Source organism: Equus przewalskii, chromosome X, assembly GCF_037783145.1.
Source record: "Equus przewalskii isolate Varuska chromosome X, EquPr2, whole genome shotgun sequence".
Lineage (NCBI taxonomy): Eukaryota > Metazoa > Chordata > Mammalia > Perissodactyla > Equidae > Equus > Equus przewalskii.
The window spans coordinates 122,514,135-122,641,938 of NC_091863.1; the positions used below are offsets into that span (position 1 = coordinate 122,514,135).

Here is a 127,804-nt window from a genome sequence, read left to right on the forward strand (position 1 = left end):
TGGCAAGCTCTTCCGGAGGAGCTCGGAGCTGACCAAGCATCGGCGCATCCACACAGGCGAGAAGCCCTATGAGTGCGGCCAGTGCGGGAAGGCCTTCCGGCAGAGCTCCAGCCTCCTGGAGCACCAGCGCATCCACACCGGGGAGCGGCCCTACGCCTGTGGCGACTGCGGCAAGGCCTTCCGGGGGCCCTCCGACCTGATTAAACACCGGCGCATCCACAGCGGACTGAAACCCTATGAGTGTGACAAATGCGGGAAGGCCTTCCGGAGGAGCTCCGGCCTGAGTCGCCATCGGAGGACCCACAGTGGAGCAAGACGCTGCGAGTGCAGTGAGTGTGGCCGTGTGTTCAAGAGGCGGTCGGCGCTGCAGAAGCACCAGCCCACCCACCAGGAGTAGATGGGGCCTGCAGGCCCTCAGCTGTCAGCGGGTTCCCGCGGGGGACCCGCGTCCCTAGAGGGGGATGGCAGAGCCCAAGGAGGTGAACAGTTTTGTAGCACTTACATATTTTATTGTCAGAAAGATTGAAACCAATTTATACTGCCACCAGCAATTTATAAGTGTACGTGTTTCCCATTTTGCCTATCAAGAGTAGCTTTTGCCATTTTAATTTATTTTGGCCAGTTTAACTAGCATAAAGTACCTTCAAGGTATTTAAATCCACAGGCCTTGAATCTGAGAATTAGAGAAGAGAAACCAGATGTGAGGGTGGCGAGGGGGCTCATTGGTCCCCTCCTCCAAGCTCCCCCCTCAGGGAAACTAAGACACAGAGCTATTCAATGATGGCGTCAATAGAAAGTGATCGCCACTCTCCCGAAGAGAAGCTCACCCCAGAGTTTGTAGGCCTACTTGAATTTATGAATTTTTAGGCATGTAAATAGAATACTCAAATGTCTTATAATATTTAATTTATTAATTTAGTTATACATACATATTGTAAATCACATATTATATAGAATAATATATTAATTTAGAAAATACTCCTTTTTTCCTTTGCTCTGTGCCATGAGATCATTTTATTCTAACTCCTCACGTTCATTTCTGGCCTCACCACCTTCACCAACCCCGGAGCCCCTTTTGAGTCATCAGACCGTTTCAGAGCACATCCACTGGATTCCATCCATCTGAGCTGTGTGCCATGTAGCACTGTGACAGTCCCTGCACAAAACTCTCGCTAGAAGTTTCCTCCCAAGCTGTAAGTACATGTTCATGTAACGTTAGGCCAATTGTGGTTGTTTTTAATTTGTCCCGTAGCTCTACAACATAACCCCTTAACGTGTTGCTTTTTTAAATCACCTTTAAAAGACTTTTGTTAAACATCTAAAATTTGTCATTGTGAGGTCATATTCCTAGGAATAAGCACCGAATCTGGGTTAAATTACTTTTGCGCCTTTTTTTCTTAAACCAATTCAATCTGGTGACTCCCATGTGTATCCAAAACTAGCTTCGATTGGGGTTTGTTTCAGGCCAATGGGTCTTGTCCTCAAGTGGCACTATGTTGTTCAAAATACCGTAGTGGCGAGAGCATCCCCATAATAACAGGCATTTCAAGGACTCAAGTGTAAGGTGGCGCCTCCTTTTCCAGAACCATAGCCTTTCCTCATATGGGGCCTAGATGGTACTTCTCCAACCCTCCGTTCTCGGCTCTGTGTGATGGGGTGATCACAGGACTACCTCCTACGGTTACTGTGAGCACTGGACCGTGGCGCCTGGCGTGGAGGTACACACTCACTGAAGGTCATCTGCTGTCATCGTCTTAGTTATTGCTGTCATTCCATGGCTCGTTAGTACCAGAAGTGGGGATGGACCCAGACCTGCGGACTCCTAGTCTCATCTTTTGTTCTCTCATGCGATGACTGAAGTACTGTTTCCGTTTCCTTGCATGCAAATCGTACGTTCATCTCCTTTGACCAGTTGTCAAGTTGCCTTTGGATATATTGACTTTACACAGCGGTTCTTTCCGTATCGATTGTGATGGTCTCTTTTCCAATTTTATTGCTTTACTCTTTGTAGCAGTTTTATTACATTTTTGTTGCACAAGTGTTTAATTTTTACGTATCCAAGCCCTCATTGTTGTCCGTTGAGTCGTAAGTGTCGTTGCTGCAGTAGTTAGATATGATGACATTTTCTTCTGGAATTTTAATTACAAATGAAAAGTTGAAAGCCCTGCCCCACCAGAAGGTGGACGCACCAGGTGGGCAGGCTGGATGGGGATGGGCCGGAGAAGCAGGCTCGCTCCTCATCCAAGATGCAGACTCCGTGCATGTCTGTGGGCAGTCCTTGACTATCCAGCCTGGCCTCTCACGCACACGAGAGAAATGTCCATCGCAGATTGGCCAGAACACTCTGACTGTTCCTCAGTATAGCCCTAGCCATCAGCAGCGGGGCTGGGCCTCACCTAGATCAATGGGGTGGTCCAAACTCTGTCTTGGAAGGCCAGCCATGCTTTGAACTCGTGGGAGCCTTGGCCATGCCCGGCGTGGATTCAGTGCCTGAGCAGCAGATCCACCCAGGAGCCGTCCCCTCAAGCACAGGAAGACTCACCTGGCTGGCGCTGTCGCGTGGATCACATCCTCCTCCTAGCAAGTGAATCTGGGACTGGAAGGAGGTCAGTTTGGTGGCTTCTGCTTTTGGCAACTAGGGGGAAATCCACCCACGTGTTCTAATATCACTTCCTGCATCCATACCTAAGAGGGGCGGCAGAGCGAAGGCTTAGAGAAGACCCATGCCCCTCTGATGGCCTGTGTGTCATGGTGATAGAAGCTGGCCACACCAGGCCTTGCAGCAGCCGTGCCCAAGAGAGGCAATAAAACAAGGGTTTGGAGGGCCACGATGCCCTTCTGTGGCCCAAGTGGCATAGAAATAGAAGCTGGTCCTCCTGGGGCTGGGCTATCACTTCTGGCAGCCTCCCCCAGGAGGACCAGCAGCAAAGGCTGGCCAGGAACCTGGCCCATCCAGTGGCCTGCAGAGTCTGAAGGTAGAAGCCGGCCACGCTGGGGCTGTGGTGTGACATCCCGGCAGCTGTGCCTGGGGGGACACTAGAGAACCTGGAGAGGATGTGTGCCCTTCTGATGGGCCCACTGAGGCTGAGGTGGAACTCGTCAGTGGGCACATCTGGAAGAGCTTCTTAGGCCCCCATCCTGGGGAGCAGGGTCCCACAGTGACCCCTGTGGCCTTAGCCAGAAGGTACTCTGGAATGGCCCCCAGGCCACGCCAGTGGCTCTCTGTGACGTCTCCATCCTGACGCCCAGGCTGGAGAGAAGCCAACAGCGCTCGTTACATAGCAGTTCCTTTTGCTCTGTGGGCTTCAGCTCTCTCGGTAGCTGTGAATCTGTGGTCTGAAATCACTACTTCCTCCTCGGACCAGTTTTCTCTTTTCAAGCTGTTGTGACGTGTTTGATGCAACTGTCATTTGGTAAGGAATGTTGACATCCACGGAGGGCAAGTCTGGCACCTTTACCTGGAAGTACTCTGCCATTTCTTGCCCGTTCACTAGTCGTTTGTCAGGTTGTATGAAGGATCCAGATACAGTGTTGACTCGGAACTTTGTGTCGCCGTCGTCACTGCTCCATTTCTCCCCACCAGGACCCAGTGTCTCGGCATCCTGTCACACCCTCCTTTCCTTTTTTCCATTCTCGACTCTATAATTTCCTCTCAAACAAACCCTCTCCTAGAGTTAACACTACAGACCGTGTCCTTTCCGGCACTGTGTTTGCAGGTGAAGTCCGTGCTCTCTCAACGCAAGCAGTCTGTGGCTTTCGCTTGTGTCCTGTAGTTGCGCCAAGTTCAGTTTTTGCCTCTGGTCACTTGGGGGTGGGTTTCCTCGCACTCTCTGAGTGTGCTGCTGTGTCAGATGCAACATGTGGCTCAAGCTTCCCGCTGTGCGGCTGTCTGTGCGTTCGCGGAGCTACCTCACTTTGTTTTCTTTCTAATCACACATAGTCCTTTTGCAAGGGAAATGAGCAGTTGGGTTACACAGAATGCCAGCTCTCATTAGAAATGTATCTTTTTCTTATATTCTGAAAGAAACCCTCCATTGCTTTTATTAAAGTTTTGAACTTGCTGGAATTTTCAAAGGAAAGTAATTGTTTACCATTTTTGCTGCTTATGAAGATGAACTGTGTTGGTTAGTTGTGTCCTGCCCACTCTTGCAATTCCACAATGAGCCCCACCTGATCACAGGGGAAAACTTTGTCACATGGTGTTACATTGCACTTGCCCTGGGCTTTAGCCCTGTTGCATGCCATGTGACCCCCACCCCCTTCTAGGCCACATGAATTAAAGCAAAACTGAACACCTGACTCAAGGACAGCACCCGGTCATCAAAACTGGCTGGAGATGACGGGCCAGGCCTTTCAGTTTCTCCATCTGTGAAGTGCGAACAAGGAAACTGAGACAGACGATTCTAGTTGGTGGTGGAAGAATGAGGGAGCCACACAGTATTTAGAGGAGGTGCCCCTGTGGGCAGCACTGGCTCGAAGATCTGTGGGCTCCTGCTGGGTGCCCCAGAGCTGTCTCAATCCCAGCGCCCCAAGGGAGGCCTGACTCCATTGTGCTCTTGGATTTCTGGTGACTGCCCTCGTGGGTCCATTTGTGTCCCCGCCATAGACTCCCTTGACTTGAGCCAGCTTGAGTGGGTCTCTGCTTTTTGCAATCTGTCAAGAGCCAATTGCGTTTTACCCTGTGGCTGCTTCCTGAGAAGAACCACGTGGCTGGTTTTCCTCAGGTTCTACCCGGCCCGTGCTCCCTGCGCGAGCCCTGCCTGACTCGGAAACACCCGTTTAAATGTGGTACTGCGTTCTGTTCACCAAGATGGGTAAAAATCTCTGCCTTCTAGTCTCTGTGAGTTTGACCAATGCTTTTCTGTCTGGGTATTGTTCCTGTTCTGACCTTGTGTTTGCCCCATGAAATGAGTTAAGTCACCCCCCACCCCGTTCTTTATTTTGGGTGTCAGGCAGACTGGGGAGTGATAAGCTCCCTCTTACCAGGGTACTCAGCTTCTGTGGTTCTTATTGCATCGGTTTGGGTGTTACTTTCAAAAGTAGAAATGATCGCTTTAAACTTGGCCCTCGACATTATTTGCACATCTGAGAGCAGTAGCTGTGTCCCGCCCCAGTGCGCATTTCGGTTGTTGGCGCTCTTTTCTAGTCCCTCCCTGTCTCCTTAACTTGTCTGTTATATGGCGCTTACTGTAATCAGCCTCGCACCCGCACCCACCCGCTAGATTGTGAGCTCTGAGAAGACAGGGTGGCCCTTCGTGTCTGATTCCCCTGCCAGACCCAGCACAGTGCCTTGCATCAAGTAGATTTCAATAAATATACGTTAAATGGCGTTGATCTTCCTCGACTGACTTTGTCAAAGCTTGATTTATCCGCTCTTCCCTTGCTTCTTGCTCCACACTCTGGAGTTCTGCCTCCTCCTGGGCTCCAGATGCTGTCTCGGCCCCCACCTGCTGGACACTTGGAAGGGAGAAGAGGCGCCCTGGTGAGGAAGGGCTGGTTTTCCTGGAAGTTTGAGCTGTCCCTTGGCAGAAGGGGCCTGTCATTCAGCCAAGTGCCTTCCCCAACCCCGGCTAGGGCTCTCCCCAGAGTCTGAGTTCCAAGTGGGAGCAGAAGACCAGGCTGGTGCCTGAGCTCTTCCCCTGGGGACCAGGAATGGTGTGACAGAGGTGGCTTCTAGGACTGGAGAATCAGCCAGCACCTCTCTGGGCTGGGTGGGGATGGGAGCGGGGAGGTCACTCCTCTTGATAGCAAGTGGCTGGCCTCTCTCTAGTGACCATTGCCTCGGGAAAGGCTGGTAGTGAAGACAGGCCCCTGGCATCCTGACCCTCCCAAATGCAAACAGGACTCCGCCATGAAGGCAGCTGCCCAGTCCTGGAAGGACTAGCACAGAGTGGGCTCCAGGAGTGCTTGGGTTGGGCCCTGGTGGGCCATGATGTGTCCCAACAGGAGGGAGCAACATTTTGGAAAGGAGCGTGACTCCTCCCACCAACCCAGTGTCCCTAGAGGTACCTAGGCAAGGCCTGTGTCATCTTTTCTCCAGGGCCCATCCTCATCACGCTATCAATTTTCCTACCCCAAATGCAACATCTAGGCAGGTGGTGTGATACCATCCCACCCCACCCCCAGCCCAGCCGCCTCTGCTTGCAAGCCCCTTGTTTGGAAAGAAGCACTCGTTTGCTTTGCTGATTTTGTGATGTGCTTGCTACTGAGAATTCCAACTGTTTTTCCTTAAAATATGTGCAAGCTGTGTTCTGGCAAGCTTCAGTTATGCAAAAGTCAAGGCCACAGGTCCATTGGGACAGCTAATACTGGGCCCGGGGGACAGGGGAAAGCCTGGGGCTTTTCTCTTGGGGCCCTGTGGGCCTCTAGTAAGGGGTTGAGAATGTTCCTTCTGCCCCTCTCCTAGTGCGCCTGCCTTCCGGAGCCCTGCAGCTCTTCTGAGGCCCACCACAAGGCTTTGATTGCCTGGGAGTTCGCAGTCCCCCACCTTCACCTCATGGGCCAGCCTAGGTTCCACCCACAGCCGTCTGCCCCAGCCCACCTCTGTCTAGGTTGTGGCCCACCTAGGAGGGGCCACTGACATTGTTGAAGTCCATTCGGGCTGCTATAACACAAATGCCATGAACTTGGTGGCTTATAAACAACAGAAATGTATTGCTCACAGTTCTGGAGCTAGGAAGTCCAAGGTCAAGGTACCAGCAGAGCCAGGGCCTAGTAAGGACCGGCTTCCTGATTCATCGATGGCTGTCATTTTGCTGTGTTCTCCCATGATGGAAGGGGCGAGGGAGTGGCTCTCTGGGGTCTCTTTTTAAGGGCACTAATTCCATTCATGGGGGCTCCACCCTCATGAGCGCATCACCTCCCAAAGGCCCCCCCTCCCAATACCGTCACATTTGGGATTAGGATTTCAACATATGAATTGCGGGGAGACAGACATTCAGCCCATAGCAGGCACGCAGGTGGAAAGGGGAGCTTCTGCTTTGATGCTCACTGCATTTTAGCTTCCCCTTCCCCACAGTCCCCCAACCCATTAGCCTGAAGCTTTCAGAGCTGTACCGAGCTCCACCCTCACTAGCTCCTCCAAGAGACACTGAGCGCCTGCAGTGTGCCAGGCTTACTGGCCCAGATCATCACCGGAATACTGGGCTAAAATGCATTTCATTCAAAAGGCTGACTGCTGGGGCTGCCACTAGCCTCACATTGAAGCGCACCGTTGATGTGAATCCGAGGTGGCCCACCGCAGCTGGCCTGAGGCCATCACGCTGGTGATGAGTGGAAGAAAGAAGAGAGAAGGAAAGAGAAACCCCTGGCGGGAGTGCCCTTCCCGCTGTGAGCGGAGGTGAGGCCACTTGGGCTTCTCTTGGATTCATGTGTGTATGAGCTTGGTTTCAGCAATGGTGGGCTGGTTGAATTTTTTTCTCACTGAGCGCATATTATTGCTTTAATTAAAAGATGTTTAGGGGCTGGCCGCGTGGCCAAGTGGTTGAGTTCGCGTACCCTGCTTCAGCGGCCCAGGGTTTCGCGGGTTCAGATCCTGGGCGCGGACACGGCACTGCTCATCAGGCCATGCTGAGGCGACGTCCCACATGCCGCAACTAGAAGGACCCACAACTAAATATACACAACTATGTACTGGGGGGATTTGGGGAGAAAAAGGAAAAATAAAATCTTTTTAAAAAATGATTTTTAAAATATATGATAAAAAACACGGCCCCCAATTTTTTCAGACAAGTCAGAAGAATCCTGTGCTCCCTCCTCCCTCACCCCTTTTCTGACCTTCATTCAACAAGCATTTATTGAGCACCTGCTGTGTGCCAAGCTCCAGAAGTGAATGACATAATGCCTGCCCTCGGGACAGAGCACCAGAGCAAGACAGCCATGTAGCCAAAAATCACCACAAGTGGGGCCTATGTGCACCAAGCTGGGCTCCTAGGATTTGTGCCTTAGTGGATGCTGGCTCTACCTCAATTAATAAACTACAGAGCAAATGAATCCCCCTCTCTCCGTCCTCAGGTCCTGCTGGGTTTACATCCCAAAGACCTCCACACCCTGCCCAGGCTGGGGGTGGGCCTCTCTCTCCTCCCTGGGCCCCCTGTGCTTTCAGACCCGACCCCACTACCTGGGAGCGGCCCGCACCCCCAGACTGGGAGCCCGCAAGGCAGGTGGGCCAGATCCACCCCAGCCCCGAGCACGCACCCTGGGGTGAGGCCCAGAGTGGGCCCAGGGGAAGGTGTCCTACGAGTGGGTGGGAGGACACAGTTCTCTCACCCCGGCGCCGAGTCCTGGGGACCCTGCAGGTCAGCACGTGAGGGACCAGACTGCATGGGAGGCAGCATCAGCCTGGGCCTTCCCTCACCTCCTGTCCCAGAGCGAAGCGGTGGAGATGATGGACCAGATCGTGCACTGGGTGCGAGAGGACCCGTCGGGGCTGGGCCTCTGTGTGTTCCAGGATGGCCGCTTCAGTGGCATGGCAGGATCTCCTGACTGGAGATGGCAGGTGGGTGTCAGGTGCCTGGAGGATGAGGACGGGTACAGCCTCAGCCTTGACTCAGAAGGCCCCCTGGGCCAGAATCTGCAAGCACACTGGGTGGCTGAATGGGAGGGGCCAAGGGGTGGAGGATGGGAACTGGCTACAGAAGGCCTGGGAGGACGCATTTGGCCGACGCTACATGGCGAAGCCCGAGTCCCAGATCTCACTGGCGGGAGTGAGCTTCCGAGATTCGATTAGAATTCAGAGATTTATCTCCAAACTGTTATTGTAATTTTGTTATCCACTTCACCCGCTGCCTTTCGGGCTTGGCCTTCTGGTGCAGGACCCGAACCCTCCGTCGCCTGCAGCTGGCTCCTGGAGGCCCGCGCTGTGCACTTGCCTGCTTTGCAATGGCCCCTACGTGATGCCTGGCTCTTTTCGAGCAGCCCGCTGGGTTTCAGAAGAAAGGTTTTAGTAGCGTGTTTCCCGCAAGGAACTTTGTACCTAAGATTAAGAGATGGGGCAAATCTCAAAAGCCCTTTGTCTTTAGTTACTGAAGACGGTTGGCATCGATAGCAGTCCTTGTGACAAGAGTTCCTTTAAATTGTTCAGCAATTGTTTTCCTAAAGCATTTTGTAAAGTCTGGTTTGAAGTTTGTCTAGTTGAGATCAAAATGTGTTTTGAGAACCTCATTTTTCTCTAAAACTTGATTCTTTTCTTCATATGTTCTCCTGTGTTATTTTAAGATTGGAGACACTTTATCAAAGGCACAGTTGTATACAACTTTAGAGATTTTCCTCCTGGAGGGTCTGCTTCATTTCATTCTTGCAAAATAGAAATTCCCCACAGGACTTTTTCTGGAAACACTCACGACCTGAATGGAATCAAACAACTGAATACTATCTCCCATTCTGACAGTGAACGCCGTGCCAGTGTACCACGGTGCTGCGCGACGGCAGTATTCTGTGTTGTATTCTCATATGATCAGGATGAGTCCTTTAGAGAAGAGTGGCAGGGATGGTGTGAATAGGTGTTGAACTTTATCAAATGCTTTTGCTACATCAATTGAGATATTATGTTTGTTTTCCCTGTAAGCAATAATGAAGTGAATTATGTTGATAACTGTCAATATTAACTTATCATTACACCTTGGGGAAAAACCTCCTTGGGCATGATAAAGAATGTGATTTAGTACCTTTGTGTTTGTGTTCATAAGAAAGATTGGGCTACACAGAGCTTTTACTCTGCTATCTTTGTCCAATTTTGGTATCAGGGTTTTAATAGCCTCATGAATGGGTTTGGCTGCTTTCCATCTTTTCCCGTGCAGGGAGGGGTTTGGACGATGTGAGAATTACCTATTTCTTTTTGGGTTTAGTAGAGTTTAACCATGAAACCATCAGGGCTGGCCCCACAGCCGAGTGGTTAAGTTCACGTGCTCCACTTTGATGGCCCAGGGTTTCACCAGTTCGAATCCCAGGCACGGACATGGCACCGCTCATCAGGTCATGCTGAGGCGGCGTCCCACGTGCCACAACCAGAAGGACCTAAACTAGAATATACAGCTATGTACTGGGGGCTTTGGGGAGAAGAAGAAGAAGAAAATGATTGGCAACAGATGTTAGCTCAGGGCAAATCTACAAAAAAAAGAAAAAAACCATCCAGGCCTGGTGCAGTTTCGAAGGCTAGATCTTTGACTATCGTTACATCTCTTCCGTGGATGTTGGTTTCTTCTGATTTTCTACTTCTCAACCAATTATTATAATTCATATTTTCCTAGAAAATTATCTCTTTTATCTAGATTTTCCAATTTATTCATATAAAGCTGTATGTGGTATCCTTTTACAACGTTTAGAAAAGTTGTCTCTGCATCTGAAGTTACGACCCACCCCATTTCTTATGGTAATTTATTCATTTCTGCACATTCTTTTCTTCTGACGAAAACTGCCATGAGTTTGTACATTTTTTCTTTTGGTCTTTCAACTATTCTGGGCTTTTTGCTGTTCATGTATTTCATCATTTCAGTAGCAAGGGCTTTCCTTTGGTTTTAGTAATTTCTAATTTGAGTCCTTTGGAGTCAGTGAATATGATTTTGGCTTTTGGACTTGGGTTTCCCTTGTGACCAAACACATAGACAGTTTTGGATAATGTTCCGTACGCATCTGAGAAGAATCTATATTACCTGATTGTCGGGTACAGTTCAAGATACACTGTATATCTGTTAGGTCAAGCTCACGACTTGCATTGTTCAAATCCTCTGTATTCTTACTTATTTTTTGTCCCCTCAGTCTGCCAATTCCTGGCCGAAGTCCAGTAAGTCTCTTCCACTCTGATTATGTCCATTTCTTTTTGAACTTCCGTCAACTTTTTGCTTACATATTATGAAGCTATGTTGGGCACAAAGATTTGTGCCTGTCATAACTCCTTTGGGCTTGTGTCTTATGTACGGGAGTATTCGTATTCATCCCTTTGGCAGCTTTTCGCTTTGGCCTCTCTTTTACGTGATAGTAGTGTTGCTCTACCTGCTTTTTTGCTTTTAGTATTTTCCTGGCATGTTTTTTTACCCATTTATTTTGACCCTTCTCATGATTTGTTTTTTGGTTTTTTTTTTTTTAAAGATTTTTTTTATTTTTCCTTTTTCTCCCCAAAGCCCCCCGGTACATAGTTGTATATTCTTCGCTGTGGGTCCTTCTAGTTGTGGCATGTGGGACGCTGCCTCAGTGTGGTTTGATGAGCAGTGCCATGTCCGCGCCCAGGATTCGAACCAACGAAACACTGGGCCGCCTGCAGCGGAGCGCGCGAACTTAACCACTCAGCCACGGGGCCAGCCCCTCTCATGATTTGTTTTTTAACAAGACTCTGAGTTTGTTGGGGGTAGCAACGTGCCAAGTTTCAAAACTACATTTCCCAGCCTCGCTTGAAGATAGGGGTGACCAATGAAATGAGAATGGAAGTCATTGGGTGGGGCTTCTGAAAAGTTCTTTACAGTGGGCTGAATCAGTGGGAGCTGCCCCCTTTTGGTCCTTTTCTGCCCCTTTCTCTTTCTCCCAACCTGGAACACATATTTGATGGCTGGAGCTTCAGCAGCTATCTTGGTACAGTAAAGAAAATGCCAAGAGAATCATAAAGACTTTTCTTTTGACATTCTTGAGCAACTAACCAAAGCCAGCAACTGCCTGCTTTCAAACATCTCAAGACATGAGAAAAATAAACTCTGTGTTTAAACACTCATTATTTCATGTCTGTTACTCCGTCAAACACAGTTTCTATGTTCCAGTGCCTGTGTATTCAACCAGTGTTGTTAGTTTCCTATGCATCCTTCTAGAGATATTCTTTTTATTGTCATTATTCTAAGTATAATTTTGACTTTTATTATGGGAATTTTCAGGCATACACAGAAACAAAAAATAGTATAACTAACCTCCATGTACCCATCACCCAGCTTCATCAACTATCCATCAATATTCTATGCACGTACACATACACACACACCTTCTTGTTTCACACAAATGCCAGCATACTATTCATACTCTCCTTTGCCTTCCTTTTTAAAATTAGCAATATATGCTGGAGATGGTTCCATATCAGTACATAATTTCTTCATTCTCTTTAATGTCTATCTAGTGTCCTTTTATCATTTCACACATGTGCAAATATATCTGTAGAATCAATTCCTAGATGTGGAGTTGCTGGAGCAAAAGTTATATGCATTTGTCCTGTTGACAGATGTCGCCAAAGTACCTGCATAGAAATTGTGCCGGCCACAGCTCCCGCCAGCAGTGCCAGAGTGATTGCCCACACCTTTGCCAATGTTGTGTGCTAGCAAACTTTCCTACCTTTGCCAGTTTGATAAATGAAAAAGGTCTCTCACTGTACTTTTAATTCTGATTTCTCTTATTTAGAAGTCATTTGTATTTCTTTCCTGTGAGCTGTATTCATAGCTTTTGCCCATTTTTCTATTGAGTTGTTAGCATTTTTCTTACTATTTTGTAGGAGCTACTTACCTAATAGGAAAATTAACCCCCTTTTCTCTGATGTGAGTTGCAAATAATTTTCCCAATTTATCATTTTCCTTGGACTTCCCTCATGGTAATTTTTGTATTAAAGAAATTTTGAAGGCATAGTGTTGAGTGAAAGAAGCAAGACACAGAAGAAGACATAAACCATGACTTTAAATATCTAACTTTAACACGCGACTGAAATAAATTCTCTGGCTACGATTTTGAAAAGGAAACTTTTGGAGCAACTAAATGACTTATTAACAGCAAGTAAGTGGTTCTAGCTATCCAATTTGTTGCCCTACTCAAAAACCATTCATGGGATCATGGAGCTCTTTTTTTAGATACTTATTGGTCTGCAGCAAATCCCCATTACACAGTGAGCGTGGGCAGTGCCATGCAGATCAGATCTCCGCCAGTGTAGACTGAACAGGGAGTAAGTTTCCTGTCTGAGAACGCGGTAGACCTTTGCATTCCTTCAGGCCTTTTTTATGTCCCTGAAGAATATTTTAAAGTTTCTTTACATAGAGCTTGCATAATTCTTGTTAAGGTCATTTCTAGATATTTTATCCTTTTTGTTAAATGGAGTCTTTTCTTTCATTACGTCTTCTAACTTGTCGTTTGTCTAAATGATTTTGTACCTCACCAACTTCCTGTACTCTCCTTACTCTTGGTAACATTTTTTAAAGTAGATTCTCTTGGACTTTTCAGACATAAAAGCACATCACCTGCAAATGGCCATCATTTTAACTCTGCTTCCTAAAGTTTTAACCTTTCAAACTGTGGAGTACAGCACAGACGCAGAGAAGGGTGTAAATCGTGTATGTTTTACATGCATTCCCTACACTTTATATAAAGAACATACTCTGTAACCAGCCCCAGATCAAGAACTAGAGCGCCATCTCCAGCCCCGGTATGTCTCCCCACAATCCCCTCCCTCTGCCTCCCTAACTTCTATGGTAACCATTTCCTTGCTTTGCATCAGAATTTTGCCGCCTAAGCATACATCCATCCATACACAATATGGTTGAATTTTGCCCTTTTTTGACTTTATAGAAATCCCTCCTCTCCTCCAAATCTCCCATCAGAATTTCTCGTGTGGCCCATCCTAACTGAAACCTACAGGAAAGGGAGTTCTGGGAAATGTAGTTCAGGCTAGCGAAGTGGACACGTTACAAAGCCACCCCAATCCTTTGATTTAACTCTCCTCAAATTACTTAGTTTTCATGTACCATCTGTTTTCCGTCAGGCCACTGACTGATTCAGTTATGTAGTATTTTTTTAATCATCCAATAAAATGTTTCCTAATTTCCATCGTGTTATTGTCTTTGAACCGTGGGTTATTTAAATATACTTCTTCATTTCTAAACATGTGGGCATTTTTCTAGTTATCTTTTTGTTATGAGTATCAATACCCTCCTGCCAAAGATCCCCAGGAACACACGTGTAGGTGAACAAGTTGGGCCTATTACTCTTTGCAGTGAGGGAGACGTACACCGTGGGGAGCAAGGGGGCATCTCAGAAAGAGTGTGTTAGAAAGAAGCTATTGCAACATTTAACTTTGGTTGGGTGATCTTGGGAGGGTCTAAGGAAGCGAGGGCTTGCTCTACATACTGCCAGGAAGCAAGGGCAATTCTGTGATTGGGGATCTCAATAAATTGTCTCTATAGGGAGGGCAGACCACAGTGAGGGTAAAGGGGTGGTCGGGAAAGCAGCAGCAGGCATGCATACTAGCTGAGCAAGAGTGGGTGTTCGGCATTCGTGGTTCTACAGCAACGTTGATTTTATCTGTACTTAGAGAAAAATCGTGAAATGGCCTTGCTTCATTTCATCTTCTCATGGTCTTGAGTAGCCTTGTCTGAAGTTGGTGTTCTGTGAGATTGTTTATGTCCGGTAAGAGAACAACACGGCCTAGCTGTGAGTGCCAGGCCAGCCTGCAAATGTCAGGGGCTGCTATTTTGTTTTGTTTTGTTTTCCTTTCTCATGGGTTTCTAGCTTAATAACACTGTGGTCAGAGCTCATGCTCTGAGTAATTTTGATCCTTTGAAACATGTTAAGACTTGTTTTAGGTTCCGGGATGTGGTCAGTTTCTGTAAAGGCTCAATGTGTGCCCAAAACAATGTGCCGTCTTCAGTTGGGTGCAGCGTTCTATACATGTTCCTTAGATCAAGCTGCCAATGGTTCAAATCCATTTCCTTACTGATATTTTGTCTGCTTGATCCGCCAATTACTGAGAGAGGTGTATTAAAGTCTCCCAACTCCACGTATGAATTCGTCTTGCTAAAAAAAAATTTGAACCCAAATCTGATCAGCCCTCTGGATCCAACTACCAATTTACAGGAAGTATGAACTTCAGAGGAACTTGTTAAACTAGCCCCATAGGGATGCGATCATCAACATCCAGACTGTGGGAACTCTACAGTACAAACGGCACAGTTTTTTCAACAACTAAATCGCAAGGGAGAAAAAAGAGATAGCAGCACAGCCTGCAGATTAAGAGACACTCAACTGGGGGACGGGGATAAGAGGTACAAACTTCCAGTGATAAAATAAGTAAGCCACGGGGATGTAATGTACAGCATAAGGAAGATAGGCAACGATATTGTAATACCTTCGTGTGGTGACAGATGGTAAGTAGTCTGATCAAGGTGATCATTTTGTAACGTAGATAAATGTCAAATCACTATGTTGTACACCTGAAACTAATACAGTCTTGTAGAGCAACTATAGTTCAATACCGAAAATAAGTAAATAAATAACCGCCCCTTAGAAACATAGCATTGCATGCACAGACCTCAATTCAGTCCTGATTCAAACAAACAAGCTATGAAGAAAACAATGTGACATTGGAGAATCTGAACACTGACTGGATATTTGATGATAGTAAGGAATTCAAGTTATTTCTTAGTGCGATAATGGTATTGTAGCTACATTAATAAAGAGTCTGTCTTTTAGAGTACATACTTAAACTTTGTGGGAGTGACAATCTGTACCTTTGCCGTGTTAAAATATTTTATAATCTTTGATGCTGTTATAAATTAAATGTTTTATTTTTTTATTTGGAAATAATTTCAAACCTACAGAAAAGTCCAAAATAGTACAAAAACCACCCATATACACTTCAACTAGATTCACCTATTACTAACATTTTGCCCCATTTACTTTATCACTCCAAAAACAAACCTACTAAGAGCTTGGAATCTCTTGGCAGTCCCCCTGGCTCCTACAACCTTGCCCTGACTGAGGGCCGATGGTCAAATAAGCTGAAAAATAATTTTAAAAAACAATGTTTATTAGTTCCTTGGTGCTTTTATTTCCCCTTCTGTGTGATTATGGTATTCACTTGACAATTGGGTTCGTTTGCCTTCAGTTTTAGGCTGTTTTCCCCTTCCCATTCTTATTGATTTTATTTTCTGAATATAAAGAACATTAACATGATCACAAAAGTCAAAACTAACCCAAAGGGCATCCTCAGAGAAATCCAGCTCCCTCCTGTGCCCCTGCAGCTCCGTTCCCAGCCCCCCACCGCACCCCTCACCCCCCACGCCCCCCCGCCCCCAGAGGTAACCAACTTCCTGGTTTCCTGGGTTAGCCTTCCTGGATTTCTTTTGTAATGATTAGCAGATGTGTGCACATTTCCTTATTTTCCTTCTTTATTACACAAAAGTACCGCACTATATATTCTCTTTTGCACTTCGATTTTCCCCTTAACATTAATGCCTGTAAATCACTCTACGTCAGTTCACAGAGAGCTTCCTCGCTCTTTTTTACAGCTGCAAAATACTCTCTTGTGTGTATATACCATAGTCTGTTCAATCACTCTCCTATGTGTAGACATTTAGGTAGTTTCCAATACTTTTCAATTACAAATAAAGCTACAATAAATAACATTGTGCATATGTATTTTCATATTGCCCTATTATTTTAAAAAAATGCCTTGATGAAAATCCATGTATATGTCTCCATGGACAAGAGTTTCTCAAGGGTATATGACCAGGAGTAACTTGCTGAGTCGTACCGCGTTGCCTCTTCTTTCACTCAAATTGTTCTCCAGAATGGCTCCATCATTTTACAGCTCCATCAGAAATGTAGGAAGATATCTGTTCCCTATGCCTTTGCCAGCATTTAAAATTTCTTTGGTGAACTTGATGTATAAAAATGGTACCCTGTTGATATTTCAACTTATATCCCCTGATAGCTACTATCTTTTCATAGATGTATTGGCCATTTTTAATTCTTCTTCAGTGAATCTTCTGCTTATGTCTTTGCCCATTTTTCTGTTGAATGATTTGTCCTTTTCTTCCCAGTCTGTAGGAGTTCTTTATGAAGTCTTGAAATGAATTTTTTGCCTGTTTTATACATTGGAAATATCTTCTTCTAGTCTGTCATTTGGTTATAAACCATGTTAATGGTGACTTTCGTTAATACAGTTTTTAATTTTGAGATAGTGAAACATATCCTTGCTTCGTGCTTTTTGTGTCTTATTTAAGAAAATTTCCTATGACCGGGTCATTTATCTTGTATTTTATTTTAATGGTATTTGAATTTTGTTTTTCACATTTATATCTTTAACTCCTCTGGAAATGACGTTTGAGAATAGGGTAAGGTAGGGGCCTCTTTTCTTTTTGTAACCATAGAGCACTGAATTGTTCCATCCCCACTTATTGATGACTCTCTCCTTTCCCACCAGCTCCTCTGTCATGTACTAGACGTGTAAAGATCTCTTCCCTTCTCTGTTCCATTCATCTGTCTATTCCTGAGCCAAGATCAGGCTGCTTTCAATACTAGAGCTAAAAACTGTCTTGTTATCTGATAAAGCAAGTACCCTTCTTTGTTCTTTTTAAAAATATTCCGTACAATCTTTACCCCTTTACTCATCCATGTAAACTTCAGGATCTATTTGTCAGATTTCCACAAATCTATTGGATTTTTATTTAATTCAGAGATTAATTCGGGGAAGAATTGTCGTATTTGCAATGCCAAGCTTTCTCTTCCACGAGCATAGTATATCTCTTCATTTACTTAAGTAGTCTTTTATATCCTTTACTTAAGTTTGACAATTATCTCCATAAGGAGATGTTTTTTCTTAGGTTTACTCCCAGATACCTTTTCATTGTTATTACTCTTGTGAATTGTGTCTCTTTTGTCTCCAACTCGTCTTCTATTTGGTGAATGCTAGTATATAGGAATACTAATGATTTATATAGGCTGATCTTCTGTCTGGCTATCTCATTGCACTTTTTATTAATTTTAATAAGTTGTTCATTGATTCTCTTTTCTGTAATATAGATTCCATAATCCAATAGTCCTCAAATACTGATAATTTAGTCTCCTTTTTTCTAATCCGCATCTGGTTAATCTCTGTTTCTTATTGTGTTGGCTAGCACTGCTGATGCAAAGGCAGACAGTGGCGGTGGCAGCAGGCAGAGTGCAATGAGTGCTGTAAGTTGCTTGGTAGGAAGCTGTCTTCCGTTCTTAGCTTGGTAAGAATCTTCATCAGGTACAGGTATTGATTTATATCTAATCCCTTTTATGAATCTATTGAGATGATAATATGACTTTCCTCCTTTAATCTGCTATGCAGTGAATGGCAATGATAGATTTTTTTCTGATGCCGAACCGTCCTTGTGTTCGTGGGATGTATGTTACTTAGCTATGACGTGTGTATGCGTGTTTAGTATGCTGCTGGATTCAGTGTTTTCATAAGAGCTTTACTGAGACATAATTATCATACCACCAAACTCACCCTCTTAAGGTGTCCAAACCAGTGGTTTTAACTGCTGAATTCAATTTGCTAACATTTTCTTTAGGATTCTTTAGCTATAACTTTCTTTTCTTTTGCTATGTTTGTCCAGTTTTTATGTTATACTAGATTCAGAAAAATAAACTTGGTAGATTTTTCTCATTTTCTAGTGGCTTGAACAGTTTATGTAAGTTAGGAATTATCTGATCCTTGAAATCTTGGTAAAATTTTTTAAACGCCTAGAGCCTACTTGGGGGTGAGAGGGTCGAATGCTGCTTCAAGTTCTTTAATGGGGATTTTTTTTATTTAGACTTCCTATTTCTTCTTGGGTCAATTTTGGAAACTTATTTATAGTTTTCTATATTTTTTCTGTGTCATCTAGATTTTAAAATATATTGTCATTGTTTGTTCACAGTGTTCTCTTATGATTTGAAGAGATCTCTACTATATCTGTAACCATGGACCCTTTTGCATTCCTGCTATTGTTTGCCCTTTGTTTTTGCTTGATCACTCTTGTCCAAAGTTTGCATATTTCATTAGCCTTTCTAAATAATCATCTTCTGGTGGTAGTGATCATTTTTGCTTTCTGTTTGTTATCTCATTATTTCTGTTTGCTATTTCATTCATTTCTGCATTTATCTTTATTATTCATTTCATCCCTCTTTCTTTGGCTTTATTCTGCTGCTTTTTCTCTAGCTTCTTAAGCTGAACAGTTGTTAATTCAGTTTCATGATCTCTTCTTTTTTAGTAAATGCCATAAAGCTATGCATCTCCCTCCGTGAACTACTGTAGCTACACATCAAAATTTTTATTTCAAGATCTTCAGGATTTTCCACCACCTCTCTAACCCATGGATTATTTACAAATGTGTTTCAAATATTTTTAAATCTATGGGACAGGTTTTTTTAGTGATTTCTATCTTTGTTGCATTGTGGTAAGAAAACATTTTTGAGGAGACTGTGGCCTGATGTGTGGTTGAGTTTTATAAAGATTCTGTTCATGCTTGACAAGATTCTCCGCTGGGCACAGGCTTTTATGTGAATGTATGTATTCACATGTGTGTAATGTAGATTGGTTTCTATGTTAGATTGTCCATATCCTTGAATCTCCTATATCATTACTTCTATTCGCTCTGCTTATTCTCTCAATTTCCAAGAGAGGCGTGTTTCAGTCTCCCATTATGTTTGTAGATTTGGCCATTTCTTCCTATCATTTTGTCAGTTCCACAAACAGATGATATAAATGATAGATGGATGGGTAGATAGGTGGGTAGATAGACAGATTACGTTGTGAGAAGAGGAAGGATAGCATAGCAGGGAAAGCATAGAATCTGTGTTTGGACTGCGAGTCTCAAATCCTAGATCCTGCATGAGAGTGACTTGGGCAAACCACTTAACTTGTTTGTGCCTCTGTTTCTTCATCTGTGAAATGGGATCATAATGGTAACTTCCTGACAGGACTTTTGTGAACATTAAGTAAATTAATAGCATAAAGCACTTAGAATGTGTCTGCTATTGTTATTTACACACGGATTAATGAATGTTTTAATGTTCAAAGTAGACTGTTCTGTTTGTCAGTATAAAATGCTTCTTCTAATTCTGTTTGCCTAAAATTCTATTGTGTAGGATAATTGACATTGTAATATTTATTTTCCTTTGGTTAGTATTGTCTTGGTTTATCTTTTTCTTTATCCTCGGTCATTCTGAATTACTTTATGTTAGGTATACCTCGTTTGTTTTATCCATCCAGCCTGAGAATCTATTTTAATCAATGATTTTAACCCACTTACGCTAACTATGATTCTTGAAATACTTAGGCTTTATGTTTTATTTCATACGCTGTTTCTATTTTTCCTTTCCTGCTGTGTATTGGATTGTTTATTTAACTTTTTCCCTTTACAGTCGCCCCCCCATCATCCATGGAGGATATGTTCCAAGACCCCCAGTGGATGCCTGAAACCACGGATAGTGCTGATACTATATTTTTTCCTCTACAGACATACCTATGATAAAGTTTAATTTATAAATTAGGCACAGTAAGAGATTCACAACAATAGCTAATAATAAGATAGAGCAATTATAACAATATGCTGTAATAAAAGTTACGTGAATGTGGTCTCTCTTTCAGTCCAAACCTATTCCCGAATCTGTGTACCCATCTCTTACTTGCAGTAAGTGGCTTGGTGTCACTCTTCTGGGGGATCCCTTGCTGAAGCCTTTGTGTGGGCTCAATGCCTCCTGGCACAACCAGAACATAGTTTTTGTTCATGTCTTCCACCCACAGATTTAATCTGCTCCCATTCTTGCCCTGCTCACTCCCTTCTGGCTTCACGGGCTGGCTGTTCTTGCCACAGGGCCTTTGCTGTTTCTTCTGCCTGGAACACTCTTCTCCCAGACAGCCACATGGCTCACGTCTTAGCTTAGATTTCCCAGAGCAGACCATGAAATGAGGATTTAAGTGCAAGTAGTTTATTTGGGAAGTGACCCCAGGAAAGCCAGTAGGAGAATGAAGAAGCGAGGCAGGGAAGGAAGGCTGTCAGTTCACGGTGTGTTAGCAAGCAAGTCACCGCCGTGGGAAAGTGACTCTCAAGCCTGAGATGCGAGGGAGCTGAGGTGTTTACTCTCCACTCGCCATCAGGCGCTGCCTGAGAGCTGCTTCCAGGAGCAGTGACCCCTGCACATCCAGATGAGAATGCAGCCGGCCAGCATCTCCATTGCAGCCTGGTGGGCCCTGAGCAGAGGAGCAGCTAAACCTACACTCCTAACCCAAGGAGACTGAGAGATAAAAAATGTGTGCTGTTTTAAGCAGCTAAGTTTCTGGTCATTTGTTAGGCAGCGATAGAAGACTAATACACCTGTGGCAGAGAGTTGAATGGTGGCCCCCGAAAGGCATAGCCACATGGAAGCTGCGGGTGTGACCTTATTTGGTAAAAGGGTCTTTACAGATGTGATTAAGTGAAGGATCTCAATATTTGATCATTCCGGATTAGGGTGGGCCCCAAATCCCATGACTAGTGTTTGTATGGGAGACAGCAAAGGAGAAGGACACACGTAGACACAGAGGAGCAGCCCCACCTAAAGGTGGGGGCAGATATTGGAGTGACGTGGCCACAAGCCAAGGAACTCCAAGGACTGTGGCCACCACCCAAGTCTGGGAGAGAGGCCTGGGACAGCTGCTCCCTCAGAGTCTCCAGAAGGAACCAACCCTGCCCACACCTTGATCTCGGGCTTCTGGCCCCTGGAACTGGGAGAGAATCCATTCCTGTTGTTTTCAGCCCCCCAGTTTGCGGTACTCTGTTATGGCGGCGCTGGGAAACTCACATCCCTGTGAGTGAACAACGCTATAGGACACAGAGCAGAGCTACAGAGCCCAATGGAAGACAGAAAAGGGAGGGAAGATGACATCCAGCCTAAGGTTGGGGGACACCTATGGGCAGGTTGCAGAGAAGAAGTAGAACTGAGCTTGATCCTAAAGAAAAGGAAGGCTTTGAACAGACAAAAAGTATGGGCAAATGAGTTAGGCAGGGTAGGATGTGTCCAAGGTACATTTGGTGTTCGCTCTGGTGGCTTTTGTGTGCAAGAAGGGGGTGAGGGCGTTGAGGAGTTGGGACTGGCTCTGCAGCCTGCCTTGGCCTCTCCCTGGGGGCAGCGAGGGCCCACTGAGCAGCTTTAAGCAGGCCGGGGCAAGACGCAGCTCACTTCTACCAAGGGCCTCTCTGCTGTTGGGTGGAGGAGGGTTGGGAGGAGCCCAACCTGGAGGCAGGCGAGCCTGAGGAGGCAGTCACAGCAATCCAGAGGAGAGAGGGGACGTGGAAGTGAAGTGAGACAGAGAGGGTGACATGTGGGAAAGTTGAATCAGCCAAGTGGCAAGAGAAGGAGGCAGGAAAGAGCCTCCTCAGGCCTCGAGCCAGGGTAAGTGAGAGAATGTGAGGCTGTCAGGAAAGACAACATCCAGAGTGTGCACAGAGCCCTTTTGAGGCCTCAATTTCATACTGAAGTAGACATTGCTTAATGCTTACTCATCTAAAAGGAGCAGGAAAAGCAACTAAAACAGGAAACAAGGCAGTTATGAGAGCTCCTCCCCGCCCCCCGCCGCTTCTCTGAGCCCCTGAGTAGCTCCTGACGGGCCGAGCAATCCGCCAAATCCGCCCCTTTTAGGCAACTTGCAGTGGCCTTCCCTCCACGGGCTGTGGGTCTGAGGTCATGGGACCTCAGCTGGGCCACGGCCTTTCCAGTCCTTCCCTGCTCCCGAATAAGCATAATGAAATTTTAGGTACGCAGCGCTCAGCTGTTACAGGGATGGAATCTTCTAGGCCTGCTTCCCAGCTCTTACATTCCATTCAGATGGCGCTGCAAGTCCCGGCAGAGAACAGAATTTCCCAGAGGGGGCAGGCTCTCCCCGGCTGTGCTCCCAGGCTTCTGTCCCTCCTGTACTGCCCAGGCCCACATGGCCAAGGCCAGTGGACATGCGGTGGCCCCCCCAAATGATGTCCATGTTCTACTCCCTGGAACCTGTGATGTGACTTTATACGGGGTAAGGCACTTTGCAGATGTGGCTGTTAAGGACTTTGATATGAGGAGAGGATCCTGGATCGTCTAGGTGCGCCTTAACTGCAATCACGTGTATCCTTATATGGGGGCAATTTGAAAGCGGAAGTGAGAAGGCGGTATGATAAAGGAAGCAGGAGAAATTTGACGATGCTCTGCTGCTGGCTTTGATGATGGAGGAAGGAGCCACGAGCCAAGGAATGCAGCTCTAGAAGCTGGAAAAGGCCAGAAAAGGGACTCTCCCCTGGAGCCTCCAGAGGGAGCACAGCTCTGCTGACCCTTAATTTGGGGCCAGTGAGACCGATTTCGGGCTTCTGAGTTCCCCCAGTGGTATAAGCCCCAGGGCCCCTCACTTACGCAGGCTCCTTCCCGGGTCCTGGGAGAGGCCCTAGCAATTTCATATTTGTAATTTTATATCCTCTTTCTTAAAGAGGGCCCTCCAAATTGCATAAGCTTTACACCCTGCAAACCACGGGTCTACCCGTGCCCGGGCCTAAACCACCCACTGACAAATGGAACGAGACCCACACGAATGGTTCATGGTGGTGAGTCCAACTCCAAAACGGCCCTGACCAAGACTCGCTCCCTGACCAAACTGCAGCAGGCTCCTCTGAGCCTCAACCTTGGCCTGTAAAGACTTGAACAAAATATGAACCTCGTTTCTAACAGCTGAAGTCAGCATTCCTAGGATGAGCCCAGCCACCTTAGCGTACCTGTCTGAGGAAACTCAAGGCTGCTGAAATAATGTCCAGTCTATCCCAGCGAACACCTGAAGAAACAGCCCCTGTCGCCCAGCTTCCATCAGAGGGCAGGAGCCTAACTTCGAGAAGTGCCAGTTAACGAACCCAGACAGGTTTCACATGGACCACGCCCCCTTTCCCGCCTTTTGTAAGTTTTCACTTCCCTGACTGCCGAGCCTGGCTCGCCGCCCTCCCTCTCCCCTCAGGCTCCCTTCCAAACACCCAGGCACCTCGGTAGGAGTCGGGGCTGTGCTGAGTTCTCCCTGGGCTCTTTCCCCACTGCAATGGTGTATTACCGACAGACATCTGTCCCGACCACATTAACTAGAGTCTGGCTTTGATTCTCTTTGACATCCCCCAAGTCCCTGCCCCTGGAGTATACCCCCCACAAGTCTGCAGGGCCCATATGCCCCTGACTGGGTGACTTTAAGAAAGAAAAGTCATCCTTGGTGGGCCTGACCCAACCCCAGGAGCCCTTCAAATCGGGGTCTAGCGGCCAGAGATGGGGAAGTCAGAGATTCAAAGCACAAAAGGGATCCAATGAGAAGGAGATACTCCTGCTGGCTTTGAAGACAGAGGGTGCCGTGTGGCCATGCATGCAGGCAGCCTCTGGGAGCTGAGAACGGCCCCTGGCAGGCACCAGCAAGGAAACAGGGACCTCATTCCTACAGCCACAAGGAGTTGAACATGGCCAACGACTGTAACCAGCCTCCAGACCGGAAGGCAGCCTGGTGGCAGCTTGACTACAACCTGTGAGACCCTGCGCAGGTGACTCGGCCGTGGCACGCCTGGGCCTTCTGGCCAACAGAGCTCTGAGCTAATAAGTGGATTTTGGTGAGAGCCGCCAAGTCTGTGATAATTTGTTACGCAGCAATGGCTAACTAATGCACTTACCGATCACGACTCGGCCACTGGCTGAAGAAAGCTAAACACACAGCTGTGGCAGGTTAACGCCCAAAAGATGGGGCTCTGCTCATCCTCTTCCTGCAGATTATAGCACAAATGTCTCTTCCTCAGGGTCCCTTCTCTGCCCCCTCTCTTCCCTAGACTACGTTTGGACCCTTTTCTGCTCTCAGAGGGCCTGGCATTTTCCTACACAGCACTTGTCCCCATTTGTAATCATCTGTGCACTCCTGGGTTTACTTTTCAGTGTCTGGACTGCGACAGCCATGAGGGCAGGGACCTGGTCAATTTGGGCTCCTGGCTGTATCCCAACACCTAGCATAGTGCCTAGCACACAGTTGGTGCTCAATAAATGGGATGAATTTATTGAGCCCAGCCACATGGAAGGCGGAGTTGCCAAGGAGGTGGTCAGGGGCGGCCCTGACATCCCCGGCAATGAAGAAAGGGAGCCTGGAAGCGGCTGGGCAAAGGGCAGTGGGGGCAGGGACTAGCGCTCTCTCCCGCCAAGGTCACGGGGGTGCAGGGCAGGTCGGATGACAGACAGAGGAGGTGAGGGCCCAGAGAGGGCCTTTGGGTGTAAGAGGTCAGAGGGGGGCCGGGAGCAAGGTAGGGGTGGTGGGATGCACGAGAGACAGGAACACTCGAGACAGCTCTGACTGGATGGGGCGAGACTAGAAGGGCCAGATTGTACACACGGGGGGAGGAAGTGACGCTGTGGGGCAAAGAGAGTGCCGGCCCCTTCTCCTGCCACCGTGGTACATGAGCAGGAGGAGAAGTACGAGGTGGTGGCCCCTGGGGACATCCGCGCCTCAGTCGAGGCAGGAGGTGGAGGAAAAGGAGGTGTGAGGCCAGGGGCGGGGGCACAGTGGAAGGCCGGGTGGGGGCACTTAGGGGGTAGCAAAGGAGAGGGTATGGAGGCAGTACAGAGAGGGAGTGGGGAGAGGACAGAGGCGTCTTAGTGCCAGCCAGCAAGAGTCAGGAGGGGTCAGCTGCAGCCAAGTTTTCCAAATAGACTCTGGGGTCACTGGCAGCCCATGCTTGGGGCTCCAGGTGGGGAAGATGGGGTCTGCAAGGAGCTCTCCCTCTCCATCACTGAACTCTGAGCTCCATGTCTGTGCCCGAACCCCTAGTCCAGGCTGGCCAGAGTGGGGGCCCATGGATGTCTGTTGTCCTTGAAGGACACCTCCTGTGCACAGGCCCAGGGCTAGCAGCGGGGAGGGCCTCAGGCCCCCACGCATGCTCCTTCTGCCCTCGTGGAGCTAGTGATCACAGAAAGGAAATGGGCATCTCACCGGGAAAGAAATGGGGTCATGAGATGATGATGCAGGTGACGGGAGCTCTGACCTGGGTGGCCCTCCGTCACAGAGTCCAACACAGCAGAGCCACTCCCTGGTGGCACCATCTTGGACACACCATTCACCAAACTGACCCTTGCTTTCCTAACTCCTGCAGCAGTTTTGGTCACATGTGAGTCCACGTCTGTGGAACCCTCTCCTGTCCTCTGCTGCTCATTCTGCAGGTTTGATTCAAGGTCGCCTGCTCAGAGTGCCTTCCCTGAGCCCCACCCCCACCACTTCCCCCATTAATCTCTATCCTATAGGTTCACTTTGGAGCACCTCTCCCAGCGCGTTATTTTCTAACGTGAGAGTGGGACCTTCCATTGATGTCTACCTCCCCGTGTCTGTCCCCTGGGCTTCCCATAAGCCCCAGGACCCAGCCTGGCACAGGCCGAGCCTCAACACCCACTGGTGGAATAAGTGAAGGGAGGGGTTGTAAAGACACAATGAGGTGAGGTGTGGAAAAGTGTTCAGAGGGGCATCTGCCACAAAGTGCTTTTGGCACTTCCTCGGAACATGAGATCCGAAAGGAATGTAAGTTTTGGAAAGTTGGTAACCAAAGCAGTGGAGTAGAGAGTGTTGCCCGGCAGGCCAGCTTGCCTCACTTGACCACGTGACCACAGAGGTTGCCTCCAGCCCTTCCTGGGCGCCCCTGGTCTGAGTCAGGGGACTCTCTAAATTAGAACACATGTTACCATCAGCCGATCGAGGACAGCGTGTCACCACTGGCCACCCTCCCAGCCCCTGCCCTTGGAGCTTCACTGACTGACTGAGGACCAGTTCTCAATCTCAAGGCCTCGGGGCTCTGAAACAGAAGCCGCCAAGGCAGGGCTTCTGGAAATGGCTCCTTCAGGTGGAGGAGGAGTCTGCTGGGCTCTGAGGGACCCCCAAGGGAGGTTCCCGGGCCAGCGGGTGAGACAGAGGTGGCCTGTGATGTTGTAAGCAGTAACCGAGGAGAGGCAGGAGACCCCTGGGGAGGGTGTCTGTGGCAGGAGGGGTTCTCAGTCTGAGAGTCTCAGAGTCTAGGGTCCCAGCCAGAGGAGGTGAGGGTGCCGGTGGCCAGTGGGAGGTGCCAGCGTGTGGGCTGTTTGATTCTTTTGACAAAAGATGTCAGCTAGCTCCTCTGGACCTCCTTCTTTCTGGCTGCGGCAGTTGAGGACGTAAATAGAAGGCAGCTGCACATCTCACTTCTTCTCCGCCTCCGCGGGCCCCGCAGAGACCCCATCACCTGCCCTTGCCTAGAAGTGGGACTTGAAACTGATCTTCAAGGCCTCAGGTAGGACCCAGGGCCCCAGGAGGTCTCTTTCTTGGGTGCTGCAGTCTGGGAGCCCCACCACCCTCTACGTTTCACTGAATCTTCAGCTAGCGCAGTTTTGAGAAACAAGCCATGCTTAAGTGCCAGCAAAATGGCTGCCCTCCCACCTGCACATCCTAACTTGAATCAGGGCCAGGGGAGGCCCATCCTAACATTTGTACATTGTCATGGGTATTCATTTTTGAAGGCTCACTAACCCAATATGGTTACCTGAGCATTCTCAGTGGCCACAATGGATGGGAGGAGCCACTGGGACCTGGTGTTACACTTCGTCTTTGCTTTTGTCCTGGTGGTCTTTTAAAAAACTGTCACCGCAGGGGGCCAGCCTGGTGGTGTAGTGGCTGAGTTCACACACTCCGCTTTGGCGGCCTGGGGTTTGTGGATTTGGATCCTGCGTGCAGACCTAGCACTGCCCTTCAGGCCATGCTGTGGTGGCGTCCCACATACAAAACAGAGGAAGACTGGCACAGATATTAACACAGGGACAATCTTCCTCAAGCAAAAAGAGGAGGATTGGCAACAGACGTTAGGTCAGGGCCAATCTTCCTCACACACACACACAAATGTCACTTCCGTGGGACCCCATTACCTAAGTTCAAAAGCCTGGAGTCACCTTGGGACAGACATCAGAAGTGATGCGGAATTGCCATCCTGAGTTCTGATATCAACAACAGCAATAAGAGTGTGTGAAGTCTGCTCCCTCTGCCCACCAACCCCAACATGCAACACGCATGCCCCTCAGCCCCAGCCAGGGCTGACAGCAGGGCCTCCTCTCTGGGGTCAAGGGGCATCAAGAGAAGACCATTCTAGGTGGCATTCGCCTTCACAAAGGCCGTGCCCGACAGGCCTGCGGGGCTCCCGCTTCCCCTCCTCTCTGTCGTCCAAGCAGGTGGCCTCAGCCCCACCGACTGCAGGATGGCCGCAGGCCCACACTTAACAAAATAGAGGGGCACTGCCATCTGTCTGATCTCAGGGTGTCAGAGAAGAGACACACGAGCTAGAGGGTGCCTGACAACTGGCCTTGGGCCAAGAAATTAGGAACAAGATCAAACCTTGAGCTACGAGGTTTTGTTCTAGAACCACTGTTCATCAGAGCCCGTTCATCTGAGACCCATGAAGGGCAGGCGTCAGCCTTGGTCCCCCAGTGAGGTGGTGGCAGAGTTCATCAAATGCTCAGCTGGAGCTGGAGCGGTGCGGGGCTCGTTTACAAAGGGTGAGGGGACTTGTATGGGTTTGCAGACCAAACTCACTACCTGAAGCCAGGTCAGGTAGAATGGCTCCTATTGTGACACGTTGGTTTACCAGTGGAACTATCTGCCTAGCTGGCTCTGTGTGACAAATTACATATGTGGAACTTACAAAAGACTCTGTGCCTTTTAAGGATGTGGATTCCAGATTCCACCAGAGGAAAGCCTATTTAATGGTGCAGAATCGCCATGCCCCTCTGTCAAGGAAGGTTAGCTCAGCAGGCTGGGAACTAGCACTCTGCATGTGGTTTTCCTTGCAAATCCCATCTCCCAGGTCAGATGCGTCGTCTGCTGTTGCCGTGGTGAATTGGTATTATACTGTGACCTTGATTCTCAGCAGAAATGTACGTTGCCTTGACCATGATTACACAAAACGCGTTGTCTAGGAAACAGCACGGTTCCCAGAACAGGAAGGGCTAGATCATTCTTGGCTTTGACTGGAAGCCACAGAGAGTTACCTTGTACCCGGTGGGGTCTCAGCTTTTCTCAGGGGCCTCTCGGCTTCACGTTTGTGTGTGTGACAGGAGATCAAGAGAGAGAGGCAGGGAGAGAAAGACAGAGACAGACAGAAAGGGGACAGCACTAGCATCCCTCTGCACACATTGAGAAGTTTCGAGCCAAGCCAAGCTCCTGCAGCTGTTGCTGGGAAGCGGAGGGGGCTGGCAGTGCCCTCTCCCATCTCTTACTGGGAGGCTGCTGGAAAGGGAGCAATACTTCTGGCCTCCTGCCTGGTCCCTATCACCCAATGCGGTTCCAGAGCTGGGGAGGCGGGGCACTGGGGGAGGGCCCCATCAGGCTCTGGGAAATATTGGTTTCCCGTAGAGGGTGCCCGGCTCCATCTGTGGGAAGCTCCCCCGCCCCCCGCACCCCCAACACACACACACCTCGCACCAAGGGCAGATTGACACAAGAGTAGCTTGTTTGGGCTCGAGTCTGTTTCTTTCCCCACATAAACCGTGTGTGTCCTCAGAGCTGGTTTCCCAGGACAGCCATGAAAGCTGCCTTGACCTAGAAAGGAGCCTGCGAGGAGCCTGTGGCCACAGATGCCAGCGTGGTTGGGGAGGCAGTCTCCAGCAGGGCACGCTGAGTGAGGCTGCCTGCAGGGGGAATAGCCTGCGCTTGCATAGTTTGACTTCCGGCCCCTCAACCAGGGCCCTTCTCTCTCCCAACCCAAGAACTGCCCAGATGAGGAACACGTCCCCCGCCCCTGGATGGACACATCTGTGGATCAGTAGTTACCGAGCCAGTTGCCCAGGCTGGAAGCCTCCACATCTTCCTTGACTCCTCTCTCTTCCTCATCCACAAGCCCACGCCCCTCGCCAGGCTATTGGGAAACTCCTACCATCTCAACTGCACACAGGAGGCGCACAGCAAATGCTTCTCAAATAAATAATTGAGCTGGAGAGAGAGACTGCCATGAGACAACTGGCAAGGAGAGAAGAGAGGATACACGCATGGGGTAATGAGTCAGGTGTTCCAGAAAAGTCCAGAGACGAGATCGAATCCACCCCATATCCCAGAACTCAGAAATCCTCATTATCAACATTGCCCAGACCTAGGTGCGTGAAGATAGAAAGCTGGCCAGATGCAGGAACGGGCGGGTGAGGCGAAACTATTTCCCCAAAATGGGATCATCCAGTGAACTTAGTGAAAGACACCAGACTCAAAAGACCACGTGCTGTGTGATTCCATTGATATGAAATGTCCAGAAGAGGCAAATCCACAGTGACAGAGACAGATGAGTGGGTGCTGGGGGCCAGGGGAGGGGGGAAGGGGAGTGACTGCTAATGGGCACTGGGTGTCCTTTGGGAGCGATGGAAATGTCCTGGGAGTGGATAGTGATAATGGTTGTACAACTTTGTGAAAGTATTAAATATACTGAATTATACACTAAAAGGTGAGTTTTACGGTGTGTGTATTGTATCCCAGTAAAAATGAGATCATTGTAGTATACGCTCTGTTTAACCTAAAGTATTATGGTCATTTTATTTGATTGTGAACAAAGAAAAAGAAACTGAAAGAATTGTTGAACTTGTAATAAATGTTTCTTTACAAAGAAGTATTAGTTTCTAAAAGATCCCACAAAAGTTAAGGAATGAAACTGTGAAAAATGCCAAGCTTTTTGCAATATTTGAACTATTACGTTTAGTTCCATGTTCCGACGCAGTGCTTGATGAGTCTCGGCTCTGACAAATGAAGAAGCCGCCCCGCACTCTTCCTCCCACCTCCTCAGTCCTCACCTCTGGTTTTTGTTAGATTATTCCTTTTCTATTGTCAAGGCCATTATGGTTTGCACTCTGTCCTGAGGCAGACCGAAGCAACCCCACAGTCGTGTGATGTTAGCCCTGCATATCAGTGGGTTCAATGCTCAGGACTGTGCTTCCATTTCTAAGTTCTTTATTTCGAGTCAGCTTTTCGTTGGCTAGCCGTACTGTCCAATGGGAATTTTGACTTTCTGCTTTTAGACTTGAAGGACAAGCTGGATGGACATAATATCCTTGGAACGAATTGCCTTGTCCTCAGAAGCTGAGTGGCCTTGCCCACTGTGTTCAGCAGCGGTTCATGTGGAGCGGCTGAAAGCAGCATGATTCCTCCCAGGAGAATTTTCTCCTCTTTATTGTTCTCTTTTCCAGGAAGATCAATGCTATATATATTGCATCTCCTTTGCTATCTTCTCTCCAGTCCTCTGCTCCCTCCCACTTTGTATGGTGTGACTTCTTCAAGCCTTGTCACCATGTCCCCAGATGGCCGTATGTGGCCTCCTTGCTCATATTTACTCAAGTTGTTCCTGCTCTCAGCGTGGCCTTCCTCTTAGTAATATTTCTGTTTTTCTCTTCTGCTATCTTCCTTTCATTTCCTTCTGTTTTCTTATGACCTCTTCTTTGAGCCCTACATCTCTTCTTTAAATTCTCTTTGGTTTTGAGAAATCGTGTTTTCCGGAATTTCTTTGCCTCTATAGAGTTCTGTTTGGGTTTTTTGGTCTAGAGTCCTCCTGGTTTTGGCTCATTCCCTTTGCGATGCACCTTCATCTGCTGTTTGCTTCCGACCCTTCCCTCCGCTGATTATTTTTGTAATTGTCGCTGTTGCCATTTTATGTATAGGACCCACGTTGGCTTGTGAAGGTGTTTGATTTTGCCAACATGTCCACATCGTCCCCCACTTCCCACATTATCTGACTGGGTCTCCACGATGACATTCCACTGCTCCTGTGGCCTGTGTCCTTAAATTTCATTAATCTAACCAGAGATTTGTCTTCTGTTTTTCTATGACTTTCCCACTGTGACCCTTGACTTGGGGGCAGCCTGACTCCTGCCCCAGTCCTGAGGAGGTGCTGCTGGCCCAGCTGGCTCCCTACCTCTGGCCAGACATAGTGCTATCTGGCTGGAGAGCTTCCTAATCTGTGGTTGGTGTTGTCACAGGTTCCAATGCAGTTTTTCTCTTTGAAGCCGTGTTTGAAGCCAGGCCAGCCCATCATATCTCTGTACAACTGGAGAGAAAAAGAGCCCAAGGTCTTGAGGCCTTTCCTTTCTGAAGCCGTTCTCTTTTGCAGGCAGCTAAGACAAAGGCGTGCGCACGAGCACTGCGGCTCCTCCTGCTCCGGGCCGAGCCACTCACTGGGAGGCTCTGGACTGGCAAGGGGCCCCAGCTTGAAGGCCTCCCCGGGCTGAGAAGGCCTAGCCCATCTGCACTGAGAGCTGCTCTGTGGGGAAGAAGATGGGAGGGAATTCCTGTCCCTGAGCCCTGCACTCTGCCGGGTGTCATACTTGTGAGGTCACATCCAGCGTGTCAGTTAAAAGTCACAATAGGCCCTTGGGAGAGGTGTCACAACTGGGAGCCAGCCCTCAGCTGGCTGCCCCTCAGGGGCCTCCTGAGGGAGCGGAAGACGGAGCATAGAAGGAGAAGGCGAGGCTTCTTGGGCAGTCCTAAGTCTGAGCTGTTCCTTAAACCGTGACCCACGGCATGAGATTGCAGACTTTCTTGCCCACTTGGAAAAAAGTTAAAGAGAAAGTGGCCTGAACAGCAAAGGCAATGAGGACTGCAAGGCAGGAGAGCTGTGTGCCCCAGGAAGACAAGGCACAGCAAGGTGCCATGAGGAACCAGCAGTCCGAGGCTAGGGGCAGCCAGGGTGGGACTGCCCCAGGCAGGGAGGTCCCTGTGGGTGGAGTGGATGAGGGCCTGGTGCAGGGTAGGCCTCTGGGAACAAGCTCTGCTCTCCAGGCCGGGCTGTGCTGTGCCTGCTGGTTAAGGTTCCTTCGAAAGAACTCCCCCCACCCCCGCGAGGGCTACAAACAATGTACCCCGGGCATACAGCCCTCGAAGTCAGGGCCACTGCTGCTTCGGGGCCTGGGGTCAGCAGGGCTGGTGCGAGGAAAGCAGAGACAGCCCAGAAGTGGAGGGACAGGGTAAGGACGAACTGGAAACCACATCGTGTCCCACCACCTCAAACCTGGACGGTGCAGGTCACCCGCAGGAGGTGGACACAGTTCCCACAGAGCCACACTCGCCCCCAGCCCAGCACTTGGAGAAGCAGAAGGAGGCACTTTGGTGGCAGCAGCAGGTCAGTTGAGCCCCTGCCACAGCAACCTTCTGAGCATTAAAAAAAAGTGACCCCTGTTTCATTTCTCCCTTCCAAATATCTCCTGTGGTCAACCCTAACCGGGGACCATAAAGAGTAGGGAATGCTGGGAGAACTCATTGCAGCTTAGCCTAGGGGACATAGTACACTTGACAAGTGCTGTCCCCTATGTGAGAATGCCTCCCTGCTTCCTCCGCCCCTCCCCATCGCCCTTCTACGTGCGCCTGGGGACATTCACCTTACGCTTCAGAGGCACTCATGTGCCCTCTGCTCCCTGAGGCCCCCACAGCCCTATGGCACCTGTCTCCGTGGGCACAGGCAGGCAGTGCTGGACAAAAGGACCAGGGAGGAGAAACTGCCCAGGCCAGGTTGCTTAAAGAGCAGAGCCAGGAAGCGTCACCCCTGCAGTGGTGCTGGCAGCCAGCTCGAGCACAAGTTCCTGATGCAGCCCCCTTGGCCAGCTTCCCGAGTTCGCCAGGAGCCCAGCACGTCTGGAACACACCAGATGGAAAGAGCAGCAACTTACATAACAATGATGGGAGCTGTCCATCGCGGGAGCAGGCTTGCGCTGCCTCTCCAGCCCTAAACCTTCAGAAAGACAGAGCTCTGGGGCCTACGAGGTGACCACTGGGGCACAGGCTCACCAAGCTCTCCCTCAAGGCCACCCTGAGCCCAGATCTCCGCTTACCCAGACATCGTTGGCTCCCTGGGGACCTGGCTGCTAGGAGAGTCTCTGGAGCCCTGCTCCGGTGGACTTGTTCCCCGAAGCCCAGGGTGGCCACCGTAATGTGTCCACAGAGCAAGACTCAGGTCCCCATGCCAAGCCCCTGTGAGGGAACTACTCAAGGCCAGTTCCCAGGCACCAATTTGGCCCCCCTAAGCAGCCAGCAGGCCTCTCTCTTTCATTGTTCAGGGACCACTCCATAGCGGGGTCCCAGTGGCCATTTGCCAGATAGTGTCCACCTCTGCAGAAGGGAGCTAAGCTGGGGCCAGCTGGGGCGCAGGGCCGGGGGGTGGCGCCAGCAGCATCTGCACTGGGCTCCAGGGAGGGCCGTCAGCTCACCGAGCTGCTGTTCCTGTCATGTCAGCTGCAGATCTGGTCCCGCCCACTGGAAAGGGGGCAGCGGATGGGGTGAGGGCTTCTCCACTCCTGGGGACTCTCCAGCTGCCCCTGGCTACAGGCAGGGACAGGAAGGGGCTGGACTGACATGGACTTGGACTGCGAGCTGGACAGAGGGCACAAGAGGGAGCCTGAGAGAAAAACGTGAAAGGTGCTGTCAACCATCTGGGACATGAGTAAAGCACCAGAGCTTTGGGGAATGGGGACAGGGTAGGAAATTGGGGACAGTGGCTCCCTCAGCAACCAGTCCGCTCAGCCTCCTCAGTTGGCTGGAGTCAGCCCATGTGTTCTTGCTCCAATTCATGGGGAAGATGGAAGCCGCTGGAAGTCTCAGACTCTGGTCAGAGAAGGTTATACAGGCTGAGAGAGAAGCCACCCTGCCCAGTGCCGCCCCCACACACACACACACACTCACTCATACACACGCATAAGCCACACACACACACTTGCTCACCCACACAGATACATGCCACACGCACACACACACTGAAGCTTTGCCCCGACTCCCCAGTCCCAGGGCCTCTCCCTGCTCTCTCCGCAGCTCCTCTCGACCCATGACCAGCGGCACCCCGCTGGCAGGGGTCTGCAGGAAGGCACGAGCGTCACCTGGGCCTCCTGAGAGGGCTTCTCAGGCAAGGGGGTGTGCCTGCTGCTCAGCCCAGATTAGGGGCTCCACTCTCTCCACCAGACTTGCTCCCCTTCAGACTTCAGCCTTAGCACCCAATTCCAAGAGATAGAAGATCAAGGCCCACTCGCCCCACCACTGTCCCCCCAGGGACCCACACCTTAAGCTCCTCTGGCTTGTTGGCCCCCAGACCCATCCTGGAGAGGTTAAGCACGTGCTTCCCAACTCCCAGCCACAAGCAGGTGCTCCACTACAGACGCCTGCTCCTGCAGGGGGTGGGTGCTGTTAGCAGGTGTCACTGGGAGACCCCTGTGCCATGAACAGTCTTTACCAATCACATCATACTGTGGCCGATGGAAGCACAGAGGGAATGAGCTGAAGGACGGCGGGCGTCTCATGGGCGTTCCGGGAGGGCTGGAGAACCAGGCTTGGAAGCTTTGCAGAGAAGGACGAGGGTCTGAATCATGCCACAGTGCTGGGCTGGTGAAGGCACCCCTGTGGCTCCCTCCCACGACTGGGCACAGACACTGTGGTTTGCAACAACAATGTGGGACGCAGGTGCCGCCATGACAACCAGAGCTGCCACTGCTCCTTGGGAAGCAGCTCTCACTGGAGTCTGTGTGGCCCCTGCTTCTTCCCAGTTCTGGACCCTGATTCAGTTGGCAGCAGGTGCATCTGATTGGCGGGGCAGGGTCATGTGCCCACACCCTAGCTGTGAGGAAAGCCGGGAGAGGGCAGACCTGGTATTTTCCAGCCCTCTCCTGGGAGGTAGGCTCAGCCTCATAAAGTGGCAACTTCCCTGGACAGAAGGAATGAGCAGGGTCCACTGGGCCCGCCTAAAAGGTCCAACACCTTCCCCCTGCCCTTAGCATGAAACCCAGCTCCCCCCATCCCTGAACACTACCCCTTCAGAGAGCATTGCCACCTTTCCCTTTGCCCAGATATTCTGGGTCCTCTTTCATTGTGCATCTCACTAGCCTGGTGTTTCTGTTCTCCATAGAGCAAGTCTGCAGGTGGGGGTGGTATGGATATGTTTGTGCCCCCTCTCCCTCAAATCCCACAAGTGTCTAGAGATTTTCCGTTGCTCAGTAAGTGTTGTCATTGTTGTTTCAAGGAGAGGTTTTCACATTTCAGGAACCTCTAATTAAAACACATTTCAGCTTTTTCAAAGACTCTCCGTCTAATACTGGCTTTCTCACAAAGGATGCTAGAGGCCTCTGGGGCATGAGAGTTCTTTGTTGCAATGGCCCCACTCTGTGCATCTTGCACATTTAGCAGTCCTGAATCCCAGGCACTGGATGCCAGTGCTGCCTTCCCCCATTCAAGGAGAAAACCAAGATCACTCCCACCCACTTTCAAAACACCAAGGGACAGGACCATCCCAAGATGAGCACAGTCAGAACCCCAAAGCTGTGTACTTCACCCATAAAAAGGAGGAAAAGCCCTCACCATGTCCTAGTCTGCAGCCAAAGTGCCAACTCTACCCGCTCACTGCAGAAATCTCTCATGTGTGCTGAGCAGGAATCCTTTTCTAGCACCCTGCTCACACCCAGCAGACCCTTCCCTCAATTGCCCACGGCAGAGACGACACGCAGCTGAAACAGTCAATGAAATTTATTGAACTGGAACATTTACTGAAACCATTGAAAACAAGGGAATGACAACATAGAGAGGAACTTCTAACAGCCACTACAGTCCGCAGGTCTTGAAGTCATCCTCGTCCGAGGTCCCTAATGAGATGCCTCAGCTGCCCCCCATGCTGTGGCCCTCCCACCACAGTCTCCCTTCCTGTGGACCCCACAGTCAACCTCTTGCCAGGACGATGGACACTGGTGATGTCTTCTCACTCCAGGGCACCCTTCCGCTTCTGGCTGACAGGCTGGGTGGGGCCCTGCACTATGGCCCACACAGGACAGTCACAGGATGCTGGAGAAAACAGCAGGAGACACCCAACCAAGCCAAAGAAACTGAGCCACAAGTAACAGCAGGTTGGACATCACAGCACAGCCCCAGTGGAGCCTCCCGCAGCCCATGTCCCTGCTGCAGTTCTTCCTTCCCGAGGTCCCTGGGTGAGCGCCAGCTGCACCCTCATCAGTCCATCCTTCCAGGCATCTCCTGGGACTGGGCTTGGGGTCTCCGGGGGGGGGGGCACTGCTCAGGTAACAACACACACATCTCCATAGGAACAAGCAGCGATTGGCCTAAATCTACACCGAGAAGGCAGAGTTGAGCTCACGGCACCGGACAAGAGTGAGCAGAGCCTGGGCTGGCACTGAAGCTCACAGCACGTGCCAGGGCTGAGAGGGGGCTGCCCGCTAGGCCAGGACACCCAATCTGGGATCATGCACAGCCCAAGGCTCTGCAAAGAAATCATGGCGTGTGTGTGCATGCGCATGTGCGTTGGGGGTGGATTACTGGACACGTGGGTCACTACGGGGTCTACAGAGACACAAGTGGGCTTCCCAGAACAGGGAACACCTTGCTGCACCCAGGTGACAGTGAATGGGGGTCCCCCTCACGGGAGGCCCCAGCGGCTGGCACCCTTGGGATGACCCCTGATCCTGACATATCCCAGGCCCGTGCAGGTGGCAGACATCCTCAGGTGCCCCTCACCGAGGCTGGGGCTGCCACTTGGGAGAGCTGCCAGGCTGGCTGCCTGAGTTGGCAGGGCTGGGGCTCGGGCTCAGTGTGGTGCTGCCTTGGGCGGGGGTGCACCTCTCCCCTACCCATTTGGGGTAACACATGGTCATCTTGGTCACTTGGAAGGGCTGATGGTGGGGCATAGGGCCCCTTGGGGATCGTGGGGGGCCGGGGGCTTGCTTTGGGCTGAGTAGACCCCTCCCTGGGCCTGGTCCCCATGTGGGGTGAGGCGGCTGCCCTGGCCTCGCCTCCCCCTGCCTCCAGGGCTCTGCTACCTGGGAGGAGAGAGGGCCCCTGGGCCATTTGAGCCTACTTGCCCGAGGAGGACTCGGGGCGGCTCATCTCCTCAGCCCCGTCCTCGTCTCCTGGCTCCTCCTGGATGAGCCCCTCCTTGGGGGTCTGCTTGGCCTCCTGGTCTCCTGCCTGAGCCAGGCCTTCTAGGTCACTGCCAGGACCTCCTGGGCCCCCCCCGGAAGTACGGCCCATCTGGGCAGGGGTGGGGTCCCCGGGGGCCTCTGAAGGTCCTGCCTGACCTAGCCCCGCAGGAGTAGGAGCATTTTCAACTTCCCCAGTGGAAGGGGAGGCCTTGGTGGTCGCCTGAGGGCCAGGGGCCACCCTGGCAGCATCATGGGTGTCAGGAGCTGCCTCATCGGCCTCCTCACGTGCTGGGGCGGCCTCAGAGGTGTCTTGCTTGGAAAGGGCAGCCAGGGTAGTATCTTCCTTGGGTGGGGAGGCCTTGCTTTCTTCTGCAGTGACGGGGGTGCCCTCAGTGGTGACCTCACTGGCTGGGGCGGCCTGGGCGGCATCTTCACGGGCCGGGGCAGCATCTTCATGGGCCAGGGCACCCTGGCAGGTGGCTAGGTCTCCAACGTCCAGCTGGGCCCCTTCTTCCATGTGGAACTGCTCACTTCTAGCCGGAGCGCCCTCCCACGCCTCCGTCTCCCGAATGAGCTGCAGCATCCCCAGGAAGCCAGGCGGCCTCCTCTCCAGACGCATCCTCCTCAGCTTGTTCTCGAGCGTCTCGTTGGGCCGGGCCCCCATCAGCACCTGCCTGGCGCGCAGCTGGTCTGCGATGGCGGGCCGGATGGCCCCCTTCTCCAAGGCCGCCTGCAGCAGGCCTTCCAGGCGCATCACATAGGCAAAGAGAGCCTCCTGGGGCCTCTGCGCACAAGTCAGGAACTTCAGCCGTGCGGTCATCTGGGCGTCCTTGCTCCCGAACACCTGCACCAGCGCGGCCAGGCAGTCCTGCACAGGGGTGTCGGGATTTTCCTCCAGGAGGCCGCATATGAGATCCAGCGCGGGGCCACCCAAGCTCTCCACCAGTCTGCTCCTCCTCTCCCTCTCTGACATGTGGCGCCACAGGTACAGCGTGTCATTGGCATGGTGCAGCCAGCTCTCAAAAGACTCTTCTCCACAGCCCGGCTCTTCCACCCCAGAAAACCTTCTCAGTGCCCGGTAGGCCATAGCATCGAGCAGAGACTGCAACGTCTGCCGCCAGTGCTGGCTCCGGGCTGCTGCCTCGTTGATGGCTCTTGCCACACCTGCAGCTCCTTCCTCACCTGGAGCCTCGGCCTCACCAGCAGCTCCTGCCATGCTCACAGATCCTGCCACGCCTGCAACTCCTGTGTCCCCTGAGGCTCCCTCTTCATCTGACGCTCCTGCTTCCTCTCCAGCTCCTGCCTCACCCTCAGCTTCCTCCTCGCCCTCAGCTTCCTCCTCACCCTCAGCTCCCTCCTCACTCTCAGCTTCCTCCTCACCTGCGGCTTCTTCCTCACTTGCAGCTCCTGCCTCACCTGGGACTCCTGGGCCTCCAGCCTCACCTGTGGCTTCTTCCTCACCCACAGCTCTTGCCACATCTCCAACTTCCTCCTCACCGGCAGCTTCCCTCTCACCTGGGGCTCCTGCCACATCTTCAGCTCCATCCTCACCGGCAGTTCCTGCCTCCTCTGGGGCCCCTGCCTCAGACACACCTGCAGCTCCTTCCTCACCTGGAGCCTCTGCCTCAGCTGCAGCTCCCGCCATGCTCACAGATCCTGCCACGCCTGCAACTCCTGTGTCCCCGGCAGCTCCCTCTTCATCTGAGGATCCTGCTTCCTCTCCAGCTCCTGCCTCACCCTCAGCTCCCTCCTCCCCTGCAGCTGCCTCCTCCCCTGCAGCTGCCTCCTCCCCTGCAGCTCTGGCCACACCTGCCCTGCCAGCCACTGCTTGCCTCTGGGGCTGTGCAGGGAAATTGGGTCTATCCCGTGACTCAGAATCAGGGCCCTGGGGCAGGAAGAACACATCCCAGAGTCTCCCCTTGCCTGGTATCTGTCGGGGAACCAAACTTCGATTTAAATACTCAGTGAACTCCACCAAAGCGACCCTGAACCCGAGCTCCTTTCTGAAGACGTTGCCCAGCACTCGGTACCTGCCCAGGGGCCACAGGGCAGCCCGCACGGCCTCCTGGAATTCCCGGTCCTCGCAGTCCTCCGGGATGCCCAGGATGAGCAGGGAGCGCTGTGCGTTTGCGCCACTCCACCTGCACCAGTCCTGCAGCATCACCAGTGGCATCACCATCACTGAGGACCTGAGGGTGGCCAGAAGGGACTGGACGGGCGTGCACGGACTCTCGCAGTGTGGGCCTCGGCCTGCGGGTGCAAAGGGGAGAGAGGCGTGTCTGTGCCACACAGCCCACCCCTCCGCCCCAGCCAGAGCCCCGGGCCCCTCACGCTGGGGCCTGGAGCGCCTCCTCTCCCTGCTGGCTTCGTCGTTGGATCTTAGGAAACCTCTTCGATCATAAACCACGTTGCTTCACAAGATGGAAGGCTACCCACATTTTCTACCTCCTCTAGCCTCGGGGCTGGGGGGGTCGCCTTGTTCCCCAAGGACTCTCACGTTTTCCAATGTGGGGCATGAATTTCCCCAGGATCCTGCCTCCTTCTCTTCCACGTGCTCTGGCCTGCAGTGACAGCCCTCTTTCCTTCCTTCCCGGCAGGGTGACTCCTGTCCTCTCTTTGTTCGGGGTCACTCTAGGCTGGGCTCTGGCCCAGTCCCAGGCTGCCTGAGCAGAGCCCGCGGAGGGCCCGCCCTGTCCCTCCCTCTCCCCCGCTCTCTCTCACTGACCTCCCCTCCGGGCGCTCTGGTCTCTTCCGTAGGGCACGTTGGGCTCTCTCTGCTCTTCTCTTTCTAGCTTCCTTCAAGGGACGTCAGGGCCCCGAGTCCGTGTCCTCCTCCTGTTCTACGGCGCACACTTAGAGCTGTCCGTCTTCCTCCGATCGATCGCTTCCTGCGCTGCCTCCCACTACTTTGGGGAAGTTGTATTTTCCTATCACTCGGTTTGAAACGCTTCCTGAGTTCCTCTGATTTCCTCTGATTTCTTCTTCCACCTACAGGTTTGCAAATCTTTAGAGACGTGTTAATCGTTGTTAACGTCAAACAAAATCCCCGGGCGACCAGGCAACTTATTCTGTCAAAGCGCAACCCTTTTAAACTTAGGGAGACGATCCTAGGGCCCGAAGTATGGCGTCCCCCGGTGACCCCTGCGAAGGGCCTCTACTTTCCGCGGAGGCCAAGGCCCTGGCCCTCCACCGCGGCAATCTCTGTGCACCCACCCTCCACTGAGGCGACCTGGAGCTTTTCAGACACCCGCTGCGGGGGGCAGAACCCCTCCCCGGACCCTCCCCCACTCCACCGCCCAGGGCACCAGCCTCCCGCAGACCACTGCCTCCCCGGCGCCTCGCCCTCTCTGTGGCACCTGCACCCATGCTGCCAGGCCCTCCTCTCCCGCACCCCTCCTCAGCCAGTGGCCCCCCACCTTCCCGCCCATCCCCCTGCCCATGCCCGGGCGCATCCTCCCCAGACCCGAAAAGCGCCCTCCCCGCCAGCTGGGAGCGCTCCCCTCCAGCCCTGGGAAGCAGGGCGCCCCCACGTGCTTGGACGTTATCCCGCCCATCCGGCCTCCAAGCCCGGAGTGCTCCCCCTAGTGGGGGCAGTGGGAGCTCTGCCCTCCCGCCTCCCACCCCACAGATGCAGGGCTGCCAGCCTGCCCCCGTCCCCCCCACCTCCAGATGCAGGGCTGCCAGCCTGCCCCCGCGGTCCCCACCCACCCCCAGATGCAGGGCTGCCAGCCTGCCCCCGTCCCCCCCCCCACCCACAGATGCAGGGCTGCCAGCCTGCCCCCGCCGCCCCCACCCACACATGCAGGGCTGCCAGCCTGCCCCCGCCCCCCCCCACACCCACCCACAGAGGCAGGGCTGCCAGCCTGGCCCCGCCACCCCCTCCCCCCACAGCCAGCACCCCAGCGAGCCAGAGCGCACCGCTGCCCAGAGCATGGCCGCCCACCACTCCCGCACGCATGGCCGGCCTCGCCCACGCCTCCCGCCCCAGGCGGACTCCGCTGGCGCCCCCACCCCAGCTGGCAGCCCCCCCGTGCCGGGCGCCCTCCTGTCCAGCCGCAGCCCCGGGAGCGCTCGCTTCCCATGCCCCCCCTAGAGTCACTAGCCCCCGCCCCCGCCCCCGCCTCCCCCCTCCTGAGGCCCCTGGGAGCCCTGCCCTCAGCCCAAACCCCAGCTGGCTGCCCCCCACCCTCACCGGCTCCCGCTCGCTCACCCTCCCCTCGGACCCCCTCCCCCGCGAGCCCCCCGCCGACGTGGCTCACCTGCGCCGGCCCCGCGGGCGGCTCCCGGTCCCCTGGAAGGCCTGGCGGGCTCGCCTCAGGGCGGCTGTGTGGCCCCGGCTCACGCACTCTGCGCTCGGCCACGCCAGCTCCCGCGCCTCCCAGAAGCCCCCGGGCGCAGGAGAGAAAGTTCTAGGTGGCTCAGGGCAGGGCGACGATTGGCTGCGAGGAGCACGTGAGCGACGCCGCGCGGCGAGGGCTTCACGGCGCTGTCGCAAGGCTCGCAGCCGCGGCAGCACAGCGCGGCTTCCGCCCTCCCCCCCCCGCTTCCGCCCCTGCCGCCCGTGAAGCCGAGAGTCGGCCCGCCCGCAGAGCCCGCTGGGGCCCGTGGGGCCCACTGCCCGGTCGTCTGTGCCCTGCTGTGCTTGGCAGATGGTCTACGTCCCTACTGACTTCTCCTCTCGGTGTCCCCATCCCGGGCGGGAGGGGTGACATCTCCATCGGCGGTGCTGGGAATGGCCGCCTCTCCCTCTGTCCCATCACCCTCGGTTTCCTGGACAGCAAAGTTCTGTCCCTGGCCACAGACACTCCTGGGAACTAGCGCTGCGCGTCCCTCACTGCTGACCCTGCCATCGTTCTGACCTCCCATCCCAGGGACCTGCCTCTGCCTTTAACTCGGCTTGGTCCACTGTCAGCACGGTCGCTCTGACTTCCTTAGCTGCTCTTTCTGTGGGACAGCACTCGGAATCCTCTTGCTATCCGCTCGCCTGAGGCTTTGCTGTCCAATCGCAGCGCCTGTGGGCAGCAAAAGCCTGGCTCTCGGCTTCATCCAGACAGTCTCTGCCTGTTAATCGCACGGTTTAACCCGTTAACATCGAGTGTGGTTTCTCCTATGGCTGGATTTACGTCCAGCCCTTTACCGGCTGCCTGAGTCTGCTGCAGATACTGAGGAAACAATACCAGAGACCGGGTGGCTTATAAACAGCAGACGTTCATTTCTCACAGTTCCGGAGGCTGAGAAGTCCAGAAGCGAGGTACCGGCAGATGCCGTGTCCGGCGAGGACCTGCCTCCTGCTTCACACACAGACATCCTCTCACCATGTCCTCGCTATGGCAGAAGCGGGTGAGGGAGCTCTCCGGGGTCTCTCTTACAAGGTCACTGATCCCGTTCATGGCGGCTCCACCCCCATGAACCAATCACCTCCCAAAGGCTCCACCTCCAAATACCATGGCGTGGAGGGGGTCGATTACACAGGTGAATCTGGGGGAGGACACAGACATTCGCTGCACAGCACTGTCTGCCCATCTCTCTCTCTTCCTATGTTCCCCTTTTCCTGCCTGAGATAGTCAAAATTTTTTTATTGCACTTTAACTTACTATTGCCTTTTGAGGCTATTATCGCTTTGAAATGCTTTTGCGGGTTGCTCGACAGATTATAATCTATTTCCTTAACTTTTCACTGTCCACTCTGGGTAATGTTGTACCACTTCACGTAAATGTAAGAAGCTTTCCACCATACAGATTCATTCCCCCTCCACCCCATCCTTTATGCTGCAGTCGCCACATGTAGTACGCTTACAGATATTAGAAAACCTACCATATGCTAGTGTAATTTTTATTTAAAAGTCACATGTATCGTAAGGAAATTAAGAGCAAATAGATGTTCTTGAATAGTTACCCCCCTATTTACCATTTCTGATGTTCTCCATCTCTACCCACGCATCAAGGCTTCCTCTCCTATCGTCTTTCTTCAGAATGAAAGGCCTCCCGTAGCATTTCTTTTCGTGTAGATCTGTTGATGAATTCTCTTAGCTTTCACGTCTCTCCAAAGGTCCTTGTTTCGCCTTCCTTCTTGAACGATCTTTTCCCTGCACAGAGACGGAGAGTTCTGGGTTGAAAGTTGTTTCCCGTTGTTGTTGTCGTTCGGCGCTTTGAAACGCCCTTCCCCTGCCTCCTGGGTTCCCTGGGGTCGATGAGAATTCAGGGAATATTCCTGTTAATTTCTCCTAGATGCACTGCTTTGTCTAACTCTGACTGCCTGTGAGATTTTCTCTTTCTACGCTGTTCAGTCGTTCGGCTACGCTGCACAGACATGTGGTTTTCCTTTGTATTTATCCTCCTTGGGGTTCACAGGACTTCTTGACTCTGTAAAGTATGTCTAGCCCCAAATTTTGAAAATGTCCGTCATTATTTCTTCAAGTAGTTTTTCCTCCCCGTTCTCTCTTTTCTCCTGGGATCCCAGATACACATGTGGTTGGACCTTTTCATATTGTTCTACAGCTCACTGAGGCTCTGTTCTTTCTTTTTTTGGAAAAACCTTTTTTCCTCACAGTTTCTCAGAACGGATCATTTCTGTTGCTCTATCTTCCCACAAGTGATATGAAGCCTCTGCATATTCATAACTATTAACAAACACCGATGTTAAGGGAAGGATAGAGTAAGAGGAGCCAAGAAAGGATTGAGTAAAGAGCTGCCAAGTTCCAAGAGCACGTGGCATCCCGGAGCCTGGGGCAGGGAGCACTTGATGCAGTGGGAGATCAGAGAGCCTCTGCAGAAACCTAGCCCAGCATGGTTCTCACCTGCACAAAACGGAAGCAGACTGGCTGATGGAAGCACAGAGGGAATGAGCTGAAGGACGGCGGGCGTCTCATGGGCGTTCCGGGAGGGCTGGAGAACCAGGCTTGGAGGCTTTGCAGAGAAGGACGAGGGTCTGAATCATGCCACAGTGCTGGGCTGGTGAAGGCACCCCTGTGGCTCCCTCCCACGACTGGGCACAGACACTGTGGTTTGCAACAACAATGTGGGATGCAGGTGCCGCCATGACAACCAGAGCTGCCACTGCTCCTTGGGAAGCAGATCTCACTGGAGTCTGTGTGGCTCCTGCTTCTTCCCAGTTCTGGACCCTGATTCAGTTGGCAGCAGGTGCATCTGATTGGCGGGGCAGGGTCATGTGCCCACACCCTAGCTGTGAGGAAAGCCGGGAGAGGGCAGACCTGGCATTTCTGCTCTTCTTGTGGGAAGTGGGTTCCACATTAGCTGAGGGCACTGCATGTGTATAGGTCCTGGGGCTGGAAGGAACATGGTGAGTATCAGTGTGGCTCCAGTGCGGCTGGAGCAGAGAGAGAGAGAGGGTGCTGTGCGCTGAGGCTGGAGAGAACAGACTGTGTAGTCCTCATCGGCCTCAGGAAGAGGCTGATCTTTACCTGAAAGAGTTGGAGACCCATGAAAAGTCTGAAGTCAGTGGTGCAGTGCACTCACGTGCGTGTGTGTGACATGATAAAACTATATTTTCAGGCGCTTTCTCTGGCTTCCCTGTGGAAGACTTATGGGTGGGGGGGGCAGAGTGGATGCAGAAAGACTGTGGAGGGGCATTGACTTGTCCTTCCAGAGATGATGGTGGTCTGAACCGTAGTAGCGGCAGTGTCGCGGAGCTGCTAGGGCAGATTTCACAGACCGAAAACACACGGAGAGCTAACCAAACACTAGGAGTGATCACATGGGGAAAGTGAGTGAGGGCCATGTCCCTGAGTTGTGCCCTTTGCCACAGGTGTATGGGGGTTCCATTCACTGCAGCTGAGGACTCGGGAAAAGCACTGGCCTGGGTAGAAACCTACGTCTGTTTTGGACATGTGCGTTGGAAACTCCAGGTGGGGATGGGACTCGGGCACAGACTCGGAGGAGAGGTCTAGGCTAGGGGCAGACATGGGGCATCATGGAAAGCTCCGGGTGGCCGGAGGATGAATCCACGTATAGATGTGCCTCACCAGGCCCACCCCCTCCCAAGTGTGGACAAGGTGCCAGGGGATGGGGCGAGCATGGCCCCTAGTGGGGGCGGGCATTGGGGAGCGAGGGGCAGCCCCACTGCAGGTCAGCCTCAGGCTGAGCAGCTGTCCTGAGCTGTGAGAAGGTGAGCTTTACCCCCACCGGGACACCAGGACAAGGCTGGATAGCTCTTTCAGGTCCCCACTATTGGTGATCTTCCTGGGTGCAGCCCCTGTCCCCTGAAGGAATACCTGGAGACAGGACTTTGCTGGCTGCCCTGTCGGCCATTCCACCCTTCTTCCTTGCTAAGGGAACCCCCTTTTTGTTCAAGTGTCTGTCCCTCCTCCACGCAGCTCAAGGCATGGTAACCCCCATGCCCAAATCCAGAGACAGATCTGATGGGGTCAAGCCCAGCTGTGCATGACGTTCCTAGAGCGACTGTTAGTGATCTGAGTGGCCCACGGCCGAAACCGCCCACTTGGGCGGAAGGGAAGGGTCCCTTTTCTGTCCAAGGAGGAGGGCTCCTCTTTCTCTGGGGCAAGACCGAGGAAGTGCACAGGAGAAGGCAGCCCAGTGCCAGAGCCAAGACTTAAGGATGGAAGGAGGCTGGGTCCTGGGTGCAGCCTGGGGCAGTGTGGCATGGGGTGGGGAGGGGGGATGACACCTAGGAGGGGAACAGTCAAGGGACATTTGTAGTCACACTGGGAGGCTCAGTGAAGAGACAGCGTGGCCACACTGGGAGGGACAGTGGTGGCCACATGGAGGAGGGAAAGCAGAGGGACAGTGGTAGCCCCCTCTGGAAAGTTCAGGGGCCAGAGCAGCTGCGGCAGCCGTCAGAGAAGCTGCCGCGCTGGCTGTGCTTCAGGCCCACGGACGCCAAGCTGGCCTGCTCTGAGGGGAGGGTCTTGCCCCCCCCCCGGGCACCAAAGCCCAGCCTCTGGCCCCACCAGCCTCACCATGAGGGTCCCCATCAAGCCTCAGGAGCCCCAGGGTTATAAGGACTTGGCCCATGTGTGACATGATATCATCCATTACATGAGTCACGCAGTGCTCTGACCCGTACAGAGGGTCAAGGAGCAGCCCAGGTGACCTGGGGCACTGATTGCCACGTGCTTCCCCAGCGCCTGCGCGCCCCAGGTCCACCATGTCTCAGGGCTGCAGCTTGGACAGCCCTCCTCCACCCATCCACGCACTCCGCTTTTTCGGCGGGGGTGCAGAAATCGGAGATCCACGTGGAAACAGCTCATGCCGTCCATCCGTCCACAAACCAGCTCACCTCACACGCTCTCGGCCTGAGCTCTGTCTGTCATCCTCAATTAGTGTCTGGGGTTGGGAGGACATCAAAGACTGCATGTCCCCCAGACCCTGCGGCTGGCCCTGGGGGGAGGGGTGCACTTCCTGCAGGCTCCACCTGGCTCCTGCCCCCTCCTTAGGCCTGGCCTCCTCCCTCCCCCTGCTGGCTCGGACCCCTCCCCGCTGAGGTCCCCAGGATCTTCTGCAGAGTGGCCCGCGCTGGGCTTGCTGCCCTCGGGGCGCCATCTCTGCCTGCAGCAGGTGAGGCTGCCCTCAGAGAAGGTCCCGGGCCCCCTGGCCACAACAAGGGGAAGCGGATGGGAGGAGAGAGCGAGCCAGATGGCCCTGCACGAATCATTGTGGGAGCTGACTGGTGCCTCCATGCACTTTCATTATATTACTCTCTCTAGGCTGGGCACATGTTTGAAATTCTTCATCATGAAAAGTTGAAAAAATTCTGGAAGGGAAGTTTATCTCCTGATGGATACCATTGTGGGTTCATCCCTTTCTCTTCCTACGTCTATCGCTTCTGCCTGGGGCATTCTGATGCTCTCCAGACTAGCTGTAACCACGCTGCCACCACCCATATGGTCACCCCAAACCGTTGAAGACAATTGTGCACGGTCTCCCCACTCTCTTTTATGGCCCCATTGCAGCTGCCTGTTCCCAGCACACCCCATCCTCCCCTGCGGCGATGCCAGGCGGCACGCGGAGCCCCTCTGGGCCTGAGGCTCTCACTTCCTTCTTGTCCTGAAGGGTGGATGCCCATGCTCGCTAGGAATTGCCCAAGGCTAAAGGAGCTGCCTTACCCAAGGGTGTCCCCACCCACATCCAGTTACTACTAGCCGGTGTGGGGTGCAAAGGCCCAGCCCCTTCCTTCAGCTGGCTTGGGGAGGGTTTCAGCTCAGCCCCTTCCCTTGTGTGTGAGTCTTCTGGGGCTGCTGTGACAAATGACCACAAACCAGGGAACTTAAAACAACAGGAATTTCTCCTCTCATAGTGCTGGAGGCCAGAAGCCCAAAATTAGGGTGCCAGCAGGGCTGCGCTCCCTCCAAAGGCTCTAGGGGAGGACTCTTCCTTGCCTCTTCCAGTTTTAGGGGGCTCTAGGCATTCCTGGGCTTGGGGCTGCATCAGTCTTATCTCTGCCTCTATCTTCACGTGGCCTTCTCCTCTGTGTCTCCCTTCTGTCTTTTTGTTGTTGTTGTTGTTTGGTGAGGAAGATTGTTGCTGAGCTAACATCTGTGCCAATCTTTCTCTATTTTGTATGTGGGACGCCACCACAGCATGGCTTGATGGGTGATGTGTGGGTCCGCACCCAGGATCCAAACCTGCAAACCCTGAGGCTGCTGAAGTGGAGCATGTAAACTTAACCACTATGCCACTGGGCTGGCCCCTCTCTTCTCTCTCTTATAAGGACACTTGTCATTGGATTTAGGGCCCACCTGGATAACCCAGAATGATCTCATCTCAAGATCCTTAACTTCACCACATCTGCAAAGACACTTTTTCAAAAAAGGTCACATCCACAGGTTCCCGGAGTTAGGACGCGTGCGTATCTTTTGAGGGGACACCATTCGCCCCACTATACCTCGAGAGCCCAGGGCCAGGCCTGCCCAGCCAGCCCCCCAGTGAGAGGACAAGATTGGGCATCAGGGCTCACAGCCAAGGGCCACAGAGGACCTCCCTGCCTCTGTTCCAGGGACGGACCCCCAAAGCTGTGCTGCAGGGGGCCCCCGGGAGCCCTGCTCCCTGTGGTCTGAAGCACCCTGAGTGGGTGTCCCAGCTCTCCCCCCTAAGATGGGGGGACGACTGCAGTCCTGGAAGCCTTGGCCTGCTGAGGGCGTCTCCCTGCAGCCCAGGATCTCCTGGCCAGGGCCCGGGGCCGTTTGAGGCGAAGGGAGGCCTGAGCTCTGGTTTTGTGAGGAAAGGTACAGCTGGGAGACAGAGAGGGGGCCCACCCCATTGTGCTCAATTCCCAACAGCCCAGAGGCTGGGTGGAAGGGGCGGGACATGCAGACTGGCTGGGTTTTCCTTGTTGCTTTTCTTTGACAGCCTTTTTCATATTCCTGATTTTTCAAGAAACTCATCATTGTCAACAGAGCACGTGTTCCAAGTCAGCCCTAGATTTCAATGCTGGTTTTGCGACATGGATGGTGACCTGTGGCAAAATGGAGACCCCTATGCCTACCCTGCGGACTAGTTTGACAGTCACACGGGGGGACCTGAGGGAAAGACCCACACACCCAGCCGCTCTTCACTTCTCGCTCTTCTCCTCTCTCCCCTCCATCTGTCTGCACATTGCCCCCCACTTTCTCATCTTCACTCTCCTGGCTCAAGTGGGCTGGTCCCTTACTGGGTGGTCAAGGCCAGGCCACTTGGTGTTAGCTGTCCCACAGGGGTCCGGCAGATCCCAGATGGGTGGACGGATGACTGGATGGACGTAAAGCCCGGGGGTCTGACCCATGGGAGGTGCTGATCAATGTTGCCCCTCCCCTATCCCCTGGGCGGGGGGCCTGTGGTGGACTAAGCACTGCGACCCTGAGCCCTCGAAGCCGCCCAGACGGGAAGTGGAAGTGCCCCGGGGTGCGCGGGGACCCTGTGGGGCCCGCCGGGCGGCCGCGGGCCTGGGCTGCCATCCTACCGCGCCGCGCATGCTCCGTGCCCCCCCCCCCCCCCCCGCCGCCCCGCGCCCTGTTCCCACGCCGCCCCGGCCCCGCCCGCTCCCCGCCCGCGCCAGGCCCCGCTCCTCTGCGCTGGACAGACCAACCGACAGCCGCGCAGAACCCGCCTCCCAAGTGGCGCCCCGTGACCAGGCGGAGACTCGGCCTGGAGCCCCGCCACCTCCCGGAGGCGCTGCCCAGGAGGGCTTCTCGGAGGCGGCGGCCTTGGCCACGGGCCTGCGGGGGGGGCTGCAGGGCCTGCAGCCTGGCAGTCCGCGGAGCCGGGGTCCACCAGCCGAGCTGGGCCGAGGAGGCCCTGGGCGGAGGCCCGTCTCAGCAGGTGGCGAGGGGGCGAGGGAGCTGCGGTGGCTCAGTCGGGACGCCCTGGGAGGCGGCGAGGACGGAGAGCTGCCCTCTTGCTGGGCGCCAAGGGAGAGCGGCCCGCTCGGGCTGGAAGGGCAGCCGGTTTCCCAGTTTCTCTTCTCTGACTGTGCTCCGCCGCTGGCCCTGGCGCTGGCTGCAGAGCATCCCGTCGCCGTGGCCGAGGTGCCTGGTAAGTTTGGATTTTGCGCCTCTGCCCTCGGGAGCGCCCGGCGGGCTGACATCGTGAGGTCGCCGCGCTGCTGCCGGAGCCGGCCGCCGCACAGGCCCTGAGGGCGCCCAGACGCGCTCCGGGCGGGGGGCGGGGGGGGGGCGGGCGAGACTTGGTGGGGGTTGTGCCCCTTGGTGTTGGGATGTTAGCAGTGACGATCGCGCCGCAAGAAGGCAGAAGAAGAGGAAGCCAAGGGCAGGATGCGAGGCCCGCAAGGGCAAGAGAAGTGAGCTGAGCTGAGCCGGGCTGTGCGGGGACTGCCCGCAGGGCTAGTTGGGACAGTCCCGACGCAACAGGTCTCCCCAAGCACCCGCTATGGGCCAGGCTGCTCCAGGCATTGCAGACATCTCAGGGAGCCAAACACCAAGTTCCCTGCTCCCGGGTTCCGGTTCTGGTGGTAGGGCACAGATAAATTAAGAATTAGAGAGTATGTTAAACGATGGTAAGTGCCATGGGGAAAAATAGAGCAGAAGAACGGAGAGGAGGGGTCGGGTTGCAAGTTTAAGTAGTGTGGTTAGAAGGTGACATTTCTGAAAAACTTGAAGGAGGTGAGAGAGCATTCCAGGCAGAGGGAGCAGCCAGTGCAAAGGCCCTGAGGCAGGAGTGGCCTGGTGTGTGGTAGGAAGAGTTTGGAGGCCAGCGTGACTGGAGCAGAGGGAGGAAGGGGCTGGGAGGAGGGGAGAGGGAGGTCAGGAAGGGCCATGTGGGTTTCCTGTGAGTGAGATGGGCACCCCAAGGAGGGCTGTGAGCAGGAAAGGACAGAACCCCATTAGGAGGTGGCCCTCTGTATGGCCAGATCAGCATCTGCCCCCTGAGGGCAGGGCCTGGAGACACCAGTTGCAGGGTTGCTTCTCAGAGCTCTCCTTGGCCAGGGCTGACCTGTGGCGGCTCCTGAGCCAGACCTCAGCTCTGGGCTGAGGCTGGCCTCCCCAGGCCCTGGGTCCTCAGGCCTTTTCACCAGCTGAGTGGCAGGTGACATGGGCCTCAGGGAAGGATGCTGGGGCCAAGAGGAGGCAGTTGGGGCCTTGAATTGCCGGACCCCAGAGGAGGTTCCACTGGGAAGGAAGAAGCCCTCCCTCCTTCTGGATGGAAAAGCCCCAGTTCCTGATCCGGCCTGAGGGGGCTTGCTGACCGGCTCTCCTGTTTGTTTGTTTTCTGCTCTCTTTTCCTGGGGAACTAGCCCCATCTCGTGGTCTCGGGAAGGCACCAGCTCCGACGCCCCCGGAGGCCTCTCCCTTTGGGCTCCCGGCTCCGTTTCAGGTGGCGGTGCCGCTCTCCGCCCCGCTGCTCTCCTCCCCCAGGGGGCGCCCCGCACACTCGGCTTCACCTGGTCAGGGTGGGGGCAAGCGGGGCGCGTGTGCTCCCTCCTGGGGCTGGGCCAGCCTGGGAGGAGGCCAGGACAGCGGCTGGTTACCCAGGCTGAAAGGGCCTTCCCGGCCGCTTGCCCCGGCCCCTCACTGGGACCCAGTGTTGGGTTTCAGGGAAACCTGAGCTCTGGGGCCTAGATTCATCCTTCAGGCCAAAGGGGCTTAGGAGAAGCCACTTTCCAGTTCCACAAGCTCCTTCCAGCTTCTTCCTTGTCACGTGCTCAGGAGTGTCACCCCATCCCCTCCTGGGGTTACTTGGCATTAGGGTCTGTGAGGGTAGGACTTGTCGCGTACTTTCAGGATGTGAAAGTACGCTGACCCCAGGGGACTAGGACTCAAGGATGGACACTGTTGTGTGTGAGCAGTTCGCCTGGTCGGGGGGGACTCCAGCATTGCTCTCCGGCCACAGGCGAACCCTGCCCGCGGTGTTTCTCTCAGGTGGTCACAGCTCAACAGGTCCTTCTGTCTTGGGAGCTTGGAGCCCAGTGTGTCTTGGGCTGGGGGGACTAGAGAGAACACCTCTTACTTTCAACTTTCTTTTTGTTGCTCCATTCTTCTGCCGGTGGACACTTGGGTTGCTTCCGCCTTTTAGCCGCTGTGAATCATGCCGCTGTGAACACGGGTGTGCGAGTTTTTGTGTGAACACCTGTTTTCAGTGCTTTGAGCATATGCCCAGGAGTAGAACTGTTGAGTCATATGACGACTATGTTTACTTATTGAGGAACCACCTAACTATTTTCCCTTTTAGTTTTGAACCCTGTCAAGCAATCGGCCAGGTAGGGAGGCTAGTCTGACGAAGCCCAGCACCCCCCTCCCCGACCGGCAGCGGCCTCCAGCTCACCTCGCTTCTTTCTCACTCTTGCTCCCCTTCTCTCTTTCCTTTGTTTGTGCTGAAATATTTTAAAGTAAATTTATATGCCATCTTCCCCCCAAATGCTTCAATGTGCATCTCTGGAGAAGGACATTTTCTTCCATGACCCAGTGCCATTATCCACACAATACGTGAGCAGCAGTGGCCCCCAGTGTCCTGAGGACCGCTCCACAGTCACCCCCCATGCCCTCCAGTGCCTTTGGCTCCTCTCTCCTTCATGCCAGCATCTCATTGAGGATTCCCGTTGCACTTGGCTGTTGAGCCCTGAGATCTCTTTTTCGTCTGGGACAGCCTGCCTCCCTAGCCTCCTCTTTTCCCCATAACACTGATTTGCAGAAGAGACTGAGGAACAACCCACCTTCTGGATCGGGCTGGTTGCTTCCTTGTGGTGTCTTTAACTGGGCCCTCTGGCCCTGTTGGGTCCCAAGGCTGCGTTCGAACCGGGTGGAACTTTCGCAAAGAGCCGTCCTGGGCAGCCTCGGCACCCCCGTGCCATCCCCGCAGCAGGCACGGCCCGCTTCTGTCCTGCCGTCCAGTTTGCTTTCTCTCCTGTGACCAGCAGTAAACAGGGGAAGACATTCAGACATCACGTGGATGTCTCTTCTCCCTCAGTCTTTCACCTGATGGTTTTAGCATCCATTCCACCTTAAGGGATTCTTTCTCTCTGATTAATATAAACTTCTTCATCAGACACGTGAGTTTATTTATTTATTCTGGGCCAATGTTGATCAACAGCTCATCACGGGTGATAAGGGACTTAGGGATGATTTAAATGCTCCAGGGACCGTGTCCCCTCATCCTCTCTCCTGAGGCACAAGCAGCCGTGGTGGCCGAGGGCAACGTAAGGAGCGTGCTCGGCCCACTCCCTCATAAGCCACTGCCTGCTGCCTCGGCTCCTCGGCCAGCCGGGACTTCCACAGGGTGGTCTCCAGTTGGATGGCGATAACATCCTTGGAGCAAACTTTCTTTTGCAGCCCTGTCTTCCAGCGCTGAGAACTGATGCAGAGATCTGACCCTATCCACTTTGTCAATGACACTTTCCTTAGCACGGGCCCCAGCTCCCTCCCATCCCCGAGGGGGTGTGGCCTCACCTTCTGTACCCCCCAGTTTTCAGCATCTCATTAGCTGGGTCTTTCTCTTCTCCTTGAGAGCAAGTCTGTTTGCAGGCGGAAGTGGTATTTGTGTGTTTGGATTTTTTCGACCTGAATCGACCTGAGGGAAAAAGGGGTCGGCAATGGAGCTTCCAGGGATGGCTGGAAAGCCAGGCGTCGGGGTGCTGCCCACATGGGAAGAGGGCTGAGGAAAGAAGGAAATGAGAAGAAAGAGAGGAGGAGAAGCACAGTCCCTTGAAAGCCTGTTTGGTCGAGCTTAGCAGTAGGAGGGGGTGAGCCCCTGTCTGGGGCCCTCTACACAGGGAAGGAGAGGGGACAGAAGCTCAATTGGGGAAAGAGTTGTGGGTTGAATTGTGTCCCCTGAAAAAAGATCTCTTGAAGTCCTGCCCCCCAGTGGCTGTGAATGGGACCTTATTTGGATGAGGTTATACTGGAGTAGCGTGGGCCTCACCTCACCCCTGGCTCTTTCCCCCTCCCTTAGCTTCTCTGCATCCCTGCGATGGCGGCCATTCTCCTGACGGCCAGACCCAAGGTGAGTGGGGCTCCCCGACTGTGGGTGGCCCTTGGCCTCAGCGTCCCCCCTTGGTAGTCTCCATCTGCCGCCTCGCCTCCTCTTGTCCCAGACTCACAACTCTTGCAAATCTGAGCCTCCGCCAGCTGCCAAGCTCTCCGCTCTCCGTGGCTCCCCTACCTCCTGTTAATTGCTGCCAGCTCATCCTGGGGCCCACAGGGGTGAATTCCCCTGCAGCCACAGGATTGGCTCATTTTAGGTGCCAGTATCTTTTGAGGACGTGTCCGTGTACTTCACCAAGACAGAATGGAAGCTTCTGGATCTCAGACAAAGGATCCTCTACAAGCAAGTGATGTTGGAGAACTACCGCCATTTGGTGTCACTGGGTAAGGACCCCCCACGGGCAAGTCCCCCTGCTCTGCCTCTGAACTCAATTTATTTCTGAGTTTCTTTGCTTGTTGGCTACTGTGAGCCCAAGAATAAATGCATTTCCACATCAGATCGGTAATCCCGTGTGGCCCAGCTTTTATCTCAATAGCACGGTCTTTAGCTAAATGTTTTGGGTAAATGTTTGGGCTCCTGTTAAACTTATTTTGCATATAAAATCATGGGTTAACTAAACCTCTTCTACCCAAAAGACAGATGCAAATTATCCTCCAATGTTTATATGCATTATTTTAGTCTTAAGTCATTTGTAGCAAAATTGCATTTTACATTCGTTTCATCTTCTAGAGTCTAGCAGCTTCTTTTCCTTGCATCAAGCCATAGAGGGCCAGGGACACAGAGGCCCAGGACCAGGCGTGCACTTGGTCTTCCGGCCGGGAGAGATCAGGAAGTGGCTGGGGCAGAGCCCCCCCCCCACCCCCGGCTGCACCGCACTGCCTTCCGGGTGCAGGGGATGCATTCGCTCCATTTCTCCTTCTGGGCTCCACAGATTTCAACTCTGTAGTCTGACCCCACAGAGAGAGGACTAGCTCCTTCCCTTTGGTTCTTTCTGGCCCTCACCAGGCAGATCTGGGATTTCCAGGGGAGTTCTGGAATCCTCACTTGAGTCTGGCCTAAGGAACTGAGACATGGGCTCTGTTTGATGGTGAAATGGGGGGCTTCGGCTTTCGGGGCACAGGCAGCCCCTGAGACTCCTCCGGGCCTTGGCCCCTGTAGATCCCTGCTCCAGCCCTTTGCCTGTCCCTTGGGGTCTCCACACAGATCCTCCACTTCCTGAAAGCCTGCCACCCTCCTTGCAGGCCAAATAGTAACACACCACAGGGCTGGGCTGGCGAAGGCCCCCCTGTGGCTCCCCCCACACCTGGGCACAGACCCGGTGGTTTGCAGCAGTGATGTGGGACGCAGGCCCCGCCCCAAGAACCACAGCCGCTGCTGCTCCTTGGGGAGCAGATCTCACGGCCCCTGCTGCCACCTGCCCACCTGAGTGGAATCTGTGTGGCCTCCGCATCCTGAGAGGAACTCTGCCCTTTCTCTGAACCTTCTTAGTGGCACTTTCTAGAGAGTTCTTTGTTCTCTGTTCCTGAAGATAGTAAGGCTGGGCTGAGTTCAGGAGTGACTGATCCACTTCATTTCCATGGACAGGATTTTCATCCTCCAAGCCTCACCTGGTGTCCCAGCTGGAGAGAGGGCAGGGGCCCTGGGTAGCAGATGTCCGAAGGATGGGGGCCACCACAAGAATGGAGGCAGGTAAGTGAGGGGAGCTCAGCCGGCTCGCCTGAGCCGTTTGCAAAGAGCGGCAGCCAAAGGAGGGTGGCGTGGACACTTTGGGTGGGAAATTCTCTTTTGGGGCAGATTTAAATCTCCCAAGGAGTTCCCCGTTGAGGCACCAGATGAAGGGAGCGCCCCCTGCTGTCTGTCAGCAGCTCACAGTTTCCACCTCCTCCCCTCTTGCTCTCCTGTCTGCCAATGATCATCCTGCTTCTTCCCCCACACCCTGGCGTCCTGAGTCCTCTCTTCTCTGCCTTGGCCTGAGGATGAGGATAAAGAACAAACCCTAATCAGAGACACAGGGAGGGAGTGACACTGGTTGGTGCTCTTTGGCTTTACAGGTGACAGGATAAAAAGCAAGATGTCGATTTCAAAGCAGAACCATTGTCCAAAAGAACTCGCAGGGGCCGATCTTCAAAGTGGTAACCAGGGCCAGGCAGCCAGGCCGCTGGAGGGCACACTGGAGCACAGACGGAAACACGCTCTCTCTCCACAAACAGGTTCCAGCGGGGGTGATCATCCCAGGGAGAAAGGTCAAGGCAGCTCCTCAGGTGAGGGAAGAGAGACTGTGCAGAGAAGTGACCTCAGCGCTGGACAGGATCCGGTGCTAAGGCCACAGTGTGCCAAAGGGGCAGACAAGCGATACCTGTGTCAGCAGTGTGGGAAATGCTTCAGCCGGAGCTCCAACCTCATCAAGCACCAGATAATTCACAGCAGCGAGAAGCCCTACAAGTGCCGGGAGTGTGGAAAACTCTTCCGGCGCAGCTTTGCGCTCCTGGAGCACCAGCGCATCCACAGCGGCGAGAAACCCTACACATGCCCGGAATGCGGCAAGGCCTTTACCCGCAGCTCCAACCTCATCAAGCACCAGATTATCCACAGTGGTGAGAAGCCCTATGAGTGCCCGGAGTGCGGGAAACTCTTCAGGCGCAGCTTTGCCCTCCTGGAGCACCGGCGGGTGCACAGCGGCGAGCGGCCCTACGCCTGCAGTGAGTGCGGCAAGGCCTTCAGCAGGAGCTCCAACCTCATCGAGCACCAGCGCACCCACAGCGGCCGGAAGCCCTACGCCTGCAGCCAGTGTCCCAAAGCCTTCAAGGGCATTTCCCAGCTCATTCATCACCAGCGCGTGCACAGCGGGGAGAAGCCATTTGAGTGCAAGGAGTGCGGGAAGGCCTTCCGCGGGCGCTCAGGCCTCAGCCAGCACCGGCGGGTGCACAGCGGCGAGCGGCCCTACGAGTGCAGCGAGTGCGGCAAGGCCTTCAGCAGGCGGGCCAACCTCTTCAAGCACCAGGCGGTTCACAGCGGGTGCCCAGACTGCTTCATTGCACCGGAGCAACCGCCGGCAGGCCGCGGGGCCGGGCAGGCCTGCCGCAGGAGCTCCGACGGCGCCCAGGAGCCCTGTGCAGGCAGCGGCCAGCGCAGCCAGGGTGGCGAGGCCTGCAGAAGGACAGTGCAGCTCAGCCATCGCCAGAAAACACGTGGGGGAAGGAAGCCCTCGGCGGGGTGCGATTGCGGAAAAGGGCTGGCCTCATAGGCCCACAGAAGACCCTTGGCAGAGCCCCGCCCTGAGGACAAGGGACACGAGCTGGACTCCAGGGCACAGCTGTCCTCGGCGCTGTCGCATGTGGGCCGCCGCGGGAGGGCCGGGTCTCAAATGAGGGGCCCTCCACTCCCCTCCCTTTGGTCCTCGATGATGCATAGAGACCACACCACAGACTCGTCCCTGGGCCGATGGCTGGCCACTGTCGTGTGTGCACAGGCATGCGTGTGAGCAGATTTGGATTCCATGTCGCAGCTGCTGAAAGCGCGCCTGCCCCACGGGCCTGGGAGGTGCTGGGCTGGAGCAGGTGTTGTGAGCGCCGCCGCAGGCTCGGCCGTGAGGTGGGCAGGAGCAGTTCGTGTCCTCTGTGGGTCGTTCACTTTCCCCCAAGACTTGTTAGTTTCCCAGTAGAAGACACTCAAAGCACTTTAAGCTTTCAAAAGCTTATAAATGGAGGGGACTTGAGGGAATTCGAAACTGTGGGCTCTACAGCTAGGCTGTGGTTTGACTGTGACATCACCTCAAATTCATCAAGAAATGGCCTGAAAATGGACTCAGGCAAAGGCGCTCATGGCCCCCCCATGCCACCTTGTCAGCCAGAAGCAAGTGGCGTCTGCTTTCACGCACAGCAGTGGGCCATTCTTTTCCTAGGTCATTGGTCCTTGTGCCTAAAAGCCATGGCCTTTTGTGGATGTCCCCAGCTGCTTCTGGAAGGAGTGGCACCCAGGCCCCGTCTTCTCAGTGTTGGAGAGTTCTGGAGGCTGGCTGGCCCAGGCCCCACAGGACTCTGGGCTTCTCCTCCTTTAGAGGAGCCCTTTCACTCTGGTCCAGTGCGGGAGCTGGCTCTGGGCAAGTCACGGTGGGCTTTGCCAGCGGCCGCCTTGCTGCCTTTCGTCCCCTTCTTGCCCACCAGGCCCCTGGGCTCACCCCACCCGCTGCCTTCTGCCCCCTAGACGCCACCAGCAAAGGCCGCCCTGGCCTCTCTGCCCCTCCTTCCCACTGTCAGTGCCTAAAGCTTCAGACTCAGCTGCTCTCCTCCAGCAGCTGCTCCCTGAGGCTGGTGCCTCCCGGGAGGAAAGCCAGATGGCTCAGGGCTTTGCACAGAGTGCCCAGTAACAGCTCTCTCATGGGCTCTATGTCTCACATGACGTTTCTTCAAATAGTGGAGGTTCAGTTGCTTTGAATGGTTTTGTGTTCACGGGTAATGTAAGTTGAAGATAGAGATGTTTGCCATATGAGGGCATCAGGGGATCTCTCCTTACTTACATAAGAAGCTCCCAACCCTCTGAGAAGACTTCACGCAGGAGAAAGGGCGCCGCCCCAGGCCTGACGGCCGATTGGCAGGGCGGCAAGCCCAGCTCCTCTTCTCCCTCCGCCCCCTTAGCCCTGCAGAGACAGGGTGGACCCTTCAAATGGCACTTTACTGCAGCCTAAGGGGTTCTTGAAGAGAAAGCTCCTGCTGGGGGGGGGGGGGGCGGACAGCTGCTATCAGACTGTGCCCTGTCCTGCCCACACTGTCCCCAGAGCTGGACCTGGGAGTCCCCCCCCAGTGCTCTCAGCCCAGTGTCCTGGTCGGCTTCCCACCTCCTTCCAGCCCCCTTCACTCCCACGGGCTCTGGCTCTGTCACAGGAGCCACTCGAGGGCAGGGAGGTAGGTGGTAGGTGTGCTGGAGACCCCCACTGGGCCTCCGAGGAGTGTGTGCCCTCCCTGCCAGACGGGGGAGGTTCAAGACCCGTCAGGACAGCGTGAGGAGACCTGGAAATACAGGATTCCTTCTGACTGTGCTGCTCGGAGCTCCGAGTGCTAGGACAACTGCAGAGTGAGAGCGAGCGATAGAGACAGACAAGCTTTAAATAGATTAAAACGATTTTTCACACTTAGGACTTATGGAAAGTTCTAGAATTCTTGTAACTTGCTCTTATCTCATAGCCTCCCTCACTGGGTCCACATCCCCATGTCCTTTGACAGCCTCCTGCTCTGCACGTCATGCTAGTCTTTGGGGCGCTTGTTTCCAAGCCCAGTGCTTGGCACTCAGTAAAGGCTTGTGAAGTGAACATTGCCCCCCAGCACACTGAACTCAGGTTCTATCTCGTAGTTGGCTCTAGCCTTACCTTGAGATAGTTGAAAGTATTTGCAACTTTGGATTTTCCAGTAGAAACAGAGGTATTAGGAATGGTGTGTTTGAAGTCCATGGAGAGGTCGTTGGGCTGGCATAGATTCAGGATACCTATCCCCATGGAGGGCAGGAGACAGTGGCAGGAGGCCATGCGCTTGGGCTCTGCTCTCATTTTGTCCGACCGTGGCCCAACCGGAATTGGGGCACCAAGTGCCACATGATGGAAACTGGGAGGAGCACAGATCCGTGCACTCTGATGTCCACTTCCATCACTCCAGTAAGTGAGCGATTTCGCTCCAACAGGCCTGTCAGGAACCTTTAATAAATCTTCTTTACTAAAGAAGGGGTGCACCTCCCCAGTATAATGTCCTCCCGTTGGTTCTACTGAATAAGCTAAGTCAGTTTTACCCTGAGCTCCTGTTTTCACCTTGGGACCCAAAGATGCCCAGGGGCGGGGAGGCGCACAGATGTTTTCAGCAGCAAGGGGCTTTGCCGGGAGAGGTGCCGAGCACTTGCAATCTGGTTTTGGAATGCCCTGGAAAGCTCCAGGGTCTCCAGATGCTTACACAGACAAGTGACAGTTTGAGTAGCGATGAATCTTCTGGTTTGTCGGGTCTTGGGTCTCGGTCCACTCTCGCTCCTCTTCGGAAACGCTCCGCAGCAAGGCGGTTATGAGCGCCATTTCCCTTCAGATGTGGAGGGCAGGGATGCCCAGGAACTGAACGGGTATTGCGCAGAATACAGGTCAGAGGGCGGCTGGAGACAATGCTTATGTTCCTCCTTCTGCACGGCCCCGGGATTGGGACCCCACACTCTGGCTGCGTGGGGAACTGCGATGATGGCCCACACTTGCTTTCTGACAGACGACTGACATGGGGACTCTTGGGGACGTCCTCCCCAGGAACTGCCCTGGACGGCAGCCCCTCTGCACCTCTGTGCCGGCCTTCTGCTTCAGAGACGAGCCTGCAGGACGCTGGGTCAGCCCACAGCACAGCTGGGCCCTTGGAGCGTTTGTCCTTTGAAACTTTGGAGACTTTTCAAGAACCATGTAAACGCTATGGTAGTATCTGCATGTAACTGGTGAACTGTCCTGACTGCATTCATTTCCTTCAGGTACAGACAAATAAGGACGGTCGAAGGGTGTTGGCCTTGAAAGGAGCCTGCTAGTGGAGATGGCCTGCGCTGATGGCTGAAAGTAATGGACAGCACTTGGGTTCATGGCCTCAGGAAAGGCTGTGAGCGTGGCATTGGGGGGAAGCTGAGAGACCGTGTTTGGGCATCCCTCGGCCCCCAGCGAAGGTAAGGCAGAAACCCTCGAGGGCGAGCTGCACAGGGATCAAGGGCAGTCACCGGAGGCCGGTCGGACGCTGTGACTCTGAGACCAGGAAGGGCAGAGCGCCACGTCAGACCCCTGAGAAACACAGCTGTGTCTTGCTTCCAGTTGTTTCTGTTGCTGTTCTTCAGGCAAATGGCAGCGCCCATTGGTGTGGGTGCCCTTTCCAGCCCCATGTGGCGCTGTACAGAAGGCAGCTCCGCCTTCACCCTTCCTTCCATTGGTCACTTCTTGGCCTCCCTCTGCAGAGGAAGTCCAGCGTGGACCCCCATCTGTCTGTTGGCCCAGAAGCCCCTCCCCCTGGCCTTGCCACCTTGTGGCCACAGGTGCCTCAGTCTCCTCTCTGTCTGCCTCGTCCCCCAGCCATGCTCGGGGCCCCTGGCCCTTTCCACTGTCCTCCATCTCTGATGGCCGCTCTCACTTCTGGCTGCCCTGGCTGCGTCTGCCTTTGTGCAGCCGTGTCTGAGTGCAGGGCTACCCTGGGGCTTTCTGTAGGCCTGGAGTTTAGCTCTTTCCAAGTACGGACGCAGCCTTAGAACCTTTCTGTAGATGACAAACTGGCTCAACTTTGCGAAGCTGCCGGGCACCTTAAAGAAAGAAAGAGTCAAGACCCGGCCCCCTGGGCTTGAGTGGCTATAATCCCAGACTTGCCCCCAAGGGAGGAAAGGGCAGGCCTGGGAAGGGGGCTGTCAGAGGATTCTGTTGTCATTGTCGCACGGGTGCAGCAGACTCCCTGGGAACCCACATCCTCACTCCTCCACTCAGCCAGGGGGACACAGTTAGGGATGCGGAATGTACGCCTTGTTAGACAGCAAAGTGTGATAAGCGGCGTCTCGGGGCCAGGATGGGAGTAAGCACCAGGAAGGAGAGGCCAAAGGATGTCGGGCAGGGCGGAGGGAAGAAGCGGGAGCGTGTGCCATGTTCAGGAACCAAGAAGGGCAGACAGCTTTCTGTAGGACAGTCGCGGCTGCACGGGCATTAGAAGCAGAGTGCAGAGGGCCTGGGACGCCCAGCTCCAGGTGGTTGCTGATGAGGAGCAATTTCTTTCAACATGAGAGAATTGTTCTAGGATTGAGGAGGGGAAGTTAAGGTAAATTATGTAACTGCTAGAGTGTGTACATTTACACATGGATGTCCGCCAGGTATACACACTGAGGTCATCTGGATGCTTCTCATACTTGTCAGGTGTTGACACGTGCGTGTGGATAGCAGCAGTCCACCACCCACGAGGCTTTGACATGAGTGGCCTCAATCGACATTCTGGGGACTTGCCACGTGCCACGGCTGCTGATTCTCCCCCTTTCTTTGACAGCCTCATAGAGGTGGCGCTGGCACACAAGGAGCCGCGTGTGGTGCAGGCGTGCAGGCGGATGGGTGTTGACGTGTGAACACCTGTGAGACCCTCACCACGATAAGACAGTCCACATAGATGTCATCGCCCCCGGAAGTTACCGTGTCCCCCAGTACGCCCTTGTTCCTGCCTCTCCCTGCCCCCATCCCCACAGCTACTGCTCTGCTTTCCGTCACTGTAGTTTAGTTTGCGTTTTCTAGAATTCTGTGTAAATGGAATCCTGCAATATGCACTTTCTTGTCTGGCCTCTTTCACTCAGTGTAATGATTTTGAAATTCATCCGGGTGGTGCCGTCTGTCAACCCTTCACTTTTCACTGCTGAGTGCTAGTCACTGTGTGGGTGTGCCGCAACACCTATGGGGTACCTGTAGACAGACACGGGGCTTGCATCCGCTTTGGGGCCATGACAAATAAAGCTGCTGTGAACAGTAGTGGACAAGTCTCTGTGTGCACATCTGTTTTCCTTTCTCCTGGGTACACAGCTGGGAGTGGAGGTGCTGGGTCCTATGGCAATTCTGTGCTTAGCTTTTTGAGGAATTGCCGAACTTTTCGACAACATTTGCACCATTTCACGTTCCCTGGGCTGTGCGGAGGGGTCCAGTGTCTCCCCGTTTCTCCACTGTGTGTGATTGTCCATCTTTCTGACTCCGGCCCTCCTACGGGTACAGAGTCGGGTCTCATCACGGTTTTATGTGCATTTCCCTGATAACTAATGATGTTGAGCATCTTTTCATGTGCTTGGGGGCCATTCATAAATCTTTGCTGGAGTGTCTGTCTAAATCTTTTCCCCATTTTTTAAGTTGGGTTGTTTGTCTTACTATTTAGTTGTAAGCGTTCTAGATACAAGTCCTTTGTCAGATATGTGTTTTGCAAACATTTTTTTCCAGACTGTGGCATGCCTGTCCATTTTCATAACAGTGGTTTTTGAAGAGCAGAAGTTGTTTTATCTTTATGAAGTCCCACTTATGGATTTAAAATTTTTTTAGTTTGTAATTTTTGTATCGTAGTTAAGAAATCTTTGCAAGACTCAAGTCAGTAAGATCTGATCCTCTGTTTTCTTATAGAAGTTGTATAGTTTTAGCTCTTACATTTAAGTCTATGATCCATTTTGAATTAATTTTTGTATATATGGTGCGAGGTGAATTCACAGTTCATTATTTTCTATATGGATATCCAGTTTTTCCAGCACCATCTGTTAAAAAGATGATCTTTCCCCAGTTGAACTGCCTTGGCCCCTTGCTCAGAAATCAGTCAGCCGTGTGGGAGTCCACGTCTGCGCTCTGTGTGCTGCTCCATCAATTGAGTTGTCTGTCTTTATGCCCACGTCACGCTCTCTTGATTACCGTGGCTTTATAGTAAGTCTGGAAATCAGGTAATGCATGTCCTCTGATGTGGTTCTTTATCAAAATTCTTTGGTCTGTCCTAAGTTCGTTGCATTTCCGTATGAGTTTGAGAATACCTTGGCAATTTCTGTGGCAAAGGAAGCCTGCTGGACTTGGACTGTGATTGCGTGGAATCCATAAATCGCCTTGTGGAGGTTGACATTGCACAGTAGGGAGCCTGTCCGTCCGTGAACATCACACAGCCCTCAGTCCTCTCGGCAGTGGGGTGTGGTGTCAGTGTCCGGTGGCACATGCGTTGGCAGGTTCACCGCTCCCTGCAGTGGCTGACGTCGAGGTTGTGGTTTCAGCCATCCTGAGTAACCCACATTCTCACAGGCTCACACACATACACGGAGCCTCTCACTGTGGGCCCCATGCCTGTGTTCCCGTGATGCCTTGGTGGAGCCCAGCCCACATTGGATAACGGCCTTGGCCATAATCTAAAACAGAGCTGTGTGTCCCATGTTCATGTTTCTGAGGATTTATCATTGTTCCAAGAGGTTTTTTAAAAGTTTTTCTGGCCAAAGCTTCTACCAGAAAAACAAAATCAAATCGAAACAAGGAGGCAAGAATCAGGTTAATTTTTGTCTTTTTCCAGTGAAAATATTCCTCACTTAATGTATAATGTACTTTTCTTCCACATTCTGGCTAGTTAAGTGGGAACAAGGCAAAGGAGGTGGAGAGCGAGCCAAGTGGGCAGAGAAGGGCTGGGGAGAGAAAGACGAAGGAGGAAAGAGGAGAGCAGCTTTGCAGTGATTGAACACTTGCGTAGAAGATGTCTTGGTTATTTCCTCAGATTATGGAGGTGGGATGGAGGAACAAACACACACAGTGTATCAGTTAGGAAAGTGGCCACAAATAATAGAAAACCTGACTATGGTGGATTAAATAATTAGAGGTTTAATTTTCTCACATAAGGAATCTGAAGGTAGCTTGCTGGCACTAGTTGAGCAGCAGAGCATTGGCAGGACCCAGCATCTCTCTAATTAGCTTAGCTTTTCCTCATGATCACAAAATGGCTGCTAAAGCTCCAGCTATCACATGTGCATTCAAAGACAGAAGGAGGAAGGAGAAAAGACAACTGCATCTGTCACCTTTTATCAAGAAAGTAACAATTTTCCCAGAAACTAGCCCAGCAGACTTCCCCTTAGGTCTCAGCCAGAACTGAATCACATTGCCACCCTTAGCTGGAAGAGAGGCTGGGAAGGTGGGGGACAGGATTGTCATGACCTGTCATCTGAGGCTGAGTCCACCGATGCCCTGAACAAAATTGGAGTCTTATCCCCAGAGAAGAAGGTTGGAATAGATATTGGGTGGTGTTGTGGATTGAATCGTGGCCCCAAAAAATATATGTTGGAGTCCTAACCCCCGGGACCTCAGAATGTGAGCTTATTTGGAAATAGGGCTGTGCTCCAGTGTAACCTTGAAACTTCAGTTATTCAGTCTCTCACTGTTCTGGAGGCTGGCAGTCCACAGTGAAGGTGGTGGCGGGGCTGCACTCCCTCTGCAGGCTCTAGGGACGCACGTTTCTTGTTTTCCAGCTTCTGGGGTCCCCAGGTGTTCCTTGGCTCATGGCCGCATCACTCCAGTCTCTGGCTCTGTCATCACATAACCTTCTCCTCCGTGTCTATGTCTCTCCTCTTCTCTTATAAGGACATTTGTCACTGGATTTAAGACCCATGCCAGGTAAGCCAGAATGATCTCAACTTGAGATCTTTAACGTAATTGTATCTGCAGAGACCCTTTTCCCAAATGAGGTCACGTTCCCAGGGTCCGGGGATTAGGACACGGGCAGCCCCATACACACAGGACGGCTGTGCCCCTCCTCACCACCCCCACGGGCCGGGCCAGAGTAGACACATGTGGGGGGAGGGTCCACAATTCCTTGCTCTTTCTCCTTCTTCTTCAGGAGCAGGATTCCCAGGTTCTCAACCTGACGTACCTGGCAGGTGGGCCAAATGCTCCACTTCCTGAGGTTGCAGGGCTCCGAGAGTGAGCCAGCTGACAGGTCTCTAGCTGTCAGCAAGGGAACTGGCAGGAAAGCCTGTGCCAGCCTTCTATGGGCCAGCCCGGCCCCACCTCCAAACTTCCAACTCTCCTGCCTCCTCCCCACTTCTGTTTTGCCAGGCCCTCTGGCCTGTCCTTCCCAGCCCCTGCCACCCGCCATCATTCCGTGCGGCCGGCCCTCTGGGCTGCTCACCCTTCATTCCTGCACTTCCCGCCTTCTCTTCCTCACCTGGTCTCAGGCCTGGTGCAGCTAAATAACCAGCCACACTCCAAACAAGCCTCGAAGTGGGCCCCATGCATCTTCATCCCGCCCGGCAGCTCCCTGCCCCTCAGGGGCTCCAGCCCCTCCACCCATCCCACAGAACAGCCGACGTGAATGGTGTACACTTAGCACTTTGGGTGACAGCACCAAGCTAGACCTTTCTAAAGACGCCAAATCCCAGGAACGCTTCCCAGCAGCCCTGCCGAGAGCCCTTCCCGAGAGCCCTGGTTTTGCTGAGCTTGGTGGCAGTGAGAAGAGGTGGAAAGATGGCAGGGAAGCCTCCTGGAGAAGGGACAATCCATCTTGGGTATTTGAGAGACCACATGCTGAGTGTGCACGGGAAGCTGCCCTGGGGAGAGTCCAGGCAGCTCACAGGACAGCCGAGTGTCCCCAGAGAGGCGAGTCCTGTAGGGCAGCGCCCGGGAGCCCAGCGGGTGACGAGAGCACTGGGCCTGCCGCGCCCTCACTGCCCGCCGACTCCTTGGGCAGGCTCCGGCTGCGGGGCGCTCGGGGCGAGGACAGGCGGTGGGGAGGGCGCCCACCTCCCTCAGCGCGGAGGAGGCGGCCCGCAGGGAGTAAGGGCCTATCCAGCGGGGGTTTCCCTGTTGGAAAGGGACCTTCCTCCCAGCCCTTTCTTAGAGCACTGCCAGGAGAAATCTCCCCTTTGTGAATCCTTCCTCTGCCCCTTTGAGATGTATGTAAATCTTTGTAAACCTAAATAGGCCTCCTGCCAGCCTCACAGCCCGGGAAGGTTCTTTTTAAGGGCCCCGGAGGCCCCTTTTGGAAATGCAACTCTCGAGAAGGTAGCGCTCACGCTCTGCTCCCAGCTCTGCTGCAGACGGAGAGCTCTCGTGGTTGGAGGATAAAGGCCATTCTCTAGCACAGATGGCCGCCCTGATGACCAGGCGGACCTGCGAGGGGCTGGGAGTGGCTCTCTGGAGAAGCATCTGCCTGGCTCCGTGAGAGGGTGACATTGCCTTCTGGCTTTGCCGTCTCCTTAGCGGACTGCCCGAGCGGCTTGCTTTTCCGCAGCTGCAGAGAGGACTCTGCAGAGCAGCACGTTTCGTTTTCCCAGTACAGACAGGAGTCGGGGAGAGGACCTAAGTGGAAGGACTGGGGCCTGGGGCAAGGACCAGCACGCCCAGCTGTCGGGACAGAGCTGGGCCCACAGAGGCCTCCCTGGGACTGTAGCAACTGTCCCACCTCGCCCCACTTAAGGGACCCAGCAGCCGGGCTAGAAACAAAGAGCTGGAAGTTGGGAGACTTTGTATACACGCATCCCAACTCGCCACACTGTCTACATGAGTATGTGCAGGGTTCTGTATACCAACTATACCTCAATAATGCTGGAAGGAAAAGTAAAATAACAATTAAATTACATTTAAAATAAAATTTAAAAAGAAGCGCCCAGGATGCTGGCCAGGAGACAAGAAATAAGGAAGAGAGTGTCAGGGCAGAAACAAGTTAGCAAATGATTGAAGAAAACCTCCTTGAGAAGACAAGGCCCCTCGTCTACCCATCAGGTGGACTCCTCAAGCTCCACACCACATTGCCACAGACCTGGGCATTCCGGAACCCCCAGGATAACGGGAACATCTTAGAAACTTCCAAACAGAAGGAACCAGCCACAGCAGAAGTGGATCCAAGTAGGCCAGCTCCCTGGGCAGCTCTGGAAGCCGGAAGCTGGGGAAATGTCTGCAGGCCTGGGGGGCTGCAGCCCACGGCTCCTTTTCCCAGCCAAAGTCACTCACCCAGCTGGGGAAGGAGAGCGAGAATTCAGAAACTGTCTCCTAGAAGAAAAACTGCTGGACCAAACAGGACAGAGGCCTCGGGAAAGAAGAGGGGACGAAAGGAAGCAGTGGTGGGCGGCTCTGTCTCGATGGGTGACAGCAGAGGGGCCGGCGGGTGCACCGCGAGGGACAGGGATTCAGGGGCCTCGAGCACTGAGTTAACACCAGGCGAACAGCGACCGTTTAACAGGCATCGTGCTGTCTCATTTTCTGTATCAACATGGGTAGGCTAGGGTGCCCAGTTTTTGGTTAAACATCAGTCTCGAGGTTGTGAAGGGATTTTTTTAGATGAGATTAACATCGAAATCAGTCGACTTTGAGTAAAGCAGATCACGCTCCATGATGTGGGCGGGCTGCATCCAGTCAGCCAAAGACCTTATGAGAAAAAGACTGAGGTGGCAGGGCCGTTTCCTTGTCCACATACAGAGAACCCTGACTGATGCGTGGAGAGACGGCCGGACGCACAGGAAGATGCCGATACAACACAATTATAATGGGGCATTTTAATATAACGCCATGAAATTGGACAGATATGGTAGACAAACAAGTAAAAACATAAAGGAATTATATAGTACAATTGTGAAACTAGATTCTAGGGAAATATAGGAAAGCAAAACCTCTTAAGGAGAAGCATGTTTTTCAGAGTCTGTGGAATATTTTAAAAAGTTATTTATGCATTTGGCCTCTGTTGTGGGTTGAATTGTGTCTCCCCCCAAAAAAGATATGTTGGAGCGCTAACCCCCAAGACCTCAGAATGTGACCATATTTGGAGACAGGGTCCATACAGAGCTGACTAAGTAAGGATGAGGTCATTAGGGTGGGCCCGAATCCAATATGACAATAATCCAACATAAAAAGAGGACATCTGGGCACAGAGACACACACAGAGGGAGAAGACAGCCGTGTGAAGATGGAGGCAGAGATCAGAGTGATGCATCTACAAGCCAAGGAAGGCCTAAGATGGCCAGCAGCCACCAGAAGCTAGGGGAGAGGCCCGGAGCTGATTCTCCCTCCAGGCCCTCAGAAGGAACCGCCCCTGCCCACACCTTGCTTTCTGGCCTTCTGGACTCGTTTAAGCCATCCAGTCTGTGGTACTTTGATACAGCTGCCCTAGAAAACTAATACGGCCCCCAAACAACCTTAAGCAACACATCCTCAGCTGATTATCCAATACAACTAGAACTACATGATAAAAGATGACCACAAGGTCTTCATGACTCAGAAATTCAGATCAACTCTACTCTGCAACCATTAGATCGGTGAGGGAACAAGAAGTGGAATCAGCGATTGTCTCTAACGTCTACTGGCAAGCCCGCAGGCCCAGGAAACCTCGGCCAGGGGCCGCTGGCAGCCTTTGAACATCTCACTTATTCAGGATGGAAGATGATGAAGGAGGGGCATCTTTTTTTTTGCTTTGTTTTGTTTTGTTTGTTTGTTTAAAGATTTTATTTTTTTCCTTTTTCTCCCCAAAGCCCTCTGGTACATAGTTGTATATTCTTCGTTGTGGGTCCTTCTAGTTGTGGCATGTGGGACGCTGCCTCAGCATGGTTTGATGAGCAGTGCCATGTCCGCGCCCAGGATTCGAACCAACGAAACACTGGGCCGCCTGCAGTGGAGCGCGTGAACTTAACCACTCGGCCACGGGGCCAGCCCCCAGGAGGGGCATCTTTTGCTTGACAAATTAGGGAAAAAGAATAAAAACTAACCCAAAAGAAAGTAGACAGAGGAAATTAATAAGGATGAAAGCTGAAGTTAACAAAGCAGAGAGCAAAAAGGAGAAAGGATAAATCAAAATCCTAGGTTTCTCTTTGAAAAGCCCAATGAAGTGTAGAAATGAGGAAGGAGACAGTTCTGCCAATACTGATGAAGCGGGAAGAGTCACAGCAACGTGCCGACCGCCTGGAAGAAACTGCCTTTACAGACGCCCAAACGACAAAGGTGCTGACGATTTTAAAAGCAGCATCTAGTAAGATCCCACTTATGCAAAATCATAAGTGAATGTGTGTGAAGAGGTGCATGTAAGCGTGGGGGGTTGGGGGAGCCAGCATGTGCGAGTGGGGGGTGGTGTCTGTGTGGGGTGTGTGTTTGCACACCCATGTGACAGGGGGTGTGTGTGAATGGGGGCCTGTGGTGCAAGTGTGGGGGTGCGTATGAGTGCAGGGGGAGTGGGGACTCGCGAGTGAGTGTGGGGTGCACATGCGCACGAGCCGAGTGCAGAAAGCAGGGTCCCCACAGTGCCGATGCTGCTTTCTGGGGATGGGAATCCCCACCGTGAACTCTCTTTGGACGCCCGTCGGGGTGAACTGTGAATTTTGTGCAACGCCAGGTGGTGTTTACAGGAAATGTGAACCTGCAGCAGCGTCCCCGAGGAGACCCGGCAGCAGGGCTGGCCCATTTCAGGTCTCCAGCTTTCGGCTCCAGGCTTTTTTGTGGCCTGGTTCGGGGCTGTCCTCATCACCTTGTCCCCTGCACAAAGACAAGCTGGCACGGCTCCTGGCTTGGTTACTTTTGTACTCGTCCCTCTGCATGGATAATGCCATTTTCAATTGGCTTGCATAAGATGTCCCCCAGGTATGCTCCTGGTCACAGCTGTGTCCCCTTTGGCAGACACTGATGTGGCTTGTCAGCTGTGCCACCTCTTGACAAGGGGCGGGTGGCTGGCCAGAGGGAACTGGAGCGGTGCAGCTGGTTCTTTGGGTGTGGCACCTTTCACGCAGCATGGTGACTCTGAGTCCCTCTGACTGCTCAGCAGTGTCCCGCCATGGGGACGCGCCTCCGTGTGTTGCACCCTTCACCTGCTGAGCGACATTTGCATTGTGTCCTGTCTGGGGCTGTTATGAATAAAGCTGCCATGAATGTGCAAGTCTGTGTGTGGCCACGTACATTTCTTTCTCCCGGGTGAATAAATGTCTCGGCGTGGAATCGTGGGGCCATTATGGTGGGTGCATGCTGAACATGTTCAGACACAGCCCAACTGCTTTCCAAAGTGCTCATCCCATCTTAACTCCACCAGCGGTGTGAGAGAGGGCCGGTTCTCCCAAAGCCTCGCCAACCCTTGCTATGGTTGGTCCTTTGTATTCCAGCCATTCTAATAGATGATATGCGTTTGGGAATTTTCAGAGCTGGCTGTTAACCACCACCATTATTAAAAAATAAATTACGTAGGGGCCAGCCCCAAGGGCCTAGTGGTTAAGTTCAGCGCTCTTTGCTTCAGCGGCCCAGGTTTGCTTCCCGAGTGCAGACCTACACCGCTCTGTTAGTGGCCATGCTGTGCTGGCGGCCAACCACATACTAAAAAACAGGATGGTTGGCACAGATGTTAGCTCAGGGCGAATCTTCCTCAGCGTAAATAAATAAATAGTAAACTTCCACTTAAAGAAATTAGAGACAAAAGAGATACTCAAAAGTCATCACATCTTACTTCAGCAGACACTATGAACCAGGGCTTGATCTGTTAAAGTTTGCCTGTGTAGACTTGAGTCTGTAGTCATTACATTGTGAATAGAAAAAAAAAAAAAAGCAAATACCTTTCCAGTATAAAAAACTATTATCCAGCTCAGCAAAGGAGTTGCTCACGTCACCAATGAACATGTGAGGTTCCAACATGCATCTCTGTGGTTTCACTTTTGTTTTACTCATTAGGATACATGAAAATATTAACTAGCATTTGTGTGGGAACCACACTCGTCCATTAGTTGCAAGCATGGCAGGGTACGGATACAAGAGTTCAGCAGAAGTCAACGGAGGGACTTTTCGAGAATAAACTAGCCATGTGAAACTTCTAAGTGTATTGTATATTTTGTATATATTGTAGATTTCATTATTTGTAAAGCATGTGCTCACATCCTTTCTATCAGTAACCTTTATAATAAACATGTATGTGTGTGCGTAAAGAGAGAGAGAGAAATAGACACACACATGTAGGCCCACACGGACTTCCCTAGAAGTCCCTAGGAGTGCCCACCCGTTTCCCAGCACATCACTGCTTTCAGGCAGCAGGGGGCAGGCCTCAGCCTGCCTGTGCGGTGTGCAAGGTGGGAAGCTTGGACGGGCCAGTCTGAGCTCGGGCTCAGGCAGGGGGCCTGAGGCCAGGCTGCCGGGAGGCCAGGAGAGCACGGAGTGCTGAGGGAGCTGCATGTGGGCCTGCGAAAGGTGAGAGGGCCCAGAAACCAGAGACCACTCTGGGGCGTGGCAGCAGCCACAGGCCAGGCTGTCAACCTGCTTACCCAGGCCCGGAGTTGAGCCCCTCCTAGCTTGCGTGCCAAGGGAGAAGGGATCCTCTTGGCATTACCCACTCAGCAATTGGTGACCTGGAGCCTGGCCACCCAGATAAAGGGGACCCAGCCCTGCCAGGGCGCTGGGGATCTGAGGAGCCCTGGCTGCCTCAATCTTCATGGTGCCCCCCATTCTTTCAGCTCCTGCCTGATGCATGCTCCTGGACTGAAGGCCCGCCCTGGCCTGGCCTTGTGGCACTCTCCCAGGTGGGTCCCCTCCCGGGGCAGGGAGCCAACTAGCCATCCTCAGGAAGCTCAGCAGTGCATGGATCACATTCCCAAACTAGACCCCTGCCGGTCTTTCCCCTATGTTGCACCCTCCCCTACTCCTGCCATTCTGTCCTTGGCCAGGCTGGTAGCTCTCCCTCCCAAAGAGCCCCAGTGCCTGTGCTCCTCTCTCCCTCGGTTGCTGCCCTCCCCTTCCAGGCCTGCTCTAGTCCCTTCTCCACACAGCAGCCTGACAGCTACAGTAAAAAGAGCAATCAGATTGTGCCCCTCCCCTGTTTACAACCGTCTGTGGCTCCCCATTGCCTTCAGGGTCAGTCCAGGCCCGCCAGCCTGGGCAATGAGGACAGCCTGAGGTCACTACTGCCTGTGTTCTGGCCTCACCATTCTGCCACCTTGCACATTGCAATGGCTCTAGTCACTCTGACCTACTTAGGGTTCCCAGAACGGGCCCGGCTGGCTCAAGGCTCTGATCATGCAAGTGACTCTCAGGCACGGCCACCCCACCCACCCTACCCTTCTCACCTGTTCTGTCTCCCGGACATCCTGCCCCTGACTTGTCCCCTTGTTTGGTGACACAGGTGGGGCCCGAGGCAGCTTAGTCGGCTCCCGAACGCCATCTGAGGTGGCTGCCAAGAAGCTGCCCTCCTTGCGGAGCAGCCTCCTGGACCTCCTCTGGCTGCACCACAAGGGACACGGCCCAGGAGGGACTTCTTCCTAGGTGTCACCCTCACTGTGCCGGCCACCTCACCTCTCCTACGTGCCTCAGGTCAGCTCTAAAGTCCAGCCTGCCTCTGGGCGTCGTCTCTGTCACCCCATGCGCTCCAGTGGGCCCTCTGCGCTTGACTTGCACATTTAAGGTCCTTTTCATGTATGTGCCTGTGTGCAGCCAGGGGTGCCCCCTTATTCTCCAGCACCCAGAGCGTGCCAGGCACCGTGCTGCTCTGCCTACCTATCATATCACTTCAGCCTGTCACCACTTTGTGAAGCAGAGACAGAGGCTCCAGGAGGGGAAGTAGGTGGCTCAGGGTCCCACAGGGGCTGGTGCTAGTGCTGTTTATTGAGAGACAGAGTGAGGGGTGGGAGCCCGCCGAGGCTGAGGGTGAGGCTGAGGCTGAGGCTGAGGCTGGGGCTGGGGCTGGGGCTGGCAGAAAGTTCTAGGGCTGCCAGGCCAGTGAGGCCAGGGCCAGGGGGAAGCCTGGCAGCTGCAGGGGCAGTGAAGCACTCATCCGGTGACAGCTCCAGGCCTCAGAGCCCGGCTGAACCGTCAAGGCTGGCACTGCCCATGGTGCAGGGACCAGGCCTCATCCCGCTGGGTTGTGGCATCACGGAGGCCCTGGCACTCAGGCCTCGAGGCATGCACCATCAGGTGGTGTGTACATGGGCTCCACGTGGGCCCAGCTGCAGGCCTGCTCATCGGCCCAGGCAAGCAGCTCAGCAGCGCGGTGCAGGAAGACCATGAGCAGGGTGTGTACGTCGCCCTCAGCTGAGTGGGCTGCTTTCGGCTCTTCCTGGAAGTAGCGTCGGAAGAGGCTGCCCAGGCTGTAACCCTTGCAGCTCTGGGCCCGCGTGCCGTGGCTGTGAGCGTGGTCCAGGCCCCGCAGCGCAGGCAGTGTGTCCAGGCAGACGGTGTCCCGGGGCAGGCGGGCACCCAGGCGCCGCAGCTCCGTGCACAGCAGGGGGAAGTCGTAATCAAAGCCGTTGTGGGCCACGAGGCAGATGGGGCTCTCCTGGCGGCTCAGGAAGGCCTGCAGCATCCGTACCACGGCGCTGTCGAAGCCGGCCTTCCCACACCGCGCCAGGCCCTCGCTGCTCAGGCCAGTGATCTCACTGGCCTTGGCGGTGAAGGGGCGCTCCGGGCTCATACACAGCGTGAGCTTGTCCAGGACCCGGGGCAGCACAGGGATGCCGAACTCATCACGCTCTGGGTTCTCCAGAGAGGAGCGGTGGACAGCAAACAGGGATATCTCAGCAATCTCGGGGTCCACACTGGGGAGCCCAGTGGCTTCCAGGTCCAGGAAGACAAAGGTCTCTGCCCGGGGCACCTCGGACATCGTGATGTTCTCACAGGGACAGCAATGCCTAAAGCTGTCAGAGAAAGAGACACAAAGCCTGAAAGCCAAGATGGGGACACCTGGGCCTGACCACCCATAGCCATTCCCACAGCCAAGGCTCCAAAGCCCTCTGGTTCACTTCCTGCCACCCCTATCCCACCTCATGGGACTTTAGGCTCTAGGAGCAGTTTCTAAGACCCACCTTCAGAGAGGCTGCTAAGGGGTCTCCAGAGCTGGGACCCAGTGACCAGGGCCTATTACTTCTGTCCAGGATGAAGCCTCCCAGGGTTCGTCACTCCCTCCATTCTGTCCCCCAGTCCCTCCCTGGCCATCCCCACTACTACCACCTAGTAAACAGCAAAAGGAAGGCCTGATGTGCCCAGACCCCAGCCTGGAGGCCTCTGCCTCCTGCCTCCAGGTACATGGAGGGGAAGTGTGCCAGGTCCATGTCATCAGGGACTTGGGGGTCGGGGTGCAGCCCAGGATGGTAGCTTTATCAAGACATCTTGGCTGGGAGCCTCAGGCATAGCACCCCATGTCTGCACCCCTGGGGTTGGCTGCCAGGAGAGAGGCGTGCAGACACCTGAGAAGGCCCTCACGGTGATCCCTGGCCTCCCCAGCTCAGCCTCCCCGCACCTTCTCCCTGGCACACAGGTGCTGGCCCCAACCCGGCCTCCACCTGCCTCCCGGCTCCCAGCAGCAGTCCTCACCAACCCTGCCACACTAGCTTACCTGCGGCAGGCGCTGGCCGGCTTCCTGGGCTGCTGGGCACCTGTCTCCGCACAGGCTGCTCCAGGCAGCCTTTAATCAGCGGCTGTGGCCCGCCCCCAACCGCCTGTTGGGCAACAAGGCCGCCTGAGGCCGCAGGACCTGTGCAGCCGGCTCGCCGCCGCCCCCTCGCTCACTCACAGCCACTGCGACACACGCCCTGCGTTTACAGACTGGAAAACAGGCTCCCAGGCTGCGGGCTGGCTCCCGATGAGCGTGGCTTGAGCTGAAGGAACATGTCATCACAGGCCCGAGGAAGAAGCCCGAGGCCTCTGCCCAGCCCTGCCTCCAAGCCCCACCAGGGTCAGGCCACAGCAGCTGGGCCTGGTCCACCTGGGTCCGACACCCAGCCTCACGCTTGGGCACCTTCCACAAAGGCAACTAGTCCTCAGGGCGCGGCTCCCTGCCACAGGGACCCGGCTGCCCCTCATGACGCTCAAGTGAGCTCAGGAGCGGGAAAGCGTTGGTCCAGCCGCCTTGCGGGCTCCACTTTCACTAGGAAGGGGAGATAGTATCTGCTTCACAGGTATAATGACCCACAATATCTAAGGAGACTGGAGCATAGGTGCCGGGAAGGAGGAAGGGAGGAGTGAGGGCTGCACAGCGTGTGGGCTTCGGCTGAGCCAATCCTTGCCTTCCGAAGGACAAGCAACGTGAGGGGCGGGGGTAGGAGACCGCGGGTGCAAGAGTGAAGCCCAGCCCCTCCAGCCTGTTTAGGGGCCTATCCAGCCCACCAGGCACAGTCAAGATGGGAGGGAAGCCAGAAGGCCCTCCCTGGTCCAGCAAGCAGGTGGCATCGCCCTAAGGACCTCATTCTGAAGCAAGACATGCCAGCACTCAGTGGAGAGTGCCTGCAGGCCCAGCCTCCGGCGGGGGCACAGAGAGGCAACCAAGATGCTGGATGCAGCCTGCCTGCTGCAGGCCCACCTGAGTCCCTCGGCCTGTAAAACTGTTGGCACACCTGGACAGCGGTGACCTTCAGTCTGTCTGTTCTGCCACCTCCCAAGCAGCCATCTGGGGGATGCCCCAGGCAGGCAACCAGGGCTAGGGGCTCTGGCAGCCTGGGGGAGAGGGGGCCTGATGCCCAGCTCCCAGAAGCCTCCTTGTCTGGAGCACCCACAGGAGACTTGGGGAAGCGAAGGAGCAGGGCAGAGCAGGTACAAGTGAGGTTGGTGGCCAGGGTGGGCCAAGCATTTAGAGGGAGACACCTCCCCCACCCCCCTGGGCCTGTCGCACCTGTTCCCAAGCTTGAAGAGAGGGAGGTGGCTGTGACAGGTGCACTGCTCAGAGAGATACTGGGTCACCCCGGGAAGGCCAGAAAGTAGCTTCCTGGACAACCAGTCAGGCCACCAGCAAGAATTCCCCAGGCTGGTGCCGGAAGCCCTGGAGAGGAAGAAGGGAACACACACCCTGCCCACCCACCAGATCCCAGAGACAGTGGGCGCCAGTGGCCTGGCTGAGGGACTGTGAGGAGTTCTCACATGGGACCCCGAGGCCAGTCACAGGGGAGGAGAGAGCAGGGCAGAGGGCAGGCTCTGGTCACATGTGGCCAGGTATCACAGCAAGGTGGAGACTTCTGGAGCTTGGCATCTGGCAGGGGAAGGAGTGCCCAGAGCAGACAGGGCAGGAGAGGTGCAGGGCCCAGGCCCCGTAGGACAGCAGGAGGTCCTCAGCCAGGCGCACCCAGGCCTAAGGACAGCCAGGATGAGAAGGAGGAGGACGAAGCAGCGGGGCACTACGGCTCCCCCAGCCCAGGCAAGACAGCAGAGGGAAGGAGGCAGTCACTTGGAGCCGTGGAAGCAAAAAGCAGGCTGGAGGCAACTTCGCAGCACCTGGTTTCCTTTCTCTCCAGCTCACACCACCCTGCCCCACCTCTGCCCCCTGACTCCTTCCACCTCCCAAGGAGCCGAAGGCGCCAGGCATTTGGAGGCTGTGCCCAAAGAACACGGGGGCTGTAACTGCTTCTCCTGATGCTGGCTCGGCCCTTCCCGGCTGCCTGTATCTCTGGGTCGGAGCCTCCTGCTCCCAGCCAACTCTGTGCCTTTGTGCAAACCGGCATCGAAGATCTTGTATTTCTGGGTTAGTTCTTCCATTTTGGTGGCTGCAGAGAAAAGAAAAACGTCACCAGCAAAGTGAGTCTAGCGCTTCCTGGCCGAGAAGCAGCAGCTCCCCTCCCGCCCCCAGCCAGGCACGCCCTTCACCGGCTCTCCTCAGGCCCTGGGCACCCCTGCACCTGGCCCTCAAGGGGCTTGCAGCCTGGGGGCCTGACTCCGACTGTGACCCAGAAACTGCCTGAGCCAGGAGCTGCTGAGGGGCCACACTCACCTGCCCACCCCCTACCCCCGAGCCCAAGAGCTGGGGGCTGTTCTGATTTTGACAGTGTGTTCAGTTTTAATTAGACCAGTAACCTGCACACCCAAACAAATCCAATGACATGGGTCTTAGCTGTTCACCCCACCCTGCAGGCAAGTGCTGCCTGGCTTTCAGGGTTGACGGGACATCACCATAACATGCACCTGCCTCTGGAGGTACCAAGTTCAGATAATGGCCATGGGGCACAGAACGCGTGGACTTGAGCTCCCTCCCCCCAGCCCCCACCCTCAGGGGCAGGGCTCTTCTTTTGGGTTCCTTGGCAGCGGTGCCTTAACTTTAGCAGACACCTAGTCCTTCATCCACCAACTTGCCTCCCTCCCTCCGGGTGGTCCTCTCCCCTCCCATATGGCCAACTCATTAACTGGCATGTGGTCCTGCCCATCCCAAGGATGACTGAAGCTCAGGAATCATGGGGTGTGCCTTGGGGTGACGGGCCTCAGGGCGGACTCCTTGCAGAGCTGGGCCCGAGCTCAGCCCACCCAGGCCCAGCCCCAATGAGCCTCCCCTCTGGCCATCAAAGCTCCCGCTGGGGTTGGTTTAGCATGCTTGCCGCCTCCATCGCATTTCTCCACAGATGGGGTTTGCCTAGGTTCCTTTGGGTGTCACCTGCCTTTACGAATCATCAGGTTTTCCCAGCCTCCAGGCCCCCTCCAGCCCCACTCCACTTCTGGGGCTGCCCCCGCCCTGGGTGCTTTGTCAGCTCACTTGTCTCCCTTCATCCTGGGCTCATCTCTACCTACTTGGCTCAGAGCTTGGCTGGGTCTCAGGTCCTAGTCTGGAAGCCCCCGGCCCCCCAAACATTCGAGGCATTACCCTCTGGAGGCTGTGGGCTCTCTGCTACTCTGGACTTCAGGAGGCTGGGTCTGGGGGTGCGTCCTTTGGGTTCCATCTGCTCTGCACCCGGAATCTGGAGACGTCTCCTCAGCTCCGTACACCTGTCTTTCACTGGTCACCCCCGCCTCCATCTTCCCTCCTCTCTCTGGAGAGCCTGGGAGCCGCCAGGACCAGCCTCTGCACCACTTCTCTTCGTCCTCATTTTACTTGTCTCTTTTCTCTCTATTCTTAGATTTGTTGCCTCATTTTGCTTTCTACTCTTTCTCTTGATTTTTTCAACACTTTGGCAACTGTTTTTAACTTCTAAGAGCGTTTGCTTGTTTTTCTCTGTCGGTTTTTCATAGTTTTCTAGGTATGTTTGGACATGATACTGACTATGTCAATTCAAGTTTGTTGGAAAGTTCTCTGAATGCCACATTTGCCCTGCTTTTCTAGGTCTTTCTTCTCCCTTCCATGGTGCTGATCCAGGTTGGGGAGAAGTGGTCTGGGCAGCTGGCACACCGGCCCTGCCCTGCTCTGTCGGAGTCGTCTGTTTCCTGCAGGGCCCCCTTCCAGGAGCTCAGCAGGCAGGCACCAGCCCTCGTGCCACGGAACCTCAGAGGCCAGAAAAGAGGTGGGCTTCCCGCGGGCCACCAGCCACACAAGGAGCCTGGGTGTGCCATTCACGTCAATTGTTTTCTTCACAAGAGAGCAGGCTAGGGTCTCACTGGGAGCACCAATCCGTACACACCTGCTGTGCTTGTGCCCTCTGCCTCTGGCCCATCCGCCACTGCCCTCTCCCTAGGGCTGCCAGCCACATGGCCCTGGGACTGTGACAGTTCCACCAGGCAGACTGGCTCCTCCGCTGCTCGCTCAGGCTGTCCTCTTGGCTGTGGCTTTCTCCATTCATTGTATCCAGTAAGTTGCTCCCATCCACTCTCTAGGTTCCAGAAACCTGTGATCATCTTTCCACGTCAGTGCCATCAACTCCCCTTCAGCACTGAGGGGGTTGCTTCGTTTTCAAAATGCATCAATATTTTCATGGTACTGGGGTCTCTAGAGGCCTGGGAGGCAAATGGGGCTTCAGGTCCACCCAATCAAGATGGTGACTGGTGAATGACAATGGGATGAGCTGGCCACCCACGTCGCCAAGGCCCTCCTTGTGCACTCGAGGCCCAGGCTCTGAACACAGGCCCAGGAGGCACAACCAGCCCCTCACACCAAGTCCCTCACTTCAGATGTGGGGACATGCGACCAACACAGCCTGGCTACTGGCACCCAGATTGGTGGCCTAGCTTCTTATTCCGGGAGGGGAAGTAGCACAGACTCACAGACCTTCAACAGTGGAAGGGCTTGAGGAGGTTGGTCATGGAGACCAAGGCCCTCCATTTGCTAGGTGGGAACAAGGGAAGTGCAAAGGCCGTTCCGATTGGCCCTTGGTGTGGAGTTGGCATGGATCGCTTCTCTGGCAGGTCTACAGCCCAAGAACTCATCTCAAACAAAATCCAGAAGCTGCATTGACAGCAGCAGTGCCGGAGGGCTGGTGAGGCCAGCTGCCCCCACAGGCCCTGCCCGCTCTGAGCAGAAGGCAGCCACCACCATTTGGGGTACGCTTTCCCTTGCGACCCTCCAGACCCACGGAGGCGGCTGGGAGCTCCAGGGCAAGCAGGTGCTTCTCTGCACGCAGAGCACAGAGGGGCAGAGGTGGGGAGGGAGCAGTTCCCAGAGCCTAGACGTAAACTGCCTGTCTAAAGGTAAGACTTGCCAGCAGTGCTGTGATCACAGGTGAGACGGCACACGGTGAAGCCCATTGACGACCATTACTATACTAACGATAACATGGATTACAAGCATTTTACTAACAGCAATTATATACACTGGGGGTGAGAGTCACAATGACAGTGGTGATCAGAATAAACGTTATGATAAATTTTAGAATCGAGGATTCTGTTGCAGCTCAATCAGAAAAAGAGACTCCTGAGTGCCAGGTCTACATGTGGCAAGTGTGTGTGCCAAAGCCAAGAGCAGCGAGAAAGCTGGCCGCCCGAGGAGAGGGCTGGCTGGAGAGTCCCCACAAGGACAGCCCTCCGAAGGGAGGCCGCAAAGCTCTGTGACCTAAAGGCACTCCTTGGGGCTGCACTGGGGGGACACACTCACAGGTAAATGCGTTAGTTGCTGCTGCTGAGGCGGAGGACAAGAGGTGGGGCAGACAACAGACGAACCAAAAAGGGGGGCAGGAGAGGCTGGGGCTGAGACGCCCGCAAGGGCTGTGCAAAGCTCCGCCTGTCCTGGGACTCGCAAAGGCCCCGCGCACGCCTGGTGCTGTGCAGACGCCGGCAGAGGCCTGAGTAGGCCCTGAGCCGTTGCCTCTGGCTGACCTTGAGGCTGAGAGCAAGCAGGAAGTGAAGGGGAAGGAAGAGTCGTCAACTGTCTGGGCGGGTGTTGATGAGAAACATGAAGCTACCCATCCCAGAAGCTCAAAAAACTCCAAATGGGAGAAACTCAAAGCAATCCACACAGACGTATTATAATCAAACTGTCAAAAGCCAAAGCCCCAGAGGATCTTGGAAGGAGGAGAGGAAAGGGACTAGTTCCAATGGCCCGCAAAGTCTTAAACAGCTGTCACCTGGCCCTTTACGCAGAAAGTTTGCCGACCTCAGCTACATGCAGTGAAAATGAACAAGTTACAGACATATAAGTGGTAGACAAACCTCAGAGACGTAATTGTCACCACATCAGAAGAGCAGTTAGCGGGGGCAGGAGGAGGCATGTGGGGCTGCCCAGGGGGCTAGGCAGGTCCTATTTCTTGGCCTGGGTCGTGGTTACACAGCCTTCGCTTTAAAATCATTTGAAATGATGAAAGGGGGCTTGCAGTGGCACAGCGAAAATCTCCAACTATTTCATGATTCTATCCCTGGGAATTGAGACTCCTCCCTAAAGGCTATTTTTCTTTTTTTAAAAAAAATCTTGTCTGAAAGTCTATTCCCTTAATAAAAAATAAACTTACTCAAAAAAAAGGATAAATAAGAACTAAAGTCAGACACAGTTCTGCCCCATCCAATAGCGGAAATGTGGGAGGGATCAAACCCAGCCCTGAGGCGGCTCCAGGGAGACGGCCACTGGCCGGCCCTACAAGCAGTGATGAGCTGATGGCGTGGGGAACCCCGTCCTAAGGGCGCAGTCTCAGACGGGAACGTGCTTCATTGTCTAAACATGTTCACTGCACCCTTTCGTAAAGACTGACAATCGGGGGGCGGGCACCTAAGTAATACATGTTCACTGGGGAACATCTGAAGACCACAGAGCAGGACGAAGAACACAAGATGAACAAAGCGCCTCTGATTCCAACACAGAGGAAATCACCACCTCCGCGCTGGCTCGCTGCGGCAGGGGCTCCCCCAGTTTCCTCCTTTAGGACGGCAAGATCAGACCGCGAACTCCAACCTGCACTTTCCCTTTGACATTCCGTAACATGCACTTCCTCACATCATCAGAACCAACTTCTGAAACAACAAATACGACCTTGCCATACACATAACACCAGTCTTTACCCAAGCCTTACCCAACGGGAAAACTGTGGGTTGTTTCCATTTTTCACTATTGCAAATCCTGCGACAGAATTATGCAGAATAGTAAAAAACAGAAAATGACCTATGGCTCAGTAATAGAAAACGTTCAGCAAATTATAGCAAACTAAAAACGTTACCTCAAGAACATGGGAAAATGCTTGAAATGAGGTCCAAGACAAAGAACATAAAAGTGCACATGTTGTGATGACAGAACTTATACAAAGAAATAAAAAATGAGAGGAAAGAGAATAGAGGGAAATGGACCAAAACCTTCACCCCGACCGTCTCTGGGCCACCAGGTTATAGACTTTTTATTTGACTTCTGTACGTCTTTGGGTTACCCCAATTTTCTATAATTAATATTTTTATCTTATAATGTCAAAAACATTTTTTCAAGGGAAAAAGAATGAAGTAAAGGACCAGTCCCCAAATGCTCCCCAAATGCTGGTAGAGCACAGAAGGAGCCCACGCATGAGACAGGCACTAAGCCAAGGCGCACTGGGACAGCCCCGGCCCTGACCACAGAGGCGGCGACCACATACCTAGACTCATCCCAGAGCTGCTGCCCCAAAAGATCTGCTCACCCTGCTGCTGCTTCACCATCTCCATGGCTTCCGCCCAGGTGCCAGTGACCTCCGTGACCGCTTTCAACAGCTGGGAGCAAGGGAGGGAGGAAGAGGCTGTGTGGACATTAAATGCTGGTGGTCTGACCCACAGAAAGCGTCTCCTCCTTCCCACACAGGTTCCCACTGAGCCTTTGACCATGTGACATTCACCCCCAAGGACAGTCCACGCACGGTGAGGGCAGGACTCCTAGCTAGCTGGCGAGTCACCAATCAGAGTTCTCCAACCTAACTCCCTCCTAGCCCAGCGGGGATGCCACACTGTCACATGCCCATCCCACACTGGTAGCCAAGCAAAGTCAGTGGCATGATGGGAAAATGGATGTTCCAAGATAAAAGGGCCTTTCTGATGGGAGAAGACTGTACCCTAACTTGCCCTGCTGGTAAATCGCAAAGGACAGGCTGGTCAGGGTTTGGAAGCCCAGGAGCTTTTCTGTTAAAAAACCACGACAAACATCGTGGAAGCCCTGAGCCAATGTCAGAGGTCCACATGTGGCAACTGTACTCATAACCATAACCAAACCCAGCGTGGGGGCCTCAGGGGGGCATCAACATCAGCCCTCATCCCCTCCATGACACCAGGAGAAGTGCCTGCCCCTAGCTGCCCGAGGTCCCAGGGTGAGGGCCAGAGCCCAGAGGCCATAGCCCACCGGTGCTACCCACTTGCAGGGAGTCTGGGCCAAGCCCCTCCCAGTCCCATCCCAGCCCTTGGGTCCCTTGCTGGGGGCTGCAGTGACAGCTGAGAGGGAGGGGGAGAGGGAGAGGAGAGGATGAGTCTTACCTGGTTGCACGATGTCAGAGCCTGGTACACGGCCCGGACGATGGGGCCACATGGGTGGAGGTAGGGACCTGGGCGCCGGCAGCACTCAGCCAGCTCATCGTCGTAGACTTGGAGGAAAGCCACGATGAGCTGGTGGAAGTCAGAGATGACCAGGCGCAGCTTCTGGTCCAGGGTGCTGGCGTCAGCCCCGCTCACCTCGGCCCCTTGCTTGTGCTGCACAAAGCACGGCAAAGCCAGAGGTGGAGAGTCCCTCAAGGTTGCCCTTCCTGTCCCTGTGGCACCAGCTCCCTAACCCTCTTCAAGGGGCAGGGTCTGCTGGCCATGCCATGCTTTCGCAAACCAGGAGACATAAGACCAGAGACAGAAAAGAGCAACTCGGCTTTGAACTGCCTGTGTCAGCCTCCGTCTCCTCCTCAGGAAAATAAGGATGCCAGGCCAAGGGCTGCTGGGAGAGCCAGAAGCAAGAAAGCGCGGGAAAGCCCAGAGCTTGGGGCCTGGTGCACAGCCTGGCCCAGGCCGATCCTTTCTGTTCTTCGGAAAGCCTCCAGGCTCCTGGCCAGAGCCTGTCTGCCCTTCATGCGGGCTGACACCCATCACACTGTAGAACCCGTCGGGCCCTGCACACACACCACCTCACTTATGCCTCATGACATACCCATTGTAAAGATGGGGCACCTGAGGCTGGAGGAGGTGACGTTCTTTGCCCTAGGACATACACCGGAGTCCCTGCAGGCAGGCCCTCGTCTCCAAGCTCTGTAGCCCCCCACGTGCTGGTGCCCTCACCTCTACCCTGAGTGCCTGCAGCTTAACAGTGCTCTCCTGCAGCTGCCTGACCAGCTCCACCACCTTCTCCTCCGACTCAACAGAGGGGCTGACCCTGCAGGGAGAGAAGGGGGGACACTTCCAGCTCTGTGCCATCACGAGCTTTGGGGCACCTACGGGTCACACGTGGAAGGGTGTGCCCCAGGTACCAGAACCAAGCAGGGCACGTACCTCTGCCAATCGTCACTTTGCTCGTCAAGGAGAGGCTGCATGTCCAGGGGCCACGGGTCACACTCGGGGCTCAGGAGCATCTGCAGGTGGGGGCTGGAGAAGAGCTCCCCCAGCAGCACCTCATTTTTCTCCCTGGTGTCTTCAAAGTGCTCCCTCGCACTGCAAAGACAGCCCCAGGGCCATGCTGTCATGGGACAGAGCACAGCCTCCGGGGACCAAGCCAGCAGCCTAGCTGAGGCCCCTGGTGAGGGAGCTCTCAGTCCCATAGGGGAGACCCAAGAAGCAAAACAAGACTGGGTGGAGAGGCCGAGCGAAGGTGCCTCCTCCAGGCCCTGTATGCTTCGGCAGCCAGAGCCGAGCCCGCTGGAAGAGCCCGTCCGCCTGCAGGGCCCCAGCACCACACCTGCACACAGACAGCTCCTGGGCCAGTAGGCAGCTGCTGCCACCACAGCGAGGAATAAAACCCCAGCTGGAGATGTGCCTGGTGGCAGGCCGAGGTGCCCAGCAGGCCCCCTACCCCCCCCCAGCTCCAGCCAGAGGACCAAGGGCACCCGCCACCTGTTGTATGGAGGGCCCATCCCAAGCCTTCACCTGGAACATCCGATGGTCAAGCTCCGGATCACGTCCAGCAGCTGGTCCAGGAAGTACAGCTGCTTCTGGGCACAAGCCCGGCCCTGGGCAGGGAAAGCCAGATGCATCCACTGGCCAGGCATGCCAGGTGCCCCTGCCCGACATCCTACCCTGCTGGGGCTAGTGAAAAGGAGGGGCCTGAGCCGACAGCTCCTTGGTCCCTGCCCAGCAGCATCTAGGACTGACTGGGGGACTGTGGCCTCAGGGGCTGCCACCAATGAGCGCTCCCTGCCCGAGCCCAGCCCCGGGCTGCAATGATGCCTGGGACCACTCTCTGGAAAGTGGCAAGTACCACAGAAATAGATGGGAGCGTGTGCTCATCACACATCCTACAGCACCGCCTCTTGGGTGGGAATGCGGAGCACGGCAGAGCCGGCTGAAGGCAGAACACAGCCCACAGGGACCCGATGGTGGCCCGTTCCACAGGAACACCTCCAGGAGGAGGCCTGTTCTTGGCAATCCACCCTCCGCAGCCAGGAATGGACAAAGCTGACCAGCACAGCAAGACGAGGCCATGCAGGGGGACTGCACCGACCGTGCTCCTCTCCAAAGGGGCTGCCTGGCCAAGAGCTGAAGGGTTCAGAACTACAGCTCCCTTCTCCTTCCAGAAAGTGGAGGAGGCTCGCAGCCGATCCCCAGGACCCAAACACTAATGACCTGAGAGGGCTAGCCTGCTCAAGAGAGGCCCGTGTGAGCAGGGGTGCTGGAAAGAAAGCTGGGCCTCTCTCTCCACTTTAGCCCCTCGGTGCCCCTGCCCTGACACATCCCCTATTCCGAGAAACGTACCAGAATGACTCACTCAGCCAGCCTTGCTGGCACCTTAACTATAAAACCCTCCAAGAAGCATCTGCACTTAAAGTGTGCGTGGAAGGCACAAGCTGAAGTGAAAGGGCCAAGAGGCTCCTAGTGGCATTTCAGGCCAGGTAGCCCTGGGTAGGGAGAAGACTTGGGGAAAGGAGTGCGCTCTGCTATAATGTTTGCAGCTTGGTTCCCTGTCCACAGGTGCTGGGCCTCATGGCTACAGCTGCCTGGCACTCCCGGCAAACCTGGCTCTTGGCTGTGTGGCCACATCAACAAGACCAGTGTCTCTGGAAGCTTCTGACATCTCCATCTCCATGCCCTCAGCCTGCCACTGGCTGCATGGGCCTCATCACTACCTCCTGTTGACTCATCCTCCCCTTCTGCCCAAGGCGCTCTAAGCCTGAGTGACACACTTCAAGGGCAGCCTGGGAGCAGGAGGGGGGGTATGGGACACTGTCAACTCAGGGGACAGCCCAGACAGAAACATGAGAGCAGCTGTCACTCAGGATCTCACAAAGCCTTGACCAGTGGCCACGGCTGGGACACCCTGCCTGCTGTCCCCTCCTCAGCATAGATTCAGCTCCGATAGCGCCCCCCTCCCCATGCCCAGGAAGGGGTAGGTGCCCCTGCTCAGGGCTCTGCCAACCATGGGGTGGGGCTGGGACAGTGGCACTGACCCCACCAGGCAGTTCTGGGCTGAGCGACCCCCTGAGCTCCCCAGGCCACAGGCCCAGACCACAGAGGTCCTCTGTGGGTCATCAGGGCCCAGTCCCTCTAAGACCCAAGAGTCCCCACGCTGGACTGCAGCCACATCCCTGAAGCCCGTCCATAGCCTCTACTGGTCCAGGAGCAGCACAGGAGAGAGGCCTCATCCCATCTGTCTCCCCTCTGCTCCCTGGCAAAGGGCCTGACCCAACAAGGACACTTGGAAAGGTCTGCCGAGTGAATCCACGAAGCCCCAGACCTTTCCACGCTCCGGCTGGGACTCCCTCCCCTAGCTCCCACTCCAATCCCTCCAGCAGCAAACCCAGTGGGCCTGGCCCAATCTGGTTGCTTCCGCCTACTGTTGCCTCCACTACCACACCCTGCTAAGCTAGTACCCAAGGGCTGGGCACAGCTGCAGCCCGCCGACGGGTCTCTACCCAGCCACCTCTTTCACGCCATGGCCATGGTTGTCTCCACACTGCTTAAGGAAAACTCTAGTGACCACCCACTACAATGACAAGAGCACCCTAAGGCCTCCCCTGGCCTACCGCATCCCACATGGCCTGCCCCTGAGCTCTCCTCCAGCCAAACCAGCCCGCTGGCTATTTCTGGAACGGGCCAAGTACACGCCACCTCAGGGCTGTTCTCCGTTCTTTAGCCTGAAGCACTCCCTCAGATATGTTCTTTTCATTCAGCTGTGCTGGTATTTTTTACTGCAAAACAATGCACGCACCGTGAATTCCCCCTTTCTAAATGTACAGTTCAGTGGTTGTTGGCATAGTCCCAGAGCTGCGCAGCCATCGCCACTACGTAGGTCCAGGACATTTCCATCACCTCTAAAACAAACCCCATCCCCATTAGCCATCACTCCCCATAACCCCACCCCGGCCCCTGGCAGCCACTCATCTCCTTTCTGTCACTGCATTTGCCTCTTCCGGACCTGTCATAGAAATGGAATCATGCAATATGTGGTCTTTTGTGTCTGGCTTCTTTCACTCGGCATGTTTTCAAGGTCTATCCACATTGTAGCACGTATTGGTAATTTGTTCTTTTAACTGTTAATTAGTTTATCCATTTGCCAGTTGATGGAAATTTGGGTGGCTTCTATTTGGGGGCTAGCAAGTGTAATACTTCCTGTTCCTGTACAAATTTCCGCGTGGACAGACGTTTTCAGCTCTCTTGGGGACAGAGCTCAGAGTGGAAGCACTGGGTCAGTCCACGCCGACTCTTTTGAGGGACCGCCTGACTGTCTCCCACAGCAGCTGCCCCGGTGCACATCCCTGCCTGCCGGTAGGAGGGCTCCGATCTCCTCATCCTCACTAGTGCTTCCTAGTTGCCTTTTTGTTAGTAGACATCCTAGTGTGTATGAAGCGGCATTTCATCAAGGTTTAGATTTGCATTTCCCTGATGACTAGTGATGGTGACTATCTTCATGCACTTATTGGCCATTTGTTTGGAGAAAAGTCTATTCAGATCCTTTGTCCATTTTTGAGTTGGGTTCTTTGTCTTTTCATTATTGAGTTGTAAGGGTTCTTTACAGATTCTGGATACTAGATCCTTACCAGCTATATGACTGACAAAGATTCTCTCTACTTTCTTAACAGTGACCTTTGAAGCACCAAAGTGTTTCATTTTAAGGAAATCCAACTCACCTATTTTTTCTTTTGTTGCTTGTGCTTCAAAATGATGACTTTTTAAAAGTATCGTTATAAACTCATGGATTTAAACATACATGAAGGGCCTCAGTCTACTGCACTCAATGTCCTTACAGTACAAGCATCGTCCCCACAACGTCCCCTCTTTGGCCAGTGAGGGCTTCTATTGCTAGCTGCCTCCTGAGTCCTTTGGACATGACCAGAGGTCTTGGATGGCTGCCTTGCTGTCTGGTGTGACAAGGTGTCCCTGATTCAACTGGTACATTTCCTGCCCCAAGCCTGTGTTACAACTGGGGTGTCACTGTTCTCAGCCTCTTCAGGGGACAAAGCAAAGCAATGCACATATATACATACACACACATATTTTTAGGTAAAATATATTAGGCGCTCATGCTGACATTCCCTATTCCAATTCCAAACTACATGGTTTGATTTTGACCAAACTTAATAATCTTACTCCCATATCTCCTTTCTCTTGTGCCCCGACTCCCAGTTCTCAATAATGCCAACGTAAATTCTTCTTTTGCTTTTATTTCTTATTCCTTAAAATGGAATGAAGTACTGATCCATGCTCCAACATGGATGGCGCCTGAGAGTATTGTGCCAAGTGAAGAAGCAAGTCACAAAAGGCCACACAGCGTGTGCCTCCATTGCTGTGGAACAGAGACAGGAGAGCAGGGATTGCCAGTGCCTGCTTCAAGGGCAGGGCACCTCCTTTTAGGGTGACGAAAATATTCCAGAACTAGACAGAGGTGATGGTTGTACAACATCAGGAATGTAGTAAATGTCACTGAATTTTATGCTTTAAAATGGCTTAAAAATTGGGAAGATGGAGAAGAGAGTTCTGGAAATGGAAGGTGATGGTGGTTGCACAACACTGTGAATGTGCTTAATGTCACTGACTGTACACTTACACGTGGTTCAGATGGTAAATTTTATGTTGCATATTTTATCATAATAAAAACATGTTAAAAAAAAAAAGAGCAGGCTTCCCTCAGGGCCTGCCGGGAAATATTTGAAAAATGGTTAAAATAGTAAATTTTATACTATGTGCATTTTACCACAATAAAAAATTTTTAATAAAAACTAAGGGAAAGGTTACAGCTCCGGGTAAGATAGAGGGACCATCGTCCTCTCCCACCGAACGCCCACCCCTCAGAGCAGGCCAGAACACACGTGGCAGGCGTCTGCAGTCTCGGAAAAGTCATTGTGAGCAGGTGTGTCAGGGAGGCAGACCCGAAGCCGCAGTTTCCGCTCAGACGGGCAGTGATACACCGTGTTCTCTCCTCCACTCTCCCCAGCCCTGCACTCTGCTCAGCCCAAACTCAAAAGGGAGCATGGTGGTACAGATGGCAAGCTCCAGAAAAGGGAACCCTGAGCGCTCAGAGACACTGGGAGAAATCCTCGGCCTTTCTTCTCTCCCTCTTCTCTGTTCTCTCAGACCCCAGGCAATATCATGGCGGGAGTGGCAGCAGCAACAAAGGTGGAATGAACACTCTGAGGACAGGAGACCTTCCTCTCCATTCATGGAGCTATGGGGCCAAACCCTGTGACTGCTTCTTCTCCTCCATTCTCCTACAGCTGTGGTGCAGTCACAGACATGGGTGGTTTATGGCTGGAGGATGGAAAAGGAGAGCCCCTTTCCCCAGGAACCAGCGAGTATCAAAGAGATGACATGGAGGGAAGAGCTTGGGAAAGTGACCCGTAAATCCGTTTATGAACACCTGGGCTCACCCCAACCTGTGCAAGGGTGAATCTGGTCTTGGTGAGCATACCTAAGACTTCGATTACTAAACCAGGGGAGAGACCAGTGCTGCCCAGGTCCCAGCCAGACCACTGGGTGGCGCACATGCAGGACGGGCCTGAATAGCGGCACAAAGGCTGTGGAAATAGACCTGACGCTGGGACCACAGGCTAGAGAAGAGGGCTGGACTCGTAGCTTAAACTTAACCAGGTTAAGTGCCTGCTAAAACACAAATTATCAACATTCTCCATAAAATTTAACAAGACTCAGAGTCAAAGTAATAGTCAAAATGTCCAGGACGCAATCCAAAATTACTTGGCACATGAAGAACCATGAAAATCTGAACTTGCATGAAAAAAAGACAATCAACAGACACCAATGGCAAGATGGCACAGACACTAGAATTACTTGACAAATTTAAAGCAATCATTATAAAAAAGCTGAATAAGTAATAAACACTCTTGAAACAAAAGTTAAAATAGACAGCATCAGCAAAGAAACAGAAAATACTTTTTTTAAGAAACCACATGGAAATTTTAGAACAGGAAAACAGAATAACTAAAATAAAAAACTCACTGAGGGACTCAACAGCAAAATGGAGGGGACAGAGGAAAGAATCAGTGAACTTGAAAACAGATTAACAGAAACTATCCAATATGAGCGACAGAAAAAAGATTGAAAAAAAAATTAAGAGCCTCATAGATTTGTGGTACAATAACAAAAGGCTTACTGTGTGTGTCATACGAGGCCCAAAAAGAGAGGAGAAAAGCATGTAGGCTGAAAAAATATTTGAAGGAATAATGGCTGAAAACTTCCCAAGTCTGACAAAAGACACAAACTTACAGATTTGAGAAGCTGAACGAATCCAAACAGGACAAACTCAAAGAAATCTCCCCATAAATGTATAATCAAATTACTGAAAACTAATGGCAATGAACACGATTTCAAAGTAGCGGAAAAAAAACAACGTATGACCCATAGAGGGAAAATGATGCAAATGACTGCAGATTTCTCATTGGAATCCATGGAGAAAGAAGAAATTCCACCCCAGAATTCTGTATCAGTGAAAATATCCATCAATAATGAAGGGGAACTAGACATACTCAAATGAAATCTAAGAGAATTTGGAACTACTTCTAAAGGGAATTGCTAAAGGCAGTTCTTCAGACAGAAGTGAAATATTCCAAAAGGAAACTTGGTACGTCACAAATGAAGGAAGCATAGCATAAAGGACAAAACCACATGATCATCTCAGTAGATGCAGGGAAAACATTTGACAAAATCAAACACCCTTCATGATAAAAAACACTTAATCTAGGAATAGAACGGAACATCCTCAACCTGATAAAGAGCATCTGTGAAAAACCCACAGCTATCTTCAATGGTGAAAATCAGATGTTTTCCCTTCTTAGATGAGGAACAAGGGCAAGGATGCCCAGTCTTGCCACTTCTATTTAACATTACACTGAAGGTGCCAGCCAGAGCATTTGGGCAAGAAAAAGAAATAAAAGGCATACAAATTGGAAAGGCAGACATAAATCTATATCTGTTTGCAGATGACACAATCTTTTATAGAGAAAATCCTAAGGAATCCACTAAAAAACTATTCAAACTAATAAACAAGTTTAGTGAGGTGGCAGGATACAAGAGCAATATGCAAAAATCAATTGTATTTCCACACACTAGCAATGAACAATACAAAAATGAAATTAAGAAAACAATTCTATTTACTGTACCACCATAAAGAATAAAATACTTAGGAATAAATTTAACAAAAGAAGTACAAGACTTGTACACTGAAAGCTACCAAACATCTTTGAAAGAAATGAAAGAAAACCTAAATAAATGGAAAGACAGCCTATGTTCATGGATAGGAAGATGTAACACTGTTGATGGCAATACTCCCCAAAGTGACCTACAGATTCAACGCAATCTTCATCAAAATCCCAGTTGGCTTTTTTGTAGAAATTGACAAGCTGATTCTAAAATTCATATGGAAATTCAAGGGACCCAGAATAGCTAAAACAATCTTAAAAAAGAGCACAGTTGGAGGATTTACACGTCACAACTTACTACAAAGCTACAGTAATCATGACAATGTAGTACTGGCATAAGGACAGACATATAGGTCAATGGAGTAGAATAGAGAATATAGAAATAAACCCTCACATTTACAGTTAGTTGATTTTCAACAAGGGTGCCAAAACAATTCAATGAGGAAAGAACAGCCTTTTCAATAAATGGTGCTGTGACAACCAGACAGCAACATGCAAAAGAATGAGGTTGGACGCACACATTACACCATACGTAAAACTAACTCTAAATGGATCAAAGACCTAAATGTAAGAGGTAAAATTATAAAACTCTTGGAAGAAAACATAGGTGCCAATCTTCACAGCTTTGAATTTGGTGATGGATTCTTAGATAGGACACCAAAAGCACAAACAATAAAAAGAAAATTAAATAAATTGGACTTCATCAAAACTAAAAACTTTTGTGCTCCAAAGGATACATCAAGAAAGTGAAAAGGCAATCCACAGAATGAGAGAAAATATTTGTAAATCAAATATCTGATGTGACTTGTATCCAGAATATATAAAGAATTCTTACAACTCAACAATAAAAAAACAACCCAAATAAAAAGTGGGCAAAAGAACTGAATAGAGACATTTCTCCTAATAAGATGCACAGATGGCCAATAAGAACATGAACAGCTGCTCAGCATCATTAGTCATCAGGGAAATGTAAATTAAAACCACAGTGAGATAGCCCTTCACACCCACCAGGATGGCTGGAATCAAAAAGATGGACAATAACAATGGTTGGTGAGGAAGTGGAGACATTGGACCCCTCAACGTTGCTGGTGGGAACATAAAATGGCGCAGCCACTTTGGAAAACAGTTTGGTGATTCCTCAAAAAGTTAAATGTAGAGTTATTACATGCCCCATCAACTCCACTCCTAGCTATATACCCAAGAGAAGCGAAAACACATCTTCAGTCAAAAACACATATGGGAACATTCATAGCAATGTTATTTATAATAGTCAAAATGTGGAAACATTTATTTCAAAATTTAAAAAAAAATTTAGAGTTTCTTTGATGCGGAGGTAAATTAGGGCCACCTCTGTACAGAAACTGGTGGCAGGGAGCAACTGGGGGAAAGGGTGTGGGCTCGGAAGCCAGGGCCTGGGGTTGAGCCCAGGTTCTGTCACTGGGTGACCTCCACTGTGAAATGGGGCTAAGACAAGTACCTACCGCCAAGGGTGGGTGTGACAGTTACTGGCATGTAAAGTACTTACTACAGTGCCAGTGTGTATGAAGTCATCGACCAAGGACAGGATGCACTCTCTTGTCCCTTTGGTCATCATAAGCCAGGGATGTTCCTTGGCCTCCTCAGCCACCCTCCCACCTCAGCCCTAGGGATGGCTGGAGTCTACCCAAGGGAATCCTATGGGTTCCTGCCACAGGGGGCTAAAGAGCAGGGGCTGGAGATGCTGGCTCCCAGGCCTCAGGCAAGAAACCCCTCCCATCCCCACCTCAGCCTCACCAAGGCCCCAGGCCCATGGGGACAGAGACGGCCCTCTCTTACCTTCAGGAGCTCCTGGTCATCCGGCCCACATAACATCAGCTCATGGCCTAATTTCACCATCTCTGTCAGAACACAAGGATCCTGTTACTGCAGACACTGTGCACCCAGAGGGTACACAAACATGCAGGGTGCCAAGCACTTCCCTGGGGAGGGTGCTCCTACTCCAGTGTAGGCAGGCCCAGTGCCCACGAGGCAGGGTCAGGCCGACAAGCAGGCAGGTGGACGACACATCCAGGTGTCAGGACTGCCTCTTGCTGAATGACCTGCACCGGGTCAGTGCCCCTCTCTGGGCGTCAGTTTCCTCGCCTGAAAATAAGGGGTTGCATCCCATGCTCTTCCATAGAGAACTCTGGCTTCTAGAGAAACCAGCCAACTACCTGAGGAACCAGCAGAGGTGAGAGAACCTCCCAAACATGCTGTGGGCTGCCCTTCCAGAGGTTGCCGGCAACACTAGGAGGTGGGCCTCAGCTCCATTTTACAGATTGGGAAACTCAGTCCTTTCAGGGTGCAGGAATTGCCCAGCCACATCTTCCAGGGTGCCCTGGGCGCTTCCTGAGTAACCATCTGGTATACAGAGAAAGGGCAGGGCTTGGAACCAGAAAGCCTGGGGTCAATGCCGGCTCTGCACCCCCCACCTAGCCCGGCGGCAACACCCTACCCCTCACAGGCATAATTCTGGCATCTAATTTGGAAGGGCTGGAGCAGGAAGCAAGCAGAGCGTTCACGTGAAAGCATCTGTAATCCTAGAAATGCTGTACAAATGCAGTTATAGCCCCAAGCACACCTGCTCTGCCCACAGCCCTTCACCCCAAATCCTTCTGTCCTCCCTGAGCCCTCTCTCACTTAGCCCACATCGAAGGCTCAGTGCTCCATCACTCCTCTCCCTGGCCTCCTTGCTGCCCGTCAGAGCTGCCTACCTCAGAACCTTCGCGCTCGCTACTCTCCCACCCCGGACACTCTTCTTCCTGCTATCTGCCAGGCTCGCTCCCTCCCTTCCTGCAAGTCTGTTTAACCCTGCGGCCTTCCTCAGCTGTCTGGTGTCAACAGTACCACCCTTCCCCCGGCCCACCCAGGCACCCCTCTGCCCTCCCCTGGCTTTCTGGATGGTGCTGCCTTCTTCATTTATCCCGTCTCTCCCAGCGCACAGAAGCTCTATGAGAGCAGCAGCACCAGCCCTGAGCCAGGACGGGGGGCACCACGGGCACTCCACAGACACTTGTCACATGAATTCAGGCATGCTCACCCCTTACTCGTCCCGGGTTCTACCACTTACACTCTTTAACAAGCATTCATGTCTACCACCTGCTCTGACACTCCGTGCACTCCCACGAGCAAGGGTGAGGTTATCACCCACACGTTACAGAAGAGGAAACTGAGGCTGCGAATGGCAAGGTCAAGGCTGTGACTGGGCTAAGGGCCAGGGCTGGCAGCTGTGCATGTGTGTACTGGAGGACTCAGGTGTGGTCTGACGGTCAGGCTCGCTCGGCCTTGACGTGGTCCCATCAGCAGGAAAGTGTTGGACATAATGGCGCCGGGGAGAAGGGCAGCATTTCTGGGCAGCCTGGGCCTGCCCGCAGACCAGCCCTGCAGGCTCCAAGACATGAAGACCTGTTCTTCTGGCCCACTTCAGCCTCGGGGACAAGTGTCCCCAAATAAGTGAATTGGCAGTGCCAGCTGGGCATGGAGCAGGACCCCAGGATCCAGTTCTCCCACCCTTTAGTGGGTGGGCCAAACGCAGGCCCATGGGAAATCTGACTTTTAGAGATACCGTTGTGAAGGGGAAGAGTTAGCCACCAACTTGAGGACTGCAACTTGCTCCCCTCACCTAATGTTCACTACTGGGTTAAGAGCAGTTTTTCCCAAGAAAAGATAGGAAAGAAGTGCCTACAAGACAGCCCTGATGCAGAGCTGCCCAGCATGCTCCCAGGAAAGCCACCTGTAGCCCCAGTGAGAAGAGGACAGACCACCGGAGACACTGGCAAGAAGCGCCATCTCTGCCCAGAGCACTTTGGTGGGCGGGCTGGCAGGGAGACACACCCTCGGCCTTGCTCACATGCCCCTACGAGAGGAGCTCTCCCACGCATCAAGAAGGGCTCACAGTATCCACGGCGTGTGCACCATCCAGAAGAAAACACCAGTCCAATGGGAAATTCACAACCGCTAAGGAGGCTGTGCACAAGCTCAGAACTGCCCAGAATCCACCACCCAGCTCCAAACTCCCGTAACACAGACCCACCTTGGATCTTCACCTCAGCCGGGGTCGCCTTCAGCGAGCTGAACTTGTCCTGCCAGGACGGACAGACCCTGCAGGGAAAGAGCAAAACCAGAGAGGCTTGAGCGGGCCACAGAGGCTCCCTCATGACCCCTCCCTACACACAATCTAAAAATTGGATGACTTGTGCATGTGCTAAACGCCACTGAAATGTTCACTTTACAACGGATAATTTTATGTGATATGAATTTCAAGACCATAAGTTATCAAGAAACAAAAACCAAAATATTGCTGAAAGTTTACCTAAGAAATGTGACTTTGAATATTGAAATTAAAATTCTCACAATAAAAAAAATGAAATGACTGCCCAAGAGGGAAAAACTGAATTCCTCAGATCTCCAAGCTCTTTCTCAGAAGGAACCAAGGGGCTGGCTTTTCTCTAAATCACGGGGCAGGTTTCTTTGCAGGATATCCAGTGAGGCCCTTCCTGCTCTGGCAGCCTTGCAGGCCCCGCCTGAGTCCCCCCTCTTCTCGTCACAGAGAGCTTTCTTCTCACCTGGCCACAGCACACCGAGTCCACTCCGGCTCATCCTGCGAAGCCCACAGCTGACAGCACTGGCTCCAGAAGGCAGCCACCTCGGCATTCCTCCATCACAGAGGGGCCTAGGCAATGTCCCTCTCAGACTGTGGGCTCACCGAGGCCAGGAGCTGGCTTTACGTCCTGTATTTCTGGGGTGGGCCCAAGCAGCAGCCAGTACGGAGAAGGGGGCCAGGGAGCATAAATGAACGAGTGACCACGGCCTCTTGCCACGGAATAATCTGCCATTAGTAAATGCCCACGCTTAGCTCTTTCAACAGAGCTGAGAAAAAGCATAAATCAGCAGGAGATACTGCTGCTCCAGCTCACAGCTTTCAGCCATTTGAGGGCTCCTAGTGTGATGGGCTCTGGGGTCACAGCCCCAGCCTCCCAGGTGGGGAGACGGTAATCCCAGCTGCCCCCCTTGGCCTGGTGGAGGCCTGGCTTTGATGACACCACACAGATAAACAGGACAGTGGCCACTTGAAAGCATCTCACCTTAAGACACTGAGCTGACAGGCAGAACTGTTTCCAGACACAGACCGCATCCAAAAGTAAGGGCCCCAAAACTCTGGCACGTGTCACAAGTACCACACGGCTCAGGCCTCCCGCTGGGTCTCCTCCAAGAGCGGGCAGGGTCTGAGCGCTGCAGTCCCAGCCCTGAGCTCCGGGCCCGGCACAGCACAGAGGCCATGGGAATGTCATTCCAGTTGCTGAGACCAACGCTTGCTTGCCAGGGAGCCCCAGGAGCTAGCTGCCATGGCAGGCCCTATCCATGTGAAGATAAAGAGGCTCTTTCCACTGGACAGCTAGGGCCGGACTCCACTCTGCCAGCGCAGTGTGGGGGCCAGGGCCCCAGCCCTAGGGATGTCCTGACTCAGCGTGGTGGGAAAGGGCACCGTGGCAGTCAGAGGTCTCACTGCTCCTTCCCCGGGGCCGTGCCTCCAAGACCTGCGTCCCAGGTCACACCTTCCATGACCATACTGGGGCCCTGGGAGCTAGCAGGGCCACCGCGGACCTGGGGCCCCACACTGTAGGACTACAGCAGAGAGCGGCTGGACCCAGCAGCCTCAGCTGCACCACCTGTCTTCGTGACTCATTACAGCAACCACTCACTCGGCCAAAGAGGGCCAGGGCACAAAGGGAAGGAGGAGAAGGAGCCCCCACCGGGTGAAATGTTAGGAGGCTGGCCCCTGGGCCCAGTTGCTGGGCAACATTCTCTCTCTCACAAGGCGCCAAGGAGCAGAGAGCACTCAGCGATCCAGCAGGCACAGGCTGGACCACAGCAAACCACTTCAAAACACTAAAGAACAAATCCACACAAGCTGAAGTGACCTCACTCAGAAAGGGCTTTCAATAAAGTTGATTTTCCTGAAGCAGCAGGGAGCAGGGCAGAAACCAATGGCGCTCAGAGCCTTGAAAGCAATTACAGCCCTTTGGGAGGCCAAGGAGACCACATGACTTGAATTCAGCCACCCAGGGGACCCTGTGGCTCAGCCCCAACCCCGCTGAGGGCCAACACTGGGGGCAGCTTCTGGGTTCCTCCCGGAGAGGGGTGAACAAGGTGGCCCTAAACGGAGGCCTGAAATGGTAAAGCCATGTGCAGAGAAAGCCAGCATGAAATTCGGGGGAAGCTGAATGCTGTCCAATCCTCTTCTCAGGCCCTTGAAAGGCCTACGGCACTTTTGCCAGCTTGGATCATAAAAAGCAAGCGTGCGTTCCCTGGCTGCTGCTTAAAAGGATTTGGTTTCCTATATCTGAAAGAAGTACTAAAAGCATTTGAGGAGCGCAGCCACAGACAGATCCCCCCCAGCTCTCTCTGGCCAGCAGAACAACCCAGTCCCCAGCTTCTGGGCTCCTTCCCTCGAGATCCTCTCCTGCTGGGAGCATGCTCAAGACCACCTACTAGCCTAGGGCACACCCACTACTGTCTCTCCTGCAGCTTCCTGGACTAGATGCTGGTCCCTCCAAGGCTCGCAGTAGCTGTCACGGGAGCCATCTGCCATCAATTCCCAGGGCTGATGAAACACCCTCCATGTTGGTCTCCCCATCTCCAGCCAAATCCATCTGCCACAGAACCCCTGAATCACCTTGCCAAAATGCCAATTTCGGTATGTCGCTCCCCCGGTCCCATGCTGATCCTGCCCAGAGCGCAAAGCCCCAAGGCCTTCACATGGCTCACAAGGCTCCACATGGGCTGCCCTGAGCTGCCAGCCAGGCCACCGCTGCCCAGCTCTCTCTCCCACACCTCAACTCCCCGCTCCTGTCGACACGAGCACCTACCATTCCCTGTGCCCTCCAAGATCAAATGCCACCTCCTCCCTGCCATCGTCCACAGCACTGAGCCTGCAGAGGTGTGTCTAACACTGGGATTTGTGTCTGCACCTTTTACAGCCACTTAAGGTCCAGTACCTTGAGGACACCCATCCGTGTCTGAGGTGCCTGGAGTGGCACACGGGTGCGCGTGTGTCCATGTACCTGCCTGTCTGCCCATAGCCTGGAGCATGTCTCGGGTATGCACAACATCATACTGTGGGCTGGGGCCGGTGGGGGAGGCCCACCCTTCTGCAGCTCCCAGTGCTTTGGAGAGCCCGAGAGGACAGCAGGTCAAGAGAGAACCAACGGGCTGAGGGCTCTGGCAGAGGTGCACTCAAAAGGTTATGGGTGTTCAGGGGAAGGAGGAATACATCTTGTCCTGGGAACTGGAGACTTTTTAAAAGGAGATGGGACATGTGAGCTGAGCCTTTGAAGGCTGTATAGGAGTATGTGTGACACGCAGAGACCTGAAGGGTATTTCCAGGAGGGAGAACAACATCAACAAGAACAAAGCTTATGAGAGCACTGGTGTGTCGAGGCCTGGGGTGAGGCCTGGGGAAGGGCCTGGAAGGCAGCAGGAGGGGCTGCTGGAAACGCAGAGGTTCAAACATGAAAACACCTCCTCCTTCCTCCCGGCAGTGCCTAGGACACCCAGCCCAGGGCCAGGTCTGCTGAGGTCCCATGGCCTGGCAAGTGCACCAGTTGGGTGCTGCTCCACCACCAGGCTCCTGCCCAGGCGTCTTCCTCAGCTGCAAGGGCAGACAGGTCAGGCTGAAGAGGGGCAGGTCCAGGCCTGGCCTCATGAGAGACTGCCATACTGACTGAGCACGGCCTCTCCAGGGAGGGCCCTGAGGGGTCTCTCCCAATAGCACGGGATCTGTGCTCCACAGAAGGCATGGGCAAGCCTTCCCCACTGGAGCCTTAAGACAGACATTCAGCTCAGGGGCTGCTGCTCCTAAGGAGCAGACATTCTGCAGGACTTTCTGGATCTTTCCCCTTGCCATCTGGGCAGGCATTGCTTCCCTTGCACTGTCCAAGCACAGACACCATGCCGCACCTTGACTTGAAGGACTGGGAACCGGGGTCTTAGGCCTGCTTATCACTCACTCCTTAGTGGGAAGGCCCGAGACAGTTAATGCCTGTAGCCTGACCCTCAGCTTCCCAGTCTGAAGATGAAAGGACTGCAGTCGATCACTTCTCAGGTCCCTGCCAGCTCTGAAACTAGGAGTTAAAGCAAGAAAAATGCTCCGAAGCCAAGCTCAGCACTTCTGCAAGGTAGCAAACAGACAGGCTGAAGCACTGCTGCGGGGGGGGGGTGGGGGGGGGGTGGGAGGCACTTCCACCCCAAACTTGAGCATGGCTCCAAAGCTGGCACCTCTTAACCTAAGTAGCTGTTCTCACAGTGCCCTGTGGTAGGGTATGGAGCCCCCTGGGAGGACAGCTACTTATACCAATAACAAACCCCACCCTCCTCCGGTGGGTTCAGTGGCACCCGGTGTACCCCCCGGGCGGGGAAGGAAGAAACAACGACATTACCGTGTACAGATCCACTCCAGGATTTCCAAGCGGTACTTCGAGGGGCTGCACAGCAGTTCCTGAATAGTCTTTGGCTCTGTGATGTAAAGACCCTCGAGGAAGGGGCAGTTGAGGTCCTAAGCAAGGAAAGGGAAAGCCAAGAAGCTCCAGAAAGCCCGCATCCCTGAAGGGCTGAAACGCACCTCTGCAATCGTGCTCTTGGTGCTCCTTCCTTCACACACGCCCCCTGCCGCCCAGCACACAAGGGGCTTGTCAGCGTTCACACGCTCCCCACCCCACTGTGCACGCCCGGCACACCCGCAGCGCTCTCCCTCCATCTGGCCCAGAGTTAAGTTGCCCTCATTCTCATCTCAGGCTGCCACCCCACCTCCTTCAAGTTTGGCCCCTCTGGGCTTCGTGTAGCAGTTTGACCTAGTAGCCACTAGGGGCTTTAGCGAGATTCCGATCCAGGCTCGCGGCTAGGGGACCATGGTTTCGGAAAGTGGGGGGAGAGGAGGGGAGGGGGCGAGGAGGGGACCAGGCGGGGGCGGGACGTGCGGGACCTGGGACAGCTACTAGACCTTGCGGGGCGGGTTTCCTCACCTCTGCCACCGCTGGCATCTGACGCCGACTCGACAGGGTGGCCCGGACTCGGCCCGCCCGTCTCCCCCTAGACTCCGCGAGCTCCTCGAGCCCGGGGCCTGGGCCCTCCCCGTCTTTGCACTTGCTTCGCGCGCCCGGGAGAGTTCCGTGCGACCCAAGTGATGGTGCAATACACGCTGGGCGCCGACGCGCACTGGCAGGCACGGGCCGTGGAGCCGGCAAGAGCGGAGGCCCCGGCCGCCCGCAGCGCTGAGACGGACGCCCAGCCAGCCGCGCCCGCGGCGGGGCACGGCCCGGAGCCGCGACAGGGGCCGCGCGCTGCCGCCAACTTCCGCTGCAGGCCCTGCCCGCCCTGCCACCCGGCCCCCGCCGCCCCAGGTGGCTCCCTGGGTCCGCGGCACCTTCAGCTTCGCGAACACCTCCACGGCCGCCTCGAACATGCCGTCGTCGCTCTCGTCCTCGCAGCAGCCGCAGGAGCCGCCGCCACGGCCGCCAGCGCCTAGCCCGGCCATGTTTCGCGCTTCCAGCCGCGCCCCGCCCACGCCGCGGACTCACTGGCCGGCCCGACTGCCAATCACGCGCAAGCCCCGCGATCCTCCCGCCCACCTGCCTGCGCGGGGCGGGGCGGGGCGGGGCGGGGCGGGGCGGGGCGGGGCGGGGCGGGGCGGGGCGGGACCGGGCCCAGGGCTGGAGCGCGCGGCCGCGGCGGCCCCCCTCCCCCACCGCGCCTGCCCCTGAGGCCGCGGCTCCGCGCCTCGGCGCCGCCTGGGACGCCGGCCCGGGGAAGAGGGCGGGACGGAGCTGCCTCTCTGTCGCCCGTCTGGCCCGCGTCGCCCCTGCTGGCGGCGGGGCGCAGGGCGCGTCAGGGCGAGCCTCTTCCAGGAGAGGGCGCTCCTGCCTTGGTCGGGTTCTCCCCTGGAGGATGAAGAGGAGCCTTGGGCGCAGGACGGAACTGTGACTTGAGCCTCCCATCTCCCAGCACCGGGCTCTATCTCCTGTTTCCCACATGGCTGTAGTTAGAGGAAAGTTTCTTGAGTTCGAATCTAGCGTCACCACTCACTAACTGTGTGACTTTGGCCAGGTTACCTAACCTCTCTGTGCTTCCTTGCCCTCACCTAAGGGGGATAATGAGAGCACTTACCTCATTAAGTTGCTGTCAGGATGGAATGAGGTAATAATTCCTTTGAAATACCTAGGACAATGCCTGGCACATAAAAAGAACTATGTACATGTTCACTATTATTATGCTGGGTCCTCCTACTTCCCCCTCCCTCTCCCCCCCAGTCTGTCTGTCTTTGACCTTAGTGGAAGATTCTGTGGCTCTTTTCTGCCCTGTCCACTTACAAATTTCTTTGCATCTCTCAGGCCCCGCAAACTCAGTGCATCTGCAATGAAATTTGTCAGCCCGTCCTCCCCCAGACTTCCGAAGCCCCCAGTTCAGTGAAGGCCCCCATCCCTGGGGCCTGTGGATCAGATGAGGTAGGAGGGAGGCAGAGAGCGGCTGGCGCCCAGGGAGTGGGGAGCCAGCGGCAGGCAGCTGCTGCCGGCCCTCCTCAGTCCCCTCCAGGGGCTATCCCTCCTCTGTGCCCTGCCCTGCCATCTCCTGAAGGGTAGGATCAGGGGTCAGGTCTAGAGGCGAGGAGACCTAGGGACCTGGCAGGAGGCAACTGCAGTCGTCTGAGTGTAGGTAGGAGTCTGGGCTAACAGGAAGGGACCCCAGCCCGGCCTTGTGAGGCAGAGCCTGATGCCCTCCCAAAGGAACGGATGGAATTCCAAGCTATTCTAAGGAACTGGAGCTGAAGGGACAGCCCCAGCCCGGGGGCCCAGGGGCCCAGTGATGTGCAAAGCACCTTAAGGCCCCCTCCTCCTTCCGACGTGGCTGCTGCCTTGGGCCCTTCTGGCAGCTGAAGTTGGGTTGTTTTTTTAAATCTTTTTTTTCTATTTTTGTTTTTCTTTCTTTTTAAAAAATTTCATTTCCATCACAGCCCCAGCTCAGACGTTCAAATTCTTGTGGGTTTTCCTGTGGATCTTTCCTAGGACTGGGGAATTTGGCGGGAGAAACCACGGCAGTGTGGTGGCCTCCCCCAGCCTCCCCATATCCTCACCAGCTCCTGTGTACTCTGGAAAATTCCCCTTCTCCACCCGGCCCGATGGAGCCAATACTCTAAGCAGCACTTCCCCCAACTCAGTAGCTCTGTCAGTGGCAGGGGGTGGGACATGGAGGGATTGCCAGGGCCCTGAGGGGAGAAGACCATCCTAAGGGGTCGTGGGATCCATCCTCCTCCACAGAGGCCCTGCTGGCCAGCCCTCAGCTCGTGGAGACGGCTGCCGAAGAGGCTGCAGCCTCCCTGTGCATGCCACCCCAAGTCGTGGCACCTCCCAGGCATCCTCCACCAGAAAGACCGGGAGCTGGGATGGGAACAGAGGCTGCTGGGCCTCTCAGGGTGGAGGGAGAAGAAAGGGCTGAGTGGTAGAAGCTTCTGGAAATGTGGACTCAAGCTCAATACAAGGAAGCACTTCTCCCGGAGAGCAATGTCGAAACACTAGCCGGCTGCCTGGAAAGGAAGGGAGCTCCCTGTCTTTGAGATGTGCAGGCCCCGGGAAATGGGTAAGGATGTGGAGGGGTGGATAGCTACAGTGAGGAAGGGGAGGACAGCTCTCTAGGGGCATTCCTGCCCAGGGCCCCTGGTTCTGTGAGGGAGGCCTGGGTGGGTCAGGGGTCAAAAATGGAGCTGAAGGACCCATCCACTTGGGAAGGGATGCAGCGGGATGGAGGGGCAGCAGAGACTGTGGGGCCCTGGGCAGACTTGGGCACCGCACTCAGCAAGAGCCAACGTCCTGATTGTGGGGGAAACTTGGCCATGGGTCCCAGCAGGGCCTCCACCATGTGTCAGGGCTTGGAAAACTGGTTGGAAAATGAGGCCAGTTGACAGGCCCTGACTCCACTGTGCCAGGGATGGGCTGGCAGGCTGTGGAGGCCGAGGCAGCCGGCCACATGAAGCCCCTCTCTTTGTGCACCTGGCGCAAAAATGTATAACCAAGCAAGTGGCTTCACCCAATGGCCTCCCCACCCTGGAGCAGCGGGCTGTAGGTGGAGCAGGGCATTGGGCAAGAGGAAGGGCCCCGAGAGTATCTCAGCCCCAATGTCCCAGCAGACCCCAGGGTACGGGGGAATCTTCACCTGAGTACCCCCCCGCCAACAAACATCGCCAATCAAAGGAAGCTGAAGTTCAAGGGTTTACCTCTCCAGCAAGGAAGAGAAGGCAGACTGGCTTCTGCTGCATCTGACAGGGGTTGAAGGCCTTGTTCCACAGGACCCCATCAACTCCTGCCACCGAAAGGGGGGAGCCTTTGAGGGATGCAGGCTCCCTCCGGTCGCCCCCACCCCTGCTTTCCCGCCCCCTGAGATTCCCCAGTAAGAAAAGGAGATCAAAGGATTCCTCACCACGTCCATCAGGTGGTGAGAACCAAATGCAGGCTCTTGAAGAAAAGGCAAGTGGGGAGTGTGTGTGTGCGCACACGTGAGACATTTCAGGGGAGACTTCAGTTATGGGATGAGAACCTTATCAGGTCCACGGGAGAAGTGGTGGTGCCTGGCATTGGATTTCAGGGAGAAATGAGACAGGCTAACAGGTAAGGCTGAGGATGGTCTGAATTCAAGACTCCCCAGGAGAAGCAAAGTGAGTGGGCTGTCTCCTCCTCTCCCTCCCTCTCCTCCCCAGACCTCTCTCATCTGCTCCCCACTGAGCTGCTACACTGGGCTGCTGATCACCCAGCCACCCAGGCACCCAGGTATTGCAGCTAGCCCACGCCGTCTGTGCCAGCCAGGAGCCCACTCAAAAACCATCTTCATGCACATGGGAGGAGTGGTGGAGAACATGAAAGTGGGGGACCCTTGCAAAGGAGAGGAGGAAGAGCCGAAACGCTGCAGAGATGCCAAACTTTAAAATGGGCAATCAGACTGGAAGGATTCCTAGCACAAAAATGATGCTTTCTCTCGGGTGGCTGTCATTCACCCATCACAAGGCCCTGGGGACTGGCCTGGCCAAACACACCCTACTGGAGTCGTGTAAGTCCAGAAGACTCCAGCGCCACCACCGTGGGCCTGACAGACATGGGCCTGCCACACGTGTGGGCTTGGGGGAGTCTAGTGGTCTCTAGGCCTAGCACTGGGCAGATGAGACTCAACCTAGGAGCTGACTGATGACTGCCAATTAATTCTAGAATGCTCTCATTCTAGGACTCTGCACCCACATTAAGAGTCTACTGGCACATGAGGATGCAGTGGCTGCCCTAGGACCTTGGCCTCCTCTTCCTGTCACTTCTGGTCCCTGTGCTGGGGCAGGGACCATAGCAACCCAAGGCAGGGGCAGCTGGAGAGCCAGCCCTTGAGAGAGGCAAATGGCTTCCCACCCATGGGAACCCTAGGCAGTGCCGCCCTCACACTCCCTCAAACGTGGCCCTGCCTGGGGACCCCTGCTTTAGGGCCCACCCTCACCTCCTGCTGTCACCGACGGGTACTTGGGGCCAACGGGACACCACCCCCTCCCAGGCCACAAGCTCCTGCAAGAGCAACTTTCCCACGTCCAGGACCCCAGTGGGATCCCAGCCCACTCCTAGGGGTCCATCCCCTCCCAGGGCGAATCTTGCTTCAGGCCCAAAGCATTTGTCGGGGTGTGGACCCAGCCAGGCCACGTGGGCAGAGGTGTACCCACGAGTGCGCTCCTGGCCCCAATGGAGCTAGGAGTGGGAACAGACACGGGGGAGGGGGAGAGGCCACAGCTGGGGTCTTCACTTGTCCTCTGGCCCCATGCCCCACAGATGGGGGGCAGGCTGGGCGCCTGGGGGCCGCTGGGTTCCCTGCTGTCGCCCTCGCGCTCCGGGTTTGCCGCGGTGGGGCGGGGGGAGGGGCAGGTGCCCGGCGCGGTGAGAGCTGGGCCGGGACGGCTGCGCGTGCACGCGGCGCAGGGGAGGAGGGGGCGCGCGCGGCTGCACGTGCGCGGGGGCTCAGCCTCCCCCGGGCGGCGGGAGAGGAAATGGCGGGCGGGACGGCCCCCTCCGCGGGGAGACACTCGGGTCTAGACGGCTTGGCAAGGCCGGCGAGGCTGAGTCACATGCGTCTGGAGCTGGAGACACGGGCGCCAGGACTGGAACATGAACGTGCCCGCTTGGGAGGGCTGGGCGGGGGAGGGGGCACTCAACCTCGCCTTGCCTGTCCTTGGCCCCCAGTTGAGCACGAGCCCCAGTTTCTGCTCAGCCTTTGTCCTCTGAGGCCCCTCCATGCCCACCTGGAGGGGCAGGGGCACCTTCCAAAGGGAGTCAAGTGGGGCCCACGTTACTGGCAGGAACCAACTGGGATTTTAGATGGGGAAAGAGGATGGGAAAGTGGCTGTCATGTGCTCCCATCCCGACCTTGGTCCTGTTCCCTCCACCCGGCCACATCCCAGCCACATGGGCCACCTGGGACCTTTTTGCCCCAAAGCTGCCCTTGCTGCACTCGGCCCCCTCCAGTCCACCTTCCCTCCACGCTCTCCAGGGACGGCCACACTCCAGCAGCTGAAGGCCTTGGCTCCTCTCCCCTGACCGCCAGTTCCCCTCACTACCCCCCACCTCATCCCCAGCCATCATTGTCCCATTTGGGGTTCTGGTTCCCCTTCCCTCCTTCTCCTTTCCCTGTCTCTGTTCCTGTCTGTCTGTCTCTCCCTCCCTCCGTTACTCACTCGCTTGCTCAGGAACGCCAGGTCCTGGGCACAGAAGCACGAGGCCTGAATCTGGATGGGCTGATGTCTTTAGTGCTCACAAAAGCGTCTGCAAGAAAAGTGTTTAATTGGGACCAGGTCCTCTGAGGTTTCAATGGCATTAAAATAAGATGGGTTTTTTCTAGGGAAGAAACTGCTGGCAACAGGAAGAGGGCATGCAAAGTTTGGCTTTTTTCTTCTCAAAGCTTGAAGAGGGCAAAGGCCGTGTGTACCTATATTTATATAAGAGAGATGCACGAACATGTGCCAGACAGACCCTCCCACACGACCCAGTGGGTAGACCCAGCATCTGTGTGCAGGTGTGCACGTGCTCACGCCTGCACACACACACACACGTGCACGCACACACTAGTTTTGATGTTACTTACTCTGGGAGGTCACCCCAAAGGTGTGTCTTTCGCTGCAGAGCCACTGTTCTGCCCTGGGACCTGGCAGAAGACCTAGTGTGTAGTAGGGCCTCCATGTACTTGTCAAGTGACAGATAGTGGGAGGGCAGGACTAGCAGCCCAGACCCTGGCCCTGAGCTCCAGATTCATACATGGAACTGCTTTCTAGATGTCACCGCTTGGCTGTCTAATCACCAACTGCACACCTGACACTCAGGAGCTGGACTCCCCAGCTTCTGCCCCAGGCTCTCTCAGCCCACATCATCCTGACTTCACCCACTCCACCACCTGCAGCCTCCACCCTGGGCCAGCCACAATCACCTCTCCCCTGGAGGGCGCAGCTGCCTCCACACTGACTCTGGCCTTCCACGCTTGTGCCCCCAACAAGTCTGTGTTCTACCCCGCAGCCCAAGGGATCCTTTTATAATGTAAGTGAGATCATGTGACTCCTCTGCCCAGAAGTCTGTGGTGGCTCCCTGATTCCTTCAAGGTCAAAGGCAAAGTCGGCCCACCACCCTTTGACGCCCTATCAAGCTGGCCCTCCTGCCCTTCCCCAGCCTCACCCCTCACTCAGCCTGCTCCACCACATGATCTCCTGGTTGGTTCTCAAATTGGGCCAAACCCTTTCCTTCCTCAGGGCCTTTGCACTGGCCCTCCCTCCTTTTTGGAGAGCTCTTTGCTAGAGCTCTTTTTTCCTGGCTATCTCTTCACTCATGTCTCCACCCAAATGTCACTTTCTCATAGTCCTCATCTGATTCCCTGTCAAAAATGTCCCTCCCTCTAGTCACCATAGCCAGCCCCTTTCCTTCTGATGGGATCCCTGTGAGCGCAGGGTAGCTGGCCGTGTGGTTCACTGCTGCACCACACACAGTGGCCGGCAGAGCAGCGCCTGGCCCACAGAAGGGGCTCAGGAATGTTCGGTGAGCTGACACTCTCTTCTCCAATCCTCCCTTGGTGGGAGGAGGACTCTCAGCTGTGCGGTCCTAAGGGGACTTGAGGGACAAAGAGCATGGCTTTGGCATCCTCAGAGCTGCCAGTTTGAGTCCCGACTTGTGAGGGTATGTGTGTGCTTGGGTGTGCACGCGTGTGTGGACAGTGGCCACGTGGAAGGGAAGGGCAGGAGAAGAAGGGGCAAGAGTCCCTTCCTTGCCCTTAGAATCCTGGGGTTGTGCAGCTAGGAGTGACCTTGATCCTCTCATACAGCTTATGTAGGCCCTTTCCAGCTCTCAGATTCTAGAACTTTCCAAGGAGCCCACATCCAGCACATTGAGATGGGGAGACTGAGGTCCTGAGCAGGGAAACTTGCTCCCAACATCACATGGCTGGTCCATCAAGGGCAGAGCTGGGAGCCCAAAACTCTTTCCAGCAACCCCCGGCTGCATCCCTGGTTCCTGGAAAATCCCAGCACCCCTCCCACCCTGCACTCCAGACACCGGGCTCAGGGTTAGTGTTGGCCAGGGGCCCTGCCTGTCTCAGCCCAAGTCCACGAGTGAGCTCTGCGTGCAGGAGGGGCGGGCTCAGGAGGGCACCTCTGGTTCTGCCAAGCCCCCAGCAGGCCGACTCTGCTCCATGGGGGCTCCTTCAAGGTCCCCACGATGGCCGGGCACCCTGAGACTGGACAGAGTAGGTCCACTGGGCCCCCAGTGGGGGGAAGGGCGGAGAGGACAGGACTCCATGGGAGCTGGGGAACTGAGAGTGCTCCAGTCCTCACCCCTTCCTGCCAAGGTGGGTAGGAGCGGGGGTCCCTCCCTCCTCCAGGCCGCTGTGCCAGAGAAACCTGGGAGCAAGCTTCCCCCACCCCCAGCCCGGCTAATGGGAACCAGATGGCAGGATGTTTAGTCAGCGCCTGGGGAGCGGCGCGAACAGGGGAAATGGGTCGGGGGCCAGGATTCCAGAATCCATCCCCAGGCAGGGGGAGGGTCAGAGCCAGGACTCCCACCACAGCCTATCTCCAGGGGCCCACCTCGGGCGGGTCCTTCCTCCTCCTCAGGCGATGCCTGGACTGGCGGCAGGAGGCAGGAGGCCTGGCCTCTGGCGTCTGACTCGGGCGAGCCCCACCCCCTCTTGGTTCCTTCTCTGTAGTTGGGGCGGTGGTGTTTGCTCAGTCTTCCAGGATCCCTGGGTAACCTCACCTCGGGCCTCCTGTGCCAAAGTGCTCCCCTCCCCCAGCTTCAGCAGAATGCCGGCCCAGGACATCCTGTGTTACCCACGGGCGCACAGGCAGACAGTGGCTTCATCCTTGGCTTCTAAGGTGCTTGCTCACGCTCATTCCCCAGACAGTCCCTGTCTCTGGTCTGTGTGTGGCATGGTCCCAAATTCAGGCCATAAACCAGAGCCCTGGATGGGATGGGGGAGGAGGGTGCCGGCAAACCCCATGTAGCTCATACTGGACTGTTACCTGGCATGGGGGCTCCGAGAAGGCAGCGACTCCCATGTCCCCGCCATACCCTGCATGCAATATATCTGGCACTCAGGACTCGGGCTGTTCCCTAGACCCGAGTGGGCACATGCTGAGGAACCCACTGAAGATCCACTTGCTGGGGACTCCTTGCCCTGCCCTGCTCCCACCCCCCTCCTGGGTCTCACACATTCCCCAGTGGCCCTGGACAGAGACCTTGAACCCCAGATGGCAACGGAGAGCTCCTTCCCGACAGCCCTTCCGGCCCCCTCCCCCGACTTCCCCTCTCCTCTCCACCCAAGCCTTGCCCACAATTAACTCATTTTTTGAGATCGCTTCCAAACATAAGTCAACGCTGGACAGAGCTGTAGGAAAACCTTCCTCAAGGCTGGCCCTGAAGAGCCTGTGGTGAGGCTGGGCCTCTTTGCCAGCCCCCGCCCGCCCGCCCTTGGCTCTCACTGCCGGGTCTGGGGCTGGGACCCTCTGTGAGCTGGCCCAGAGGCCTATGGTCAGACACCCTCTTCTTTGCCTCTTGCTCCACCCCACAGCCCCTGCCCTCGAGCCCAGCCTCCTTTCCACCTGGCCCCACCCTGACCCGCAGGTGCCCCTCTGACTGAGAGGGTGTGTGTGAGGCATGGGGGCATCTCTGGAGCCCCTGATAACAGTGGTCACACTGGGGCCTGGGACTCTGGGCCAAGAAGTTTGGGGGCCCTGTGAGATGGCCCCACTCGGGCCACTGCCAAGCCACCTCAGGCCAGGGAACCCAGCAGTCCCTTGTCCATAGACACTCCAATGTGGAGGTGGGGTGCAGCTGAGGGGGCCGCAGGAGCTGTAACTCCCCCCCCTCCATTTTACAGAGAAGGAAGTGGAGGTCTGGAGGGAAGGGAGGGGCCCAGAGGTAGGCCAGGAGCTGGTAGAAGGACCAGGAACTGAGCTTTGAACTCCAGCCCCATCCGGAGGCAGGCCTGTGCCCAGGTGGTGCTGGGGCCCTGAGGGCCAGGGTCCACGCTCACCTCCTAGCTCTGTCCACATGTTCTGTTTCCTCCGGAATTGGGAGGCCTCAGCACTGGTGCCCATGGCAGAGGCCCACAGGCTTGGCAGGTTCCAGAGGGGCCAGAGCTGCCATTGCCCAGGTGGCCCTGGCACCTGCCCCATCTCCTGAGGACCCAGGAGGCCCTGGGGTCTGCTGCTTGCATGGCCCAGCCCCTCTCCTTTCCCAGGCATGGAGGTAGGACCTGGCAGCCTGGGGTGGGCAGCCTGCTCTGTGGTGGGCCTCACAGGCCCACTGTGTTTGGAGACAGAAGCCCCATTCATGGGGGCCACTGGGCCTGGGCCAGTGGAGAATAAATGCAGGCCTTACAGAAAAAGAACAGGAGCACTCGGGTCCAAGAAAAAATCAATCTCTCTTTCTCTTCAGGTGGGAGCAGGCAACTGTTGGGGTAAGTCGGGGGCAAGGCTTGGAGAGGTGTGTGTTTGAGGGGGTGCTTCCTGGGGGAGGGCCAAGGCGAGTAGGGGAGGCTGTGAGCGCTGCAGCCAGGGCCAAGAGCTCAGGCAGCAGAACTGTTGCGTGCCATCCCGCGTGTGTCCCTTCCTGCTGTGGCTGCCGCTCCCACCTCTCCCAGCAATTCTTCCCTCCACTGGCCCAGGCGGCCTGTGCGGCCCACGTGAGGTGGCCATGAAGACCATGCTGCTCCCCATCCTGGCTCTTTGGGTGGGCTGCTGCCCCAGAGGGGCCCTGGCCAAGCAGGGGCCGAGCCTGAGAGAGCCCATGGCTGCGCCAACACCCGGGAGCTTGCATACCCTGCGGCCACCACCGCCCAGCCAGCCTAGGACCCCCGACGGTGAGTAGGTGGCACCAGCGGGAAGAGGCTGACAGGAGGGGAGCACCCTGCCCTGCTACGGGACCCTGGGGCTGGGGCAGAGGGTGAGAAAGCCAGTCACCCTGGGGCTGCCCGCCTGGTGCCTACCTTGGGTGCTTGGGCAGGGGCTGGGAGGGGCCCAATGGGCCTCAGGGAACCCTCCCTGGAGGGTGAGGGGCGATTGCACACTCTGAAAGGTAGGGAGAGGGGAAGGGAGAGGCCCCCTAGCAGAGGCTGCTGCAGCTGGGGCTGGAAGAATGGATCCAGGTTTGCTGGTTTGGGAGTTGAGTCAGCTGTGCAGGCCTACTAGGGAGACTGGGAGAAGTGTGAGAGGCTGCAAGTGAGGGTCTGGGGCTTGGATGGGGTGGCACAAAGGGCCCGAGGAGACCAGCTGTGGTGTGGCCTTCGTCTCATACGCCAGTGGTTGACACCGTGCTTGGTGTCCTCACCCCAGGCCTGGGAGTGGAGCAGGAGGGACCAGTGGGTGGGCCCAGGCACCCGCTGCCTGCAGACAGCAAGACCTGCAGGGGAGGCCCATGGTCAGCGCTGGTTAATGAGGGGCCGCCACATGGTGGAGGGGAGGCCTAGGGGCTATTGGCCCTCCTTTGCCATGGCTGACAGCCCCCATGGCTGATCTACAACTCGAGGGGAAGGAGATGCTGCCTCTCAGCCATGCAGGGGTCCCAGCCACCCCAGCCCACACCAGCTGTAGCCCACCTCTTTCTGTAGGTCAGGTGCGACCAATTCCCAGGAACGGCGACCCGGACAGGCCTGAGGACGGAGCCCACGGAGACCCTGCCCAGCCCCCAGCCCCTGGCTGGAAGGCCCCTGCCAGACCAGGGCTGGCCCAGAGGAAGGAGCTGCCCCCAGCAGCCTGGGAGCAGGAACAGGGTCATAACAAGGAGCCCAGCACCGAGTGGGCCCAGCCCCAGGCCACAGCGGCAGCAGGGGCTGAGGCAGCAAAGCCCCAGGCCGCCAAACTCAGGCCCTTGCAGGCCAGCAGGGCCCCCCGAGCCCAAGATGGGGCAGTGGCTGGTGAGAAGGGCCAGGGCAGGAAGGCGAGAGTCCGCGAAGCCAGGAGCAGAGGCCTGAAGCTCGGGAGGCCCCCCAAAGGTGAGGACCAGCCGGGATAGGCGGGCCCCAGATGGGGCCTGCGGCAGGGGAACGGGGCCGTGTGTGAGTCCAAAGTGGCCAAGGTTTGGCCAATCTCACGCTAATCTCACCAGTGTCACCAGCCACTCAGACCCCGCCCCGCTCTCAGTCTGCCCAAGCTGAACACCCTCATGTGTGGGGCAGGAGGGGAGCTCTCCATGGCAGGTCCCCTTCCCCAGCCTCAGGGCCCCCATGTGGGCCTCTCTGCCCTTGGTGCCAAGGAAAGAGGGCCCAGTGGCCTGTTGTTCCAGCCTGGCTAGCTGGGTGGCTGGCAGATGCAGGGGGCCCCTGTTTCTATGTGACCAGGCTGGGGCCATGTCTGCCATCCTCCAGGGTCCTCCCACCAACCTGGCCGAGGGGGCTGGCGTCAAAAGAAAGACCGCAGCCAAGGCCATGGTGGCAGCAGCATCCTGAGGACCACAGGCCATGGGCAGAAAAGGCCCGGAAGCAGTCAAGGCCCCGGGCACAGGCTTGCAGACCTGGGCACTGCTGAGCAAGCTGTGCCCTCCCTGCCGGCCTCCTGCCTCCTGGCCCGGGCGGCCATTGCCTGTGGCAACGTCAAGATGAAGCATGTCCCTGCCCTGACCGACCCTGGCCTGACCACACTCTACCTGGCAGGTGGGTGGCCCATCTCCTCTACCTGCCCCCCGCAGCAGGGGTGAGAAGGCCCCATGCCCGGGCTTCCCCTCGAGTGGGGCTTCGGCCACTGTGGCTGCCGCCCTGCTGTGCCCTGGGGATGGCCCACCTCGCTGTGGGTCCTGGTTGGCAGTGAGAAGATGCCCTTCAAGGAGCATATCACTGCTGCCTCTGGCCTCAGGGAGGTACAGTGTGGCAGAGGGGAGGGGGAGAAAGGGACCTGGAATATGGCCGCCCCATGTGTACACAGAGAACGAAATTGCCAAGATCCCAGCCCACACGTTCCTGGGGCTGCCCAACCTGGAATGGCTTGACCTGAGCAAGAACAAGCTGGATGCCCAAGGCCTGCACCCTCATGCCTTCAAGGTGCGCAGCGGCCCCTCCACCCGCTCTCCCTGGGGACCTGGGCTGGGGAGGAGGACTGGCAGGTCTGACATGGCTCCAGGTGTCCATTGTCCTTGCCCCGCCCTGCCTGGGGGATAAGGCCTGGAGGAAGCACTGCACAGAGCACCCAGCATGGTGGGCTTCGGTGATTTAGGGTGACACGGTCCATAGCTGGGAGTATGGAGAGTGGCAGAGATCCCTGGGCCCCAAGAGGGAGCAGGACTCTTGGGAGAAACTAAAGGGGGTTCCAGAAATCCCCAGACAAGCCTGGTCCAATTGGGAACTAGGAAGCCATGATGCAACCAAATAGGGGTGCCCCCTGGGCGGGCTGAGCCCAAAGGCATGCCAAGAAGGCCTGTTCCCAGCTAGCAGCACCCCAGCCTCCTCTTCTCCCCACCTCCCCCAGAATCTGACCCGGCTGAAACGGCTGAACCTGGATGGGAACTCACTGTCCACAGTGCCAGCCTTGCCCACCTCCCTGCAAGAGCTCAAACTCAACGACAACCTCCTGCAGGGCCTGCAGCACAGCAGCTTCCAGGGTGTGGGTGGGGGCTGGGGGCTGGGCCTGGGCAGCCAGGGAGGCTGTGGAAAGGTGCAGGCAAGGAGAGGGTCTGCCCAGGACAGCCTGGCTGGAGGGCAGAGACAGGAGCACCAGCCTGGGAAAATGGCCCTGGCCTCTAGGGGCAGGGGGTCTCTGGAACCACAGCGGCAGCTCCCAGGGGGCCTTCAGAGCTCTGTAGTCAGCTGACACACCCCTCTGCCCGCCCTGCAGGGCTCAGCCAGCTGCTGACACTGGAGGTGGAAGGGAACCAGCTGCATGACGGGAATATCTCCCCCCTGGCCTTCCAGCCCCTACGCAGCCTGGTCTACCTGAGGCTGGACCGGAACCAGCTGCGGACCATTCCGCCTGGCCTGCCAGCCTCCCTGCAGGTGAGCTGGGAGCCCTGAGCCCGGGGAGGCAATGTTGTGGTCAAAAGACCAGAGCATCTGCCGCCGGCAAGTAGAGCTGCCCATGGGGGGAATTTTGACGATAAACCCACAAGGCCTCAGTGCCAAAGGGCCTCCCCTCCACCTGAGCAGCCTTCCAGAAGCCCAGAGTTGGGCTTTGAAGACCCTCATGGACCTGCTGGTGTCCCTGAGCAAGGCCCATGCCCCTTCTGGGCCACACAGTCCACTTATGCTTGGCAGTACTCTCTGGGACTGTGTCTTGTGGGCTTCTGAGGAGCCATGGCACTGCTGGCAGATGTCACCGGGATCGTTTGCACAGATGGCCAGGCCCCAAGAGGAACAGAGAAGGTGGCACCTGAGTCCCATGGACGGGGCCAGGTGGAAGGGAGTAGCAGGTGGGCCCCTCACCCCAAGCCCTGGCCCTAGGAGCTGCACCTGAGCACCAACGCCATTGAGGAAGTTTCGGAGGGTGCCCTGAACCGCAGCCGCAACCTCAGAGTGCTGGTGCTCAGCAACAACCAGCTCCAGGAGGACCGGCTTGCACCCCGTGCTTGGATCGATCTCCCGTGAGTGCCACTGCCTGCTCTAGCACCACCTGAGCTTCCCTGTGATGGGCACATGGAGGCCAGAGAAAGAAGATGTGCCCAAAGGAAGCCAGAGAGTGAGGCATGGGTCGGGGCGGGGGGGGGGGCTGGAGAGGGCCAGGGTGGCCCTGTTGCTTGGGCCTGGGTCACCTGTGCTCCTCCAAGATCCCCCTCTGTCCCTCCCACCTGGCAGAATCCTGAAAGCCACAGAAACCCCCTCCCCTGCCCAGGCCTGGATTTGCCCTGCCAGCCCCCAGGAAGCTCACCTGGGAGGTGCTGTGGGCCTGGACAGAGGGGCAGTGCAGGTGGTGAGAGCTGACCTGGTGCTAAGTCTAGCTAGGAAGCGACAGGGGCATGAAAGGGGCAAGGAAGAGATGGCAAGGCACGAGAAAGAGAGGTGTCTAAGTATCCTGGAGTGGCTATGACAAAGTACCATAAACTGGGCAGCTTAAAACAACAGAGATTTCTCCTTTCGCAGTGCTGGGACCAGAAGTCCGAAACCACGGGTCGGCAGAGCGGTGCTCCCTCTGCAGGCTCTAGGGGAGGACTCTTCCTGCCTCTTCCAGCTTCTGGGGTCCCCAGGTGTTCCTTGGCTTGTGGCCACCTCACTCCAGTCCCTGCCTCTGTCTCCACATGGCCTTCTCCTCTGCATCTGTGTCTCCTCTTCTGTCTCTTATAAGGACACTTGTCGTTGGATTTAGGGCCCACCCTACTCCAGGATGATCTCATCTCAAGATCCTCATTTAATTATATCTTCAAAGACCCTTTTTCCAAATAAGGTCACATTCACAGGTTCTGGGTAGATGTATCTTTTGAGGGCCACTATTCACCCCACCGCAAGAAGGGTCCAGGCTGAGTCCCTGTGATCTCGTTTGGACAGCTGAGTGGACACTGGCAGGAGGGGTCCAGGAGGAGACCTGGCCCTTATAGGCAATGTCTAAGGAGTCAGGATGTGGTTTCTGGAGTAGGGGGAGAGCTGGAGAGGTACAATCCATGGGGTCTGACAACCACCAAGGAGCGGGGTGGGGGGGGGTCAACAGACAGTCCTACCCGCCATTCCAGGGACTGGAGCCTCCCGCCCTGCATCTTCATGTTCCAGGAAAAAGTTACCAGGACGTTTGGGTTTAATTATTCCTTTTTCCTCTCCCCCTCTTGCCAAGGGGGCAAAAGAAAGCAGACAGCAGCCCAGGGAGGGGCCGTCCTGCCGCCGTTCCACTCCCGCCGCGGGGCCTGGGCAGGGGGCTGGCGGCCAGTCAAGCCTGGGCCGGCGCCGCCCAGCTTTTCTCTGGCTGGTCGGAGGGGAGGGGGCAGCCGGCTCAACAGGCTCAGGAGGCACCGGAGCCCCCACCCTGTTGCCTGAGGGCGTCATGGGCCCCAAGGCCAAAGGACTGACCCCACCGCAGGGGCTGGGGGATGTCACTGAGAGAGGCCACTTTCCCTGCTCTGACCCATTCTAGGAGCTTCACCACCCTCTGCCCCTGCCTTTCCCTACCAGCCCTTGTCCTCACCCACCGTGGTGTGACCTGGGCTCACGGTGGCCTGAGCTTCACTGCCTGCCTCCCAGATCCCTCGGGGTCGCCTGGCCTTGACCCTCTGGGAGCCTTATTTTTCTTTCCCTTCCCGTCTGTCTTCTGCTTATTAGCCTGGGTGAGGCAGGAAGAGGACAAGAGGAGAGGGCCGTGAGGCCAAGGAAGGGCAGAGCAGGAACAGGCCTAAGTGGGGAAGATGGGGTGACAGCTCACCCGCCCCCGCCTCTTTCCCCAGATCGCAGGTACCTCCATTTGTATTTCCCTTGTCAGGTGGAAATCTTAGGAGCCCCGGAGGGTGGGAAAGAATTGGGCCAGCATCGCCAACCCTGCAGTGAGCGAGGAAGGGCCCCATCCAGATCCCCTCTTCCCGGCTTCAGGGACAGAGGAGGACACAGAAGCCAGACAGGGCCTGGCCTGACTCATGGTGAGGCTGCCGCAGGCCTCCTGGCCCTTCCCAGCTGTTGGAAGCTCTGATTTTGGCTTCTGTCTGGGGGCAAATCCCCACTCTCCTCTTGAGTGTGAACCAGGGACCCTGAATTGGGCTCCAGCTGTTGCTGTGGTTCTGGCCAGGTGCCACCAGCTGACCCCAAACCGACCCGTGTGTCCCACCCTACAGGAAGCTGGAGACCCTTGACCTGTCCCACAACCGGCTGGTGCACGTGCCTTCCTTCCTGCCGCGGGGCCTCCGGCACCTGACGTTGCACCACAACCGCATCGAGCGCATCCCTGGCTACGTGTTCGCTCACATGAAGCCAGGCCTGGAGTTCCTGCACCTGTCCCACAACAGCCTGGGCGCCGATGGCATCCACAGCGTGTCATTCCTGGGCCTGCACGCCTCCCTGGCTGAGCTGCTGCTGGACCACAACCAGCTGCAGGCCATCCCGCGGGGCCTTCTGGGCCTCAGGCGACTGCAGGTGCTGCGCCTGAGCCACAACAAGATCAGGTGGGGCCACCTGCCGGTGCCTGCCCTGCTGTCCCACCCCTCCCCACTGCCAGCTGGGGGAGGAAGGGGAAGCTGAGGCCAGGAGGCCCTGCCTGCTAGGTGGGCTAGGGAGGGATGGTCTATGGGCTCCTCACCTGGGGGCCTCAGAGGCTGAGGGTGGGATTGTGGAGAGGGGTGGAATCCTTCGCCGCTCCCATCCATCCGTCTTGGTTACCATGATGGGAGGCTGTGCCCAGAGGCTACAGCCAAGGTGGAGGGCTGCAGACAGCAGAATTCCGGCAACAAGGGCTAAGCCCTGAGTGGAGAGGTAGCAGGTGGTGTCAGTACCTGCCTGACCCTCCACCCTGGGTCTGGTCTCTGTGCCTCAGTCTCACCACCCCCTGACCGTGGGGCCCTCTCTTTCTCTCCTCTTGCCTGATGCCTGTCTCCCCTTTCTGGGATCTTCTCTTTTCTGCTCGGCCCCGCCATCCCCCCTTCACAGATACGTGCCCCTGAATTCCATCTGTGACACACGCGTGGCCCAGGACTCCAACCTCATCTCCACGCACCTGGAGAACAACCTCATCGACCGGCGCCGAATCCCACCCACTGCCTTCTCCTGCATCCGAGCCTACCACAGTGTGGTCCTCCAGCCCCAGCAGGGGGAGGGGGAGGGCTCCTAACCCCACCCTGCCAACCTTCCCCGCCCCCTGCTCCTTCGGGACTGGTGGTGGTGAGGGCTCAGGCCCAGCTCTACTTGATCTTTGCACCACTGGGAGAAAGATCTAGAAGACCCTGATGCTTCAGATGCGCCCACTTCCCATTGACTCCTGAGGCCCCTTCACTTAGGAAATGGCCCAGCAGGGTGCGGTGCTGGTTTGGACTTGAACATAATAAATGCATCTCGTTCATGCCCGCACAGCTCCACCAGCCTCCCTCCCTCCTTCCCGGATCTAAGCCACATGAGCACGCTGGTTCTGCATTGGGCATGGAGCCCCGGGCCCGTATCTTGGACACTGCTTTGTCAGCAGAGGGTTAAGAGGGCCTCGTTCCAAAAGCTTCTCTGAGAACCTCCCCACCTGCCCTGGCCAGGGTCCTGCAGTCCCCTGCGGCTCGGCCGCAAGCCGTCTGGGGGTCAGGCTCACCTCCTTTACTAAGGACAGCATCAGTACCTCTCATCCAGGAAGCGTCCCTGGCCAGGCATCATGGATACACAGAGGTGAGCTCGGCTGGCAGAGCAGGCTGACATGGAGGCACCTGCCCTTGTCCTGGAGCCACCTACACCCACGCCTGCACCGAGGCCAGAAGCACCTTTTCTCTCCCGCTCCCCCAATTCCAGGACCGGGGCCCTCATCTGGTTCTCCCCTCCCTGATGCCCAGTGCACACTCATCCCCAGTTCACTCAACCCCATCCTGTGGGTCCCTAGGGCCCTACCCACAGCCTGTGGGGGCAGGCACAGGCGTCCAAGGATGTGGGTCCCTGATGTGCCCTCTTGCAACCTGGTGTCAGGGGAGAGTGGGGAGCACCATAGCACCATCGTCTCAACCACTCTTGGGGAGTGAGCGTTTGGTCCCTGGGAGGCCAGGCCCAGCCCTGGAGGCCCCGCAGCGACTGCTGCCTCACCCTAGTTGCAGGGAGGCAGATGCAGACACCAGTGAGTTGTGAGGGCTCAGCCCTGCTGAGCCTGAGGATGGGACCAGCCAGCTGTGCTGGGTGGGGACACAGGGTCTGAGGAGCCCCCTGAGACCACTGAAGCAGTTGCCCTGCCTGTGTGAGGGAGCCACTGGGAACAGGGTGGAGTCATTAGGTCAGCTTCAACAGCCCAAGATGCCACCCTGCTCGGTACTAGCAAGGGTGAGGGACAGCGGGCCACAACCGGCAGGGAGCACGATGGACCCAGCCCTGCCCCGGGGGTGTGGGGGGCTTATGGTGGTTTGGGGGCTGGGGAGACAGGCAAGCGACAGGCATCAAGGGTGTGGCGGGAGTAGGACTGGCCCCAGTCTTCAGTGCCGCTGGATGAGGAAGGGTAGCAACTGCCCCCTGCGGAGACCCTGCCCTCCCACCACCTCTGGCTGGGGTCTGGCCCTGGGAACTTTGAGTTTTGCATTGGTCCCAATCTGTAGCCATCCCTCCCCCCCCCCGCCCCAAGTTCGTAGCAGAGCGAGGGCCAGGCCCTGGCGGGGGCGGGGAGAGGCCTGGGAAGCTGGCTGAGTGTTTGCTTTGGACTCATCCCTGCATTCCTTCTCCTCCCGGGCCTGGGCCCACAGATAGGGCACTTCCTGTTTGGGCTGGGTTGGGGTCAGCAGCCCTTGAGACACTGGCCACTGCTTCCCCAGCTCTCACGACCCCTCCTCCCCGGCCAGCCACCCTGGCCCAGCCCCTCCTGCTCTGGTCAGCCCCTGGCTCCCTCCATCCCCACAGTCACAGAGGTCAGGACCTGGAAGGCACAGAAAGTTTGGGCTGGGTGACCACCCCCCTCCCCCAACATCCATCCCCCCCCCCGCCCCGCCTCCACGTTCTTACCTCTACTGAGCACATAAGGCCAGAGGGCCTGGGAGGAGAAGGGCCACACTCAAGGGCCAGCGGCTTGTCAGGGCAACCTGGCCATGGGGTGGAGTGGGGGGCAGGGGATGCAGGAGGGAGAGGAGGGTGCAGGGGGGTGGAGGAGGCAGGCAGCCCACAGATGATTGCCCAGCTTAATTCCACCTCTCAGACAGGAAGCCTCTTGGCCCTTGGGGCTGCTACCAGGTAGGCCGAACCCAGGCACAGGGGCCAATCCCTCGGTGACATTCCTGAGCAGAGGGGGCTTGACTGCAGCCAGGGTGCTCTCTTCAGCCCAGGCCATTCCCCGAAGGGCCTGGAGCTCAGGGCTGGGGTGCCAGCAGCTGGAGGCCCAGGGCTTCAGGACGAGTGGGAAGGTGGCTGTGGCAGTATGGCATGCCCCCAGTGGGAGGGGCTCTCAGAGCACAGCCAGGGAAGGCCTCAGACAGAGCCCCAGTCAGGGGAGCGAGTGTGGCGCAGCCGACACCTGGTGGCAGGACCCAGCCTGCCTGTCACCGTGCGCCCGCCTCTTCCTCACCCATGCCCCCACCCCCTCTCCCCTGCTCTCTCATGCCTGCTCGCCAAGCTCCTCTTGGGGGCAAATGCTGGCTCTAGCAGAGGGTACAGCAGTGGGCACAGCCTAGTTGGTAACCCCGAAGTACTGGGCATCTGGGGGGACACTGTAATGATCATTGTAATGGTGGTGACAATAGGGTAGGAGTGACTTGGGTCAGGTGGCAAGAAGGGAGGCATTCATCAATCCCCAGATTGAGACACGGGTACTGAGGTGATGGGGGTGGGACTGAAGGTAAAGATAGTGGGAATAGCAGGGACAGGAGGGGCATACATAGGCTAACAAGCCTGAGAAGTAGAGAGTGGAGACGGGCAGCAGGGGTGCCCCCTCCCAGCCACAGTCCCAGAGTCCTGTGCCTTAGCCTCCAAATTCTCCTCCGAGCTGCCTGCTTCTCTCCATCAGCAGCACGCCAGCCAGAGGGACAGCCCTCCTGCTCCTTCACCAGGCTCTGGCCTAGCCTTCTGCACAGCTAGTCCCCAGCCTTCCCCCTGCCTCATGCCCCGCGCTGAGGCAAGCTTGGTTCAAGTCCCCTCATCCAGGAGAAACAGGCCCAGGAAGGGGCACAGAGAGCCGAGGAAGGCAAAGATTGTGTCCAGTGTGGTGTGCCCATGCCTATGCCTCTCCCAGGCCCTGCGCCTGTAGCAGCTGCCACCATGGCGGCCATGTGGCGCCAATCCGGTGACACTGGCTGCCCAGCCCCCTCTCCTGCACCTGCCCTCAGCCACTGCAGGTAGGAGGCAGCTCTGGGCCCTGCTCCTGGTGGCTGGCCTCCCTCAGGGAAGACCATGGGGGGCCCTGGAGTGACTCGTGGCCTCCCTATATCTTACTCACTTCCCAGGCAGGCCACAGATGCCTCCCTGTGGCGCAGCCCCGTCCACCTGCCCTCATCTGGCCACACCCCAGACCGTGCCTGTCTAAAGATAGTTAGAGCCCCCTCTGGGCCCTGAAATTACAGCCCTGGCAGCCTGGGGCAGAGAGCTGCTGTGTGATTATGTTCTCAGGGGAAGGTCAAAAAAAGCTCTGGCATAGAGAGTGCCAGCTTTCACCAGCCACGCCTCGGCCATAAGCATAGAGAAGCTTCGAGAGAGCGGAGGCTCGGCCTACTCCGCAGCAGCTCAACTCCCTCTTGGGCCTGTTAGCATGAACCTCATCCGGAATGGTCCCGGGCCCCGTGCACCCAGAGGGTCCCTGTGATCACAGGTTAGAAGTGCTGCCTTGGGGCTCCGTGATGTCATGACTCTGGCCCCGAGGGACCCTCGAGGTGGGCGAGGCCACCCCCGGTGACTGTGGATCTGACCCTCACAGTGCCCCTGCCCAGCTCCTGAGGGTGTGGAGATTGGGGGTAGATGAAGCCAGCAGGCTGTGGGTAAGGACCGAGCAAGGCCATGAACTTGGAGACACCGGCATGGGCTCAAGGGCTTCAGTGCCTGGAAGCCTTGAGGGCCCTCTCTGAAATCTCACATCTTGGCTGAGTTCTGGGCAAGGTTGCTTGCTCAAGAAGGGAACTTGATGTGTGTGTGTGTGATGTGTCCCTGACTTGGAATGCATCCTGGAGGCTGGGGCATAAGGGGGCTCCTGTGGGTAAGATCCTTTGCTCTGGGCTGGTTTTGCAAGAGCCCTGGGCCAGCGCTCTGGGGAGGGTATGAAAGGCAGCCCCAGGGCACCCCTGGAGAGCTGCCGCCTCCCAGAAGCCCTCCCTGCACCCCCATCTCTTGCCAGCACCTAGGCCTGAGCTATTTCCTTCCTCTGCTCATCACACTCAGGCACAATCGTGATTCCTCATGCACGTCCTTGCTTCTGGTCCAGCAGCACGTGCGCCCAGGGGCAGGGGGAGCAGTGGAAGTCAGGGCTGACTGACTCAGTGCCCAGAGAAGGAACAGAGAGGAAGACGGGAGACCCAAGAAAGGAGTGAGGATCTGGGAAGCACAGACAGGGGGAGCAATATGCAGAGGCAGAAGGGAGTGAGCAGGGGGCAAGCCGGATGCAGCAGGGCAGGGAGGCCAGGAAGGCCCTGGAAGGGGGCTGGCAGAGGTCCCCGAAGCTCAGGGTCAGGCTGCTCTTTCCAGGCCCCAGAGGCTCATGGGGCCAGCAGCTGGCTGGGCTGGAGCTCAAGGGGTGCTCTCTCAGCTGCTGCCAGCTCTGTAGGGGCCCCTTCTGGGTCCCTGGGAGCCCCGCCCACTGGGCCACCTCCCAGGTTCCCCAGCTCTGCCCTCCAGGGACCCACAGAAAAGGCAGAGTTTCATGCCCAAAGGGAACCAGCGGCTTGAGGCCTGCCCTCTGGGTACCCCGCTTCTCTCCTGGGCCTCCTCCTCCAGCTTTGAAGCCAGGGTACAAACAGCTGCACGCCAGCTGTGGGGGGACAGCTGCAGCTGACTCCAGGTCCTTCTCCACACACAGGCCTGCAGGATGGCAACAGGCTTAGACTGCGCTGCCCCGGCCATCCTCACGGCTGCTCTCCAGTCCTGCCTCTCCTCCCCTCTGCTCCCTTCCCTCCTCCACACAGGCCTTCTCCTCCAGAGGCCCTTGCCCCTTCTTCCTGTCTCCCAACTGCCCCCCAACGTCCCTCTACCTTCCAGCATTTGCCCTGCGCTCTGGGGCTCCAGGCTGGGCACTGGGGAGTGGGCTGCGGCAGCAGTAGCAACACAACAAGGGCTAGGTGGGGGCCAGCTGCTCCCAGCAGTGAGCCAGCAGTGTGGCCTGGGCGGGTGGGGAGGGCCAGGGGCAGGAAGCTTTCCCAGGAAGCCTTGGCCAGCCACCGGCTCCTTTCTTGGGTCGAGAGGGCTGAGTTCTTGGCTCCTTCTGCAGGAGAAGGGTCCTCTGCAGAGGGGCCTGCAGAGTGGCTCGGGGCTGAAGGGCCAGTGGATGGCAGCAGGATCACCCAGCACTGGCAGCCCTTTGGGAGAAGTTCCAGGCTGGGGATTTGGGAGCTTGTCAGGTGGTGTCCCAGAGGTGCAGGGCATGCTGGGAGAGGGCTCTCCTCCCCCGACTCCCGCCCCTGTGACTTGGCCAGCCTTGTCTGCCATCGTTCTTGCAGAGCTAAGACAGCTGTGCCTCGGCCTCCTCCAGACCCCCAGGGCCTCAGGAAATGCCTGCTCTTCCTTCCTGCCTTTCCCCTCACGCCTGCCCTCCCTGCCTCCTGCTGCCTCTTCCCAGCCCTGGGAGGCCAGAGGGCAGGAGGCCACGGGGTCCTGCTAGTCGGCAAGGACGTGCTGTCCTCAGGCCTGCAGAGAGCCGAGGCCTAGGGAGAGGGTGGGGGGGGGGTGGGGGTGGGGGGAGGGAAGCCTAGGACTGAGGTGCTGCCTGGCTGGTCTGGGAGTGGCCCCCAAATTAGAGGGCCAGGCCGAGTGACTCAGTTATGGCTTATTGCAGACTGCAAACCACAGACACAAGAGCCTTCCAGGCGCAAGAACCGTAGTTACGGAAATATTGCCCCAGATGCATCCCCCAACTTTGGGGAAGAGCTCCAAGGTGCACAAGTGCCCCGTGCAGAGTGCTGCCTCTTCACTATCCCCAAGCTCCCTCCAGGAACACCTGAGGGTGAGCACTGTGTTAGGGAGCAGGTCGGCCCACCTGCTCGCACACCCTCTGCACCTTGCTGTGTGCTTTTCTTTCCACTGCCAACGTCCCTCTTCCCTACTTGTCTGCTCCAAGTCACCTCCTCCAGGAAGCCTTCCTGAGCCTCTGGCACTGTGTGTGGCCCTGGGGATGCAAGAAACAAGAGTGTGCCAGTCTCCTCTCCCCAGAGCTCAGAGTCCAGCCCCAGAGGCCCCAGAGGGGGCTTCCCCCAGCAAAGCCCTGACTGCTGGATTCAGGGCTCTTCTCACCCGCTCTGGGACTCCTGGAGGCCGAGGCCCTGAGTGACAGCTCCTGGGATCCCAGCCCCCAGAGCAGTGCAGGGCCCAGCAGAGAGCTGGCTGGGGGCACGAGGCCAAGTGGGGCCTTACTCAGTAAGTGACGGGGTAGGAGGGAAGGGAGCAGAGAGGAGGGGAGGCAGGGCTGGCGAGCAGCGCCACGGGGGGCCGCCCAGCACAGAGCAGTCTAAGCCCATTGCCATCCTGCAGGCCTGTGTGTGGAGAAGGACCTGGAGTCAGCTTCTTGGGCCATGGGCGTGTCTTACGTGGGTTGGGTTTTTTTCATTTTTTAAAGCAGCTTTATTGAGATATAATTCACATACCATGCAATTCACGCATTTAAAATGTGCAATTCAATGGTTTTTATTTAGTATATTCCCAGGGTGTGCGGCAGCACCATAGTCAAATTTAGAACATTTTCGTCACCTCAAAAAGAAAACTCATCCCTCCAACTGTCACCCCCCATCCCACATTCCCCCGGCCCTGAGAAAACACTAGTCTACTTTCTGCCCCTATAGATTTGCCTGTTCTGGAGGTTTCATGCAGAATCACACAATATGTGGGCTTTTGCAGTTGGCTTCTTCCACAGAGCACAGTGTTTTATACGTGTCTTGGACCCTCTTTCTCCTTCTCCCAGCCGTGACTGGGGATGCTCACGGGCTGGGGATGCTGCAGCTTGGCGGGCTGCATGGGCTTCACCATGTTAGTCTTTCTATTGCCAGAGATGTCCGAACACGTCTCCAATAAACAGTAACAAATCCAAACAAACGAGCAGACAAACCGACTCCTCTTGCCTGGAAGGGCATGTGTTCCCTCCAGTCTCCTAGTCCCAACCACCTGCCACCTCCTTGCCCACAGAAACAAGACAGAGACAGAGCTCCCAGCCTGGACCCTGCTTTCCCTCAGTTCCCTTTGCCCTGGCCCAGCCTGGAAGTGTCTCGCAGGCAGGCATCACAGCTTGGTCAGGCCACCATGAGTCCCAGGGACCATGAATGGTGCTGCTGCACAGGAAGGGGGACCGGGCCCAGCCACTGCCACAGGCAGAACCTTCTAGAGCCCACCTGCGTGCTGGCCCTGGGCTGGGCACTGAATGACTAAATGATAGCTGGCCAGGTGGGCAGGACCCTCAGACCTCGTCCCTCTTCTCCTCCCATTGGACGCACCTCTTCCTGGTGCCCCACCCCACCTTGAACTTTTCCTCTCTCTCGTTTTCTCCTTTGGTCTCAGTGGGATGGTCCCGCCTTGCCTTGCCTTGCCTGCCTTGGTTTCTCCGCCTCAGTCTCCTGTCCTCCTTTGCAGATCCCAGGGCTGCTCCCTAGCTCGCTTCCTTGTCTGTCTCAACCTTCAATGCAGTGTCAGCCCGTGAGCGAGGCTGACCCTGGCCTCGCCCTGCTGCACGCTGGGACCCCACTGGACAGGGAGGAGGTGTTTGTGCTAAGGCCCTGGGCTCCAGACGCAGGTGGAGCTGGGCTTGCCTGGGCCCTCAGGAAGTGGCCGAGCTTCTGGTGATTGAGTAGGTGTTGTGGCTGATGATGGCCTCTTCCTGGGATGCTTGGTGGGCTGGCCCAGTTAGCCCCTGTAAGTGGCCAGCACAGGGCTCGGCCCTGAGGAAGTGCCCACCCACAGCGCGGTTATCACATCCTAGGGGACCCGCACAGATTGAGCAAGAAGAATGACTCTCTACATGACTCTCTGAATCAGCTTTCCCCCTCTCAGCCTCTCAGAGCCTCAGGGCAGGCAAGCTAGGGAGGACCCCCAGAATCTGTGCCGCCCTCCTGCCAGCCCCCTGCTGAGTCCCACGCTGAGATCACACAGACAGGACTGGTTCCTCTTTTTTAGGGAAAAAAGCCTAGAGTGGGGTGGGGGTTGGGGCTGCCAGAGTGCCCATGAGCCTAGATCAAGCCCTTCCAGAAATCCACAACAGCTGCCTTCCTGATCCCAGAGAACCACCTCCCTGTTTAGGACCAGGCTGCCGCAGGTTCTGGGTGGGCTCGGGACAGAATGCCGCCAGAGGCCGCCTCCCCTCATCTCCCTTCCGTTTGCGCCCCTCACTGGACTAGCCACCAGAGGCCGCCTCCCCTCATCTCCCTTCCCGTTTGCACCCTCTAGCCTCCCTCTGCCCGGCCAAGTTCCAGCAAGCCAGTTCCCGCCCTTCTCTGGGCCTCAGTGTCCCCATCTGGGCAGTGGAAAGTTTGACTCTGAGGCTGAGCCTGCCCAGAGACGCCAAGGGTTCTTGTGTGAGCGAGAGTGTGCGTCCCTTTGCTATGTGCCCTGGGTGGGGGTGGGGGATGCTGGGGGGCGTGAGGGGGAGGGGGTGCAGCTAGCCCAGCTGTCTACAAGAAAATTGCTGCCTTTGAAGTTGCCAGGGGGGCCAGGAAGCCTACCCCCTCCCTGCCTCTCTCCCTCCCTTCCTCCCTCCCTTTCTCCTTCCCTCTCCTCCCCACCAGCCCCCTCCCTCCTTTCCTCCCTCCCTGCCCCCTCCCTGCCGTCCCCTCCCGTCGTCGTCGGCCCGCCCGCCCAGCCTTTAGCCTCCCTCCCGCCGCCTCTGTCTCCCTCTCTCCACAAACTGCCCAGGAGTGAGCAGCTGCTCTCTGACGGCCAGGACGACCCGACGGACAGACGCACGGACTGCCTGACACCCAAGCCTGCCAACTAACCAAGCTGTGCCCGGCTGCTTCCCCTCCCCAGGTAGGGCCCCCACGCCAGCCCCACACTGTCCCCACGCTGGCCTTGAGCTTCCCTGGCTATTTCATCCCTGGCTCTGCTGTCCCCTCACCGTCCCTGAGATGCCCCCAACCCTGCTGCCCCCACACTGCCCCTCCACGTCCCTACCCCTGTCCCCACTGCCCCCCTACCACCCTCTCCTGCCCCCAGGCTGCCTGTGGATTCCCATGGCACTGCTGCAGGCTCCTGGTCTGCGCCCCTTCGTCGCCACCCTGTGGCCCCCTTGGTCCTTGTCCCGTCCCGTTTCTGCTTCTTCATCCCTCCCTCTTCTAAGCACCTTTTTTGCCCTCCTTCCCTCTCCCCTCTGACCTCGCTCAGCTCCGTTCTGTGTCTGCCCTCTCTGCCTCACCCTTGGGGTCCTTCCCTTTGGCTGCCGCCCTAGAGCGTCGCAGAGGCACGGCTGGATGGCTGGCACCCCAGCTCTGCCAGCGGTCCTCTCCCTTCACTGCAAGTCCCAGGCGCACCCTGTACTCCCACCGGCCTCACCCTGTGCTCTGCTCGGGCGCCTCCTTGCTGGAGTGGGGGTGGAGTTTGCACCCGGCCCCCATCAGAAAGACCTCTCGGTGCCCACCAGAACTCAGCACCGGGGAGCAATCCCACTGCCAGGGGCCGGTCCTTGGTGTGGGCTGAGAGACTTGGTTTCCCAGGCACGCCCCAGGCACACTGCCCAGATACTCCTTGCTTATCCACAGGCTAATGCCGTGCCTCCACCTCCTCCTGGGAGACGTGTGGGTCCACGGAGCCCTGGTCTCCCTCCAGGGCCCTGGGTAGGGCTGCCTGGGTGGCTCGGTCCTGTCTGTCCCCAGAACCTCCTTGGATTGGGACTCAGAATGGTGGGGGGTGAGGGGGACAGAGAGAAACTCAGGCAACTGTGCCATGTTACCCCGAGCAGGCCCGGCTTGGGGTTCCAGAGGCCTTCTGGGGACCCTCAGTAAATGTGAGGACACAGGCTCACTTCCAAGCTGAGACACCATCATCCCAGGATGGACGCCTTTAGGGATGGCTGAGGTTCAAGAGCTCCCTGACTAGACGCCCTGTCCCCCAAAGGCAGCCCCCCAACTGGGGCATGGGGAGTCTCTGGAATGGAGAAAGAGTCCCAGGTCTGAAGAAAGTGTAGCTGCAGGGTTGCCCTCAGGGCCGTCTGAGAGGGGAAGAGTAGGCCCTACTGGTCCCACCCAGCCCCAACCACTGTACAGAGGGAGAAACTGAAGCCCAGAGAG

General features: G+C 55.3%; 6 protein-coding genes across 34 annotated transcripts in view; 4 read left to right on the forward strand and 2 right to left on the reverse strand.

Annotated features, from left to right (window-relative positions):
* The window catches only part of ZNF275 (zinc finger protein 275), a 17,691-nt gene extending 12,362 nt beyond the window's left edge, over positions 1 to 5,329 (forward strand). For all 7 annotated transcript variants that reach the window (XM_070606537.1, XM_070606539.1, XM_070606543.1 and 4 more), the window contains one exon: positions 1 to 5,329. This exon is cut by the window's left edge and continues 760 nt beyond it. In XM_070606537.1, the coding sequence (XP_070462638.1) occupies positions 1 to 397 (397 nt within the window). In that variant the 3' untranslated portion in view covers positions 398 to 5,329.
* Positions 5,330 to 36,217: 30,888 nt separating this feature from the next.
* Positions 36,218 to 43,743, reverse strand: PNMA6E (PNMA family member 6E). Of its 2 annotated transcripts, none has more exons than XM_070603683.1 (3): positions 41,895 to 43,743; positions 40,361 to 40,623; positions 36,218 to 39,885 (listed from the first exon to the last, which is right to left on the reverse strand). In XM_070603683.1, exon 3 carries the CDS (start codon positions 39,812 to 39,814, stop codon positions 37,568 to 37,570), a length of 2,247 nt encoding a protein of 748 aa, XP_070459784.1. In that variant the 5' UTR covers positions 39,815 to 39,885; positions 40,361 to 40,623; positions 41,895 to 43,743; the 3' UTR covers positions 36,218 to 37,567. The 2 variants fall into 2 exon arrangements, with proteins under 2 accessions (XP_070459784.1, XP_070459783.1); XM_070603682.1 differs by having other exon boundaries at positions 40,361 to 40,639; positions 41,895 to 42,655.
* Positions 43,744 to 49,655: 5,912 nt separating this feature from the next.
* ZFP92 (ZFP92 zinc finger protein) lies at positions 49,656 to 62,505 on the forward strand. Of its 2 annotated transcripts, none has more exons than XM_070604832.1 (5): positions 49,656 to 50,120; positions 53,991 to 54,041; positions 54,280 to 54,406; positions 55,608 to 55,712; positions 56,075 to 62,505. In XM_070604832.1, the coding sequence occupies exons 2-5, from the start codon at positions 54,009 to 54,011 to the stop codon at positions 57,265 to 57,267; spliced, it is 1,458 nt and encodes a 485-aa protein (XP_070460933.1). In that variant the 5' UTR covers positions 49,656 to 50,120; positions 53,991 to 54,008; the 3' UTR covers positions 57,268 to 62,505. The 2 variants fall into 2 exon arrangements, with proteins under 2 accessions (XP_070460933.1, XP_070460935.1); XM_070604834.1 differs by having other exon boundaries at positions 56,234 to 62,505.
* Positions 62,506 to 73,054: 10,549 nt separating this feature from the next.
* Positions 73,055 to 119,917, reverse strand: LOC103545070 (three prime repair exonuclease 2). Of its 19 annotated transcripts, none has more exons than XM_070604841.1 (16): positions 119,418 to 119,917; positions 117,049 to 117,209; positions 106,057 to 106,144; positions 103,782 to 103,929; positions 103,579 to 103,664; positions 99,755 to 99,870; positions 95,350 to 95,417; positions 93,114 to 93,175; positions 84,580 to 84,662; positions 83,989 to 84,147; positions 83,779 to 83,872; positions 82,996 to 83,208; positions 82,176 to 82,245; positions 76,073 to 76,937; positions 74,801 to 75,062; positions 73,055 to 74,102 (listed from the first exon to the last, which is right to left on the reverse strand). In XM_070604841.1, exons 4-14 carry the CDS (start codon positions 103,864 to 103,866, stop codon positions 76,690 to 76,692), a joined length of 1,284 nt encoding a protein of 427 aa, XP_070460942.1. In that variant the 5' UTR covers positions 103,867 to 103,929; positions 106,057 to 106,144; positions 117,049 to 117,209; positions 119,418 to 119,917; the 3' UTR covers positions 73,055 to 74,102; positions 74,801 to 75,062; positions 76,073 to 76,689. The 19 variants fall into 19 exon arrangements, with proteins under 19 accessions (XP_070460942.1, XP_070460940.1, XP_070460938.1 ...); XM_070604839.1 differs by having other exon boundaries at positions 82,134 to 82,245; XM_070604837.1 differs by adding an exon at positions 106,464 to 106,523 and having other exon boundaries at positions 74,801 to 76,937; positions 82,134 to 82,245; positions 119,418 to 119,548.
* LOC103544743 (extracellular matrix protein 2-like) lies at positions 110,121 to 117,808 on the forward strand. Of its 2 annotated transcripts, XM_070604831.1 has the most exons (10): positions 110,121 to 110,318; positions 110,526 to 110,720; positions 111,468 to 111,851; positions 112,224 to 112,508; positions 112,777 to 112,892; positions 113,317 to 113,449; positions 113,683 to 113,840; positions 114,285 to 114,424; positions 116,588 to 116,914; positions 117,396 to 117,808. In XM_070604831.1, exons 1-10 carry the CDS (start codon positions 110,192 to 110,194, stop codon positions 117,574 to 117,576), a joined length of 2,046 nt encoding a protein of 681 aa, XP_070460932.1. In that variant the 5' UTR covers positions 110,121 to 110,191; the 3' UTR covers positions 117,577 to 117,808. The 2 variants fall into 2 exon arrangements, with proteins under 2 accessions (XP_070460932.1, XP_008509774.1); XM_008511552.2 differs by having other exon boundaries at positions 110,316 to 110,720.
* Positions 119,918 to 126,076: 6,159 nt separating the features above from the next.
* BGN (biglycan) overlaps positions 126,077 to 127,804 on the forward strand; it is a 16,037-nt gene continuing 14,309 nt past the window's right edge. For both annotated transcript variants that reach the window (XM_070604855.1, XM_070604856.1), the window contains exon 1: positions 126,077 to 126,548. The gene's annotated coding sequence lies outside the window, so the exon portion shown is untranslated. The remainder of the gene's footprint in view (positions 126,549 to 127,804) is intronic.

What these genes read in the sequence shown, in the direction of transcription:
- PNMA6E (XM_070603683.1), bottom strand. Translation starts at nt 39,814, where the DNA reads ATGGTGATGCCACTGGTGATGCTGCAGGACTGGTGCAGGTGGAGTGGC.
- ZFP92 (XM_070604832.1), top strand. Translation starts at nt 54,009, where the DNA reads ATGGCGGCCATTCTCCTGACGGCCAGACCCAAG. An exon ending in TCCTGACGGCCAGACCCAAG is followed by an intron (nt 54,042 to 54,279) that starts GTGAGTGGGGCT and finishes GGCTCATTTTAG; the next exon opens with GTGCCAGTATCTTTTGAGGA. An exon ending in CCGCCATTTGGTGTCACTGG is followed by an intron (nt 54,407 to 55,607) that starts GTAAGGACCCCC and finishes TTCCATGGACAG; the next exon opens with GATTTTCATCCTCCAAGCCT.
- LOC103545070 (XM_070604839.1), bottom strand. Translation starts at nt 103,866, where the DNA reads ATGTCTCACGTGTGCGCACACACACACTCCCCACTTGCCTTTTCTTCA. An exon ending in CTGGAGTGGATCTGTACACG is followed by an intron (nt 95,418 to 99,754) that starts GTAATGTCGTTG and finishes CTTTCCCTGCAG; the next exon opens with GGTCTGTCCGTCCTGGCAGG. An exon ending in CTCTGACATCGTGCAACCAG is followed by an intron (nt 82,246 to 82,995) that starts GTAAGACTCATC and finishes CCTTGCTCCCAG; the next exon opens with CTGTTGAAAGCGGTCACGGA.
- LOC103544743 (XM_070604831.1), top strand. Translation starts at nt 110,192, where the DNA reads ATGGGGGCCACTGGGCCTGGGCCAGTGGAGAATAAATGCAGGCCTTAC. An exon ending in GACCACACTCTACCTGGCAG is followed by an intron (nt 112,509 to 112,776) that starts GTGGGTGGCCCA and finishes ATGTGTACACAG; the next exon opens with AGAACGAAATTGCCAAGATC. An exon ending in CTGAGCCACAACAAGATCAG is followed by an intron (nt 116,915 to 117,395) that starts GTGGGGCCACCT and finishes CCCCCTTCACAG; the next exon opens with ATACGTGCCCCTGAATTCCA.